The sequence below is a fragment of the Poecilia formosa genome, unplaced genomic scaffold, assembly GCF_000485575.1.
Source record: "Poecilia formosa unplaced genomic scaffold, Poecilia_formosa-5.1.2 Scaffold22, whole genome shotgun sequence".
NCBI lineage: Eukaryota > Metazoa > Chordata > Actinopteri > Cyprinodontiformes > Poeciliidae > Poecilia > Poecilia formosa.
The window spans coordinates 194,982-328,387 of NW_006799961.1; the positions used below are offsets into that span (position 1 = coordinate 194,982).

The following is a 133,406-nucleotide window of genomic DNA, read 5'->3' on the forward strand; positions in this document are numbered from 1 at the left end:
AAGTTCTACTAATTTTTTTTGTTCTTAATGATGTTTGGTTTTAAATGAGGTCCTGACGTCTTTTTCCATTTTCCCATGGCTGCTGCTTGACTTCACGCAGACAAACCTACAACAGAGATGACATAAGGCTCAGTGAACTTGTTGTGTTTGCCACATTAAGTTATCCCCGTTATTTTGAGAGCAGGGAGGAAACCTCGTGACAATTCTGCTGTCTCATCGGTTTTTGGAAGTGTTGCTACAGCAGTTTACACATCTATGGAGGCCCATGTAGGCCATAATTCATTCTGGCATACTCCCATACATATTTTCTCCTCGTGCACACATTTATTTTCACTTTCATATGCTTATGCTCTCACTCTATAATGCATATACTCTCACTGGTCAGCATGAAAAGGAAAATCTCAAAATCTGCAAGTTCTTCTATCCACATGGTCCCTCTTTCCTTCTTATGCTTCCCTTTGGACACGTTCACATTAAGTAAGGTCATAATTAGACTATCACAATAATATCCCTCTTGACACATGAGGATTCAGCAGATATTTGAGATCCTTTGGGTATTGATTGCATTTATCTCATTTTTTTTTTTGTTTTGGAAGGGGTCCTTCATTCACATTCTCTAAGTCCAGAGGTGCACCATTTAAATTTGAGATGGTTTTATTTCTCTAAAAAAAAAAGAAGTTACCATGATTATTTTTTCAATAAATATAATGAAAATGATAAGAAAAGTCTTCTTTTTGGTTTACAGTAATTGCATTTTAAAAATGCAAAGGTTAAAAATTAATCTTCAGATAAAAGTTTGATGTTATTTGATTTTGATGATCAGTGAAATGAATTGAGTTGGTCATTTAAATTGACAGACTTTGGTGCACACTAACTAGCGTCATGGTGTTGCTGGTATTAAAACTATGATTTGTTTGTTTGGAGTATTTATTTGCTTATGAGCTACTTAAATTGTAGTACCACCGCTTTGTTTAAGGTTAAGTCGTTTTTTATCAACCATTTACTTCTGGACTTTCTTACTTCATTTAGAGCCTAGATGTAGCTAAATTCATCTTTTCCATCCTGGCCTGGTCAACCAGGACCAAGGAAAGTATTTGTCTCCTTTATTTTGTTTTGTTTTGTCCACTTTCCCTGTTTGTCTGCCTGTGACCTTCCAGCGACTTCTCTTTGCAAGCACTCATAAGAACAGATTTTTTTTTTTTCTGTGAAAATCCAGAGAGTCCATCCCATTATTATTCACTAGGGAGCCTCAAACACATCAAGTAAACTGCTACTTAATTCATATGTTATTGTAAATTAAACCCAAAACCTCACCCATCCAAACATCAAAGTATTAGATATTCAGACACATCGTTTCATTCTTAAGCTTTGTGTTCCTATTGTCTATCCTTATATTTGTTGCTGGTTGGCAGGCTAATCGGTATCTACATTGAAGTATATGTTATTTATAATAATAAACATGCACTTATTTGTAGCTCACGATGATTTTCTGATAGCATTTAGATTCTGTGTACATCATCTTTGATTCAAGCATAAATCACAGCACTGAGGGGAAAAAATAAACTGGTAAGCAATAATAATAACAACCTTTCACTGGAAGGTAAATGAATAACGTCAGACTGATTGATTGTTTAATTAATTGTTCAATAGTCTAACTTTTCCCCCCATTCACCTCTACAGTCCAGTAGCATTAACAAGGACATAAGGACATTTATTTTATCCCCAATCAATTTGTATAGCAATAGCATTTCATTCATGCTGGTATTTTGTTAAAATGCTGGAAAGGTAGGCAGGAATGGCAAATAAATGACAACTCCAAGGCTGGCTGCTGGGTCTGACATAAGCAGTCTGCATTAGTGTTAAAAATATCCAGATGGATGTGAAGTACTGTTGTAAAAGTGTCAAGGAAAGTGATAAGTAAACAGCATCAGCAGACAGTCTACGTTTCCTCATAATGGATTTTATTTCCTGACATCCTGGTTCCCTGCCATCCTATAAACCTTTCAGTAGCCAAAAATCTTATTGGTTTTGTACAGAGCTGAAAACACAACTGCACCTCAATAGTCTGTACCTTTAATAATCAGGGTAAACCGAACAACAAAATCTAAACAAAGGAGCATCATTAATCTTATTGACAAAGTCATTTACAAAACTAAATGATCTGCAAAAATAAAACACTTAATATAGTACAACTCAAAAGCTTTAAAGACAACAAACAAAAGAAAACCCCTCCAATTGGTTGTACCTGGTGATGCAATCAGTGACATCATAAACCAATATGGCGAATAGGAAGTGCCTGGCCGGCCCCTGAATACAACTGTTCTGGATGTAGGATTTGAACAAAGGGACAAACAATGGTGAGTATAAACAAAGAAACAGCCAGAAGTAATTTATCTTGTAACAGAAGAAAAATCCTAAATTATTTAATAGTTCAGTAGCGTTAGCTCTACATAGAACTTATGCATGGATGTATACTCCAACACAATGCTAACACAAACAAACTCGGGATAGTACGTGAAGCAAAGTTACAACAGAAATGTTTAAACTAAAGCATTATTACCAACTATAAAAAGATTAAATAAATTAGAAATACGTTTAAGGGACAAGTGGTATATAAATAGAATCTTCACTGAGTCACAACGGCATATCAGTGAACTATTAACATTCAGTGTGATATTCAGTTTTCTCTTACATGACAATCGCTATAAATTAATCCCTCTGCTCAAAAACTTGCCTGCTGATCTATGCAGCCTCACAGGGAAAATCAGCAGAACGCTAATTCAGATACACAAGATATTTTTTTATCGTTTCTGATCAAATGAAAATGGAAAATTTTGAAGGACATTAAAATGGGAAAGCTCGACACCATGACACATCTAACAAGTTTTCACTCTCTTTGCCTTTTTACCAATTCTGTCCACATTGTTTCAAAGTTTTTCATGTGTCTTTCTATTTTTACCAGCACTCAAGCTTTTTGCCTAATCCATGATGATCAGTTTGTTCAGCTTAGACGGTTGTTACATTCATGGGAGCTTTAATAGAAAAAAGACGTTATACTTTAAAAGAAGCCAGATAGCGTCGCTTAATTTAGTCCAAAATAATTCAGCATGGCTGCTGCTGCCAATTTAGCCATTACAATCCTTTGAAAGTCTCTTGTTCTCCTTCAAACTCCTGCTTTTAGACATTTGAACACTCTCCATTTTGACTTGACCCTGACTGAAGAGCTTAGACATTTACTTTCATCTTTTCCAAAGGCATGTCTCAAAGATAGGAAAGGCTGAAAATGACTCCTGGAGTGAGGGAACTTTCAAAGAAGAAGTCATAAAGGTATTGCTTTTTTTTTTTTTCCAGAATGGTCTAAAATTCTGGGAAAACAAGCCGATTCCTCCAATAACTAATGCTTTTTGGATTGTTCTTGCTTCATAGCCTTTTATTTTTGTAGGCAGAGCAGCACTGCATGAGAGGGAAAAAAATAAAAGTCACAGTTCTCTCTCTCTCTCTCTCTCTCTCTCTCTCTCTCTCTCTCTCTCACTGTCTCTCTCTCAGGTGTATGGCTATGTCTTCTTTGATAAATGGAATAATAAAACTGAGACAACCTTCTTGACAAAATTCTTCCCAGCTCTGACTTCTAGCCTTCAACACGAGAAGCCGGTAATTGAAATTAATTAACTTGTCCAATGTGGGACGAAAACAATCACAGAGGCGTCTCCCCCACCCCCCCCTCCCCCCGACCCCCCACCTGTCAACAAGGTTCGTTTCTCATGAGAAGCATGGAAAGCGCGTTGCAGTCCTTCGCAGCTGGCCACTACGGGAGAGGGGCAGACATGATGGATATCTATATTTCTAATAGAGCGCGCTCTCTAATAAGTAGCTTTTCTGCATCTAGGCTCGTTATTACAGCAGGCTGTAGATTACTGAGAATAATGAGATATTATAATATCCCAGTAATGAGTTTGATTAGCATCATTTTATACATGTTTTCCTTGCTTTTGTAAGAGTTGGCAGCTATCTCTTGGGTGCCGTTTATGGAAATCAGTCTTCAAAAAGCTATTTTACTTTATAGTGCTTTGCAAAATATATAATTTTTTTTTTTCAACGTGCTATCTTGCAGCTAAAAGCTTCTGTGTTTTAAAACGGAATTGTGCATAATTGTGATGTGGAAGATAAACAACTTTGTGGTTGAATCAAAATCTGAATTAGACTGCCTTGTGTCTATAGTCAGTATCCCTGATTTAATTCTTTGTAGAATGACCTACTGCTCTTTCCCTGTGGAGACGTTGCTATGGTCTTTGGTGTTCAGGATGATGTGCGGTGTAGGTTTTCTGCCACACATGCGGTTTTGCTTTGCTTCTGCAAAGCAATAAATATGAATATGATTTCTTATTGCTTTTTTTGTGGAGTGCATCAGAAAAAGGTTTGCTGTTGACAGGTTCCTCCTTGCAGCTGCTCCACAGGCCTGTTGGCTCTTCGGGTGGTCTTTTAGCACAGGTGAGTTGCCATGTGTTGGTAGGCTTGAAGTTGTGCTACAGCCTTTTCATTTTCAGGTTAAAGGATTGCATAGGATTCAATGACATATTCAAAGCTTGAGATACTGTTGCATAACCTGCGTTACTAATATGGTGACTGATGTGCACACAAATGTGCACACCACATTTTTTAATTAGAAAATTCCAGCTTTTTTTTGTTTGTGGAAAAAAATTGAAAACCTTATATCACTTCTCTTCTACTTCCCAGTCCTTTGCTACTTTGTGTTGCTGTGCAAGACAAAATCTCTGGTTCTTCTGGAATTTGATCTGCGTCCAAGGAACGGAAGCGCAAGTCAAATCAGGTAGAGCGGAGACGAAGATCTCGTGTGTGTTTTTTGTGTGAAATATTACCGTGATCCTTGTGCCCCTCTGTTTGGGAGCACAGAGGTGTGTGGATGTGTGCACTCGAGAGGACAGTGAGCGCCATGTGGTGAGAGGTCGGTGCAGTCACCCGCAACCGCAGGATGGTGCTGAAGCAAACAAATGGCTTTTCCGGAGCTGAAAACTGGAGGATTTATTTTTGTTCCCTGTGAAAAGTGATGGTGAACGATTTACTCCAGTTCCCCGTGGACTAAATGGAGCAGGATGCAGCTTATTCACCTGCCTAATCTAAGGCTGCTCATAAAGCGGTGTGCTGTCTGTGCCCAAAAAGTTGAGGACGCGACTGGAGTTGAATGCGAATTTGCTTGAGGGTTAGGTCGAATTTTGAAATATCAGGAACGAGATAAAGTCGAAGCCACACTGACTGCAGAGGTTTGGGATGTATTTACACAGAAACCCAAACTGATTGTATAGTTCAAGCTTTAGAAAAAAACATCTGTACATTCTAACTGAATGTTATCCGCCTTTTAAACCACCACTTAACCCTCAGTGTGTTGTATTTTACAGGAGACAGAGATGGTTCTGCTTACTTTTCATTGTATGGTTATGCAACTTGAGTACAGTCATAAGCGTCTGTATTTTTCTGTCTGCTTAGCCATGGGCAGATTTTGCCCAAACCATTTCCACTTAAATAACTTCTCAATGCTCGAAATTACTAACTCCAAATTTGAAATATCCTCCTCGCACACAGGGGGAAATATCAGCAGGCATCACCTCTTCTTCTCCTTTTTTTTTTTTCATTTTTTTTTTCACACTGAATAGTGAACATCATGCCCAGCAGTCCCATATCTAATTGTGCTCTACGGCCTGAACCTGCTCCATTTTTTGACATTAATTAATCTGAGGCAATCTCCCAAGCCGCCCATGGGGCCAAGGCCTCACGCCTCCAAACCTTCAATTCCCATGATTGAATTTCACAGAGTTCATCTCTCCAACCCTTAACTTTGCCACTTTGCTAATGGTGATCTTCGGGGGGAAAAAAAAAAAGAAGAAAAAGAAGACCCTAAAAGAAGAGGAAATATTTCACCATCAGCCATATTCTTTTTGCTATCCATCATGGACCACAGAGGGGAGGACAAAGACAAATACGTCCAGCCAGAATATCAGCAGAAAATGAGAGAGATGACCCCCTGGACTCTGGCCCTGCATTTTATTACCTCACTCCTGTCCATTTGCTCACTACCTTTTGGATGGATTCTGCCCTAAAACTACTATATAACACATCCAGAGACCATTATAACAGACTGATGAGGGCCAGACACACCAAGGGTAGGATAAAGATGAAGTAAACTTCCTTATTGATGTTGGGAGCAGTGGCAATTGGGTCCATCTCTTCAAGCATTATTTTCCCTCGCTATAGACATGTTTCATCTGTTTAAGCAAGAATACGGGTTTAAATATAAAGAAAATATTAACTCTGAACAATACGGAATCTCATTCATCTGCATAAACACAGCGAAGGTACACCCGAAGGAATGCTTCTGTATCTTAGTTGGTCATTTTATGAGAACGGTACCTTTGGGTATCGAACTAAATCCTAATTTGCTCTGTCTTTGCTGGTAAAGTGTTTTCCCCGAAAGCTCGTAACATACCCTAATTACAGGCTTTTGGTTTCTCGAAACAAAAAGTTGTGAGTAAGGGAGAGAAAAAATAGAAAATAGAAATGTGTTGTCGTTTCTTCCATTTTCTGAAACGAAAAAATTTGTGAAGAAACAAGCCAGGAAGTCGCTCACTTTCCGCAAACTGACAGCCTAATTTTGTTATCAGCGACAGGCTTAATGTTTGGACCAATTTTGGATGAATTTCTCTTTTGCTGTGAATGCTGAGATGTTTGAGAAGCAGTGGTATCTTGAGATATATATATTTTTTTTTTTTTTACACACGCAGGTAAGAGATATTTTGGAGTCGGCGCAGTTTCTTTTTATTGTTTCGTGCACTCCAAGCTTGGACAGCTCAGGTTTACATCAGTGAGGGCCTACGCACCGCTGGGTGCTGTTAAAGTAACCGGATTCTCAACAGCTCAGTCGGAACCACATATACATGTCCCGTATCCTACACACCGATACTTTCAGCTCCATACAGCATCCACAGACAAACTTACTTTATTGGCAGAGAAAGTTAACTTTCTCTGCCAATAAAGTAGGTTTCCCATTCGTTCGGTTCTATTGCATGTTCTTACTGCCTTCTCAACATCATGTTGGCATTATTTTAATTCTGTATTTACATTAAATGCAATGTTTTTCTGTTTTTTGTTGTGTTTTTTTTTTTTTTTGTTACGTGGTTCCAGCATATTTTTGTGTTGATTCTGTTACGACTCTAATTCTGTGTCTCTCACTGTCTGAGGCGTCTCATTGCAGAAGCTGCCTGAAGGGATATCACCAGGCTCTGAGCCCGAGCTGGAAGAGGCTTTGGAAAATATACAGGTTGCAGTTTGCACATTCAGTACCGAAGCTGCTTTTATTAACTTCCCCAACCCTGCAATTAATCTTACAATATTCCAAATCAAAATCTGAAGTGAGACTATCCATTACCAGGAGAGTAGCTTCTCTATTATATAAGGTCTGAGACGTGTAATCATTCAGTAGGAGTAAAAAGACAATTGTGCATTCAGGGCTTAACACTACTCATAAATTAATTACATTTCGAAAGCTTACTGAGTTTACGACTGGCAGAATGAGATTGCTTAACTTGACATTAAAGGATGCTGCGATGCAATGCAGCGACATTCATCGAGACAGGTTCTTGATCACAACACTTCCGAATCATAAATATTGCATGTTTTGGCAATCTCAGGAACGTTATCTGCTGGAGTGCATGTCATCATACCTCAACTCAAGGCCTTTTCAAAAGCTCTGGAGTGTATGCGAAAATTCTGATTCAATTTCCAACGATTATTGTGTTGTTTACGTAGACTAGGATTGTTTTCGCTTCTTGATGGTTGATTGCTTTTTCTCATTTGGATTTAATGCTACGAGATGGAAGTCTTCCATAGAGATTAACCAGTAAACCTCTTTGCTTTTACATAAAACACAACAAAAAGCCTCGGAGTGGAGTGTGTTTAAAAAAAAAAAAAATGTGATAACTATGCTTCAGAAGAGTTTTAGAGCTCATCCATGGCATATAATGATTCAACTTCTTCACACATGTCAAAAGTGTTTTGAGAGATTTTGGAGGGTTATTTCTTTTACTGAACGATGCTAAGAAATAAAAATGCTCTTCATAGAAGAGGGGCTCGTTGAGGAGCAGAGTCACTGTTACAGTTTCTGACACATTTATTGGCACTTATGGTGAAGATGAAGAAGCCGAGTTGGGACCTTTGACATCAGAATGATTGAAAATATATATCCAGATCCACAAACGGATCACCAAGCTGAAAATTAGCCAAGAGCATCAATTAATGGGCCGCTTGAGATTTTGATTAAACAAATACTTGGATGCTTTTTACACCTGTTTTCCAAGTGGTGTCAAAAAAAAAAAAGTGATATTCACTGTAATTTGTTTTTCAGCTTTTGGCAAAGTTCTTCTCCATGTTAAAAAAGGTGATTTTGGACACATCTATCCCCTCACTAAACGCGTCTGGTCGGAACCGAAATCCGCTGGAAAATTTACATCTCTTGATTTGCCGAAGAACCCTTGTGTCTGCCTGAAAATATGACAGGATATAATGAACATCTCCAGACCTCTGCACTCACTCTTGCCTTCATGACCTGGTTCTGAATAGGATGCAGAAAATTTAGGAACACCACAAAACCAGGCCGTATGACTGAATACAAGAATATTTAAGCATTATCTCATTTACTTATTTGATAAATCCAAATCTAAAACATTGTTGCTGTTGGTGACACCGACGAGCTCGCGCTCGCCTGACACATGATCCGACACCCTTAAATGTCACGGTGTCATTGCTCAATCTTTCACTCGGCGAATCGTAGCGGGGGGAAGTAGATTTGCAGAGTCTTGGCACTACAAGGCCCTGGGTGCGTCTGTTTCTGCAAGGCGTGGCAAGGCTGAATGAGCCTGAGAAATCGCACGGCTTTGGCCCTGCTGCAGCACGGGAACGGCTCATTGAGTCTGCAGGTATGGAGCTGAGAGTGAGAAATGACTGCAGTCTTTCACAGCTGGCCAGCTCTTCTCCCTCACCCTCACTATCTTTTCATAGTCATGCACCCCTGCCCTGTCTTTAAACACCGTCTCCTGCTCCCCTTACCTCACCTGCACCTTCACCTTCGTTTGCAACCCGAGTCGGGCAAAACCTCAAGTGTCACTCATTTTTTCTTTTTTTTGTTTTTTTTTTTTTGCAGCCGTCGTATTTTAGCCTCAACGTGTGAAAATATTCTCTCTGTGTGTCAGTGAGAGGGCATATTTTCTACGTCCCCGTTGGTGGTTATGATTGGCCGAATGTGTTTGCAAGGTGTGGGCTGACCTGGGACATGATATGGCAGAAAACAGCATGACAGATGGCCTGTTTGACAGAAGGAATATGGGGTCTTGGCTACGGTCAACTAAGGATTGGCACGAAAGCACTGAACTTGGCCGGCTGTTGGCGTCTCCTCCTTCAATCGCTCTTTACAGTCACTAATAACATGCACATAATTCATTGCCAGTGCAAGAGCTTACAGTCGGTACACAAAACGACAAATAAACAGAAATGAGAGAGAATGCGTCGGAATAATTAATGTCTTTGAACCTACAGCGCAATGTTAGAATATTGAGACCCTGCGAACGTCTCCGTGTTTTGCAATTTGAGAACCACAAACGTCGACTAACCATTTTATTTATATTTTATTGAACTTTTATGTAGGAGATCAACAGAAAATGGTGAATAAGTTGAAGGAAAATGATAGTTTAATTTTCAGAATCTGCAACTACTGCAACAAGTCTTTAGCTACAAGTCTCTACTTACTTTTTGCATGTTGAGGTGTGACCTACTGCCTGTTTGGGTTTACTAAGTAATTTAAGCTTAGATTGGACAGTGCAAGTCAGTGAACATCAGTTTTTGAGCCTTGCAAAAAGAAAATCTCAATTAGATTTACCGTAGGTCGAGGTCAGGGGGTCTAAAATCTGCAGCTCCAGAGCCTATTATGGCTCTCTGACCTCTACACTGTGACTCTGACAAAAATCAAATCTGAATTGTTTTTAATTCAAAGGCTATAAGAAAGGATGGCTTTTGTTCTGTCTGTTTTTATGCTTTATCTGTATAGAGCATCTACAAGAGAATGGGTTCAATAGTGCAAGGCTTTTAAAAGTAAATTAATGTTTTTCATTTACAAAGTAGATGCTTTGTATTTCAAGTGGGCTGCTTACATTCCTGTGTTTTTTTTCTTTCTTTTGCAAAAGTTTACTGATTCTTTTTTGTTATATTTATTTTTGCAATAGAGGAGCAAAATTTTTATTGAAAAGTTTGCTGACCCCTAGTCCAGACTTTTCCAATACACAAATACGCTCTAATTGAAGTCATCCTGTTGAGAATATGGCTGTATGTGAAGGTTGTTGTTGACAAAATTAACAAAAATATTTACATCGTTTTACTTATTTTTTTTTTGGGTTGAAATAAATTCAGCGAGAGTCATCGACTCGGTGCAGAAACCGGCAAGATGAAACCCAGCATAGGGACATGATTTATGGCGATAAGGTGAACTGTGGGGAGGCTTCTGCCCAGCAATACAACAACATACACAACTCCAAAGACCTGAGAGCAGCCGTATCTTTGTCTCCATCCGTCTCATGGCTCCAATCATGGGCTAATGTACCGTCATCCATCTGTGTGTCTGATGGCGCGTTCAAAGCCACTCCATTGTTTTTACTGATGAATTCTGCTCACTGTGTGGAGCCAGGCTACTAAAGCCTCATTCTGAAGTTGAGCTGGAGCTCTGTGAGTTTGGCCATGAGGGAGTAAAACATCTATTGTGAAAGAGAGCAAGCCATGCAGCGTAAAAGGGAGAGAAATTCAATTGATGCGAGGAGAGAGAAAAAAAAAAAGTTCTGGAGGTCACGGCGCTTAGAATGAATGAAAGTATACACACAATTGAGTTGATTTTTCTAGTGCAAAGTCAATTCTGGTAGTGCTCACACAAACCGTCTTTCTTTCGGCAAGATATCTTTATTCCTAAATCATGGATGCCTTTAGCTTGACATATCTTCAGCCAGTCTGCTTTAATATCCAGCATATCTGCTCTCTCTCCCTGCATCCACCACAGATAAGGAAAGGTTCCCCTACGCGTTTCCCAGAGTTGCAGAGAGGCCACTTGAAATGTAAATCTCAGCTTTACTTCCCCCATGTGGGCAGCAGCATTTTTATGAAAATGACCTGATTTGAATTTAGATGTGGGTACACGGGAGCAGAGGCATCCACAAAGGCACGTTCCTGTTTAACACAGAGTCGCATTAACAAGCTGCTGGTGACGCCGCTGTGTGTCCATCAAAGAGACAGAAACAAGCTGTCTGTCAAAGCCTCGATGCTGCGGGTCTTTCCAGCTTGATGGCGAGGTGTTCATTTCAGAGCATTCAATCATTAGAGGATGAACGGCATCCGGAGATCTCGCCGTTGGAACACGCAGCGTCGCATCCGGCCGACGCCGCCGTTCTTCTATTGCCGTAGGCCCTATTAGAAACGGCACGGCGACGTCTACGGAATTTCAACGTGTTCATTTGCACGGTTTTTGACGGCGTGCGATTGTGAAGCGGGAGGGAAATGCTGCACGGCTTTCGAGCTTGTTCGTCAAGTGAAAATCTGAAAAGATTGGTGTGGATTTGCGTCAGTCTTTTACAGCACCAACCTTGATGGCAATACAGCAGAGCTGCAAGGATTTTGTGGCGTCTCTCTGCCAGCTTTATAGATGCAGACTGTTACATTTTTTTGCTCGTTCTTCTTGAGCAAAACAGCTCAGGGTCAGTCAGACAGGATGAAGAGCTAAGCCTCATTGTTAGCTTTCTCTGTTTTCTTGAACCCTTCGTTGTTTATTCCAGGTGACACCGGTCCAGAGTGGCGCTTGTTCACCACAGATTTTGTGAATTGACTACAGGTCTGGACGTTGCAGGGTCATTCCAACGCGTCGCTATAACTTGATTTAAAACTATTTGATTGGAAGTGAACGTGTAGTCACATGGAGTGGCAGTATGTTTAGGGTGTTTTTCCTCTAACAGTTTTTCCTTACTTTGTTTTCATGTCCACCCTGCCCACATCAACTAGTGACCAGCCCTCCTGCTCTTGCTAAAGAACAGCATCTCCGCAGATGCAGCCACTATTTCACAGTGGTGGTGGTGTGGGGGGGGGTGATGTGTTCAGGGTTGTGTGTGGTGCTAGCTTTCCAGTATTGTACATGTAGACCAGAAAGTTCAACCTCGGTCTTGTCTGACAAGAACACATTCGTCCAAACTGCAAACAACATTTTTTTTTTTAGAAATTTTAAAAAAATATATTTTTGTATTATTCTTGCCTCTCTTCCTTGAAGTCAGATTTGTGAAATGCCACAATAAAAGTTGTTTTTGTTGACTTCTAAAAGCAACTGTGGGCTCTAAGGGGTTTAAATATTCACATTTGTGACTTTGAGTGGCCCTTTTGTAACGAATGCGTGATCTAAATCATCCAGTTTTAGCCCTGGTTGTATCTTTAGCAAAATCTTCCTCCTGTTTTCGTCGTCTGCGCCCTGTATTGAAGGACGTACCCACAGCATGATGCTCCCATCACCATGTTCCACAGTGGTTGTGGTGTTTTCTGGTTTTCGTTTTCAGCCTCACTTAAAATTTAACATATAGAACATGCCTCTGTTTTCATCTGACCAGAGGGCGGCTGTTGTAGATATGCGCGAAAGACTAACTTCTCTAATAATATTTAATTTTTTTTTATTTAAAAAAAGAACATTTATTCATCTGAACATGCGCGCAGTGCATGTTCAGATGAATATGAAGCTTTTCTCCGCTCTACAGCACCAACGCACACCATTCTTTAACACTCCCGGGGTTCCATGAAGCGTTCCCATGGTGCTGACCTTTAACCAGATTAAATGTGACTTTGCTCTCAATATATCACAATAAAAATCTGGCTTAACAAATATCCGTCAATCCACTTGTTGCTCCATCGTTGTAAGGTCTTCACTTATTTTCCTCTCCACCTGCAGGACAGCTGTGCGTCGCTGCCACGTCTCTCCTCCCCGCCGGAGTGGACGCGCGAAGTGGGGGCGCAGTGCTCAGCTAACAAAAACCTTGCTCCTGAGCTGCGCAGCTTTAACTGAAAGCAGCATTGTGGACACAGCGCCCACCTCCGCTCCTCTGGCTGTGGGTTTTTTTTTTCTTCTTCTTCTTTTCTTTGCACAAGCAGCCATTATAGCTGAGATATAAAAGTTTTTTTTTTCTTTTCGTCTTCTTTTTTGTTGCGTTTTCAAGGTGCAAGTGCTCCTTTTGATTAAAAGCCGAACGCGACACGGAGTGAAGGCATTCGGTGCGTGGCGCAGCGCGACAGTGCGGTGTCCGATTACGAACCACCGTGCGCCGGGCGGCTTGGTCCCGGTGAGCGCTTCCCCGTGGGGGCAGAAATAGCACACTTGGCTCCGGAGGGACGAGACAGAGCACAGAGGAATCCCAGTAGAGACACAAGGAGTTTTCTTTTTTTGTTGTTTTTTTATTATTATTATTATTTTTTTAATTACAATTATTTTTGAACGTGGTCGTCAGTCGCAGAGACAAATAAGCTGTAAGGATATTTCATCTCCAGCTCCTCTTCATTTCCAGTTACCGTCCACCTCTCTTCTCACCGGGACAAGACACGCAGTTTGGCTCAGTGCTAGATGAACGGGAGTTGGGCACTTTACTTGGTAAGAGACGAAAACATCATCATCATGTTGCGCTGATTTATACGTGTCTGCTTCATTGCTAGCATTTAAAACAATTTTGAGCATTCTCACGTGGATTGTCCATCCGTTTCCTGCTAAATACGCTCCCGGTTTGGTTTGATCACTAAAGGGCGATTTCAAGTCAACTTCAGATTTACTGAGGACATCCTGTTGCTTATATAGGGATGCGCCGGCTTAGAGCACCGAACGTAACACCCGTAACAAAGATAATCAGTTTTAGAAGTTTTTTTTTTTTCGTCATGCCCTTCAATTACTGACCACATGGTGGTGCTGGCAGAGTGCAGCCATCACCACTATAGAAGCTGAAGTCGACTCAATAACACACTCACAGCTCTGTCTGGCTCCCCCCCCTCTTCAACTCACATCTTAATTCTTAAGTTGTTGGTTTAAACAGCATTGGTAGGTTGGAGTCAACTCGTATTTCCTCCCATGTAGAACCAACTTATAATGAACGTGACTGCAAGAGAAACGTGTTCAGTTGCCTAAACTCCAAATTTAGCTAAAAAGTCAATTGGGATATATTCAGTCCAAATGCCCTTGTAGATATAGCACAACATGGTCAAGGTGATCATATAATGGAAAAAGTTACCCACCAACTGATTGCATCAATCAGTTGGTGGGTAACTTTGCATTCATCCCTCCTCCCTAGAAGGGATCTTCCTACCTTGTATTTAGTAGTTTTTTGTTTTTGTTTTTTTTTTTTCTGTTATGCTCTTTGGTTATGATCTCACCCACCATTACTCAATAAAATAAAGGCAACGTCAAATTGAGGAGAACCAGTATAAAATATATGTCACAGAGGATAAATGAAAAAAAGGAATTAAATATCAAATAGCTGTTTACTCTTTGATTTTTTTTTTCAGCATCTGAACATGCATTTTAGTTAAATAAATATTAAATAGTTCTGTTTTCATTTGAGCAGGTTTAATTTTTTTGAAACCATTGTTGGATAAAACTTAAACAAATATCTTAAATACGTTTCAGCAGTAAAAAGCGCATAGTAAATTGAGAAAAGCTAAAAATGATAGCTGCTATGCTTTGCTACACATTCTGGTCCGTTTCTGCTATCTAAAAGCTACACTTATTTTGTTTTTGTTTAGGTTTTCAGTTTTATTTTGCTTTGAAACATACTTAAGTATGTGCTTTAATATGACATTAAATAAAAAAAAAAAAACCGAACTTCCTTTTAAATATAAATTTAATCTGTTTTTGCAAAATTTGTCAATCGATAAAGTAAATCAAGTTTTATGGGTTAGAAGTCGAACAGGATTGAGTGCCCCCACTGAAAGACAGATTCGGTGCAAATAAGTGCACGTATTTTGTGCTTATTTGCAACTACTGCATTCCTTCTGAGCACCTCAAAGTTGTCAAATTATTATGTTCTAGCAAAAAAGCTGCCCTTGAATTTGTTAACTTGTGGTTTTGCTAAACTATTCAGGGCAGAATGAAAGTTTCATTCCGGCATTTCTCAGCCTGCGAATTTGAGTTTAAGAGTGCGATTCACGTGTCTAAAAAGCCCCATTGATGCAGCCTTCAGAAACTCTTTGGGGAGATCAGCGAGAAAATGTTAAATTAAAGGAGATAATGCATATAAATGAAATGCTGTGCATCCATTTGTGCACAGCTGCCCTGCGGCTTTGTCCCCACAGCAGTGCTCATTGCTCAGCGGCGTATAATTGAATGGATATAACTGTTTACTATATCATTTATGACCGATTGTTTTGCAGACCTGAGGCAAGCACCTTGTAACTTGAACATGATTACTGAGTATGAGTGCAGAGCCCTCAGCAGCCTTCTTTTGGGGATTCGGTTTTCATTTTTTTTCTCCTTTTGTTTTGATCACGGTATTAGGCTTGATACCATGAACTGTTTAATCTAATCTTAAAGGCTCAGATCCATCACAGTGTTTATCCCTGATCCCTTCTGTCAGCACACTGTGCTCACCGATAGAAACACGTAACCCATGTCTGGACGGGATCCGGCTGCCTCTCAAAGCACAAAAATATTACTCTTAGGTAAATTGTTTGCTCTGAATTGCCCCCCCCTCCCAGGTATGAGTGTGTGTGTATAGTTGTTTGTCCTGTGTTGCCCTCTGATGCACTTGCGACCTGTCCCAAGGTAAAGCTCGTCTCTTGGTTTGGGGATGGGCCTAACCCCCCCTTGACCCTTTACTGATAAACGGGTTTAGACAATGGAGAGATGGATGGAGGTCTAGAAGGCAAAATTATTTTCACTCAGTGTCTGGACTGTGAATGCTGAAATTCTTTGGGAATATTGAAAACAAGAACAAAGACTGAATAGAGTTAGAGTGTGATTACATCCATTTTCAGAAGACAGTTTCAGTTTATATCGGCGGTGAGCTTGTTTAAAAATAAGCCAAACCGCAGAGTTGAAAATAATTAGAAAAACCTGATGCTCTCAGATTTGATTACATTTCGGTTTTTTCCAAAAAAAAATAAATGGAGTGAATAGTTTTGGCAAGTCTGATGTGAATTTTGAGACATTTTGGAGGCGGAAAATTGCGCGTGCGCTCATAACTACATAAACACCACCACGATTTATCCACTCAAATTGAAACTGGCACACTTAACAACTGCAAAACATTGTCTTCCCCGAGTACGCGGTCGCATCTTCCTGAGTTCGTAGTGAAGAACGCTGTTTGACCAGCAGCGCTGATATTTGCTTTGCGATGGCAGACTGCCCTAGCACTGACACCAGCACCAACACAGCAATTAGCCCTAGCCAGGACGAACTCTGTGATGAAAATGATCCCGGCGGCCCCGGCAGCCCACACGGTAACTATGGAAACCCACGGAATGACAAGCCAATTGTTGTTGACCTTTGTGATCCGGTGTCTCAATGGGGGTCCGGCCCTGCTGAGAGTGAGAGTAAAAGGCATAATCATGCACATGTAAACTAAACAGTCATTACCCTATGGCCCCAGAGTGTTCTTCTTTTGAGAGCCTTTTGGTTAATTATTTATCTGGCACCAACAAAGTAGATGTTTTTTAGGATGGCTGCTGTCTGTTCACTCTGCCTTCACAAAGAATTTGACTTTATTGGCTGAGAATTGCATGACAGAACGGATTTTTACTAAATTTCTCCCAGTAGGCGAATTATTCCTCCTATGCAAGTAAACTCAGAGCCTCAAACAATAGTTGAAGTGGTTTCTGTTGCTTCCTGCTGGGTTTTGTCCTCACATTACCCAGAGGTATTTATACATCACAGCCACTTTGTCATCATTTAATTCCTCCCTTCTTTCTTTCTCCTGACACTTGCAGTTTCAGGCTTGGTGGGGACCCATACAGTGCCTTGCAAACTTTTTATTTTTTTTATTTTTTTATTTTGGTTTGTTAAAACAACACAATTCTATGTATTTTATAAAATCTACAAACCTTTGGGATTCATTTGTCTTCAGCCCCCTGAGTTGGTATTATGCAGAACCACATTTCTTGTCTTTTTTTTCTTTTTTTTTTAAGTTTAACAAGATCAGATGGCGAGGAACATTGATTTTTCAAATCTTTCCACAGATTCCCGGTTGGATTTAAGTCTAGACTTTGACTGGGCCAATCAATCACATAAAAATACTTATCAACCATTACATGTATTAATCATATTATATCATATAAAAAGTTCAACAGGTATGGTTTTTGTTTTGATCTTAATCCCATTTTTTTTTTTCTGTTTAAGTCTATAGCACTGAGTTTTGCTTCCTTCCTGATTTATTTCCACATAAATGAGAAAGTTGCAACGGTGTGTGCAAACATTTTACCCCCTTCCTTTTATTTCTGCTATTGTCTGTCATTTTGAGAGATGGTATGGTGTTTCTATGGCAACTCGAAGGTTTCCCACAGTGAATTTGAGAGCCTGTCCGTCACAAAGGAAATGAAAGTTAGTCATTCACTGCATTTCTGTCTTTCATCGCCGAAGAGGAAATTATCACACGGCAACAACACAACATCTGCTGTTTATCCACACGAACCCGACATGACACTACACTTGAAACCAGATGTTTACATACACTGTTGGAAGGACGCATAAGCCTTTTCCACAATCCTGCGAAATCCTAAGGAAAGGTATGTGCTTCTGACTTTGCAGAAAGTGATGAAAAAAGGCAGTTTTGTAGAATTTAGTTAGAAACCAAGACCTAAAACAGAAAAAAAACTTTAATCTGATTTAATTTCAGACATTGAGGGGAGGGGGGGGGAAAGGGATGCGTACCTGTGCACAGTGTATGCAAACGTCTGATTTCAGCATCATCAATAGTGTTCCATCACCTTCTCTCGGGGCTGGTCCTTAATGATTTGGCATTTTTACAGAATAATGAAATTTAGTGAAGCTATCAAAGAGGAGAAACTTTCAGAATTGCATCAGACATGAGCAAGAGGTGGGACTGACATGATGAAAAGTGCTCACGTATCAGACAAAACACGCACGCAGCAGTTCTCTGATGGGACGCATCCTTGTTGAACAGGCGGGGGGGGAAGCGCTGTAATTTCACACTGCATGTTAAACAGCACAAGAGCAGGTGTTGGAAATTTGACTTCGGAGACAGAGGAAGAGAAAACGCAGGCAGGTGACACACACACAGTCCTAGACCTGCTATTATTATTATTATTATTATTATTATTATTATTGCCGTTGGGCTTGAGCGCGAATATCTGCGATTTTGAGTGAAACATCCAGTTTTCATGTCGGCACGTCAGAGGGAATTATCTCCGCTGAGCCCGCCAGTCACTCGCCCTGCACTGCTACACTACATTAGCTCTGTCCTCTTTCTCCACTACACCCTCAAACTGAGCTCAAATAGCAAAAGGAGTCTGTCTTTTAACCATGACATGAGCACAGAACCAAAAAGAGGGACTGTATTTGGGTCACGATTAAGTAATCCCCAAAGCCTCTTTTTTTTTTTTTTTTTTTTTTTTTTTGCACTCGGGGATCAAGCTGCGAGGATGTTAGAAAGGTTAAAAGAAGAGAGATGGTGGCAAACTTTAGCGACAACAGAAGTGATTACTGTAAACTTTTTCTGTTGTTTTGACTTCATTTTCTTCTATATTTGTATCAGTATGAGGTAGGGAAGAGGGACAGGTGAAGAGGAACACAGGGGCAGTAAGAAGAGGGGGGATGAGGCGTGATGAGCGGGGGGGAGGGGGTGGTGCAGGGGAGAAGAGGTGAAAAGAGGATTTAAAATGAGAGAATCCAGGATGAAAAAGGGAAGATGCTTTGCCAGCCTTTGTTTATTGACTGATCGGGTGCTCTGGGGCCATTTGGATAGGGAAGTGAGTCATGAGTTTTCACCAAGCGCACAGGCAGACAGAGGGGGTTAGTACATGCTTTTTTTGTCTTTTTTTTTTTCTCTCCTCTGTGGGATGTCACCCTGTAGTAATTCTGTGAAAGATGAACGACTTTCAAGTAGGAATGAGAGGATCATTTGATAGCAGGGCTCAGCTCGTATAATTCTTTTGTAGGAGCCTCTTCATTTCACGCTGCGGCTCGCACCTCGGAGGTGAGAGTAAAACTGGACTGCCTCCTGTGAGACTTTAACACTCTCTGCTATGTATAGGCACAACTAAATTAACAGCCAGCTATTACTGAAGCAGGGGCTCAGCTTGTGTTTGCTTTTGGATTTTGTATATGAGCAGAGGAAGTGACTTGCCTGGAAACCTTTTAATGATTTTTGGTTGAGATGCTCTGATCTTTAATTTTAATGCCTTCCCCCCCCAAGGAAGAGCGGTTTGTCTTAAATATATAGACTTGTGCTTATCCTGGTGTCACAAACAAATATATAAAATGTCTCAGCTATGCTGCTACCATTTGCCTTCGGCTGCATTATTATTAAAAAGATTGATAATTACATTTTCTTTCTTGCTAGTGTCAATATTGTGTTACAGAGCTGATAAATCATCATGCAGACCGCTAAGAGTAAGGAGGAGGGAGATGCAACAGATATTAATATCAGGGGTTTAAAAAAAAAATATGGCTGTCACTTTGTCATCGGTCGAGTCTTTTCCATGTGCAACAGCAAACTTCTCATGTAGTAAATCCCTACACTGGAAATATGCTTTAAATTCAGGCTGCCAACGTTCCCCCAAATCATTATGCTCTATTACAGATGGACATGAAATCAAAACAATTGGATGAAACAGATTTCCATGTTCAGGCCTTCCTGTTCTATAAACCTCTAGATTTGTTGCCTTTGCAATTGTTACTCTTGCAGCCTGAGATGTCCTCCGCTGCTCTAAATGTTTGCAGAAAATACAAGACAGATCTCTGTTATATTGACTCTCTGTCCACAATAAGGCAGCACCGAAAAGGTGGCGTTGCACAGAAAGACTCACTCTGCCAGCAGCAGTCTGTCTGCTGACAACTTGTCAGCAAGCAAGGCAGCAAATGGCTCCTCAAAGTTGCTAAATTAATTCAGTACCTAATTTGCCTGGTTTACTATTTAGATGTACCTCTCTAAATGTTGCAAATAATGCATGGTTTACAACATTGTGGGAATGACAATGTGAGTTAAAACATCCCCCAAAAAATCTCTATTTCTTTTTATTGAATTTAAAAAATTTTTAAGAGTGCTAGTTAGATTTTTAAAACGGTGCTTTACTTTTCAATGGCAGGTAGCTGCATTGAGTACTAATGGCCAACATAGGGGTGCCACACAACCACTATGCTAAAGCTAAATCATAAATTGTGGGTCAGTGACTGAATGGAATGGCATCAGTTTTGGGTGTTGCACCAATATTGGATCTGATGGATCCAATCTGTACTTTTTAGGGTTTTATTTCTCTGTGGTGTTGCCTCCATTGCTTCTTATCTTAATTGAGTGCATCATTTTGGGATACAAAAAGTGCTTTTGATGTAATATGTTTAGAGCCATCCCGGCTTCGTGTTCTCTGTAGCAACACAAACAGCCAGAAAAGCTCTAATTTGATCAGTGAGAGGATATAAATACAGAAAATCCTTTAATCTTCAGCAAATGAAAACATTTATCTATGCTTTGAAATATTACGCAGGGCTTATCAGAGCAATATATACTGGGGAGAAAAAAAAAGAAGAAGAAAAAAGACGAGTTATAAGACGATACTTTACCCAGAAGATGAATGGAAAAAATAAAATCACAGAGGATGCCGAATTCTTTTTATCCTACCTCATGTGAAAGTTTGTGATAACATCAAAAAGATAAAACAGTCCACTACATGCATTTCAGCAAGGGAAAATAAAAAGAGATACTGGGAGAGATGAGGGGTGATATGAAGGCAAAGAGATAAGAACTTCGGTTTCCAAGACAAAAAGGGAAAGAATCTGATTCCTGAATGGAAAAGTAGAGGGTAGGAGGGAGAAAATCGAGGAGATAGAGATGGGGAGTGATGAGTAAACACCACATGGAGCAGGTCTGAGGGAAATAATTGTACATGGAGCTTCTCTCGATAGGAACCCGCCCAGTAGGTCCCTGAGTGAGCTGGTCAGTTGGATTCAGCTGTCAGTGGGAGAGGGAAAAGGACAGATAGGCAAAGAGTTTGGCCTGACAGGATGGTGGAGGGGAAGGAGAAAGAGAGAGAGGGAGAGAGATCAATTTTCTGAAACCTTTTTACTTGTATATTTTCTGTATGCACACTCAAGACATTCCCAAGTTTCTACACTGTCAATTCTCATAACTGTAGTCTGCTGGATTTTACTCTCTAGGCTTTGCACCTCAGCTCAAGTTGCTTTGCACCTGACCCTCAGGTCATTTTCCACTATTTTCCACTTTGGACTTTAGCCCTTAGGCATTTGAAAGTACTGGAGATTTGGAACTCTCTTGCTAATTCTTGGCCATGGTTCAGTGGCTATTTATTACGTATTTCTTTATTTTTATTCAAAGGAAGCTTGTCCACTTAAATAACTAGATATTAAACAAGTCTTTCCGATATTCGCTTTGGCAATACATTGTTGTCTTCCCATTAAACTTCTGCACATGTAAAAGATTATAGAGGAGTCTTCAAACTGCTAAGGCCGTGGCGTCATAGAACCTCTTTTCTACACTGAAAATAATATTGCAACCCTCAGGCTTCTGCTGCGACCCTTTGGATGATTTGCAATGTTTAAAACCAAGCTGGGTCCTTGTGAAAGACCAATCCAAAATTATGTATTTAACTTTCAATAAATTTATTAACCAAATACATTTAACAGATGAAAACGTTCAACATTCATTCTCCTTTTTAACATGTTGTCCCTTTTGCAACCTCTTCACATGCCATGCTCCCGTGAAACGTGTTGGTGGCACCGTCATGTTTTTCCTCAACATGGACTGATAATCTAGTCACAATAGGTGAGACGACGTGGGACGGAGCCAAATTCAAGGCAATGCTGGAAGAAAACTAGATTGAGACGGAGAAAACCTTGAGACTGGGACAACAACCATAAATATGCAGCCAGTAGGAGGATGATGATGATGATGATGTTGTTCAGATGAAAGTGTTTTCTCTTCTTTCTTCTTCCGTCTTCTTTTACTTTTTCTTCTAAAAAATAGATCAAGGCACTTTCTTGTGTAAAAATGACTAAAAGTCTAGACCTGTGGGAAGACTTGACACTCTCAATCCAGTTTTGATGCAGCCTGGAGCAATTTTGCGAATAAGAATGAAAATCACAGTGGACAAATACACCTTTTAGATATTTATTACTAAAAGCATCTTCGAAGCATGTCATTTTCTTTCCACTTGATAATTACGTGGCGTGTTGTGTTGGTCTGTCACATAAAATCCAAATAAAACTCATTGGAGATGCAGAAAATGTTAGCCTTGAAATTAAGAAGTGAAATACGCGGCCACATCTTTACATTTTTTGTGACGGCTTCTCAAAACAAAACAAGGAAAAACCAAAAAAAAAAAAAAAAAAAAAAAAAAAAAAAAAAAAAAAAAAAAAAAAAAGCATTTTGATTTCCAGAAACTTTCCTGCAATTGCAGCACGCTCTCAAGACATGAGACTCTCAAAGAGTCAAGCTCTTTGCCAGACCAGGGTGATTATGGTCTGGCGACTCCAAGACACAATGCTGCCTCAGTTCTGAAGGTGAAACCACATAGTGGACATGTGGTCTGATCCAAACCAACAGCGAATAATAAAGTATTCATTATTCCCTCTGAATACCTTTTCAGTCCATCTTAAATAAACAGGCAGGGGAAAAGGACGACCAGTTACGAACCGCGTGGCTTCCTGCCAACATCGAGCTTCTTGTTCTATACATTTAAGCCAGACTTGACTGTGATACATTTTTTTATGTGCGCATGACAGCAAGTGGTCATTTGGAGCTGAATGCTTTTGTGCATAAGTGGGAGGTTTGTTTCAAGGGATATTGTCTTATGGGAAATTAAGTCTAGCCAGGTACTGGGTTGGAGCAATAAGGACGTAAGCTGCGGCTGGAAACAATACAATAAATCTTTAGGTATTGCTGGCACTGCTCTTTGTTTCCATACACAGTCCAGGGTTGGTTAATGCAGTGGTTTCATTATGCTGTTTGTTAAAACAAGAGCGTTTACCTTCTTCTGCTAGAGCTCTGTAGAGTTCCTCTGACATTTCCTGGAGCCGTGAACTTTATTATTTCATCAGTGTTTGATCAAATACTATGCAAATTATTGATCTTGTTCTTCTGTGATTATTTAAATAACGACTATGAAAATACAAAAAAAATGCAGATCATATGAAGATACTAAACTCAGAATATTAACAATGTAACAACCAACTGAAAAACTTTACTTAGGATTAAGTAAAGTTGCAACACCATAATTTTTTTTTTTTTTTTCCCCACTCATTTCGATGTTCATCTGCTGCTGGATTTGCAGTTTCACCCATTTTTTTATAACTCTGTCTGGGCCAGCTTTCCTCACACAGGAGCTCTTATTTTATTCAGTATGTCCAAGTTGCTTCGGCTGCAAAATAAGTCCAAATTATCACCCACCCACCACCATGTTTTTACAGTTGCTTTGAGCTGTAGGGATATCTGCAATGGTCAAACATCACCCTGCTGGTCACATCTTTTAAAAATGGCATACGTCCAGAAGTCCTGAACTTTGTTCCCAGAAAAAAAATAAAAGAGGCATGTTTTCATGACAACCTATGCAGTCAAACTCTTCTGGTCGTTGTTTTTTATTATTATTGTACTGCCATAAACTTTTTATCATTTAACAAACTAACCGAGGTTCATAAAGTATGCAGTTTTTCTGGTTAGGTCAAATTGATGGAGTATTTAACTGCCTGTTCAAAATTCCTGATGATATCTTGGATGCTTGCCATTGAGTTAAAGCACACACACCTGAATAACTCAAGCCGGCAAGATGCTGTTTTTTTTTTTGTTTTTTTTTTCCTCTTACGTTGGTGCACACAGTTGATGATGATTTGCTAGTCACGTCCACCAGATAAAGCAATTCATTCACATCAGCATAGCGGCATTCTGTGTTATCAGCTATTTATTACTTTGTAAGACCTATTTTTTGTAAAGGTATGGCATTATCTCACTTCCCCTGTTATTTCACTGAAACACGGAAGAGATGGTCTGTAGTTTAAGGTCTCTGAGGTTACAATTAACATTTGGGGACATCTGGAGTCCTTTCAATGTGTTTTTTTGTTGTTTTTCTTTTTGATGTTTAATACCCTTTTGGCCGTGTTGGAGCGTATTGACGTGTTTATCGCCTGATGCTGAAATGCCATCATTTCTGGCATTCAGACAGATGGAGCTAGGTGTGACTGGCTGTTTATCTCACTCTCAATCCATTTTTATCCAATGACTTTAAAAAAAAAAAACTATTTAAATCTAGGATGTATGTTCCACATATTCAGAAAATAATTCATAGGATATGTTTTTGAATTATTTAAATGGAGTAGACTACTAGGTGTGGTCACGCTACAGCTAAATGGTATAAAACACAATTTTACACTTCACAAATGCTTTCACAAACACTGAAAGCACGTGAATGATTGTTGGACGGAGACCTCTATCATAGGGACCATTAAAGCAGCATTCACACTAACCATTATGGAAAACTACTGAAGATACTCATCCGTTTTCTATACAGGCTTAAGCTTTTCATGTTAGTGACAGGCTTGGCGCCTTTCTTCATCGTCAATAGAGCAAAGGATAAATATGAACACACGTGAATAATTATCTTTTTAAATGGTTTCCAAAGGGTAAAAATCGAAAATTGAAATACAAGCTGTAAAGAAATACCTCTTTATGAATATTAAACTGTTTTTTAACAGGCAACTGCATTAATACTACAGTACCTTGACGACGGGGAAGATCAGTTGTTCAAGTTTTTCAATCTTGAACAACTGCATCAATATTCAGTCCAATGACTGATCTTCAAATAAGATCTTTTGTAAGATTAACTTATTAAAAATGTAAGATCTTTATGGAAAGACGCTCTGTAGCTACAAAGTAAAAATCTATAAATTAATGATAAACAATCCACCAACTTTTCTTTAGTTTTAAACTTCCTGTGGGAGTTTGATGTGCAGATGTGCTGCGGCGCTCATATTAGCACTAGTTTTGTGAACGTGTGTGCAGAAAAAAAAAATAATGTAGACTAATAAAATACTAATTTTAATGACATTTTTATCTTGGTTAAAGATTATTTATTCAGTTGAAGCATGGCACCAAAAGAGAGCAAATGTGGGTCGCATTTATATTGTTTCTCAAATTTACTTTTGTATAATTGTAACGGCTGCATTGGCGTAAAAAAAAAAAAAATCCTCTTAGTCACTCATGTTTTATTTACATTTATAGTAGTTATTTTATGTCATGATCCACGATCATTATTCCTGTTTCTAAATCATAAGGAGAAGGCAGGGGTTGTACCAGTCGTAAGGTGTGCATTGTGTTTTGTTATGTTGTTTGGAGAAGCTTTACAGCCTGCGGCATCTCCCAGCGTTGGCAGAGATCTGAGAAAGTGAGTCTGCTAAGATAGCGACTGTACTGAAATCAGCAAATAAATCCTCGAGCTAACCAGAGTGAGTTCAGGCAAGTTACAAAAATAGCTTTTTTTTGTGTGTGTGTGTACACATATAGGAAGCAACATGTATAGCTCTGTTTATTTCACATGCAGCTTGGATGCATGTGTCAGGACTTCAGGGGGTCAGCGGGTCGCACTTCCACTGAAAGGAACGTCTCCTCTTTCACATTCTCATAATGGTTTTGCTCCAGCTTGTTGACCCCAGCTTGAGCCTATTCACCTAAATACTGACCTCCAGCTTTCGCTCTGCCTTGTTATGGAGATTCAGGTATGCTAGGGAGAGAAGCACATTTTCAGAAAACCTCATGAATGTGTGCTATCTTCTTTTTTTTTTTTTTTTTTTTACTTTATCATGAAAACGGGAAACCAAACGAAGAAGGCTGGTACTTTATCACCCCTTGACGATAACCTGGGATCAGTGAATTCACGTTGTTCTGTATAGGGGATGTTGTTGCGGGAAACTTTGCGCAGTAGTTTTTGACTTAAAACCTCTGCAGAACTTTTCAGACAGTCATAGTGCTGGAAAGAACTCCTACGCAGAACATCCTTCTGCTCTCTGCTTGCACTACACACAGCGTGGCATCACCGTGCTCTGGTTGTCATTAAAAATAGACCTCTGCCCTTATGAAACCATTGCCCTGTAGCATCCTGATCTATTTTGTACTCCACAGTCCTCCCTTAGGGCCTTCTAGGAGGAAAAGCACTCCCCTTACTGTTATGGTTAAGGGGAATGGGGAGGGGTGGGGAGTTTTTCCTGCGTCTTTTTGTTAACTTAAGAAAAACATCAAAAAGGAGAGACAGCACAATATGAGGCAAAAACCGATACAAGGGACCATCAAGCAGCTGACTCTCAGGAGGTAATTGTGCAACTGCTCTTTGTTTGGTTCTTTAAAGCCTTTGCTGGTTAAAAAAAAAAACAGGAGAATTAAAGTTTATTCATTTCTTCTTTTCAGCTCATAACTTTTTTTTCCTTCTTTTAAGTGACTTGTATAAGCATTTCTTAAAGAAATAGGCTCCCATCATTGTAAAAAATGTTTTTTTTAATATGAATGTATCGTTATATATTTTTGATGAACAAGAGTTACTGTGGTTTTGACACCATGGGGTCTCGACTGGCATGAGCCCTTAAAAATGTGCCTATCAAATACTCTCCAATACAAGTTTTATTCGCTTATATTTATGCCCAATTCGTGAGTTTACAGAGTTTTATTGTAAAAAAAATATATATATATATGGCTTCAAACCAAATTGATATTTGACAATAAAATTAGTTAAAAAAATGTTTTCATGTATTCAGGCTTAGTTTGATCATCTTTTGTTGAAAGTCAAAAAATGTTTTGCACTAATAAAAATGGAACTTAATTGATTTTCACTTCTTCCAGAAATGTTAAAATGCAGATTAGATTGGTGTACTGATTTGCCCAATAAAAAAAAAAATACAGTTTGAGAAGATCAGCGGGTACAAACTGGATGTAATAAGTTACGAAATGGTAAAATCCCAGATAGTTGCCTCATTCAGACACAGGAGCAGTTTGTCATTTCGGCTGGGGAACAAATGTGCATAAAGCGAGTATTAGAGCAACATGTCATTGTCATCAGTATAATCCTACAATCACACCAACTCCTCATGTCTTTATCTTTCAGTTCCACGAGCTAAATCAAACAACTCCTTGTTTCGTTTAGTCCTAATAATAATATACTAACCAGTATTTTCTTTTCTTTTTTACCCAAAGTGGAATTTCGCACCTTCTCAAAAACCCAGGGTTTTATAGATTTAGCTCAACTTGTTAAAGTAATTGATAAATCATGAGTGTCTATTACAGTCAATAGACACTGTATGTCACCTCAGTTTTTAATGCTGCTGTGATAACTGAGGGCTTTAAGAGTTTCCACTTAACTTTTTAGAAACTACAAAATTATTTTTCTAAAAGATCCATATTCAGTCAAAGAACATAATTAGAAAAAACAAAGAAAGGTTAGGGTTGCTAACTTTAATGTGCATTTGTGTGTCAACTTGCAAGGCAGCAGTGTCACAGAGCAGCTATAGAAATTGTGTTTCTGCCTCCGTGGCTGGACTATAATTTAGCCGGAAGCTTGATTAGGTGTCAGCCTGTCACTCAAACATTCGCGCGCACTCCTGTGTGCTCTTGTCATGCAAACGAATATGAATTGATGGGATGATTGATGCAGATTATCCGGGCGTATTGTTCGCTTGAAAGCGCAAAAAGGTTTAGCATGAAGTTTGTGTCCATATGGCACGGCAGAATGCTTTCAATGGCAAAGCTTTTACGGAAAATGTGTAGCGCAGACGAGCAAGAGAAGCAGGAACTCAACAAAGCGCGTGTGGAATTTGTGAGTTATGTTAAGAAGTAACAGAGTCGGAGTAAAAGCACACCTGGAGGCCACGTGTGGATTATCCCGCCCACCCCACTGGCGTCCCGGGTAGGAAAACTCCAAAGTCATCGTTATAGCTAAGGGTGAAGGGGATCATTAAGTCATTATTTATGTGCTCGCTGCTGTTTTATCACCTCCAGACGCAGTCTCGCAACACAGACACCCACACTCGCAGCCCCAGAAGAATAACCTAATTGTTCGGTTTGGCCCAAGGGCTGGTGTCTAACAGAAAAAGTGCAGACATTAACAGTCTTGGGCAGCTGCAGAAAACATAACCCACCTTATATTTTTTTGTTCCAACCTCCTCACTTCCCTTCCTCATTGGGCTTGTTTGCACCTTATTTGGGTTTATTTACACTGTGCTCCCAAGAACCCCCCCACACTTGCTGTGGCTTGAGGTATGCAGTAGCAGAGGAAAGAAAGTTTTTACAGGCAATATCCCCTTTCGAATAGTTTGCTGGATGAGCTCAGTTGAAAGCATGCCGCTAACAGAGCACTTTGTGCCTCCGCTCAATCAATTTCCCCGTCTTCCTGTGCAACTTTTTCTTTTCTTTTTTTTCCTGTAACCCGTAAAAAGCATGTTGAGCTTTGTGGGAAACTTGAGCAAGTTGGTTTATTTCACACTGAGCATGTTTTTTCCCGGGGGGTTGGGGTGTGCAGAGTGAACCCGAATCATTTTTCGCCTGTTCTTTCATGATATTACCCAGTTGCGGATGATTACAGTCACGTTTTAAAGAAAACCGAAAGACTGTCTGGAAACAGAGACACTTAAGTCTTAAAAAGAAAAGTTGACGAGGCATCGGATTGGATTTTAAACATTCCCACTTTGTGTCACACCTGGAGCTGTGGCTCTTGTGAAAGGCCACTCAGAGTCGGCCCTCTGGACGCTGCAGTCTCAGATGCTTGCGGCGCCGCTGTTTCCCCCCGGTGTTTCCTTTCATTTTACTTTGAAGGTGTCAAGGGGTGTTGCTTTTCCAGCTGCGCCCAGCTATTTCACCTCAAGTCTGTCCTGCTGTTATTTTCATGTCCTGATTCAATTACATCTCTAGGACCGGTCCACCGACACATGACATGAGCACACCGGGGCTACAGAAATGTGAAGAAATTGTCTTTTTTTTTGGCATGTGGGTTGTTATATATATATATATATATGGGAATGCCATGGGGTTTCCTTCACAGCCAAGCCACACTTCAACTCCATTCCAACTTCTTTAACTCCAAGGGCTTTTTGAAGTTCTATTAGGCTTGTCTTTCTTTTCCTCTAAAATCCACGTTTTGGTAATCCTCTACACTGTCGTCCTTACTCATCGCTCCTTTTGTTCCTACCTGACCTGTTTAACACCCCCTCTCCTCTTGAGTACAACCTGCTCCAGTCTCCCGACCACTGCTCACCTTCACCTCATCCAACCTCCACCCATCTTGATCCCTTTCATATTTTCCTCCTCTATTATTTTCATTCTTTCCAGCCCCTCTCCTTCAATCTGCTTTAAGTGACCCTAAACTTGACTTTCTCGCTCCACCTTTTTGAGTCTGTCTCCTTTGAAGAGCAGCTCCGGGTGAGGACGTTCATTCTCTGAGTTTCAGCCTTGCAGCTCAGTGCCTTCAATAAATTACAGGCAGACTGACGTACACAGAAATTCATTTATCATTATAGACATTTACACATTTGCTTCTACCCCTAAGCTGAAAGGAAAGCTGTGTTTGGTGAGTTTGATGGATGCAGGCATCCAGGAAAACTCACAAAAGCATTCAGCTGAAAACTCATAAGCAGTTATACATCATTGTCATGGATGTGTGCACTTAAATCATTCTCCCTTTTTTTCAATCGACTCCAATAGGTCAATCTAAACTTGTTGAATCTTGGCAGAAAGGACTTTGGTTTTCTTACAAGAGGCTTAAAATCAGGAAAAAAAACTCTTCGGTAGTATTTTACTACACATGTAACATGCATTTCAAAAGTATACATGAGCATGTTGGAGCTTATATGTATCCATGTTTTCAGTTAGCCCAATACATTAAACGTGTAATGTTAAGAGAATAGAGAATCTCCAATAATCTTTCATTTTTAAATAGAAAATGTAACATTCTCAAATGAAATACTAAAAACTCTTCATACAAATTCAAAACTAAAAATGGAGCCATGCTCATGATAGAAGTGGGTCAGGTATACACACTGACAAAAAAAAGGTGAGATCACCAGTAAACGGAGACAAGTGGGTCAGGTAGACGGCCGTGCAGACGTGAATATATTTCAAGCAATAGACTGGAGGTGAAGCAATCACTCACACATACATCCACACAAGCACACGCAACACATTTAGAGACATCTGTTTTGGGCCTACCATAAAACCCAGATGGACCCCAAGGGGTGGTGTGTCAACAACAGTGGAGACCACACATTAATGCTTGGTGTGCTCCTGAGACTGATTCCTTGGGATTTAGTTCAGTGAGGGGGTATTAACCAAGACCACAACCTGTAATTGCTATCATAATTACACAGGAAGGACTTTCTGAATTAATATATGCCGTAATTCGGGGGAAATTTCATTCAGTCTTAAGAGCTCAATGTCTTGTTAGCCTCTTGAGTGTTGTTAGCGCATGTCTGCGTCTCTGTACGGGTCACCCAATGAATATGCATTGTGAGGGGTAAGCTTACTTTTTTTTTTTTTCATCTCGGCTGAACCCAAACACAGAATATGAATTAGTTTATTAGAGTTAAAAGTGGTGAGATCTGGCTTTGATGTTGAGCCATCAAAGGTATCACGAAACCACAGTTCAGAGGAGCAGTGTTGCACTGTAAAATATATTTAGCTGTGAGCCGAAATTAGACCCGTCATCGCTACGGACACATGCCTGGCCTTCTTGTGTCTACCTTAATCTGTGGAGCTGGAAAGTTGATTTTGATATATTGTTGTTTCTGTACTCTGAAATNCTTGACGATAACCTGGGATCAGTGAATTCACGTTGTTCTGTATAGGGGATGTTGTTGCGGGAAACTTTGCGCAGTAGTTTTTGACTTAAAACCTCTGCAGAACTTTTCAGACAGTCATAGAGCTGGAAAGAACTCCTACGCAGAACATCCTTCTGCTCTCTGCTTGCACTACACACAGCGTGGCATCACCGTGCTCTGGTTGTCATTAAAAATAGACCTCTGCCCTTATGAAACCATTGCCCTGTAGCATCCTGATCTATTTTGTACTCCACAGTCCTCCCTTAGGGCCTTCTAGGAGGAAAAGCACTCCCCTTGCTGTTATGGTTAAGGGGAATGGGGAGGGGTGGGGAGTTTTTCCTGCGTCTTTTTGTTAACTTAAGAAAAACATCAAAAAGGAGAGACAGCACAATATGAGGCAAAAACCGATACAAGGGACCATCAAGCAGCTGACTCTCAGGAGGTAATTGTGCAACTGCTCTTTGTTTGGTTCTTTAAAGCCTTTGCTGGTTAAAAAAAAAAACAGGAGAATTAAAGTTTATTCATTTCTTCTTTTCAGCTCATAACTTTTTTTTTCCTTCTTTTAAGTGACTTGTATAAGCATTTCTTAAAGAAATAGGCTCCCATCATTGTAAAAAATGTTTTTTTTAATATGAATGTATCGTTATATATTTTTGATGAACAAGAGTTACTGTGGTTTTGACACCATGGGGTCTCGACTGGCATGAGCCCTTAAAAATGTGCCTATCAAATACTCTCCAATACAAGTTTTATTCGCTTATATTTATGCCCAATTCGTGAGTTTACAGAGTTTTATTGTAAAAAAAAAAATATGGCAAACCAAATTGATATTTGACAATAAAATTAGTTAAAAAAAATGTTTTTCATGCATTCAGGCTTAGTAAAAAGATGATCAAATCTTTTGTTGAAAGTCAAAAAATGTTTTGCACTGATAAAAATGGAACTTAATTGATTTTCACTTCTTCCAGAAATGTTAAAATGCAGATTAGATTGGTGTACTGAGTTGCCCAATAAAAAAAAAATACAGCTTGAGAAGATCAGCGGGTACAAACTGGATGTAATAAGTTACGAAATGGTAAAATCCCAGATAGTTGCCTCATTCAGACACAGGAGCAGTTTGTCATTTCGGCTGGGGAACAAATGTGCATAAAGCGAGTATTAGAGCAACATGTCATTGTCATCAGTATAATCCTACAATCACACCAACTCCTCATGTCTTTATCCATCAGTTCCACGAGCTAAATCAAACAACTCCTTGTTTCGTTTAGTCCTAATAATAATATACTAACCAGTATTTTCTTTTCTTTTTTACCCAAAGTGGAATTTCGCACCTTCTCAAAAACCCAGGGTTTTATAGATTTAGCTCAACTTGTTAAAGTAATTGATAAATCATGAGTGTCTATTACAGTCAATAGACACTGTATGTCACCTCAGTTTTTAATGCTGCTGTGATAACTGAGGGCTTTAAGAGTTTCCACTTAACTTTTTAGAAACTACAAAATTATTTTTCTAAAAGATCCATATTCAGTCAAAGAACATAATTAGAAAAAACAAAGAAAGGTTAGGGTTGCTAACTTTAATGTGCATTTGTGTGTCAACTTGCAAGGCAGCAGTGTCACAGAGCAGCTATAGAAATTGTGTTTCTGCCTCCGTGGCTGGACTATAATTTAGCCGGAAGCTTGATTAGGTGTCAGCCTGTCACTCAAACATTCGCGCGCACTCCTGTGTGCTCTTGTCATGCAAACGAATATGAATTGATGGGATGATTGATGCAGATTATCCGGGCGTATTGTTCGCTTGAAAGCGCAAAAAGGTTTAGCATGAAGTTTGTGTCCATATGGCACGGCAGAATGCTTTCAATGGCAAAGCTTTTACGGAAAATGTGTAGCGCAGACGAGCAAGAGAAGCAGGAACTCAACAAAGCGCGTGTGGAATTTGTGAGTTATGTTAAGAAGTAACAGAGTCGGAGTAAAAGCACACCTGGAGGCCACGTGTGGATTATCCCGCCCACCCCACTGGCGTCCCGGGTAGGAAAACTCCAAAGTCATCGTTATAGCTAAGGGTGAAGGGGATCATTAAGTCATTATTTATGTGCTCGCTGCTGTTTTATCACCTCCAGACGCAGTCTCGCAACACAGACACCCACACTCGCAGCCCCAGAAGAATAACCTAATTGTTCGGTTTGGCCCAAGGGCTGGTGTCTAACAGAAAAAGTGCAGACATTAACAGTCTTGGGCAGCTGCAGAAAACATAACCCACCTTATATTTTTTTGTTCCAACCTCCTCACTTCCCTTCCTCATTGGGCTTGTTTGCACCTTATTTGGGTTTATTTACACTGTGCTCCCAAGAACCCCCCCACACTTGCTGTGGCTTGAGGTATGCAGTAGCAGAGGAAAGAAAGTTTTTACAGGCAATATCCCCTTTCGAATAGTTTGCTGGATGAGCTCAGTTGAAAGCATGCCGCTAACAGAGCACTTTGTGCCTCCGCTCAATCAATTTCCCCGTCTTCCTGTGCAACTTTTTCTTTTCTTTTTTTTCCTGTAACCCGTAAAAAGCATGTTGAGCTTTGTGGGAAACTTGAGCAAGTTGGTTTATTTCACACTGAGCATGTTTTTTCCCGGGGGGTTGGGGTGTGCAGAGTGAACCCGAATCATTTTTCGCCTGTTCTTTCATGATATTACCCAGTTGCGGATGATTACAGTCACGTTTTAAAGAAAACCGAAAGACTGTCTGGAAACAGAGACACTTAAGTCTTAAAAAGAAAAGTTGACGAGGCATCGGATTGGATTTTAAACATTCCCACTTTGTGTCACACCTGGAGCTGTGGCTCTTGTGAAAGGCCACTCAGAGTCGGCCCTCTGGACGCTGCAGTCTCAGATGCTTGCGGCGCCGCTGTTTCCCCCCGGTGTTTCCTTTCATTTTACTTTGAAGGTGTCAAGGGGTGTTGCTTTTCCAGCTGCGCCCAGCTATTTCACCTCAAGTCTGTCCTGCTGTTATTTTCATGTCCTGATTCAATTACATCTCTAGGACCGGTCCACCGACACATGACATGAGCACACCGGGGCTACAGAAATGTGAAGAAATTGTCTTTTTTTTTGGCATGTGGGTTGTTATATATATATATATATATGGGAATGCCATGGGGTTTCCTTCACAGCCAAGCCACACTTCAACTCCATTCCAACTTCTTTAACTCCAAGGGCTTTTTGAAGTTCTATTAGGCTTGTCTTTCTTTTCCTCTAAAATCCACGTTTTGGTAATCCTCTCCACTGTCCTCCTTACTCATCGCTCCTTTTGTTCCTACCTGACCTGTTTAACACCCCCTCTCCTCTTGAGTACAACCTGCTCCAGTCTCCCGACCACTGCTCACCTTCACCTCATCCAACCTCCACCCATCTTGATCCCTTTCATATTTTCCTCCTCTATTATTTTCATTCTTTCCAGCCCCTCTCCTTCAATCTGCTTTAAGTGACCCTAAACTTGACTTTCTCGCTCCACCTTTTTGAGTCTGTCTCCTTTGAAGAGCAGCTCCGGGTGAGGACGTTCATTCTCTGAGTTTCAGCCTTGCAGCTCAGTGCCTTCAATAAATTACAGGCAGACTGACGTACACAGAAATTCATTTATCATTATAGACATTTACACATTTGCTTCTACCCCTAAGCTGAAAGGGAAGCTGTGTTTGGTGAGTTTGATGGATGCAGGCATCCAGGAAAACTCACAAAAGCATTCAGCTGAAAACTCATAAGCAGTTATACATCATTGTCATGGATGTGTGCACTTAAATCATTCTCCCTTTTTTTCAATCGACTCCAATAGGTCAATCTAAACTTGTTGAATCTTGGCAGAAAGGACTTTGGTTTTCTTACAAGAGGCTTAAAATCAGGGGAAAAAAACTCTTCGGTAGTATTTTACTACACATGTAACATGCATTTCAAAAGTATACATGAGCATGTTGGAGCTTATATGTATCCATGTTTTCAGTTAGCCCAATACATTAAACGTGTAATGTTAAGAGAATAGAGAATCTCCAATAATCTTTCATTTTTAAATAGAAAATGTAACATTCTCAAATTAAATACTAAAAACTCTTAATACAAATTCAAAACTAAAAATGGAGCCATGCTCATGATAGAAGTGGGTCAGGTATACACACTGACAAAAAAAAGGTGAGATCACCAGTAAACGGAGACAAGTGGGTCAGGTAGACGGCCGTGCAGACGTGAATATATTTCAAGCAATAGACTGGAGGTGAAACAATCACTCACACATACATCCACACAAGCACACGCAACACATTTAGAGACATCTGTTTTGGGCCTACCATAAAACCCAGATGGACCCCAAGGGGTGGTGTGTCAACAACAGTGGAGACCACACATTAATGCTCGGTGTGCTCCTGAGACTGATTCCTTGGGATTTAGTTCAGTGAGGGGGTATTAACCAAGACCACAACCTGTAATTGCTATCATAATTACACAGGAAGGACTTTCTGAATTAATATATGCCGTAATTCGGGGGAAATTTCATTCAGTCTTAAGAGCTCAATGTCTTGTTAGCCTCTTGAGTGTTGTTAGCGCATGTCTGCGTCTCTGTACGGTCACCCAATGAATATGCATTGTGAGGGGTAAGCTTACTTTTTTTTTTTTTCATCTCGGCTGAACCCAAACACAGAATATGAATTAGTTTATTAGAGTTAAAAGTGGTGAGATCTGGCTTTGATGTTGAGCCATCAAAGGTATCACGAAACCACAGTTCAGAGGAGCAGTGTTGCACTGTAAAATATATTTAGCTGTGAGCCGAAATTAGACCCGTCATCGCTACGGACACATGCCTGGCCTTCTTGTGTCTACCTTAATCTGTGGAGCTGGAAAGTTGATTTTGATATATTGTTGTTTCTGTACTCTGAAATTAACTGTGCACGTAAAAAAAAAACCCCCAAAAAAAACAAAAACAAAAAGAAAGTACACTTAAACAGTCCAAAGTTTTGCTTAGTAATTTGTAATAGGGGGGAAAAAAATAAAAAAAATTACTGAGAGAAGAAATAGGAATGATTGCTCGGGTATGATTTTATACCCATTCAACCACACAAACAATTAAACTTTTAAAATAAATTTATTTAGAAAAAAATGTTGACAGGTTCTATGCTCATTTTCCCCACTGATATGTTTGAATTGTGTTCTACAGTAAGTTTATGTAAGTTTATACGTGCAAAGCTTCTGGCTCAACTTGCATAAAAGCCTCAAGCTTTGAAGACTCGGAGGATTGATACCCGCCCAAATGTGGGATACTTGCAATCAAGGAATTTTGCATTAAATTTGTAGTTCTAAACCACACACCTACAGTTTTGCTCTAGATTTCCGACACATATGTTCCTGTAACAATCAGAGACCATCTGCTTGTTAAAGTGTTTGATCACTCAGCTGTTGTGGTTTCACTCTCCATCCAAAAAGTGTTAACGATATTTCTGCTAAGCATCATTTTACAGCTTTGTGACTTTGTTTTATGTGTGATTTGTCCTGGAACATGGCATGTTTTATCACCCATATTCTTTTTAGGCTTGCAGACAGACAGGATGTGCGTCTTCACACTTCTGTAGCATATAATCTCCTGTGAGCCATCATTTCTTTCTTTTTTTTTTTTTATTTTGAGTGGGAAGTGATGACACACTATGAAAGTGATTTCTGTCTGCTATACGGCTCATTTGGGTCAATTAAGGGAAACTCATTATGTGTTGTCAGTGTTTTGGGGGGCAAAGTGACAAACACCCGGAAGGCTTGCAATTATCTGTCAGTTTGGCATCCTCAGATATTCACAATTGTTTGCAATGTAGAGCCTTAAATTTGATATTTGTAGCTGCTGAAACAAGTGCGGAGATTAACACACACACACACACACACACACACACACACACACACACAAAAAGACAGTCGTCTTGGTTATACGGCTTAATTTTGCATCCTTTCCAAAACATCTTAGAGTAAAAACACACCATGATAAGATCACTTAGGTGATTTTTCTTGTTTGTTAAATTTAGCTTGTGTTGTTTAACGTGTCGAAAGGGGAAAATGTTCATATGAGAATACCTTTTCAAGGCCGTGTAGATGTAATCAACTGCATCTTCATTTTTTTGTGGTTGCTGACTGATGCTGTTAAATTAAGTTGTGAGGAATTTTCACAAAGCTTAGTCTCCTTTGGCTTTTTATGAGGAAGTGCTCCTTATTTTGTAGAAAGGCAGGGCTTATTGTCCTCCTGGAGAGGTCGGCTCTCTTTCCGCCATTTAAGCTCGGTCTGAATTAAGCACTAAATTAGTTTTGGCTTTCAGAAAGTAACAAAGGGCCACTTCTACATGCCTGGCAGTGACAATTAAAGGCAGCGAATTTCAGACTTTTTTCTTGGCTGGTCACTAAGATGACTTGATGAGCTTTACCCATGTCCAAATTCCAGTTACTGTTACCAGGCCCTCTGATGACCACCAGCAGGGAAGGTGAGTGAAGTCTCTTCTTTAAGGACACAACGACTGACCGGGGATTCAAACTGGCCACCCACCAGTTACAGGATGAACTCCTACCGTACAGGATGAACCTTAAAGTAGAAGCTTCCTTACGATTTGGATCTTCTAATGTTGCTTATTGTCTTGCAACGCTCTCAGATACTGCAGTAAGTTAAGTTATCGTTTCTAAAATATTGCATGCAGTAATGGCAGAAAGCATTACACTGACCAACTGACACTGCTCAACAAGCACCTTCATAAATTGTGCTCTTTATGCATCCCTTAGCCTAATTACGTACTTCTGCAGTGATTTCTCAAACTCACCTTTGTGTGTAGTCATGCGTTCTTTGCTTTTTCCTCAAAAACAGAAAATGGAATGCTAAATTAATTCAGCACAGCTCCCTAGTGTTTTTTTTCTTTATCTGCAAAAAAAAAAAATCCATTGTTAATAAGACATATGGAGTTCCAGCCTTAGTAATATGAGCATAGCACAAAAAGTGTCGTCAGCAGTTTCCATTGCACTGCAAGGAGCCATACGTTCACATTAAAATGCACTCAAAGTCCATTCTGTGGTGCATGATTCACTGTGTTTTAATGTAGATGCATCTGGTTGAATATGGTGAATGTTGAGCTGATAAATCTGACGCGTGCATCCCTACTGTCAAATTTAGCATTTTGTGAATTTCTTCCTGCACATCTGTCTGTCTAATGTCGCATGTTGATGTGAAAGATACTTCACAAAGTTTTCTCTTTAGAATTGGAGCAGTCTTACAGATCCAAAATACTAGTAGTAAAACCTGGTGACTATAATAATAATGCAAAATAAGACGAGGTAACACACTCTATGCATCTGATACTGAAGCATATGTATTGTGATCTCAAGCTAAGTGATCACAATACAAGGCCAGTGATGATATTGCGGTCGTACATGGTCATCTCAAGAGAGTCCAGGTGGACCCTGTTGGTCAGGCACAAATAAAAAAAAACACACACACACACAGGCCTCATTACCAAACACATGCCATATTGCCTTTAAACCATGCTAATGCGATGTTTACTTAGTACGTCAGCGTCTCAAAGCAGAAAAAAAACACCCCAAGCACAAATGACAAAGGTCACAAAGAGTGGGACGCACAGATTATAGAGGAAAGAAGAGAACAGGCATATATCACACCTGATATCGTCACAGCGATATTTACCAATATCACTGCCGTCGCGAGATTTCCTAATATCATGAAGCCCTAATCTGCAATTCTACAGGCTGCATGACTTCACATCGTGACGCACTCTGTGTCGTATCCAAGCTAATCGTATTTTGGCACAAAGCAGAACAAGAGTTTTTGAATTAATAATGATATTTATTCATGTGCGTCAGACTCGCAGTGTTTAGCCCTTAAGTGAGTTTTAATTTAGTGCGTCGTATTAATGCTTAAATATCAAAGTTGACATTAAATGGCTCCTTAAGACTGCTGAACAGGCGTGTATCCAGGAAGTGAAAAAGGGCTAAACAGAGGCCAGTGATGATATTAGGGTGTCGCTAAAACAGAAAAACAATCCAGCCGGGGCTGTAATAAACTTTGTAAAAGTGAGCGACTCACAACATGAAGGTCAAAGAATGACGTAAAGATAAGCACATAAATAATTCTGAATAATGTGTGCCCTTTCTCTTCTTTCCTAAGTTATTGTTAATTAAAAATATTATCTACATAATACTTTCTCATCAAGGGGGATAACTGGGGAAACCTAATCTGAGGTGGTTTATTATATTCATCTGAGCAAAACCTCACACTAGAAAATGTTTTTGCATTTTGTAATAAAATCCCGTTGATGGTTTTTGTTTTGTTTTTTTTAAATATTATTATGTTATAGTGATACTTGCAGTAAAGATACAAGTTTGACCTCAAACCTTTATTATTAGCAATGAACATCAACATCAGTTTACAGCTCACTCTGTCTAGGAAGTTGCTGTAAACCTTTACTCTGGAAGTAAATGTACAGTGTAGCCCTCAAAGTTTATTTTGTAATTGTTAAAATTGCCTCTGTCGCCTCTTGTGTGTGTTAATGACGACTGAGCCCTCGTTAGGCCAGCATTTCTGCTGCAGTGTTTTGTCAGCTTGCGCTCTAATTCACTGCTTTTCATGATGATCGAAGAGGAATTTGTTGGAGAAATTTACCTCCACAAAAGGCTTTGTGACAGTAGTTAATGACCACACAGTGAAGGACAAACCTGGTCGTTAGGCTCTAGATCCTGCAAGCATGTGGTTGACGACATCTATTGGTGTGTGTTAGATAATGATGTGTGAGGTCTTAAGGTTCTTTACCTTGCAGCGACGATTCTGGATGTGACTTCTGTGTGTGTCATCCTCAACACTTCATGAATAGAGAGTGATTTGTATCTATCCATCCTTCACAAAAGAAGCACGGTATTAAGTGTAATAGCTATTTTCAAAAGAAGTAATAAATGCATAAGTGGAGGACAGAGATAAGAGGATAAACCGAGGTTATTGAACATGTCAAGGCGTTTGATGAATGTTTTCACCATTTTACAGAAGCAATGCTTAAACAAGCAGCAGCTTTTTTTTTTTAGAAGAAAATAAGAGCACCGTAACGTGGATGTAGATGCACATCTAGTTCATTTTTAAATGTCTAGCTGTGTCTCGTGGGGGAAGACTGAATTGTACAGAAGTAAATGCAATGTTACCGTGATAAGATCCCAATCATCCAGTCCATACCAATATAGTAAGAAGGATCCCTTTTCATAGAAACAGTGAAGCTGATTTGTTTAGTTCACCGACATCTTTAGAGGCTGCAAATAAGCTTGGCAGCAGGTCAAGATAAGTGGTTGGAAATCTAAATACTTATTTACTAAGCTTGGGACTTTAAAAAAAAAAAATAATAATAATAATAATAATTGCGTTTTTGTATTGCATAATTGTAAGTTTGATTCCAGCTTCGTCCTGCCACATGTCGATGTGCTCCTGGGCGAGGCACTTAACTCCAAACTGCCTACTGATCTGCGTATAAATGTGCGAATAGGTGAATGTGACTCTAGTGTGAAACACTTTGAGTGGTCAAAATGACTGGAAAAGCTGAGTCCATTTACCATTTCATTCTCTTTACAAGGCCTTTTCCATTGAAAGAGGTAAACTTGCTAGGACTGGTTGTTAAAAGTCCCTTTACAAATCACCACCACACTGGTGTCGAGCATTTTCCACCTGGAACCTCCAAATTAACACATCATCAGTTGTGCTCCCCGGCTCATTGCAATAAATTTGTTCATGTTTCTTTAGGAGCCAACATCTATGTTTATTGTTACATAACAGTACAAAAGGCATTCAGAGCAAATGAAGTCCTTAGGTAGTCAAACTTCTACTTTCTGAGTGCATGACTGCTGAATTCATCATTTGTGTGTCACGTAAGAAAAGCTGTTCCTCCATGGCTCTCCTTCGACAGAAGTTAACTGAAAAACAAAATGAAAATACGCGTTCTGTAGTGAGGTTGAAGTTTTCTCTTTCATACAGCTGCCCGGGGCTAGGGTTACTGGTCGGTTCCGAGAGTGGCTAGAAATCTCTGGTGTCTCTATTTTTGAGAAGGCAAACTGTCAAAGTGGACTAGTCCATTCAGCTCTCGATGAAACACAACCCTTCATATAGCTCAGTGGCACAGAGTAAAAGAAAGAAAGAGAGTAAGGTAAGAGGGAGATGGGTTTCTTGCTTCGTCTAGCAGAGACATGATCGCATCGGATGCCTGCAGGCTCCGTCTCCGATTCTGCTCCTCTGTTGTTCCAGCTCACCCTCGGGAGACGAGTTCAGAGAGGCGGAGACCTGGGCAGGCAGGCGCATGCATCGCACAAACACACAACAGCTACCTCTGCTTTATCCTTTCTGTGTGGAAAAAGCTGCTGCCATTTTAGTGCTGCTTGTGCGCATCTGTGATTTTTAACAGGACAGATACAAAGGCCAGGCCTCCCTCACACACACAGAGTTGGGTAATTAATTGGTTCCAGAGGAACCAAGTACTAATTTACTATCACTTGGGCCACGTTTCTTCAGATGCAGCAATATGACTAATCTCAAGGCAGCTTCCTTATGGCTTCCTCTCCGTAGGTCCCTGATGTGAATCAAAGTGCATGTGTATTTTGTGTTTTTCTATTATTTTTTTTTCAGCCGGATAGGTTCATGTTGCTGTCTTCAGCTTTATAATTAGTGTGTTGTAGAAGCTGGCAGTCCATGTAGGATTGGATGTTTTGATTGCAACAAATATGCATTTCAGTTTGAAAAGAAGCTTTAACATATAACATGTTTATTTATCAACATTTTATCAATGTGATGAAAATAGATTGCACGGTATTTGTTTTTTGTTTTTTTTTTTAAAAACCAATCAATTTAAACAATTGAAGATATATATATTTTAAAATTTTACTGAAAAAAATAATGGAAACATTTCCCCTTCTTCCTTTCATCTTTTTTTTTTTTGATGCGTTCACTCTTGATAAAACACATAATGGTTGTTTTCGCAACCGTCTTTGATACTAATTATTTCCCACTGAAGGGACAGATCTAACTGTGCTTGCTTCCTTGGTTTATTTAATGACTGCATTCTGCTGAGGTTACACATGTTAAAAAAAGGCAATAGGAAACAATGCAAATTACAGTTGGCTTTGCTGCTTTCGTTCCTCTGCATACTCTGCTAATGAGAACACATTAGCATGCTTTGTTCCACGGAGAGTGCAAGTTTCAAAACTAGATAATTCATGATGTGATTCGGGTCTGAACGTGATAAATAATGTCAAGCGACTGGTGAAAAACAAAGCTGATTTGAGATGGGCTCAGCAAGTCATGGTAGACCAGACCTTTTGCCTTTAAAGCGTATTGTACGGCAACTACATCAGGAGATGTGGCGGCACTACAAAGAATATGTTAGAGTAGATGGGCGTGTATGCATTTTATTTGTGCAAAAACTCAAAGATTAACTCCTTTAAAAACTGAAAATTATTTGAAAAAGCAAGCAGGAGCTTTTTGCCAATAGCTTAGCTGCTTTCTAATTCTTACAGTAATCATAGGAAACTTTAGATCCTTCTGTGAGCGCCCGAGAGCTGATCGTTTAGTGTTTGTCAATCAGGCTTGGCTTGTACACCAGCGTGCTTTAAATTCTGCTTAAACGCAGTACAGGAATAAGCTATTTATTCGGTAGGGATAAGTTTAGTATTTCATTTGCACATTTGTCCAAGAAACTCTGACTGTTAAAAACTGTTAAAAAAACAAATACCTGCTGATTATTCACAGTTAGCGCGACCGAAGGGACGCAGCCGTGCCTGCGTAATCTGGAAAAGATTTCATCCATCATTCCTCAAGTCATACTGTGGTCATTGCGAAAGCTTATGATTGATTGCGATATTAGTAATCGGATGATTTGAAACTGCAGTCTCCTTCAGTCAAAAAAAAAAAAAAAACACATCTGTGCTCTGTGATTTCATACTTTCAGCTTGAACACGAAGAATTTCCCCTTGGGTGACTGTAATTTTCTTTTCATTTGTAGTCAGGCAAACGTCAAGGTAGCATTTTCGTGACCTTTTGTCAGTGCAGATCAATGAGTTGGGACTGTGGTTAGTTGGTAGCCTTGATGTTGGAGGAGCAGTGAGCACATTTACTCTGCTTCGCTTCACATGTTCATTTGTGGGTTTTTTTTTTTTTTTTCTGAATGCAAAGACTTTGCATGCGTTCACAGCTGTAGACACAGCTAGTATAATTTTGCGCCCAGCGAAACAGCTGACTTCCCATTAACCAACCATGTAATTAAAGCATTAAAAGTGTCACCGTTCCCCCATGAAAAGACTTCATGCTTTTTATCAGAACAATTACGGATTCGTTTGCAGGTTTGTGTTTTGTTTCACGTATGGAGAATTATTTCTCTGAGTCTTGAAGAGAGAATTAGTTGAAAGAGCTCCTCTTTATGTGGATCAGCCTCAGTAATCAAGTAACAGACAGAACAAAGGCTCTGAGGTGTGAGAAATACTCGATGCCAGTGCAATACTGCAGTGGATAGAAATTGGGAAAATGACATGAAATTGTCAAAATTCCTCAGGGCAATTGCATTTATTGTTCACATTCGTGTATCGGCCTACAGATTATATATCTGTGTCGGCTTAAAACCCATCCAGCCCTCAGTGAGATGTAGTCTTCAGACCTTAGTGACAAACTCCGGGTTGTGTCACTTAGGTTTAAAAGACTAACGCTGCTCTGTAGTTGTGACAACTTGTTCCCTGCGAACACCATTTTCTTGACACTTTGAGTAGCTCAGACAGTCGCCTCGGGGTCTGGACGATGTGTCAGAGCCACCGTCTCAGCAGCCTATCAGTGCCAGGGTCAGACACAGATTTTTATTCTTTTATTTATTTATTTATTTATTTATATTTTTGATGGATCGTTTTACACAGACATCTCTCAGCAACGGCAGCAGACAGGTCATCGTAAATTAGACAAGTTCAGAGGATTGTGAATGATGATAATTGGTGCAGCAATGGAGAGTGTGTGCCCTGTATATAGATCCTTTTTTTTTCTATTATAGGAAGCTGATCTGTATTTTATCATCTGCTTCTTTAATGCAATGCTTTTATATTAAATACATATGCAGCTCTCCTTTACGCAAATTCTTAAAGGTCTTTGCTATTTTCTTCTTGTCTTCCCTTTGATGCGCCGTAAAGCACTGCATTGCCTCGTGGAAAAATGGGCTGGAAAAATAAACTTCCCCTGCTTCATTATATTACTGAGCTTTGTCTTTCTTGTTTTCTTCTAATTTCCACAGTTTTTCTTCAATTACACGCAATGAATTGAGCGTCATTCTATATCATTTTAAGTCCCTTTCAGTTGAGCACAGTGGTGGTGAAATAAAATAAAACGGTGATTAAGATGAGAGCTGTGATAACGGGAGGGAAGTGAGGGTAAAGGTATGGAGAACTGAATCTCTAATGCAGCATAGAGGAGGAAAAAGCAGTGTGCATTATTCTTTAAAAGGAGAAAAAGTGCTGATCACTTTCAAGAGTGTTTTTATTACGCTTTTAACCTTAAATTAATGTAAATTGTAACTTATAGTACAATGTTGCAGCCTGACATAAACCGATCTGTTGTCATAGGCTTTGCTTCGTTCAGAGGGTCTGGACTCTTCGCCATTGAGAACTGATTGCTTGCCAGAGTCGCTAATGTTTGACTGTGACGTATGTATTGTGCCAGTTTGATGCCGTGGAGATAAATGGAAATTGTGTGTTCTGTAAGCAAACAACCTCCACTGCAATTAGAGAAGTGCCATAAATAAATCTGAGAAATCAAACTCTATGAGAGAAATCCCAGACGGAGCCCTGATGGGAGATGAGAATCGAGCAAATTTGCATAGAAAGGCGTTAGCCAGGCTATGAGAATGTTGCCTTCAGACAAGGAAATGTTCCAAACCATCCACAACTTTTCTTTTGTTTAAGTTTATATAATCTATTTAAGACATAAAAACAATCTAGTTGTTTTTTCTGGTATCATAATGAAACCATAAAGGGTTAAACATAGATGGTGTTTGTGTCTCGCGATGCTTTATTTATCTAAGTATAGTAGAAAGGAAAATCACCATACTGCTTTCTTATTAAAAAGAATATTACTCAACAGCAGGAATCAAACCACAAACATTAAATGCAGCCTGCACTTGGTTGTGATCTGAGTTTGCTCTACCATGACTTCAAGCCGGAATTGAACTGCGTTGGCTGTGAACTCGAGAATTTGCCTTTCTAGATTTTACATTGTGCTTTTGAACCACATGTCCGCTTAAATTGCCTACAGTAATCACAAAGGGAGCAAAATTGACTAGATTTGACCCAGTTAGAGCTAGAACTGCCGTCAAATATTTTTGAGTTTTGCGCTGGAAGAATTTTGCTCTCGCGAAGAATGATGTCACTCACACTTCTAAATTGGATTTTAATGCAGCCTGTCTCGTGCGGAGTTGGAGTTGCATATATAGATTTGCAGACTGTGTGATGAAGCATGTGCTCGAGTGCTAAATGAACTATCTTTGGTAGACAGGGTGGGACTTGGTTGAAATTGCTGGGTGTGCTTTTGAGAAACACAGCTGGGTGAGTCGGTGTATTTTTATGTGTTTATGTGATTCAGTGAGTGTGTGTGACTGTGTGTGATCTATGTCCCAGATTTATCTGGACCCAAGCTATGGTTGTGGTCAGACTTGTCACTGAGGCTGCTTCCAAAAATACAGCACAAAGAATTTTGTATAGTTTGGGAATTATTGTGCTCCTTCAACTGAAAAAAAAAAGCCCAAAGAGGACAAACTGAGATAGGGTAATATTATCCTAAATTGACCTCAAGACAGTGTGTTGAAGTTTTATTACACGTTTTAGGAAACAAACAAACACTTCTGTAATTAAGTAAGAGAGCCAGGGATAAAATTGATCACCGGCAGAAAAGTTTTGCTTCAGATCCTCAGGGTCTGGGGTTTATTAAACTTCTATTTTTCCTCCATTTGCTGAAAAAGAAAGTTAACAGAATCCATCCTCTTTCTCTCTTTAAACGGTAAGTAGTAAGTAAGGTTGATTTATGTCTCTTCACAGTCAAAAACCACACATTGCTTCGGGAATCCAAAAAACTTAGCAAAAACATAAAAATCAAGTCGTGAGGTCATTAAAGATTTAAGATAAAAGGAAAATAAACAGTTGCTTTTTAAAATGTTAGACAGTCACAAGTACGGGGTTTAACAATCTGTCTCCTTTAGTCGTTAAACTGACTCCCTGAAACAACAACTTCTGGCCAGATAATCTCAGACTGCAAGAGAAAATGCAAAATCCTGATAGGTCAAATCCGGTATGAGACACGACCTTGTTGGCAAAAACCTCCTTGTCTGCAAAAGCGTGAGTGAAACTATTGAGCCTTTTTTCTTGTTCTATTAATCAATATAGCAAAGGATGGTAACACTGAGTCAAAGTAGCTGTGACAACGATTACCTGCAAAATCACTTTCTAGGAGAAAGGAAGATTAATGAGGATATGAGCAAGAGTCATAATGAGGATGTGAGCAACAAGAGGGACAGCACAAACACAGCTATACGTAGCACAGCACAAGACGGATGGGGGAGTCTGATTTTATACCTTGTTGAGTCTGAATTTTTTTGGTGAACAAAGAAAATTGTGTGTGAAACACAGTATAAGAAAACAATACAGGCAAGGTTCACTGCTATAGGGGACTATGGAATAAGAAGTATAGGAATAATCTGAACTTTACTTGAACATCAATCAAATTTATCTTTGTTAGATTTTAAAAATCAAACCAAAACTATGATGAATGACATTTATTTCAAAGAGTTGCTTCACAATGGTGCAATGTTACCAAGAGGCAGCATTCAGGAGAAAAATTTTTTTTTTTTTAATTTTTAATTTAAAATGGCATGAGGTGTTCGTCATTGAAACTATCCCACCATTTATATTTGTATTTATAAAATGGAATGTCAACATAAGAAAAGAAACATATTCATCAATATGATGCTGCATTTCTAACTAGCAATGAACCTTAAAAATAAGTAAGGATGATCAACATTTCTTTGAATAATATTGTTTTATCGCTTATTCTCAGCATGTACTTCAGTTGGATGAAGGACAGGAATGAGTAGTCACTAGAGAAAAAGCTCAACTAAGAATCACATTGTAAAATACATTCTGGTACTGAGAAAAAGAAAGAAAGAAAGACATAGAAAGCGAAAGGCCGTACATGTGCACCTTTGATTTGTGCCCCAAAGGCCACTCTGTGCACTGCAGATAAGGTTTTGAAACAAACAAGCCATCAGATCCGGATACACTTTTCAATTCCGCTTTTTTAGAGACGCAAACATTTCTTCCCTCGGAACGAATCTGCCCTCTGATCTGGGGGGTTACCGAGCGGAAATGGTCCTGCTGGGTGGCGATGAGCCTTTGATGACAAAGTCATCACTCCACTCAGCTCCACTGAGCCTTTCTGACACCCGACAGACTAAGGTGCACTAAAGGCATAAACATTGAGGGGAGAAGGTCAATAAAAGGTAGACAGTGAGGGATGAGGGACAGATAACATTAATAGACCGAAAGATTTCACCACATGGCACAGAATTAGTTCTTGCGAACGTGAGAGGAGCACAAAAAAAAAATCAGACTTCTCTGTCAATCTTGTGGTGTTTTATGCTGCAGTCAGGCACCTCAGCCGCCTCTCTGTAAGTGAGACAACTGCTGTGTTCCTCTGCTGGATTTTATTTTTATTTTTTTGGTAGCCAGTGGCCATCTAACTCAGCCGGACAGTTGACTTGACCAATATTTTATAAATGCGTTTAGGTATAAATAATTGGAAAAAAAAAAAGTAACATCTGGAATGTTATATATTCATGTCCTTTATCTGATAAAAATTTATATGAAAATAATTTTATAAATCATAACAGCGAGACAAAATAAGCATTAACTTGCCTGTAAACACCTTATCAGCTGCAGCCCAAACACACCACCTTGTGTGAAGCAGATCGTGTCTTTGTGTGTTCTGGTCTCGAACAAAGTCTGGATGAATTTCGGTCTGATTGTGCATGATCTGTCTGGCCACAGAGAAAATGCAGGAAGAGGGGAAAAAGCATCTATCAGCACTGTGGTGTGACCCCCATCTCACACTCCCCTGACTGTGTTTGGACAGATGGATCATCGCTGCATCACTCACACTTGACAATTGTGGTTGTTGCATGGGAGCCTGGTGCATGTGTGTGTGTGTGTGTGTGTGTGCGTGTGTGTGTGTGTCTGTGCGCGCACGCGTGTCCATTTACGTTTTGTGACGAATACAAAGGCAGGATTTAGTGTATTTGTGAGCCTATTCATTATGTATGGTACAATTCAACCATCACGAAGTCCCTCTAAGACAAAATCAATAGCGGTGTTGATATGATCCTCTCTCCACTCGTTACTGCAGGTAGAATTCGATAGATTAGTTAACTGACACCCCCCCTCTTTGACCTGGGAGTGTGAACTGTGTTGCGCTGTGCATTTAAAACGAAATTTGTCATGACTTGATGCTACTGAAATGTCTTTTGAAAGGAATTAATTTCAAGGCTGTCGAGCTCAAAAAAGACAAATTTACAAAACATAAAGACTTCGATTCGGGTCTTAACATTCACAGAGACGGTGGAAGAATTTGATACACTTATACGCAATGCTACTAGTGACTTCAAGATTAGGGAAACTAGCTTGCGCTTTCAAGTGAGAGTAAATGCTCACTGGGCACTTGGTTCAGTCTGAGCTTAAAATAAAATGCCAAAATGCTCAGAAAAACATTGTTATTGGAAGGATTTGAGATGTGTGAGTCGCTTTGTGCGAGTGATGCTGCACACAGAAGCTTTGAGCTCTTTCGTCCTGGAAAGGAAGCACCTTTCAACCACTTCAAACATCGTGCAGGCTCAGGAAAAGCTGCGGCAGGACAGCACAGGCGAGACAGGATGCATGTACCAGTAACATGGGAGCCTCTTGCAAAACAGTGAGAAGCATCTGGCTGGATGCCTCATGTTGGTAAATGAAATGTTCTTCCAGTGACTCTCCTCCATATTTGTGGCAAAAACTCTGTATTATGCCAGAGTTTGGACTCTATAAGATTCCCCCCCCCCCATATCTGTATGTGAATGTTTTAATATTCTAAAACCAAGTGTTGGTCTGTACAAAAAATATATTGTCATTCTGTGGGTATGCCAAAGTTTAATTAGAATCCAACCTGTCGTGAATATCCAGTTTCCATACCAATACAATATTCTACCTGCTTGGCTGGATTCTCACACCCGTCACAGTTGAAAGCGTCTGCTTGGGATCGCAAAGAGATCTGGAAGCAATGTGAAGCGTGAGAAGCCACTGGATATTGTCATTGCAGAATTCAACAATTGTATCCATAAAAAAAAACAAAACAAAAAAAACATTTATTTCTAATATCATGCAGCCCTAGTTTGTATTATGCAGAATTAGTGCCAACTTTTCACACTGCATTCCGATTTTTTTTTTTTTTTCTGGTGTGCCTACAAGCGGGAAATTTGAACTTGCATATTTCATTAGAGTATGTGAATTTAAATCAATAGCTTAAGTGATACAATTATATTTGAAGGCCAAACATTAAAAGTTAAAAGAAAGGAAAAGACTAGAGTTTTTGGTAAAAGTTTTCAGGAAAATGAATGTAGTGAACCCAGCGGATTAGGTGTGTTAGGATGAACATGTTTGCAATGGTGGGGCTTTGGTTCAATTTACTAATTTACTAGGGTTTTCATTTACTAATAAACAGACATTTGTCAAAAACTCATAAATTTAGCGGTTGGCTATGGATTTGTTTTTCACTGAAGACATGATTTAACTGCATAGGCACTTCTTGTCCCCATGCAGCCCTCACTCCACCTTTGACCCGCAGGCCATTTTGTCCGTCTTCTATCATTACCTCTGGTTGGATACAGTCCTAATAACCTCTATAGCGAAAAGGAAGGGCAGTTGTAGGTATTCTGTAAAGTGTAACCCGAGGGCTGAAACAATGACAGCCTCTCCAGCTGCTGTTTCAGGAACAGTCATCAATCAAAGGAAAACGGGAGCATCAGGATTCTGCTGGTGCAGCAATAAGAAACCAATACCCACATAAAATTCTGTAGAAATCTCATCTCCTGGGTGCAGCGGTGGTGCAGGGGTAAAGCATGCGACCCACGTACAGGGCGTCACAGGTTCAAGTCCCAGCTTGTTGACCTTTCCCCTTGCTCTCAACCTCCCTTCCTGTCAGATCCTTGTCAAATAAGGGCCTCTAAAACCAAGAAAATCTTTAAAAGCATATCTAATTGAGAAATTCTTTCTTCTTTCATAGTTAAACTGAACTGCTGTACATTCATATTAAATAAATTAGAATATGATTCCAAAGCTTTTGTTAGATTTAAAGTACCTGTTGAAAATAACGACCATTTATATGGTACATTTACTACCACCAGGTATTAAATATGCTTTTCATTAGGCCCACATTTCTTTATTAAATATATTTTTTATTGCTCTGGTAATCTTAAATGTCATGTTTTCATTAGCTGCGGAGCGTAAAGTCATAATTCACAACCGTATAGTTGTGCAATGAATCTAATGTGTTTACCTTAGTGAACTGATTTATTGAAATTAATTAGCTTTTCAAAAATACTCCACTGTATTGAAAATGACTGTACATGACAACACCCTTGGCTATGTAATTGTTTTTATGTGTGGCTTGTGGCACTGCCGATCTGTGCCTTGGCTGTATGTGGATGTTATCCATCAAAAAAAAAAAAAAAAGTCCCTGGGTGATATCACAGTGTTTGCCGTGAATGTGTCCATGTGTGTTCACATGTGAGAAAGTGAGCAGAAGTAAGAAAAAACGGAGGCCTGTTCAAATTCCCCGGAGACGATTTAGCGTTAAATCACCAAACGGCACAGAAATCTCTCTGTTCTTTCCCACAGGACTGGATGGAGGCGTGTGGTGAGTTAAAACAAGAGGATGCACCAGATGTCTCTGTATGGCAATGATGCAACAAGTCAGATGATTCATTGTGTAACTGTTGCAGTTTGTGTTGTGTTGCTTACATTACAAAATATGATGCAAACACATATGAGCGCATAAATCATGCCATCCGTGGGTCTCCCAAAGGCTTGTTTTTGAAATGTATGACTTATAAAAGGCCTTTAGATGTCTTAGTTGTTTCCCCCTATGATGTTCTTTTTCCTTTTTCTGTTTCTTATGCCAGTGCTGGGAAGCAAAAAAAAAAAAAAAAAAAGGAGAGACAGATGGGAGGGACGAAGATGTTTCTGTCTAAATTCTGAAAATATTTGTCTTTAATTTCAGTTATTTTTTCTTTACTGACAGTTTGTTACTTTAAATTGTCACATTTGCAATAGTTTAATGAAATCAGATGAGTTTGTGAGTGGGTTGTAATTGGTTTGATGGACCCTGTAAATTGTGATCCTTCAGCTGGTAAAATTCTTAAGTGTGTCACCTTAAGTCTTTCAGTTGTGGACAAAAAAAAAAAAAAATAGCTGAAACCAGTGTGTTATTGTGAATACTAAGATTTTAATTATCATGTGAAGGAATTTTGAGAATTGGGACTGCTGTGTAAATTGCAATACTTTGTATACGTATTTGTGATAAAATAACCAACGAGGAAGGCCTAAATATAAATATGATATCATAAATGTCTATCTATGTGTTTAAATGCTGAAATAAGACTTTCCTTTGGTGTCCAGTATCCCTGGAACTGTTTTGGAAAACCTTATTTCAGTGTGAAGGCAATACTGATGATATATAATGTAGCGTCATGAGGAGGCTATAGATTTGAATTCGGAACTTATCACCAAGGGAAATTAATCAAAAATACGACAGGAAAAAAGCTACTTAATAATAAGGACTTGATATAATATAAACACTATTTAATCCGACTTGCATATTGTCTTCCTTCTTGCTCCTCCTCTTCTCAAAAAACACAACTTGAAAAATCTTAAACCCCGTTTTGGGTCAAAAGTTTGGAGGATACGTTAAAAGGTTTATGCAGTTTGGAGGTCTGCGTGTTTCTCCCCATCCGAGAGCCCTTCACCAGTGGGGAAGACGAGTGCGTCACAAACTTGCTGTCGAATTGAGCTTATAATTGCCTTGCATTTTGGGGGTAAAGATGTCTTTTTAAAATTCTGTTTAGTTGGTGCACATTCTGCCCCAGCAGGCGGCCGTGCCACTGAATGCATCGTAATGAGTTAGTCGGATGAGTTTAAACCCAGCCTAAGGTTAATGTTGTAACCTTGGCTTGAGAATGGCAGGGACCCATGTTGAATCCCCATATTAATGAACAACTCTGATTTTACTAACGATTTATGCAGATTGCACTGTGTCTTTGATGTACGCCAGAAAACATTGCCGAGGTCTTGCAAAGACCATCTATGTTCTGATTGATAGTCTGTGTCATGGTGCGTTCTTAATAATTTTGCAATCTCACGGTGGCTCTTTCTAGTCGAGAATTCACGTGCGGAGGCACGCTTGAAAACATGCATGTTTTTTTTTTTTGAGAGAAAGATTTAACTCGGGTTTTTCTACATGCTGATCTGAGCTTAAGCTTCTTTCTGCTACCTCATTGCATGTGTGAAAGCCACTTGTGCTTGCACATTCGCTTACAGAAATTCCTGTGAATGCAAGAGACTAAATCTCTGTTCCACGTAAACACTCACCATATCTAATTTCCTTAGTTAGAGACACCTCTTTGCTCTGCAGATTGTGAAATATTCTTTTTAAGCGAATGCAGACATAAAACATTAGGGGACCAACAGTTGAAAGAAAGTCCTAGGCATAAGTCTAGAGGGTGAGATTGGATTTTGTTGAGGAAAATGTTGTTATGGATCGCAGAGGCAACTAGCAGGAGAGGGAAATGGACTTTGAAACGACTAAAATGAAAGAAAAGGACTGCAGAAGCTGATGTGAGAAGTACCAAGACAAAAGGGAAATGGGCTTTAGTGAGAAACTGTCAGGGTGTTGCTTTCTATTCTGCAGATGACAGGTGCTTTGCATTAAATCTCCTCTCGCCTGTGCCTCACAGAAATATGCCCCGAGATCCTGCAAACAGAACTCAATTTAACCTTTCAAGAAATTCAAGACAAAAAAACGGGAAGAAACTTTCACCGTTGTGATCTTATTTGAGAATTTGAACAGAAACGCGTCTCATGTTGCACCCCACCGTCAGTTCAAGCTTGAAGGAAGATTCACACTTCAGGGAACAGTGGAGGCAAGGTTTGCCTACAGAGAGAGTTAGGCTTTGTTTTGCTTTTTTTTTTTTTGTCAGCAAGCTGATTTTCTACCTTCATGCATGAAGACAAAATTAATCTTTTTATTTTTACTATTTGCTACCTGCAATGTACACTAAATCGACTCCATCCAGGAGAGAGAGTTGTTCTGTTTTTTTTTTTGTTGTTGTCGGTTTTTCTTTTCGTCAGCATAACAAATGAAACCCACAGCTCACATGAAATAAAGAAAATAGAAGTGTTCTTCAATTTCAACTGGAAATACCTTTTGGGAAAAATGAAACCAATGATTTCCATTATAATCTTCACTATCTTTACTCACTTCACCACCAATGCTGCCAGTGATGAGCCATGCAAAGTCGGTGGAGCTCTCATGCTTCTGCTGCTCGCAGCGTGAATCATTCCTGCAATAGCATCATATTAATGATTAAAAATTAATGATGTAGGTGGTCTAGACAGCTCATCAATTCACCCCCACAAAGAAAGAAATTATGAACAACTGAGCTGAGCTCCCTTGTTTTTCTTGCTGCGACTGAATTTTCCATCCAGCATAAATCTGTTTGATGCGTAACATAATAATCGCGTTCTGTAATCGGAGGGCCTCAGCTGTGAATAAAAATTTTAAAAAAGAACAGATTTACAGCAGCACAAAGCATTCAGTTGACCCTTAGGGAAGCAGGTGAAGTTTTACTCACTGGCACACAAAAAGTTATAAACTATTAATAATGTAAAAAACACATAAATACACAAAATGCAGAGAGCTGCTTCCGCGCTCCTTGAAGAAATATTTCAAGGTTTAACCTCACTGGGAACAAAAACTTCGTCAAAGGAGGCATATTTCTGCCAGTAACGGACATCGATGCCCACCTTAGGTGAGTGAGGTAATGCAGACCATGTCTGATTCATGCACTCGGCGTCACTGGTGAAAAGTCCCTCTGTGCCTGTGAGAAGTTCACACACCTCTGCCAAAATCTGCAGAATATTGTCCTTTTCGTCTTTCACATTCGCTCCCCTTCTCGCCTCTGCTTCTCAGTCGGAACGTATATCTTTTTTCTCATTTCCTCGTCTGAACACTTTAGGGAATACAGCAGATGACGAAGATTTATCGTGGCCAAACTGAAACTGTATGCAGATCACACGTTTTCCCTAAGCATTAATCTGTCATTTTCTCCTCCTGTCCTACCAGGTGTGCCCTCTTGCTCTTGGCCTTTGAGGCCTAAGGAGAAAAGAAGCAAAGCCCAGACCCCCATGGGACGCCCTGTTATCCAGCATGCGCTGCTGCTGCTGCAGTGCATGTTGGTACTGCGCCCTTGTGGTGTTGCCAGCAGGAGAGGGCCGGTGCTGCTGCCTGAATCTCCCTGCCACAAGACGGAGCACCCACTCATCCCACACTCAGGTGAGTTATCGAAGGAATAGACAACCAGTGCTTGCTCTCTCATCCGTTCTACGTGTATGAAAATTAGATGTAAAATATGCAATAAGTATGAAAATATTGGGACAATATGTACGGCCATTTACTTGTGTAGCTACAATCCTAAGGTTAAGTGTTTAAACTGAATTTGCGAAATAAACGCCAACTCTTTTATTAGCTGGCTACAAAGTGTGGTCATATTTCTTCTATTGTATACTATTCCAACAGCAATAGACATCTTAGTAAGCAGTAGAGAAGTTGTTCATGTTGTCCTGCCCCGTTATGAATGATGCTCTGGGAGAAGGGCCACATTTCGCTCATCAAAGACCACAAACACTCAATCCATGACCGTGAGTTGTTCTGTTCTAGTTTCTATACTTTCCAGCATCTCTGCATACTTCTACTTCTAACTTCGGAAAGTTTCACGGTTGCTAACAAGACAAACAGTATTTCTGAAGTTTCTTCTTTGTTATAAGCAAGCTGTTGACCTTAGAAAAAGAAAATGTTTTTCTTTAGGTTCTTTTGCTCTGTTTGCTAGTTGTTTACATTTTGTGTCAAGCACGCATTGGCACCATGTGTGCTTTTCTTTGTGTAGTATTGTGTATCTTCCCTCAGCCGCTTCTTATGAGGATGCAGTGAGGTGCGACTGTAACATGTCAATTTGTCATCCAAGGTTTGGGAAATCTGTATTTTCTCCAGTTAATGAAACAGTTTGACAAAACCAGGTTTATAACATATTCTGTTTGAAGCTGCGGGCTCTAAAGTAATAATAATGAAACTGTGTAGCTTCAATTTGGTATAATTTTTGAACTGGACAGTTAAGTTGCTTATATATCTTTGCTTAAATTGCATGTACACAGCAGTATGTACTTGCTGTGTGTACTAGTACTCAGTAGTGTTTTATCATTCTTTGATTTTATTACTTTTGTGTTCAGCAATCAGCAAAATTGAGCATTGCGACATAATGGTAATACTTTGAAAGGAAATTTTGTATCCCAAAGATTTCCCCTCCTGCCTAAAGATCATTCTTAAATCCCCATTGGCCTATTGAGTATCTGCCTTGCCCTTTATTTGGCATATAAAAATATGTTGATGAAAGTAAATAGCTCTCCTCTATTGCCTTTTCGTCCAATGCTGTGCCATACATAAATTGACCTCAAACTAAGCGAGACTGCCGCAGACTTTGACAGACATAAGCTTTGCTTCTTCCTAGTGACCCAATTTATGTTTTAGACTACATCATTTGTGAAAGTGCTGCTCAAATGTTCAAGCAACGACCCAAAAATAAAACAGTTTAATCTTAAACTACGCAGATATTCAGTTTATCAGCACATGGTTTACTGTCAGTATTGGTGCTCTGTTTCTGAAATGCTCTGTTAGTTTTAGGTCAGATGTGGCATGACGCACACCTCCCAGAAAGTTACTTTGTCATCTTGCAAATTGACAAAATATTTTCCCAGAAGGCTTGGGAAACGTTATGTGCTTTTTGGTCAGCAGTGGTTTTGGCCTTGGAACCCTCCCATGGAGGCCATTTTTACCTAGACTCTCTTTCTTATTGTTGAATCATGAGTACTGACCTTAACTGTGGCAGGCAGGAACTGCAGTACATCTGATGTTTTTAATAAAAAAAATAAAAAATAAAAAAAAAAGATATATATATTTAATAAAAAAAATAAATAAAAACAAAACTATAGCCCAGTTTCCAGCTTTCCAGTCCTCAGCAAAATGATTGAAAAAGCTGTGGTTCAACAGCTAAATAGGTTCTTAACAATAACAAACTGCTTTGATGTCTTTCAGTCCAGTTTCCATTCTCACCACAGTACCAAGACTTTCCTTGTCAAAGTGTTCAATACTTTGAATTGCCTTGTGGCTGAAAATGTGCTATATAAATAAAATTACCTTACCTTACCTTACTATGCACATAAATATGGACCGTGGCAGAACCACAGTGCTGGTTCTGTTGGAACCTCAGCGCAACTTTTAACACTGTTGACCACGACGTATTTTTAAAGCAGTTGGAGAGCTGAGTCAGACATGCAAAACAGTGAGATCCTGTAAATAAAGGCAAAAATGCACCTGCGTAGAGTGTCCCTTAAGCAATAACAACTGGAACATTGATTAATATATTATGATGTTAATTATTCTTGATGACTTTGATGATGGCATTTGACAAAATGTAACGTTTGTTGCTCGTTTCATAATAATTGGTTCTTGTGTCGTTTTATAGTGTAAATCAATTTGAACTCCCTTTCTCCTGAAACGTGCCACACAGATACATTTGACTTGAACCGAAATGTTTCTTTTAGAGACAAAGGGCGGACGCATTCATCTTTCCGAACCGTCTCCGCATTGTGCTGCATTTTGTTTTTTTAGAGACTGCATAAGGCTCCGTTCTCTCTACCCCCTCATTTCGCACTGCAATTGAACCGCTTAACTCTGATGAAATGCAGTAAGACCCAGTCGACAAACAGTTCTGGTGGCAATCAATGCGGTCCTGTCTACTCACGGCAAAGTAGTAAAATGTCATTGAGCTGCTTTCAGTGCAGCAGAACCCAGAACCATAATTGTACAGCCAAGGTCACATGACTCAAACCGATGCAAAATATAGCCGTCGTCATCGTGGACATAAGCACTCTCTGCTGGAACCCCGTTTTATCTCCACTTCTGTTTGTCTTGCCTGTCTCTGTCACTTTATTGTTAGAGCTGAAGTGGCACTCTACTCTCTCTGCCAACCGAGTGGCAATGATTATAACTAACTGCCCGGCTAATGTGATACATTCCAGCATTGTGTTAGGTGCAATCACCGGTTCGAGGGTCAGCATCGGTCAGTGAGTTTGTGATCTCTAATGTACTAGATTGGCACATTAAGCCCTCGTGGTTTAGTGCTTAAGGAACACTTATTAAAAAAAAAAAAAAAGAAAAAGGGCGATATTTCCATTAGTGCTCAGACGTGGTTCACAGGGCCTACTGTGGAAGAGAAATCTTCTACAATGCAATCATTTAGAAACAACTAATTACATTTACAATCAAAACTTGATTTTTGACTCAGAAGGTTTGGACAAGCCAGTGAAGTACTGGAAAATAGTCTGGTCACATAAGTCTAAATCGGAATACTTTCGATGTCATCGCACACATTGTTTGAAGAAATGATGGTTCTGTTGCACCTCAGACCAGAACCACCGTGCCAAAAGGGGGATTTCGCATCCTGGTGTGGACATATTTGATAAAAATCTGCAAACAAAACTAGATTGGATTTCCAAGCAAGACGGTATTCCTGTACCCAAGGGCAAGGAAACTCTTAACTGGCTTTTAGAGTGGAAGCAAAAACTTGAAGAATGGCCCAGTTAAACGCTTGACTTGTATCCACTTGCAAATCTATTGAAAGAACTGAAGATCAGACTGCATAGAAAGAACCCACAGAACCTTTTGGATTTTGAAGAGAGTTTGTGTGAGAACAGGTGAGCAATGCATGTGATTAGTTTCTCCATTGTAGCTTAATATTGCTGTTGCCAAGAGAGGCCTTTCAACAAAGGGTTGAATATAATATGTAAGAGTGTTGAAAACTACTTTTTGTCATTGCAATTGTAAAACAAAACTGTTTTTCTGAATGTGTGGATTGCTTGGATTGCTTCTGAGATTTGATGAGAATTTTATGTTAATTGTCCCATTAGAAATATTTAAGAAAAAGAAAAAAAAAAACATAATGTTTTCTTTTTTTCTTTTTCACTTTTCTGAAGACAGGAAAAATCAATTTTTGACTTATTTTATATTGTTCTGTGTGAAACTTTTCCACATATCTCAATCATATCTATTCTCACATTATGAACAAATAGACTTCTAATTTTAAATTGACTTTCAGCTGCCTCCTCAATTATCTATTAAATCTTAGACTCGTTAACTCTTTTTTCAAAGTCGCTATGCTATAAAGATTGGTCTCAGTAATAAGGTGCAGGCTGTTTTCAAAGACTCCATGATTTTTGTAGTGAAAGCACAATAACTTGAGTCATTACAGAATATCCAGGGATAAACATAGGCGGGAATAATTATACGTATGCAAAGTCTCCGTGTGAGGGAGGGAAAACCACTCGTTAAACCCATTATTCTTCTTTGTGAGTCATTGTGCTCCATATAATGTATTGTAATCCTTTGTTGTTGGAAATGTGCAGTGTGAGGCTGCCATGATTCTCTGCTGGCCAAGCTGGGAGGACTACAGATGCATTAAAGTAACCCTATGGAGCACAGTAACCAAATGCGCCCAGTCTGCCCAGACAAACATTATCTTGTTTGGAGACAAAGGCAAATATATATTGAGACTTGCACAGAGATTTCTCGTAAGAATCTGTACACAGAGTGCTTTTTTGCTAATGTCTAAAGAGTTGTGAAAACTTTACTTTTGAAAAAGTTGTGTGACTGTAAGCTAAAATAAAACATGTTTTTTTTTATTTGTTTGTTTGTTTGTTTGTTTTAGAGCTGTGCACACAATTCCCTTCTTCTTTTACCACACATGCAACTAATAGAAACTTATATGTGACAATTTTCGTTTCTTGAAATTTGTTGCCAAATTGATCATGCCTTCCTGCAACATCCTCATGATCAAAACCAATCTCTGCATAACTCCTGCGGTGGATTAGCTCCCTATCGCCCAGTTACAGGTGGCAAAAGTCACCATTTTTAAACAGTAACATTTTCACACAATTTTCACAACACCCATGTTTGGGGGTCCATCACTGAACTGTGTTTTTTGCACTTGGGTCAGTTTTATTTGTTAACCTTAATATATTTTCAGTTTTGCAGTACAAGTCAACTTATATGTTGACTTGTAAAACCCTTATGGAGGAACATAGTTTTTAAAACCTAAAGAAAACAAGCAGGGCAAATATACCCTGTAACAAATATCCATATATTTAACTCTGATAAACAGTAAAGACAATTTATAAAACAATTTAAATCTGATGCTTGGATTTGAAGTTATGAATAAATTCATGCGAAACATTTGTACAGAATTTGTTCTCTGAAAGAAAATACTATCATAAAGCACGGTAGTAAGTAGTATGAGGGTTTTTTTTTCTTTTGCAGAAAATTTCCATAGACGTCATAATGTTCAAACTCAATAACCATACCCACCCTTATATAATATTTTAATTCCCCGACGAAAGAAAACAGCACATTGATTGTGCCCCTCCTTGAGAATACTATTCTCAATTTTTGTAACGATCAGAAGATAGACATCTTTAACTTCGTATGAATGAGCACCAGGCTCCAAAGAAAATCTTGAGAAAATAATCATTTCTTCTTAATGTGAAAGAAAAAAAACAAAAAACATAAAAATGCACATTGGCAGCTTGCTTTAAAGAGTGGTCGTTCCCATCATCAGAAGCCAAGGTCAAGGCTTGTCCAAGTGGCTTCCAGTGACAACATTTTTCTCATCTGTGTGATTGTGGCCTGACAGTAGAAGGGTGTGCCTCACATGGGCTTGACCCCACTCGGGCCAGTGGTTTTCTGACTTGGCACAACACTTGGCTGAGAGAAATGTAACTGTGGTGTGAGGATGGTGCAGTCTTAAAGACTGCTTTCTGCTTTGTATGGCGGTTTCAGAAATGTAGGGTTTCAGAAAGGAAAGTTCACTGCACGGTTCAACAGCAGTAGTCCAAAAGTTTACCCAAAAGATACAGTTTCTCCACTTTACTAAAAACAGAGCTGAATATTGTCTCAGTTGGGCTGCAATGTAAATATGTGCCATTTATTTGAAGATCTGACTGGGTGTGCTTTGGAAGAAGCCTTTTGACGAGATCCATTTACATTGTTATCCCACCTCCTATTGTAAAATAAAAGTATTATTTTTAACAAGTGTTCCTACCTGTAGACTTGAAGGCTTTTAAAGGGTATAAACAATGCCTTTACAAGCCATGCTTAGGGCCATAACTCTCAGGAGTGTGACGGGCGGACTTGTTTTACAGCCACGCAACAAGCTCAGTTCTTTTGTTGGTTTGTTTTTTTTATCTTCCCTGAACGACAAACACTTCCTTAGAAAGATGAGAGAATAAACAAATGGGCTCACAGCATTCATAAATGCAACAAGCTGCAGCTAGCATCAGGGATGCTTTAATTAGGCATTTGGGGATGATTCATTTAAATTTAAAGGCATCCAAGGTCTTTGAGGTTTATTCCTAAAACCGAAAAAAAAAAAAAGCCTTCCTCTGTTATTCTCCAAGGTCAGCTATGATCCAGCCAAGTTTTATTTGAAACGACGACAAGATGCAAGTGGAACAAATGGATACTTTTCTATGTTTGTGGAATTAAACGTCTTTGAAAACTAAAGGCGCAAATTAAACTTTTGATGCCCAGTGGTTGTGACAGTGGACAACTATTCACATTTCTTTTACCTGTCTAGGTACTGTGTTGGGGTGTTTAAAAATGACAAAAAAAACGGTATTGATATTTGTTGTCTTGTTTTGAAACAGCAGTTGTTTGACAACACTTACCTGGGACCTCAAATCATGCCCAAATAAATTTTAAGAAACAATTTTATACATTGCAATAAATCTTTATCCCTGAAACTTTTTTTTTCTTGTTTTGATGCAAACTAGACTTTGCCTAGAATAATTAAACATATTATATGGTGTGAAATCACTTGACATTGATATATTATAGCTATTTACAAACATTACCCGGCCAACTATTTGTTGTTTTCAAAATTTTCTTCAAACAAAAACTCCAACACCTTATTAAAAAAAAAACAAAAAACTGCTTATCAAAGTGAAGAAAGCATTTGATAACACCACCTGCTCTTTCGTTTGAATGAAAATGCTGGTGTTATTGAAAACACAACATCGATAAACAATTCAGTCTAATATTATTATGTTTTTGTATTGGGTGGAAATTGCAATTATTTTTCTTTTCATGAGAGCAATCAACGCAAATCTCTAGCTCTGACATTTGAATCCGGCTGGTACTGTAGTCTTTCCTGAAAAAATCTGGGGGGAGGGGTTTTCAGTAAAAAAAATATTCTTTGGAGCTTCACCTTCATTGTCACAAAATGGCTTTTTTTTGTTTGTTTTTTTGTTTTTGATTGGTTCAGTTCTTTGTTCCAGTTTATTTATTTTTGTTTTGTAAAGCTGATGTTCAATAAATGACAAAAAAGAAAAAGATCAAATATCAAATGTTGTTGATGATGATGATAGTTAAGTGATTTAGAGTTTATTAGAGTAAAGTCATGATGAGATTTACTAAACGTAGTCATGGCTGACCTGAAGATGATGGGAGAGACCTTGATGATTTGACAACTGACATAGCTTGAAGACAAAACAAGAGCTGTCAGGATACTAAAGCATTTTTTTGTGTACTGATTGTTTTACGTTTGTGCATCAATGGGTTTACTGCTGTGGGGACTATTTTGAACAAAAGTTAGTTGTTAAAAGACAGTTAAACAGGCAGCGAGGTATAATATTGACTTTGCCACTCTGCCATGTTTTCCTCGCATATTATGTTTGGGATTTAAATTATTCAAAAAGTATTTTAAATAACTGAACAATGGAGAAATCCTCAGTCAGCTTATCATTCAATTTGTGCATTAAAGAGTGAAAAGGCTTTTCTTCAAGAGGCCAAAGAGAATTTAGTTGTCGTTTTAAGCCTTTAAACTTAAGATTTAAAGGCTTTGTAATGTGTACTTATTTGTGGCTTCATTGCGGTTAGTTTTGCATGATTCATTCATTTTATGCCTCTAAGCCCAACCACGCTCCACAGATGTGATTTTCTACCTGGGAAAAGTGTTTGTTTTTCTATGCCTGGCATATTATTAACAAGAGTTCAGATGAGTGCAAGACATTTAAAGTGACATTGCATTTTATTTTTGATTTATTCAAACCAAACTGTTTTTTTTTTGTTTTGTTTTTTTTTGTCCACTCCTTCTCTCACATCAATTTGAACAAATGGCTGCCATTCCCGAAGACTCCAAATAACCATGGGGCCACATTAAAAAATAAACAGCCTTGTCCTGCCACGTGGCATTAACACCACACTTAGAAAATCCATTCATGTTTCAGAATTGGTTCCACATGTTGCCACTGATGTCGTTAACTTTGAAGGCTGCCAGACTGAAGACTGGCATGTCTTTTGATGCATGATGTAAATATTTATGTACCCTGTCATTGTGTCTTTGTCTCAGGTTCAGTGTCAGAGTGAAGAATTACAAACGGTATGTGAGTGATGGGCGGTTTTGTTGTGAGGAGGTGGGAGACACAGGGCTTAAGGGATGAGCCGGGACCGAGAAAAGAGGCGGGGAGTGGAGGCGGGGGTCGCTGGTTTCATGTTGGCTCAGAAACCTTGCTGCACTGTTAGTATTCATCCTAATCCGCGTGTGTGTGTACGCGTGTGTGTACGTGTGTGTGCGTACGCGCGCTCATGCGTCTGCACGGGATCACGCCTTCGTCTCCTCAGCAGCCAGTCCCTTGATTCATTGAGCTCCTTCGCTGTCATGGATGTGATGGGATTACATTATCACATGCATTTAACCATGCAGATGATGTGAATCCATGTAACATGCAAAGTAGAAATGAAATTTGGTAAGGGAGATGGGACCTACTGTGAACACGCACTGTCTGGGAGAGTTGCCCTACGGTTTTACTTCCACTGGAATATTATGTTTGATAAATTCTGTCCAAGAGAAATAATTAAAACTACTTAAAAGATGGTTTTGGGAAAAAAAAAAAGAAACATGTTTGTAATTCTGCCACACTTCAGAAGTCCAGCAGTTGAACCATGTACAATCAGATTAACCCCAATGAATGCGACTATAGAAAGCTCTGTATACTCAGCTGTGCAGCCATGGGAGGGCCCCTCCGTTCTGGTTATGAATGTTTATTAATGCTTCCTTGGCCCCGTCACAAAGGCCATAAATCCTTTGAAGGTTGTTGTGGTGAATTTCAACCTTTAGGCTCCACTTTCTTTTTTTTTTTTTTGAAAAATAACAACAGATTTGCTGTCTTTGTGTTTTAGTCACATGCAGAATATCATAAAAATAATCATAATGTGATATTTTTGTATTTTGTCACATTATAAACACAAATGTAGATGCATTTTATTGGAATTTTATGTGGGTTGGGGGTGAAATATTTTTTTTCTAATATAGAATTAAAAGTATGAAAGTGTGGGATTCATCTACTCTCTGCCCACTTTACTAAAGTACCGCCAAATAAAATTCGGTGCAACCAATCGTCTTTAAGAGTCACTTAAGTATTTCTGTCACTCATGGAAAAAAGGTTTATGCTCAATTGAAACTGACAGGCTGGATATTAGCAATGAGTGATTTGCTCAGGTGACATAAACTTTTTGCAGAAAATATATTAGTCTTGCAAGCCACAACTTCTACATGGAAGAGTGTTAAGAAGAAAAACATTTTTGTAAGAAAAAAATTATAAAATGGCCTTTGTAAAGGTTGCCACAAGCCATGTAGTAAACAATAAACACGTGGAACGTGTTTATTTTTTGACAGGACTATGTTGTAAGAAAACCTGTTAGGGCCTTCAAAACACCAAAAGACCTTCTGACAGACAGCAGACAGTTTATATGGTGACTGATAATGAGGTGGATAAGGTCAAAGCATATTCATTTATGCCCCTGTCAAAGTTCAAAATTGACATTTTCTTCCAATAAAAAACCCCCCCTGAACTTTACGGTTGCTGTTTGCACATGTTCTCCATGCAGTCTTACTGAATTTGAACTATTTTTGCAGGAAAATAAAAGGCACAAATTTCAGTCAATAGTTGTACAAACTCGCAAAGTCACTCTTCAACAAACAGGCGTATTTGTGAAATGCTACTGTCAACAGATTTGGGCAGCTGAATAGAAATGCACACCATAGTTTAAAAAATGTTATTGTTTTTCCTACACCTGACAATTACATACTGTTTCATATTGTGTTTTTTTTTTTTTTTTAATCGTAGATTCACTGCAAAATATGTAGAAGTCTAGTGTCACAAAGTGTCAAGGTTTGAAAAAGTTCATTTTTGTATGAATACTTGTGTAAAGCGTTACACAGAGTCAGACAGACAAAAACGCAGACACGCTTCAGCACCTAGCAAGTTTCCCCCTAGTGAGTCTGGGAGATTTATGGGGAGAAGCTGGGGCTCGTCAAGTACCATTTCCCCCTCTGGGGGGGGTTGTCACAGCTATATTTGTATGCTGAGGATCTTCCCTATGGAATAAAAAAAAAAAGCCCAGTAGAGCAAAAGGATTTGCACATCTAAAACTCGGTGTCTCCCCATAAAATCAGAAGAGCAATGTCTCTTAGTAGGAATCTTTAGGGAGAAGGATGATCGTGGCCTCCTATATTTATTTCACCGTGGCTAATTAAAATTTATTAGGTTGATACTTAGCACTTTCTTCTCTGTCATGTTTTTGTACTGTTCACTGGAGACTTGAAAGATGGCGAGGGGAATGTGCCTTTGCATACACGGCGCCGTCTCTCAGCAGATTATATTGTTTTGTTACGAGAGCCAGGGTTCGGTCCCGTTATGTGAGTTGGAGGCGGCAGATGTTCTTTGGAGGATCCTCTTTTCTCTCTCCTTTTTTTTTTTTTTCCCCCCGCTGCTTGTCTTCGTTTTGAACCTCTCAGAAATCCCACGTTTGTCACTGAAACTGGAAGTGCTCCCTTTTAATGCAGTCGAGGGAGAGAGTGTCTGACAGGTGTGCCTGAAGAAGCAGATAATGTGTTTCGGGGAGGATGTTCAAGCTGTCCTCTCCCTCTGTTCTGGCCCTGAATGAGAGCTTCTGGTATATGACAGAAAGATGCCTCTGATCGACATCGTCTGCTCGTAGTTTGAAAATGTAGATATGAGTTTTTCCAAAGTCATTGCAATGACTAATAAAAACATTACCTGATGTTTCTCATACGACGTATTTCTAAATTCTCATCCAGATTAAGTTACCTCTATTAGCTTCCAGGTGTAAGTAATACTGAGAGTGTATATTATGACAGCGACCGACCATGACCGTTTGACTGCCATCGACTAAACCTATCGAGTAACCAGATGGTAGACAGGCCCTCCTTGTCGCTTGATTTGATTGGTCAGGGGTTAATGGGTTGGGCGCCGGGAGAAAAAGTATGTTGTGGATAAGATGTCACCGTCTGTCTGGGAAATCTCTATCTCATTTTATGTTTGTATGTTCTCCGAGGCCTATCTCAGGCTCCAAAAAAAAAAAAAAAAAAAAAAAAAAAAAAAAAAAAAGAGTTTAATCTTATCCACCATGAAGTATACATTTCATTGAAACCTCTCAAACAAACATAGGACATAAACATAAAAAGAATTCAGGTACCTGTTGCTGATATTCTGGTTATAGAATCGAGATTTTAATCACCGTGTACAATCGGGAGACAAGAGTAATTAATGCGGATATATATTTGCATTCCCATTCTCCTTGCAGATTAAAGCACAAAATGAAACGTTATAAATTAAGCTGTAGAAAAATCGAGATATGCTGGCTGTGCACTCACATCAACACTGCTGCTTAAGGAGGTAAAGTTGGATGTATTCATTTAAGGCACATCCTAGACAGATTATATTGAGTTTATACAGCAGTTGTGCTAATCCTGATTTAATATGTAGCCAATACAAGGTATTATTTTGTGAAAGTGACATGATGTTTGTTTTACTAGTTAGCTCAGTCTATTAGAAGCAGCGCTTGGAGTGCTTGGAGTCATATAGAAAGAGCTAACTCTATTTTTGGCTAATTTATATGCATCCATTTACCTAAATCTGTGTTTTAGACATGAAATGGATTGATTTTTGTGAACCAAATTTGGGTTGATTTCTGTGGGGTCGAGGGGCCATACTTTTCACTGTTCCCCGAAAACAGAGTAAAAAGCTAATAGCTGTTAATTATTGTATTAGTAGGTGAAGCAGAGCAAGGTTTTCATTTCGTCAAGTATTCTAATTGGTCGTTAACACATACTATTTGCACAAAGCAGTCCTAAATGTAATCATTAGTTTCTGTGTTTTTCTTGAAAATGTGGACTACTATTACCTCTGAGACTTCTAAAAGGTTGCCAAGATTTCCATACCCAGCACTTTCCTAAACGGAGAGGTTAAAAGCTTAAAAGATTAAAACACAGCAACACAGCTGTAGCACATTCAGCCTTAGTGTTATCTGCTTAAGCCTTGCCAACTTACTTACACTTTGCAAAAAGCATCCTAAGGGCAGGTATCACTTGACATCCCGTGGCACACGGTGCCTTTTCTGTAGCGACTCATAATGGCAAAGGAGAGAAATGACGAGCAGCTACCACGCTGAAACCAGCTTACTTTGAGGCGACTTTCCTTCACCTTCACAGCTTCAGAGAGCGTGGTTGACCAAGTCGCACTTTGACCTGACAAGTTATAGGTCAGAGTCAGTCAAGTCACCAGCTGATTTCTCTGTGCCTCTTGAGAAGGGATGTGAGTTCAGCAGTCATTTTAAATAGTTAAAACTGAATAGCAAAGAAGACTTTATTGTCTGTACATTAAGAAAGTTGTCTCTTTTTCCAGTTTGAATCATCAACGGTAAAAAGACAAAGTCGTAGATTTAAGCTCTTTTGGTCTTAGGGGCCAAACCTTTGAAGGTTGTGAAACACTTTAAACTGAGCTTGTACTTTCATCTGCAGGCAAAGCTGCTCTGATAGGCTCAAAGTTTGTGTGTCCTCTGGTGTTTATTTTCTTCTTTTTTTTTTTTCTTTTTTTTTTGCAGAGATGGAGCCATGGATTTTCAGGTTCAAAGCAGAGGGCACGGTGGATTATTCACAGCTGACCTTCGACCCTGGCCAGAATGAACTGATCGTTGGTGCCAGGTAACTGGCATCTATTATTGTTTTTTTTTTTTCTTAATTCTCTCTTTTGCTTCCACTTGGCTCCATCTTTCTATATTTCTTTTCTTGCCTTTTATTTGATTGTGCCTCGTTTCATTTCTCGGTGTTTGCTGCAGCATTGCATGAGTAATGATCAATTTCTGTATACATCCCTTCAGATGCCAAAGAAAAATTGCTTCGGAGGATGAACTTCATTGTCTTCTTGAAGCTCAGCCAGATGTGTCTCTGTTGGTGTGTGTGGATGCACTTATTGCTTATGTTATGGGGGCTCAACACTTTCCATTATGTGTTTACCTTTGCAGGAAAATAGACTGTAAAACTGAATGAGTAATGCCACATTCATTCAATATGACCTATTAAACTGAGGGCAAAAAGTTGGTTTAGGGTTTTATAGTTAAAGTTTTGGATAAACCAAGTGGGAGTGTGGCTGATCTGCGTTTGCCTTTTGCAATATATCTGCCACTTAATGCAGTATTTTTCTGCATTTACGTTTGTTGCAAAAAGGAAGATTTGACAGTTGCATTTGAATATGGAGCAGTTCAATATGTAAAAGCTGTAACTGAGTGCTTTTAAAAGGTTCTTTGCAAACATGTTAAAGCACACTTGTTTCCTTTGACAAATTTGCCTGTTCCGTTTCTACATTCTCACAGTACTCAAAGGGGGAACGAAAAGGTGAAAGACAATAGACGTGATGAAATTCTCTGTGTCACCTCGACAGCTGCTAAGTGTCTAACTGTAGCGGGTAATGCGCCAAGATTGATGGCAGCAGGCTGGGTTCAAAGTATGGGAGATAATGGGAAAAAAGTGGGATCGATGTAAATATCAATATAGTAAAACGGGGGGCCAAGGCCACATACAGACCTTTTCTGATGGATGCTCCTCGGGAGATTGATGGATCTTTGCAAAACTATTTTGTATGTACGCCATGTGTGCGTGCTTGCAAGTGTATTCTCTGAAAATAGATAATTGATTTACAAAAAGCAATGATTGCTCCCATTATATATGAGCACATTTTCCCAATCACTTTTTAAACACAGAAGAAAAACAAAAAGTTGCGTTCTATTACCATCCTTTCAGCACAACTACGATTTGGCATGCAGTTTTTGTTTCAGCCTTTAAACTGTTGTTCCATTCTCAAAAACATAAAGTGATACTAAACGCTTGCCAGAAGCAGAAGGTGAATAATGTCTCATAAACTCACTCATTGCTCATTTGTTTTTTTTGTTTTTTTGTTTGTTTGTTTTTGTTGTTGTTGTTGTTGTTGTTGTTGTTTTTTTTTTGAATTTTTACAGCCACAAATCCTCACCATGTTTTATTTTCAATGAATTGTGAATTTCAGTCAGCAGTTATTTCAGAATGCCTCAAAATGTACCCACTAAAACATGGCATTACAGTAAAAACGTCTCTGCAGTAAAACCCCTTAACTAAACTAGAAAAGAAGTGAGCTGGGCTTTCATATTGACACTTATAAATTGATATTAATATGTTAGAAACACAAGGTCATCAGACCTCTAGAACATTTTTGTGCTACTAACGAGGAAGAAACAGGTCAACTGCGGATAAATGCTGCTACAAGACGCACCAAAGATACGCCATCAAGAAAATTACCTTTTCTCTCAGTAACAAATAAACATCTACATCTACTTACTTGTTTCTACAGAAATCACCTCTTCAGGCTCAACCTTGAAGACTTGACATTGATCCAGGTGAGTCGTAATTCTCTTCTTCTCTGTGACTCCACCGCCTGACTAGCACAGTTTTTTTTCCAGTGAATTTGTTCTTGCTGCCTCTGCTCATTTCGTTCTCGTGGCAAAAACAAAAACCCCACCTGCTTTTGACAAACATCTGTTGATAGTTGCACTATGCTGCCAGCTTCCACAACTTCAGGCTGTCACGGTGAAATGAGTTAGAGTTTCACACGTCACAACAGCTTCACAGAATGCAAGAGTGCCGTTGCATGTGGCTGTCACAGCCTTGTGTCGAGACACAAAGGAAGGGGAAGTGCTAGAAATCTTTTCTTTGTCTAAATCTATTTTTTAAGATGCTTGCATGAAATTATAGTGCTGTGAAAAAAAGTGTTTGGGCTTTTTAATCACCAATAGTCAAACATAGTGTTGGTACTGTGATGGTCTGGGACTGCTTTGTTGCTTCAGGACTTGGACAACTTGTTGGAATTAATGAAATTGTAAATTTTCAATGTCACCAGATGATCGTAAAGATTGTTTGGTCATCAGTTTGTGACTTTACATTTCAGACAAAGCCACAAAAGTAATTTAATTTTAAATGCAATTTATGTTCGCATATCTTTGGTTCATGCATGTATATTCATCTGTCCTCTCTAAATATTTTCATTTGGTATGTTTTGTCCTCTCTACTTTGTCTTTTAGACTATTTAAATCACACTCGCTACGCTGAGTATTTTGCTGCCCACTCTTACCATCACTGACATGGTGATCACTTAGTTTCCAGGAGGCAACATCAAGACTTTTGTAGATCTCAGACCAGACTTTATATTTGCCGATACGTAAACTGAAGAGAGGGAAGGAAAGTATGATGACTAAAAATGAAGGAGTTTGAAAAATGTAGACAGAGGCCTGTTGACGTAAAGATGATTGGAAGGGGAAAATGAGAAAATCACCTCGACAAAGTAAGAAGGAAGAAAGGATCTGTTGGGCAGAAAGGCGTTTAAGGCGTGATCTGGGGCTGCTTTGTTAGAAAAAGAAGTGAGAGAGCGTGAAAGCAAGGAAGCCCCCCAACAGAGAGACAAGGATTCATGCAGAGTCTGCCTTTTGTGGTCTCTTGCTGGGACACAGATGCTTTTTAAAGATGCTCTATCCCATCCAAACTCATAATCCTTCTCCCTCCTCTGTTTCATCCCGCGCTTGGCTGGTGCTGAAGAATGAGCGAAGGGATTCCACTGAGCCTATCACCCCTTCACCACCAAGATGCATTCCCCGTAAAAGAATGGGATCTGGTAATCCCTGCCAGTGCCTGGGGCAAATTAAGGATGACCTGTGCATAAAGTCCCTGGTTTGCATTTGATTGGAGGTGAACTATAGAGTCAAGGGAAAGTCTAAGTTCCACTGCTGAAATTTGCAGAAAATAAGTGGTTCTTTTTCATTCATCTCTCCTAAAGTCTTTTTTTTTCTTCCCTTCCCTTTATGCTTTTCTGATGTAAAAGACAGATTAATTACACAGAGACTTGGTTGCCTCATTCCAATTGTTGCTTGGCATGAAAGACTTAAATGAATTTCCCCTTTGTTGCTTTGCCCACGTCACGTGAATCATCAATTGATCAAATAGATTTACGAGGGACTGTGGTTCAGAGACTGAAAGAGGCAGCACAGAAAGTTTAACACAAGTAGTTGCCAGAGGTTAATTTCAATTGCACCAGAATTCAAATGAGTCGCAAGACATTCAGTTTTCTCTTTCCTGATGAGTGTAGAATACAAACATCAGCGGTAGCCTACCTCGCAACATCTGGACCACCTCTGGAGGAATCTGGACGCTGGAATTGGAAGGCAACTTCACTTCCACGTTCTGTCTGAGCGTCCACACAAAAAATAATAGTCAGGAGGTACAGCATCGTAAGTCGCCATCTTTGTTGCGGCTGAGATGCTAACCGACCAATAAGCAGAAGTTGAGGCCTTCAGACACCGTTCTTCATCTTTTGCATATTGAGGCAGAAATGCATATGGTAAAGAGGAGACAGAAAAATGTAAAAAGTACAAATGGAAAAATAAAATAAGGGGTGATAAATAAATTAATAAACAAATTAATTAAAGAGACACAAATGCACCAATAAGTGAGAGGAAAATCAAAATAATATAGTTTTAAAAACAGTAAAATTTAAATTATGTGCTTGAAAAATTATTTGTCGGATTTAAGCTGAAAAAATAAAAATGTATGTCAATTAAATCATAAAGCATGAAGTAAAATTCTTCTGTTTAAAATCAATTGTTGTATTTTAATCACATTGATTTATTAGGCCATTTATATTTCTGCTCGTGCTTCGACCCTTGTGTACATCAGTGCGATCAGTGGGATATTTGGCACCACTGTGAGACATAGATTGGCCGGTTTTTTTCTTTTTCTAGTAGCTGGGTCCTGCACCATATACCTTGTGAAGTGTACTAGCAACAGTGGCAGCAAAACATCCCCACAGCCAAATGCTACAACTTAACATTTAATAGGGTTTTCTTAGGTTTGAAAATATCATCTTGACTCCTACAAACATCCTGCTGGCTATAAAACCTTTATGCAGACAGCTTGGGCTTGTTCATAGGGCTATCTGTACACAGATCTTCTTGACTTGTCACTCTGGGACTATGTAAAATTCAGTTAAATTTGACAGGTTCCAGTCTTGCCATATAGCATATGATTAATGCTATATCAGAGCATCTTGTAAGCTAGTACTGTTGCTTTACCAATGCTCTTACCCAACTGGTATGAATCTGTAATGCTCCTTAGATCTTCAATGAGTTCCTTGGACTTTCCCCAGTGTTTTAAGAGTCGGTCAATTAATTGAGTGCAGATATGTCCTTTTGATCAGAATTGTACCTTCATGAAAAAAAATTGTACCTGTATGAAAATACAACAACTACAAATTATTTCACTTGCACGGAGGTATGCTACATATGTCTGCAACTTTTGTGAGCATTCGTGAACACACAACTATGGAAATAGATCAGGTTTGAGGTCCAGCAATGATAATTTCTTCTATAAATATCCTCATTGCTTGCTAATGGACAGAAAGAAAGTATAACATGCTAATGATATTAGAGCTGGAGAGACAGAGTTGATGTTACGTTGATGTCTGTGGACATTTTCATTGTCAGAATGCCTTGGAAATTTACCCCAGAGCATATGGCATCAATAAGTCCTTGGAGTACAAAGAGTTCAGTCCAGCTGGAAAGAGAAAAAGACTGTCTGATGGACTAGTTTCAAGGCGGAGGGACACAGAGAATTTTAAGCAGAGGGTAGTATTTAACATGATAAAAAAAAAAAAGCAAGATTATTTAGGATGTACTCACAGTGAATGGCAGACAAGGTTGAAGTTGGACGAGCCAGGCCTTGAAACTTGACTCAGCCTCTGCTCTATATGGCCTTGATTGGAGTCAATATCTGGTGCTTATGTTTCTGCAATGTCTGAACAGTTGAAAAGGCCTTCCTCTCCTTGTCAACTTCTCCCCTCCATCCTCCACTGATGTGGATATTTTTCTGCTTGCTTATATTTCAAGCTTGTGCTGTTTAAGGGAAAAAATAAAGACTTAACTCTGCAGCATGCCCAACTGATAAAACATTTAGACATATCATTGCCAAGGAAAATGGAAAATCCTTTCAAAAGTACAGTTTTCTTTGTTTTCCTCTCAACTGAATACCATATTATTTTCTGAATCTGTTCAGTATTATCCTTTAAGACCCCCTTTTCAACTCCTTCAGCTCTGCTCAGCTTCAGATAATCAGCTGTTACTAACCTTGAGCTTGTGAATCAATGTTGTTTTTTCCCCCATTGTTGTGCCATGAGTGAATCACAGTCAAGTCAATGTGATGCACCACTGAGCCTTATGTCAACATCTGACTGCCAACTTCTCACATAGGCTGTATCAGAAGTTGCTGCATTAAAAATAAATAAATAAATAAATAAAACGTTAACCTTCAAGGACTATAGGGATGCGATGTTCTCCAATATCTGGTTTTTGTAAAGTTTTGTCCTACTCATTCTGAGTCTCATCAAATTCTGATTTCTCTTTAGGAAGTACCCTATAAATTGCTTTTTGTATCCTCTACTTTAATAAAGTGGGTCTGAACAAAGATATTTCGTACAACTTGTTCACATTTTTTGTCAAATAACCCACTTGATCTGTGGCAGATTTCTAATCCTTTTCAGAAGGCTTTGTCCTTGTAGCAGCCATTGTAGTGCTTGGTTCTTAGGTACATTTAGCACAAAGGGGGAACCACTTACCTCACCGCATTGTATTACAGTGTGCATGCATATACTGTTGCCGTGGTTTTCTCCAACAGTCCAAAAATGTGTATTTTACTTTCTGACTTGTGAGCCAGTCGACCACTGCAAGCTAAATAATTTAATTACCTGCTGCCAGTTCAAAATGCCATACAATGAATTGACCAAGATCCACCAAAGTGTAGTTGTCTTTGTCGGACTCTGAACAAATTTCTTCACAGTCTTCATTTTTAAAGACCTCATTGAAATTGAATACAGCCTTGAGTTCTTCTTCTTACATCAACAACTTCAACGCAAAGGAGTGTTGAGGTTATTATATTCATTTGCTGGAAAAAGATCCCAGATCCTGAGTTCCCAGCTAGCCGGTTCCACTTAACAAGCGAAAATCTCGGTCCGCTTCTATTAAGAAGCTCGTGTTTCTGTTGATTAGCAGTGGAGAGGCCCTTTCAACATTAACAAGTTTGTTCCATGCAAAACTAAAACAAGATGCAAATGATAAGCTTGAGTTTCAATTGAAACGCCGTGGCACCACTTAAGTAAATAAGCTCAGGAATAGTGCGGCTCTGTACTAATGTTCAGGGGGGGGAAAATGAAAATCGATTCCAGGCATCACAGCCAGCACTCTACACATAAAAACACTACCCACAGCATATTCTTCTTAGCAACAGCTACTCTGATAGAGTAGAGATGTAAACTGTGCCTCCCTTTCTTTCTCAACCTCCTCGTGCATTGTCTTACTGGAATAAGCGAAAAGAACAAAGGTTCTTCCTCTTCTAACATGATGGATTTTATGCACGAGTGTTTGGTCTCTTGCGATTACGGCTTGTCAACCAGAAAATTAGCCCTGATAATAATTAGCTAGCTGAAGTTGTCCTCCGTTGCTCTGGAAACATTGCTAATTCAATTATATGAGCACTAACTTAGTCGCATAAAGGGAATAACAACTGGAGCCACAGATGCCAGCGCATTAAGTAATACGATGATGCCATCTTTAAGCAAGAGGGATGTCATTCGGTGCGGTGATGAGAAAAACTACACTGACTTGCGCTGTTCTGATGACAGTGCAGTGACTCAGACCGCCGTGCTTGCAGAGAAAGTAACATCAAGACCAACTCCATGTGTAAATCTTTCAGCAGCTTACATCAGCAGACATCAGTATGAATAGTAAATATGATGCGACCAGATCAAAAGCTAATATCAGGTAGTCATGAGCCTTATTAGATTCTCCCCACAGGATTTGTCCAGCTCTTCCTCTCGGCGTCCTGTCCGGCTCGCGCCCAGCAGCACAGCCAGTCATTTCACAGAGCTAGACAGCTGTCAGCAGAGAGTCTGTTCTCTGGACTCTCTTTATGCAAAGTGTATTCAGTATCATGCCTGGAAACTGCTGGTTTGGAATTCAGCTCCTCACTTGCTGCTCTGTCTCACTACTCTCTGACCACACAGTCTCCCTTCTTCTTCTTCTTCTTCTGGCTGGACTCTATTTTCCAATCTTTCTTGTTTTGTCTGTCCATTTTTTTTTTTTTCTTCATTTTTCTGTCCTTTCCTCTGTTCAACTTCAAGCCTGCCTACTCTGGCTCTTTCTCTCATGCGCCCACCTTGTGGGTGACAATAGGCCCCTCAGTTTGTGAGTATATGCGAGGAATGAGCACAATAGTCCATCTCTGATGACTAAATCCATTGCAGGGGGACAGTAAAGCGCAGCAGACCATGGAGCATCCAAACATATCAAGAATTTTTATTCATCTTCTCTGAAACAAGAAAAGACTGCACCAACTTCTCTCTCGCTCACACACGCACACACACACACACAGTTTGTGTCAGAAAGACGATTGTTCAAGTGTACCATAAAACAATGAGTTTGGACTGTTGTTTTTCAATGAATGAATCTTCTTCTGTAGAAATTCATGGAGGCAACCAACAGGATCAGTAACATAATCACCCAGGCTTTAAACCAACCCCTCTGTTAGCCAAGCGGATAAAACGTATGCAGCGGCAGAATTGTCAGCAATCTGTTGAAAAAGATTTTAAAGCACTTTGGCGTTCCTGGTTATTAGAAAAAAAATGACATAAAACTTTTTTGATGCACTTGTATTGAGTGAGATGTATTCTGTAATTCTGACCATAAAAGTTTAAAGTATCCTCTGGGAAACTTCTTCATTTTCACCTTGAATCAGGAACATGGCCTGACTATTTTTCTACTAGATTTTTTTTATCAATTTTTGTAAAAAAAATTGATAAAAATTTTTATCAATTTTTTGATAAAAAAAATTGATAAAATTTTTTTTTATCAATTTTTATAAAAAAATTGATAAAAATTTTTATCAATTTTTATCAATTGATAAAAATTTTTATCAATTGATAAAATTGATAAAAATTTTATCAATTGATAAAATTGATAAAATTTTATCAATTGATAAAATTGATAAAATTTTATCAATTGATAAAATTGATAAAATTTTATCAATTGATAAATTGATNATTTAGCAGAAAGATAAAAGCGAATTAGAGTTAGCAAATAAAACACAGAAAGCACGCTTTGTGAATACACCAAAAATAATAATAATGAAAAAAAAAAAAATGCAGGTTTAACCCATTACTGAGTTTTATGCTGTTGAAATAGAAGCTTGCAATTTTTTACCAGTGATGTGGTTAGACAAGCTTGAGTTACATGAATTGTCAATGGTGGGGGTCAAGATCTACCTAAATTATCTCAGTTTTTCATCTAAATAACTATCCAATGGAAATAATAATGAGTACTTATTACTGCAACCCTCCAGGAACAACAAAGCTGAATGTTCGACACTGCTCACAAACTCTCAAAAGAATCATGCTTCAAAACCTGAACCTTGTAAAGTTATAAGCATTTATCAATGCTTTCTAAAAAAAAAAAAAAAAGACACTGCTTAGGTTAGTAGCATTGATTTTATCCATTACACCCGTGAGGCTCCACAAAAGTAGCATAAGAGTAGAAATTGAAACAAGTAGGCTGAAGACAAGAGGATTAAATCACCCAAGTACATCCTTTTTTTTCCCCTTTTGTTTTGGCTGGAGCACCAGTCCATCTATTAAGATGCTCTTCTATGAATCCTCTCAGGTGGCCACTCATTGGAGTGAAATAGTGCCCAAAAAGGCAATTATCCATCAAAATGACAAAAAAAAATTTACCGTAGACCTTTTTGTGATCATCACATATTGGCATTTTATATATTAAAAGCAACATATATATATGTGTTGCTTTTAACAACACATATATATATGTGTGTATATATATATGTGTATATATATACACATATATATATACACACATATATATATGTGTTGTTAAAAGCAACACATATATATATGTTGCTTTTAATATATAAAATGCCAATATGTGATGATCACAAAAAGGTCTACGGTAAATTTTTTTTTGTCATTTTGATGGATAATTGCCTTTTTGGGCACTATTTCACTCCAATGAGTGGCCACCTGAGAGGATTCATAGAAGAGCATCTTAATAGATGGACTGGTGCTCCAGCCAAAACAAAAGGGGAAAAAAAAGGATGTACTTGGGTGATTTAATCCTCTTGTCTTCAGCCTACTTGTTTCAATTTCTACTCTTATGCTACTTTTGTGGAGCCTCACGGGTGTAATGGATAAAATCAATGCTACTAACCTAAGCAGTGTCTTTTTTTTTTTTTTTTAGAAAGCATTGATAAATGCTTATACCTTGACAAGGTTCAGGTTTTGAAGCATGATTCTTTTGAGAGTTTGTGAGCAGTGTCGAACATTCAGCTTTGTTGTTCCTGGAGGGTTGCAGTAATAAGTACTCATTATTATTTCCATTGGATAGTTATTTAGATGAAAAACTGAGATAATTTAGGTAGATCTTGACCCCCACCATTGACAATTCATGTAACTCAAGCTTGTCTAACCACATCACTGGTAAAAATCGCAAGCTTTTATTTCAACAGCATAAAACCCAGTAATGGGTTAAACCTGCATTTTTTTTTTTTTCATTATTATTATTTTTGGTGTATTCACAGAGCTTGCTTTCTGCGTTTTATTTGCTAACTCTAATTCGCTTTTATCTTTCTGCTAAATTCAGTTCCTTGCTTTTGTTTTCTTTCTCTTTATTCTAAGCCAAAAAGGTACAGAAGAATCCTCTTTTCAAAAACCTTTCTCATAATGATTATTAAGATTTAGCCACAGCACATTCCACATACATTTCATTACAAGACAACTTCATTTTAGAAGCACAGCAGCTCAACAAAAGCATGCTAATGAGATTTTAATGTTTCTTAATGACCCGTTGCTAGTCATTGTGCTACTTTGATTATATTCTGTACTTTGGACCATTTGTGCCGGGACTGCCAGATTAGGCGGCTTTTGTGGTCAATGATGCCAGCACACGTCCCCCACTTACAGGTTTATGGTCGTCTCTCTTAGTAACTGTAACGTTGATGTCTTAAAGGCACAGCGAGACAATGGTGGGATCTCTCAACGTACGTTCTGAAGTGTGTATGAATGATGATGAATATGATGAATAACATAATCACTCAACAAACAACGAGAATTAAGTTGGCGCATTAACTTCAGTGATCTGAAGTTGGAGCTTTACTTTGGATTATGATTGATTTCTGTACCAAACACGAGTGAGCTGGGTTTCAGGCCATTAACAGATTTTCTTCCGCCCCCTGCGATTAGCAAAAGCACTTTCCGCGCCCACACTGAATTCAGCTGGGGCTGGCTATGGTGCCGTGTGTGTACGCTCTTGCTGCCTGTGCCGAAGATGTGTGTGTGTGTGTTTGTTTTGTGTCTGCATTGCCCCCAGAATAGCCAGCTTCTCCCAGGAATATGAACTGACACATACACAGAGGAGAAACAGACGAGCCAGAAGCCAGCTACCATTAATGCGCCATATTTTATCTCCATGAATAGTACCACACACACACACACACACACACACACACACACCGTGAGCGCCTTTCTCCCTCCGGACAGGCTCTGGTTGCTGCTTATGTGTGCGTTTATGGGAGACGGCGAACATACGGCAGCTTCCATGCCTCCCAAAGGCCAATGAGGCAGAAAGTAAAGGCCTGTCAGGAAAAAAAAAAAAAAAAGTACCGTCTAAAGCAAACGCTATAAGTAAATGTAAAATTAAATCGCCTTAAAATACTCTAGCAGCTTATCGATATTCAAGCAGCATATGCCATCAACTTTTCTGTTTGGGATGGCAGCCAACAATAGCTGTATTTAAACTAAAAGCATAACAGAAATAACCAAACAAAAAGCATCCAAAAAAACACAAACCGAAGGTAGTGAAGAATGGAGATAGTATGCTCAACTTGTGTCCTTTCCATTTTGTTAAATGGTTGTAACAGAGATGACGTCATCACAACATACGGTCATGCCTTCCTGCTTTTAAAAGATGTAAGTCAAATTACTTGCTCAAAGTCAGAAAAGCCCACTTTTAAACAAACAAAAAATACTTATCTGCTTTGTAGAACAGTAATAATCCAGATTTTAATTTGTTTATTTTAAATAGATCTTTGGATGTCCTATCTCTAAAAGATGATGATATTTCGCCTTAATATATTTCCTCAGGTTGGCTTTTGCGCTCCACAGATGCCAGGCTTGTAGAATGAAAGTTACATTTCTCTGGCCAGAAAACAGTTTGAATATATTGCTTTTGGAGACATTTTTGCAAATTAAGCTCCACACCGAGAGCCAGCCAAGTTTTCTGTTAACTAATCTTCTCTCTGCCAGTCATACAGACCTGGTGGCAGTAAAGGCTAATTCCACCTGTCGCAAGGGTGAGCGACTCAGTGGCCCAGTGCTCTCCCAAGGCCAGCCCTTATTACACGAAGAAAGAATTTTTATCAATGACGGAGACCCCCCCCTTCTCAGAGGTCACACTGAAATTAAAAGGTAGAACCTGCATCTTTTCCCTCTGAGGGGAAAAGAAACTCTTATCTTCTTCTTCTTTTTTCCCTGCCTATTTTAAAATTTAAAGTAGGGTCTTCTTGCTATTTCTTACATGCATGTACATCACCATGACACAATGGCTCAGGGGACCCGCCTGTAATGTTTTAGGATTCCTTCGTTTCCCACACACATAAATCAAGCTGACATGTGGCTTTACACACTCTTGCCTCTCATTTCTTGAGGTCTCTGTTTGGTATGCACCTTAATTGGATTCTGTGTTTGCGTACACGCGTCGTGTACTCATGCCACCGTACGTGTTTTGGTCTGAGAGAGTCCACACTGGAGATATGATGTCTGGTGCGTTTGTTGCTGGCTTTAATCTCTCAATCTGACTCGACTCAAGTTAGAGTCAAGTTGGTGCCGAATGGTTTTGTCGGTCATTACTGTGTTTCTTCATTGTGTGTTCAATATCTGATGGCAGCAAACTGCTTTTAAAAAAATGGGGTGGAAACTCTGCATTGTCAAAGGTTTTGCTTGAGTTCTCTGAGTCTTTCTTGTATTGCTTCAGGTAGACAAGTCATTCGGCGTTTGCTTCTTCTTCTTGATGGCTTTCTGGGAGCTTTTTACACTGCTTTACTCTGTCTCTCCAGGAGGCTGAATGGCACTGTGATGAGTTCACCAAGGGAGCCTGCTTCAGCCGTGGAAAATCCGAGGTGAGTTTGCATGAACACTCTCTTCTATTGCTTTTCCAGACACATGACGAGAAAAACAAGTTTTCATTGTTGTTTGCAAAAAAGAAACATACGATTTTGCACCAGAAATTACTTGATGGCCTTGGCTCAATTTGCATCTTCAGAACCAACAAGGTAATTGAGTTAAAGGGATGCTAATCTGCTCCTTTCTACGATCAATTGTAAAATAAACTTTACTTTGCATGACGGGTAGATACTAATTTTATACAGTCTTTAAATAACTTAATTATCTAAAGTGTTCAAGCATGCTATTGAATCTAAACTTAAATATATTTACTCCTTGTTTTCCCTTTTTCACTCTCTACCCTCTTTCCTATTTGCAGAACTACCAAATAAAGGACAATGCTTTAAACAGTAATTTAAAATAAAATCACAACACCTACATACTGTTAGTCAAACAAATCTAGTGTTTAACAGTTAACACTGACAAATAGCATTTGCTCTTTGGCTCTGATCATTCATGTATCATTGGCTTTACAGATGTATGATAATTAAAAAAACACACACTGGGACCACATTTGGCTCTTACATGAAATTACACCCTGGACTAGCAACGTCTTCATCATACCCAGTATATAAAAAGTGTGACAGTGCTTCATGGTAATATGTATATAAAAGAAGTCTTATTATTTAAAAGTTTATTTCCTCCACACGTATAAGGAAAAAGGCCTTTGTGAACTTATCAGCAATCAGCAGAGTTGAGCATATGGGTTGCGGCCATGAAAAACCAAATAGTCTGAAGAAATGCCAGATACCTTTCGGTAGACACAGTGAGAACGTGTAATGGCGTCTTGCTAACTGCTAAAACAAGGACTGATAACGCTGGAGATAATCTCAATACACACAGACGTCAAGATAAGACTCTGAAACCAGTGGCATTTGCAGATCTCCACATCCTGGGACCAAACGCTTCCCTTAAAATCCTTTAAAAATCCCTACGCTCACCCCTACAGAGCAGGGCTCATCAGAGGCTGCCTCCACAATTTGGGAGTGAAGAGGATGAAGCGGCTCGCTTGCAGTCTTGGCCTTACCTCCGCGAAAGACTTGTGCGATCGGCTTAGGTGTCGTGTTCATCCCAGAGTGGCCAGTACAACCACGACGACTGACTTGCAACAAATACCAGTTAAGAAACGTAGCGCTAGCCAACAACATTGTGTGAACAAGCTGGTGACCATCATTAGGATGACCTGCCAGGCTGTCATGGTAGTCTACTGTTCTCCTATCCAGACTGGGTACAGAGCCTGCCTGTTTGTTAAATAAATAAATTGTTAAACTGACAGCATGTCCTTTCTCCTCAGACTCCAATCATTTAATTCGACAGATGACACCAAGCAAGGGTGCATAGGGAGATAAGCTGTTTAGCTTCAGCAGGGAGGACTTGGCAAGTCATTCATGGGCGGAACCCACATCCAGCTCTGCTATTTAACACCCAGATGTGTTTTCCTTGCACATGTGGCCCCATTTAAAAGGAGCTGAACAAATACAATGTCACTTACTTTTTCTAACATGCAATATTGCCCTTATCAAAGTTGTATATAGCTTTCTAAATAAAACTAATCTTTGTTATTATTTTCTTTTGTATTTAGTATTTCCCTTTTCTTTCACATCATGTCGAAATAAAAACCTTATTCTTTCAAACTTCAGCCCAAAAGTCATCCATTGCTAAGGACTTTCTAAAATTGCAGGCTAAAAATAAAACTACAATATAGGAATTAAACATGTTAGGACTTGAAAGCAACTGGATTCACTTTATCCACCCTTAATATATGGACGCCGTTGGAGCTTGAGTGGTTTTAAATCTGCTCACTACAGTGAAACGTTCCCTTACTATACTTAAACATTTATTTATAGGCTTTTGTACAAAGGGAGTTCCTATTGTTTTACTCCTTTCTTTGCAGCCTATATTTTAGTATGTGGCCTGATGGTATAGCCTTCTCTATACAACAGATGTCTGTTTGAGCTGAATTTGACTTGTAGGTGAACTGCTCAGCCCTGATTCTTATGTGCGTCTGCCGCTGTGTATTTATCCTCCAGTGAAAGGTGGTCAGGGACCCATAATAGGCATGCACAGGCTGCCCAGCACATGATCGTCGAAGTGAATTACAGACCAAAGCTACCTCAGTCCTCGGGAGTCGCTACAGTCTGGCAGGGCAGCATTGTTTTACTCTGTGTTCTCTTCTGAGGATCAGTTGCTGTGATGTACACTAAGAATAGCATTTTTCCCCCCTCCAGCAGTTGACAGGGCTTTCTGTGGTTTATTACCTCCCTCAATGCACATCAATATACCATAAATTAAGCTGTTACGCAGATCCCATCCCTGTGTTTTTGGGAGAATTTACCGGTGATTTTAGGTTGTTTTTTTGTTTTTGTTTTTTTTTTTTTTGTCCCTAATACATGCGTCTGCGCCTCGGTTCTGTGTTTGATTTATTTCAGCTAAGATAAGAAAGCAGAGTTAAATCACCTTGTTTGCTGTTTCTGTTGTGTTGTGAGAACCAGCATAAATGCTTTTGTTTTGCTCTACAGATGTGGAAAGTTTGTCAGGAAGCTGTCACAATAAAGCCAAGCAGTGGATGCTGTCAAAATCATAATTATTCCCATTACTAAATTAGGAAGAAACTGCGGAGAAGAATTCAAAAATGTAGGTCCTTATTTTTCAACCCACCCGCAAACACCCACACCTCCTCACACAAGTTTATAGATCACATCCAGCTGCACAAACACCCCGAGTTCAGGGGCATTGCAATAAATTTAAATATCCTCAAAAAGTTAATTTCCATTAGTAATTCCATTTAAATTGTGAAACGCATTAGTTATATAGGGATATATTTTAAGAATTTATTTCTATTTTCCTGCAATGATGACATGCTTAAAAAAAATGAAAATATTTTTTATTTTCAGTACAGAACTCAATACAGAGTTTGTTTTTTTTGTTTTTTGTTTTTTTGTTTTTTAGGTGTAATGTACTATTCAATTATGTGGGGCTGATTTTGCATTATTCCTTGCATCAAGGTGTGAAGGCAGTCAGACTTTGTCGCGACTGAAGTGGCAGGAAAAAAGCTCAATTCTGAGTGGCCGTCTCCAGCACTGCGTTATAAAGGTAGCGCCTTTGCAGAAGACACCATCAAGCGCTCTGACATTTATTAATAGAAGGTTTGGACTTTATAAAGCTCAGCAAACCAGCAGATGACCTAAATCATCAGTGAGTGTGGAAACCTCACATTGAACACACTGGACTCCAAGCAACGGTGCCTGTACAAAGCCCCCAGACTCTCCCTAGACTCTTGATTTCCCACTAAAGGGTAAAATGTACTTTCCTCTGAAAAAACACTTTGGACCGAGATCAGTTTATGGTTCTGAAAATGCCTCTTGACGACAGAGTTATCCCGACGCAAACATCATGCCATTTCCTCGATGCCTCTGTGTGGTGGCTCTTAAAGTTCTGACTCCAACCACAGTCCATGCCTTACCAAACGTTTGAATGGGCTTTGCTACAAGATCTTCTCAGGGCTGTGGTCCACACCTTTTCTTTCCCCTAAACTGTTCATTAATATGTTTGTATACAAAATTGTGTTAACTGATAGATTCTCTAATAGTGATTTTTTTTTCTTCTTTACACAGACACTGGGTGCAGTCTGCTGGGCTTCCTCACAGAACTTTTTTTTTTATCATTTGCTATGATAAACTGAGTTGACTGCACTGCATTATAAGTTGCAACTAATTAGACCTGTAGATAATTTTTAGAAATGATTTGAATTACTGTATGTTTTTCAGTGACGTTGCAGAACGAGACAGCAGCCTTACCTATAATTATTGTGGCCATACCATGGGTTAGTTATGCAATACTCCAATGAAATTCTCTAATCTTCTACGAACTATAACCCATGTTAAACAAATTAATAAAAAATACACAGAGTAACATGTAATGCATATGTAACATGTGAAGTATTACTCAAACATTTATACTTTTTGAGGATAAGGCTTTAATAAGCCCCTGTAGGCTTGTAAATGTGCTGCTCATGAACACATCTTTTGTTTTAACGGCATATACGTGGTCACCTTGAATACTTGGAAGTGTTGAGGGTTGGGAAACAAGTAGTTCCAGGTGTTGGTGTTCATGTTGTTTGGGGAAAATAAATTCCCTTTCCTATGCCAGCCTACACTCCTAAATCAGACCCTTAAGAGTGAAAAGAGGGGTGGGTGAGGGTTGCTGCAGTGGCTGAAACAATAGCAGATTTACAAGGGTTTAAACTTTTACAAGAGCCCTTTACCTGTGACCAGGGCCCCTGTTAGACGGAGAGAACCCTACAGGTTTATTTATTTTTTGGCCTGTGAGAAAAAAAAAATTGCCACTTCATGAAGTAAATGCAGACCACCTTTACATTTACCACAGGTTGACTTTAGTTGATGGAAATCACCTGCAAGCCCTCATGAATGCCTGACCTTTACATTGAAAGTTCATAACATTGAGCGCCGATCTATCATTCAATCAATCTTTCACTCTGTCAGTTCTACTCTGGTTTTTGTGAGCTTCTGACCGAGAGCCGAGTAGTTTTGCTTGAAACCCAGGAAGGAATTCCCACAAGAGTAAGGAGCCAAGAAAAGGCTGATGAGTGTGTACTTCACTCTAATTTGGAGAAAAGTGGTTTGAATTGATTGTGGTGGGGAGCGGGGCTAAAAAGAAAGGATGATTGAATGAAGTGTATGAGAGGCGACATTTTCATTTCACTTTCTGACCAGTCAACAAAGCCAAGGCAATTTTCTAAACTAATTCTGAGTGGCCCTCTCCAACACCTGTTGCATTTATCTGGTCTCCGCCGTGTTGAGATCCCTCTCCAAATCTGATCCCCACTGAATTAGGATGTGACATGGCTAAGTCATGCAGACATTAGCCTTGATTTGACTCTGTGTAAGTTGGCCACGTTTCGGAGCAGCCCTCCTGTTGATGCAGGTGCTTTTCTTATTTATTGGCATAAAGTGTAATTTGGCCCCTTCTGCCTAATGCTGCTGCTTGCCAGTGGATAGATAATGGAACTGTTAGTAACTGCTATATATGTTTTCTTTTTATTTTTTTGCCTGTGCGTTTCTGCAGGAGGAGTGCCAGAACTACATTAGAGTGCTGCTGGTTAATGGGAACAGGCTGTTTACCTGTGGAACCAATGCATTCACACCGATCTGCACCAATCGAACGGTATGAGCATCATAACATCCACAATGCTGTTTACAGAGCCTGCAATTTGCAATCCAAACCCCTTTTTCAATGCATACATAACCATCCACGAGTTTGACAGAAACTGAAAGAGGCTGTGTTTTTACTGTCATATTGTTTTTTGCCTAACATTTGCAACATTATTTTTTACAATGCTGGATGGAGTAAAGTTTCAATATTAACATAAACACTTCACAAAAACAACTTGATGAATAACTGCAGCTTTTAACAGTTTTAGATAAAGTTGAAGCTTAGACTAATAATATTTTTAGTTGCGCCCATCTGCCATCTGTGTAGTTTACACAAAGCAGCATGTGTACTAAGCTTTTTTTTTTTTTTGCACATAAAGAGAAGTGCCTCAACAACACAAAATAAATATGACATTATAGTTCTGCAGACGTTCTGCACTTTCTTGACTGAAATACAGATATATAATGGCATATCATGGTGTATATAATGGTGATAGGGTCCACAGATATGGTAAATGATAATGTCCTTGTTAATTCTTTACTTTTTAGCACTACAATCTCAACCAGTTGGACTGTAAATTGAATTTCTTTATAGCACTGACCTTTTCTAAGCTTAGAAAAATTATCCTTCCTCAATTTGCCTTGCATAGTCAAAGACAACTAGGCTTGCTAATTTGAAATTTTTAATTATGTTTTTTTTTTTTCATTTGAGGAAATGTCTAAAATAGCAAACACAGATTTGACAATTATATAAAAAACTAAGCAGCAGAACAAATGTATGTATCCTCTTTAAAGAAAAACATATCTAAAAACATATGTTTGCAGTCCACTTTTAAAAGACACAACTCTTAACTGCACATTTATTCAATCCATAAATTGTCAGTAAACATAAGAATGAGATTTTTGATAATGTGACACTTTTTACTGCACAATTAAACAGCAGAGAACCTGCCAAGGCATTCTGTGAGACTCTTACATCAGCAAAGTCTCTCCACTAGTGGAAAGAGTAGCCAAAAATTACACTCAAGTCAGGGCAGCACTGATAGTAATTAAAAAAAAAAAAATACCCAAGAGTAAAAAAGTAAAGCCTACTTAAGTAAAAACAAATGAAAGCGGAAGAAACACTCGTTTCCAAATCTGTTTTCCACCAGATCAAACTATTGAATGCTTGTGAAGACACAATATATACTGTTTATTTTGTGTTTTCTAAATCTCCAAATTGGCACCATATTCTCAGAGGACAGAAAATAACATTAAAACAATGATGCTTGTCTTCAACCGTTTTAACGTTGAAGACAACTGGTCAAGAAGCTGTTCTCTGAATTGTAGTCAAACTGGTTAACCATATCTTCTTTGGATAGCATTCCAGCTTTTTAACCGTTATGCATTTTTTCTTCATTGATAATCATAACCTTGCAGGTTGGTCAAGTGCATCAACTCCCTCGCGTCAACGCGAGGGGGCCGCGGCTGCCGCCTCAAAAGAAGCTGGCAGCCGCTACAAAGCACGCACTTTGAGAAATCGTTAGCATAAAATAGCAGCATTATGACGGGCATGTGAACAATGCAAATTTGAAGACTGGGTTGTTATTTTAATGATGTGACATTGTTTGAGGGAAAGGTCAGGTTGATCAACTTATTTAATCAAGGTGAGTCGGGAGAATGACACCTCAGCATTCCCTGTTCAAGCTCCCATTGTGCAGCCGGGCGTGCTGACTAATTATAAAAATGAATCCTATTAAGGGCCCTGATTTCCGGAATTAATGTTACCCCAAACTTGTTTAGCATCTCAATCAAAATGTTAAGCTCATTACTCTTGTTAATGCTGGCACTGGGCTCCGTGTAAACACTTGTTGACCCTTCTGAAAAGTCATTGAAATTTATTTAGCTTCTGTTTTTTTGTTTCATTACTTTTTGTGCACTCCTTCTTTCTCCTATTACATTGAGATGACTCATTCCCCTTTGGCTCCCAGGGAGCTGATCTTAAACATTAGAACTATTTTTGGTGAAACTTCTCACTTTGAATTCAGCAGGCTGCACTGAGGTCAGCCATGTCTTCTGCGTTTGTTCACTCACTACAGTTATAAAAAAAATATACATTTTATAAGGTGACTAAAATATCTAGGAGACTACTTCTGGTGACATATGCCCCTGGAGTCAAGTGTAGCTGAACTTTTAAAATGTCAGACTACTTTTTACCTTATAACAGTGATATGACCACATCGCCAATCTGCATTTCACTCTTAGAAGAAGACTGGGCAGGAGTTTACAACTGAGATGACATTTGTTTTGGTCCTAAAGCACTGAATTCAAAGGTCAGAATCTCATAATGACTGTTTACTGCTGTGAAAACACATATAGTTGAAATGCCATGACATTATTACAGCTGTATTTCTTTAGGAGCTGTCATATTTACGAGCTGAATGTTCGTTAATTTGAAACATGGGTCAGGAACGTCGGCATCAATAGAACGCCGCTCACACAGGTTTTTTATCAGCTGTGACGATGAACAGAGAGTGGCATGAGTATCAATAATTTAACAGAAAACTAGAGAGGCCTAAGACAGACTGTAAGGTATAGAATAAGAAATGGTGCGTTGGCAATAAGGTGCACCTCATGACTGATTTTGATTAAACTATATTTATTTGTCAAATACCTATCGCTACTAGAGAGACACACATCAAATTTTTAGTTTTTTGTTGTTGTTTTTTTTAGCTTTGATCTGCCAATGACTTAATTTGAGATGATTCCGATATCCCACATTTATTTCCACATAAAGTGGCTAAAATTACACAAAGGCTAATTGTACCAAGTGCACATGATAAGACGCCTGCTTCTCACTAGTTCAAGGAGATTCGCCAAGTTTGAACCCCAGACATTTATTTTGGTGAGCTCCTGACTCAAGTAGACATGATCATTACGGCGAGCTTGAAAGAGTTTCTGTGGCCATTAGAAAGAAGTTACAGCAGCCAATGTCTGGATGTGTCAAATGAATTTCAAGTCATCCATTCCACAGTATGAGACATAGTAAACACTTTGAGGACATTCACAACAACCACCAATTCTCAGGTCTCAATGACAACCTGAGAACAGACAACAAGGCGCTAAAAGAGTTCTCCAAAACCTCTGAAAAGTTAGTACAGGGCCTACAGTTCAAAGTTGATATTGTTAATGTCAAAGTGAATGCTTCTACAATCAGAAATTCAGCAAATCTCCTCCTCGCAAACTTCTCATAATAAATTTGCAAATAAGAGACATTTGTCTACATTGTTAGCATGGCCAGTCCATACATCAGATTTCCCTGCACTTTGGGAAGTGCAGGGAAATTTAATTTGTGGAATGCTAACTATTGGGGCCTGATGCACTCTTCTACTATAACCTGCAGAGGACAGTGGGTACTTCCCTCAGGTGCTGGCTCCTACCTCGTTTCAAAACGTTCAGAGTACAGAGGAGGTGCTTTAATAATACTCACACCCGTGAGCGCTCAACTGTGGAGCGTGCCAGGGGCCTCTTAAAACGCCAGTGGCAGCGAGTAAACTTTATTTCACGTCACTGTGGCTACCGGAAAAGATATGTTTCTGCCTCTCCACCTCACTCACTTTCATGGCTTTCTGCCTCTGTGAAATTGTGATTTTTTTTTTTTCCCCTCGTTTCCTCATCATTGCTATTGTTAATAATGAAATAACGTGATAAGCTGGCTCATTTAAATTAACACTGTCATTCACGAGGTGCTTCGCATTGACCATTTGTGGTCGAGGGCATGTAGAGGGCAGAACCTGAGGCGGGACCTTGTGCACAAACTCTTAGGTACAGCTGTGATTTATGGAGGAAAATTGCTTAATGGTTTGCATGCACATGGTTTTATAAATCAGAACGTGTTTTCGTCCGGTTCTGTTCACTATCCAGCTCCTCTCTGCATTTCTAATGTTGATTAAGTTTACTGCAAATTATTGGTCGCCCTGTCAATTACCAGGTCTGAACTATGCAAGCCCAAGCCAGCAGATAGCTTCCTTGCCATATTTAGCAGGTGAAAACTCTTACTCTGACTGTTGGGTTTCTCATTCTTTTAAGAATTATTCAAAGAGTCGATGGTTCTTCTTTACAAGCTGTGATCCATCTCCTTCCACAAAAGTCCCTAGAGCGTCCAAGCCCTGCAGCTGCTTGCTCTATACAGGGACGACTTTCACTTCCCTTCCTTCAAAATGAAACGGCTTCTTTGCCATCTATTTATTCCTCCTTCTCTTCTTTTTCTCAATGACCCAGCTGACCTAATAAAATGACTCCTGCCAACGGAATCAGCCGTGTCAATACCAGGCTTTCACCTCAGACTGGCAAAGCTCACACAGGGTCGCTTCTCTGTTGTGGTTTGGGTTGGCATTAGAGAGCAGATAGGACTTTTTTTTTTTTTTATCCAAATCGACAGGCTCTAGGACATTGGCAAAAGTCGCTGCCTGGTTCCTCTAAACACATTGCTCTGAATTCACCTTAACCCTACCATCTTGATTTACTCATTTGCCATGGGAACTTCGATGAATATTGAAAGTGCACATGTCATGACATAAATCCTGCATGCCGTTTTGCTTTTGCACCATAAAATATAATTACATCTTAGATTGGAAAATTGCAATTCTCCTTTTCCCTTTCCAGAGCGCACTTGCAGAGCCATGTGCTATGGCTCTTCAGCAACCAGTCCAGCGTGTCAGGGATAAGCCAAGGTCAAGCCGTAAAGTATTTTTAAAAAGCGGGACCTTGGATTTGGCTTTATATTCAAAGGCGAAATGCAGTGGAGCAGTTCATCGCTCATCAAGCCTTTTCTGTAACTCGGAGTGGCAACTCAAAGATGTGGTTTAGCAATGTTCCATGTTGACGAACAGCTGGTTGTTCTGTAGAGACACCAGAAACCAAACCATTAAAGCACTTCAGCCAAGATGAATTCTGTTGGTCCTGAACAGGTGGTTTCTTACCATTAGACTAAAAAGCAGCTGTTGTGCTTGTGTGTTTTACGACGCTGATTATTCTGAATGTGCTCTCTAATTATGCTCCTTGCTTCTGAAGGTTCTGGTTGTACGTGTTGTTGTGTGCTTCACAGTAGATGTAAACAAAGCAAAATGTCATGAGATGAGGTATTTTTTGCTGCGTGTGCTATTTGCATATTGGCAGGAGCAAACAACACAGCTGCACACTTCTTTGATTTGCATTTTAATGTTGCCCTTTGATGCTTTGTCCTATATATTGTTGCTGTTGTCCTACATCACTATGCTTACTTTAGTGCCTGCTGCTGCGTGATACAGCACCAACAGCAATTGTTCGTAGCTGCGGTAAAGATATTTGAAAACCGTAAGATATTGGACCTTTTATTGCAGTAGTATTACTAAAAATAAAAGTAAAATCCAGACCTTAATTTTAGTTAATTTATTCAATTGGAGGATGGAATCTCACCTAAGAAGTAACCGTTTCCAGTCTTTGGGTAACAATTTCTATAAAATAAACTTTCTAAAAGTATTTCTTGTGATTCTTACTTTACCTTTCTCTTTGAATTAGAGTGTGTCTGGGTGCAACTGCATTTGAAAATGAAAAGGACAAAAGTGCATGCCGTTAAAGAAGAGCAGATGTGCGTTTATCTCCCAAAGTCGTGGAATGATTACAAGAAAATAGTTATTTGCCCAGTGTTGCCCATGTCTTCAGTAGGAACAATAATTAAAACATTTTAAACAACAATGGTGATTCACACAGCTGCTCGAGGACCCGAGTTTACCCTGCAACCGCGCCCATCATGCAGGATGTCGATTGTAAGAGATAAAAAATAAACAATAAAAAACCACTATTTAAAGAGTAACAACTTTGGCTCACCAAGGCATGTTAACAAAGGTTGTTTTAAATCTGGCCATTAGAGTGCAGTTCTGAGTTATCTTCCAAATTTTGAGGAAAGTAGCAAACATGAGGACATTTGCTAATTGTCTATATTGTACATTTCACAAGGGGACATAAAAAAAAGGCACCGTAGTAGGCAGACATAGCCTGTGCAGACATTAAATAAACTGCAGCATACGGAAAAGTTCTAACGTTTCCGTTGTCTCCTTTGTTCCTTTTCCATGACCAAGACCAGGTTATTTCAAAGAAAACGTGGATGGTATCTGCCGTAAAACATAAATTGAGTCATCACTGGAATCCGAAACATATGCGCAGAGAAAATATGAAGCCTCTTCTAAGGGCAAGACATTCTGCAAGCCTACCAAAAGCCTGTGGGATGAGATGAGCAGACGAAAAGACAGCATAAGGAATATAGCATTTTGAATGGCTACAGCAAATCTTAGGGGAATATCAAGTGTTACAAAGTATTAACAGCTGTGTTGCAAATACATTTATTACATGCAATCTTGTAAAAATAATTTCTTTCTTAACACAACTAAATTAGCTAAATTAGGGTTGGGATATATTGCCTTTATATATCTTTTAGCAAACTGTGCAAATTAGGGAGGAGGTCGTTTTCTTCATGTTGCAAATAAAAGGAAACCCACTCTGTAGTAACACAGAGACAGTTTATTCTCGTCAGTATTTTGTTCTTGAACTCCCACTTTAGCCTGACTTTCCACTATATTACAGCTGACGAACCTGACCGAGATCCACGATCAGATCAGCGGGATGGCTCGGTGTCCCTACAACCCCCTGCACAACTCCACAGCCCTCATCACGTCCAGCGGAGAGCTCTACGCCGCCACCGCCATGGACTTCTCTGGACGAGACCCGGCCATCTACCGCAGCCTTGGCGGACTGCCGCCATTACGCACTGCCCAGTACAACTCCAAGTGGCTAAACGGTAGGCAGTAAACGGCAGCTAATTGCTATATTTCGTGTACATACGTGTAAAAACTAGCCTGTGCCATTGCCTGCCTGTGCAATTCTGCTCAAAAATGATCCTCGCTTCCGGCACATTCTGGGCTTCCCCCACTTGCCTCAGATTTTCGCCGGTTTATTTTTGACCGGGTCAATCAGCGAACAGAAGCAGACGTTGTCAATGACGACGTCGATTTTCTGCATGTAGTTTAGCAATGGCAGTGGAGGGAAGTAAACAAAGCTGTTCGGTCGATGTCGGCCACGCTTCCAAATATTAAAGAAACATTAACAGCCGCCTCGTTTGGATCGGAACCTTCGCTCTCCACAAATGGAGTACGGTTGCTTACAGCGAAGGCAACTTCCGGTAAGCTTCATCATGGGCAAACGCTAGCAACTGGGTAAAATTTAAAACCTCAGACCCTCTGTATGAAACAAATAGCGTAGGACAAGGGGCTGGCTATGTAAGAGCGACATTATTCAAAGATATTTGAAGGGTTACACTGAATACATATGTCACTACGATGCTTGAAATGTCACTACGATGCTTGAAATATTTGCACTGCAAGAGGAGAGTCGGTGTGTTTTCATCAGACTCACAGCCACAAGCATCTGTAAGATTTTATTCTCCAAGAAACCTTTTAGTAATCAGCCCCGTGCAAAGCAAATACTGCTCTGAACGATAATATTCACTTGCCGTTTAACGGTTAAACAAAATGTTTCTAGAGTTTCATGTCGGCAAGAAAATCTGTGTGTGGTTTAAAACATAAACACCTTACCTTTTCTTTAAGGAGAACTCAAGTTTGAAGTCCAGAAAAATCAATGGTGTTTTCCCCCCCTTAAAGCTAAAAGACATCGTAGAGCAGATTGGGGAACTTCAAATAGCTTAAGATGTCCATCCTACACAGGAGCAGGTCAATCAGTATCTTGGCTGCGAGTGACTTTTTCCCTGATTCACATTTAAGCTAAATTGAAAAAACAAATTTAAAACTACCTCATACCTTGCTTGGCAGCCACCTTCTGGGAGAAGGCTTAATAACTAATTTTATGGGGAATTGATTTTCTTCCTACATCTCCCCCTGCGCTGCCCTCTGAAGGTGCAGAGAAGAAAAGGGCAAAAATGAGATGGAGGAAGAGAGGAAAAAGGGGGGGCGCATTTTCCTTTAAAGCCGAATTAAATCACCGTCAGAAAGAATAAAGTGCGCATTTTAGATCCAGTAATGTCATACATAAAGATGAACGCTTTAGCTGTAGCCGTGTCATGGAGGTTGCATGTTTCAGATAGGGTGAGAGCTATTACCCTCCACCTGTTTTGGTCATTTCTCAGCCTAACCTTTAGGTTTGGGGAGTGAAAAATGAGCTTTCTTATTACAACACAAAGCCATTAATAACATAGCCTGTAGTTATTAATCCTGATCACCTGCTGTTGTGTGGGCCGCATGCACGCTCACACACACTATGAGCCAATCAGTCATAATGCGTAGCCTATCGCTCTCCCACTCCATTCACCTCCCACAGCCTTAAATATATTTCTGTCTGTATTTTTCTTCATCTGTCTGCACTTCATCTTTCCTTTTTTTCCCTGGCTGTCATCGAGTTTTCTTTCTGGGTCGGTTTTTTTTTTTTTTTTTCCTGTCCAGTTCATTTTTGCCGCCGCTTTTTCAACAGAGCCAAATTTCGTCTCCTCCTATGACATCGGCAACTTCACTTACTTCTTCTTCCGAGAAAACGCGGTGGAGCATGACTGCGGCAGGACCGTGTTTTCCCGAGCCGGACGTGTTTGCAAGAATGACATCGGTGGCCGCTTCCTGCTGGAGGATACGTGGACCACCTTCATGAAAGCCAGGCTGAACTGCTCCAGGCCAGGAGAAATTCCCTTCAACTACAACGAGCTGCAGGGCACCTTCTACCTGCCTGAGCTGGAGCTGCTCTATGGCATTTTTACAACTAATGTGTAAGTGATGTTGCATGACCAAATTCTTAAGTTGTTCAAATTAATGCTAAACCTAAACATCCTCCATTAATCCACTACACACTGCGCAGCTACCGATGTTGTGAAGAAACCAACCATTTCTGTGGTGCAGAGCACGTTGCTGATTCTTTTCATGTTCAGTTTTTTCAGATGAAACCACAAAAGCCATCCAAACCTAAACTAAAAAAAAAAACAAAAAAAAAACCTCTTTCATAAACAACTTTAAATAAATTGAAAACGGCCCAGATGGTAAGGATATGGATTTCTTAGCTTTGTTTTTAGGGTAATCTAAACCCTTGAGTTATTCTAAGATATGCCTGTTGATTTTTGTAAGGCAACACCCAAAACACAACAAACGGGAAAATCTAAAGAAATTAGACCGAGGGTCAGGGAATGAATTGTGGACCTCCACAAATCTGATTCACTTTTGTGTTGTTCACATTGAAATGAGTCATTTAATGACATGAAATGAAAAGAAAATTAATAAGGAAAATGCCAGATTACAATTTGCACAAACATGTCAGCCATGTCATGCGTCTGATGAAAGACAGATTGGAGTGTTTGACCAAAAAGAACATTTGGTTGGAAAACAGTTTCAGCTTGCAAGCCTTAGAATATCATCCTGTCTGGGATGTAGCAAAAATGAAAGCATCATGGTTACAGCTAATATTTTGTTCATGACAAAAATAGATGGTACTACAAGTAAAAAAAAAAAAAAAAAAATCTTGTAAAGCAGCATCTCAAGACATAACAATAAAAACGCAACTCCACTCACAAAAGCAAATGGCAGCAGTTTGCACTCAGTGTGGTGCTCCAGATTAATTCGGACAGTAGGTTAGGATTTAAAGTTAGCATTTCGAGTGACAATAGCTTAGGGGCAGAAACTATTTAACAACCTGCTTGTTCTTGCTTTTCGGGACCGGTAATGTCTGCCTGAAGGCAGCAGTTCAAAAGAATGAAGTGCTGGGTTAGATGTGTCCTTTAGAGTGAACATTGGGGAGGAAGTTGAGGTTTTCGGCACAAATAGACTTTCAAATGGATCTTTATACCACCAAATGTGTTACAGTGTGGTTTAAGGATTGTAACAAGCATCAACATTAATGAACAATGAACCAAAGTCGTACAGGTTAAAATTAAATTTCAATGTCAGGAAGAAAAACGGTAGTCTTGTATGTAAATATCTGTAGATTCAGAAGAGTATTATAAATTTTGCTCCGTACTAATACACACCTGGCAGTGCAGCATTCTCTCATTCACATTTAGATGTGAACCATATTTTTTTTTTATACGATGATATGCATAGCAAGATAAGAAACAGTGTGCATCTGATGAAGAGTTTGAATGCATTTCATGTTTTATCTGAGAGGCCTTTTACATTCTTATTACTGATTGGATGTGTCAATTTTACAATCTAATCTCATATCAAGTGTTTAATCCTCTGTTTTATTCTCTTTTCCTTCTTATTTCCTGTTATTTAAACTGCTGTACAGCCACTTGCCCTATCATTAAAGCTGAGTAATCAATTCTTTACAGTCAACGCCTTCATGCAACGGAGGGGAAAAAAAAAAAAAAAAAAAAAACATTTGAAGGGTATTGGAAACATTTCCCCCTACAGGCACAGAGCTTAATGAACAGCTGCACTGGATTATAATTCACATCGCCAAAAGTCTTGCAGTTTGTGTCGAGAGTTAATGCTCTCATTCTTTACTTTCTCTTCCAAGCGAGGCGACCGGTACTTGTTGAAACTGACAGCTTAAAAAGTCAAAGCTGTATTTCAGCTCAGAGATCTATACCGTTAATCAGAAAAGCCGAGCAGCTTAATTGTGCCTTGTTGCTGGATTTATAGTCTAATAATGACAGTCACGAGCGACGCAGAGGGTGTCTGTCTCTTTAGGGTTTGATTTTTTTTTTATTGTTGTTGCCAGCATGCCGAGGTAATCCTAACAAAAGCACACAAAATCTGATGTGCTTCCACATTGAGCTGAGTTATTTATTTATTTTTTTTGTAAATTTGATAATGCTAATCTTTGTTTTTGTTTTCTTTCCACTCTCCTTCCTGTTTTGAGGGACTGTCTAATCTTTTTTTTTTTCCCCTTCTATTCTCAACCATCAGAAACAGCATTGCTGCATCTGCAGTGTGTGCCTTCAATCTCAGTGCCATATCCCAGGTTTTTAATGGACCTTTTAAGTACCAGGAAAACTCACGATCGGCTTGGCTGCCCTACCCCAACCCAAACCCAAACTTTCAGGTAATGTATGCGTATTCATCCGTGAGGTATCATGTTATGTCGCGATGGATTCTAATGGTGCGACAACCTCTGGAAAAAAATACCAAAGTATTTACAAATTTCTAAAAGATTTCAAAATGCTATTAAAATAACAGGAGCATTTTCTCTACATTTGTAGTTGTTTATGCAGGATATCTTGGAAGTTCTTAAGAAAGTCCATCCAAAACAAAAATGTTACAATAAATCAGGTTCATGATAACATTAGGTGGTTAATGCTTCTTTCTGCATTTCAGACCTTTTGAGGTTTGTGTGTAAACTCCACATTAGGGGGATGTTTCAGTGTTGATAAGAATATTAAACCAAAAACAAAGGACAACCCAATGATCACCTTTGATATGATTAGGAAATCAGGACCAATCTGTAAAAAGAGGGACATTTTTGCACACTTAATGAAGAATAAGCGTTCCTCACCCATTCACCTCAGAGGAAGCTCTTCACGTGTTATATAATTTCTTATAAGTATCTATTAAGTGCGTCTTCTCTCACAATCGCGCACATTATGGCTGCTCATTATAAACTCTGTTGTATAGGTCATTCATTCCTTGAAGATATCTCATGGAGTCGCCCTTAATAAACCTAACTTATTTTTGCACTGGTAATTCTTTATGTTTATGCCCTACCCTAAAACCTGAAGGTGTATGGAAAGCATCTTATTTTGATTTAAGGCACCATTCCACAGCGATGATGCGGAGGGAATGCGTTATTTGCAGAACAAGTGGCTCTCGGTTTTTGCAGCCATAGCAGATAGTGAGAGAGCTAATCCACCCGGCTTTTCGTGAGGAATTGAATTCCCTATGAGGTGTGGCCACTGGTGGGTGACACTTGCCTCGCTTTCTCAGACGTTTCTCATCACCGGCCTCCATCATGTCGCCGCCTGAGCCAGCACGTGCAAGAGCCCTCGATCGAGAACTAACACATGCATTATCTATAATGGCGTTGCTCATGCAGAAAAGGCGAAAGGAATGCTCGGAGGGGGGAGGAAAAAAAAAAGGTGCAAGCTTTGATGGTATGCTGCATGCACACGTGAGCACACGGCAATAAATCTGTGACATGGAATGTAACTCTCTGTCGTCATGCATTCTCATATCTTGCTTGTCAGCAGCTAGTTTAGCAAAAACAAACTTCATGAAAATCAATTTTCCTTATCTGGTCAGAGCTGACTGCAAATTTATGCCCTTCAGTGTGCTATAGGAACATCACATCGGGGGAGTCTGTGCTCCATATTTTTTGTTACGCTTCTCGAGGATAAACGTGGATCCGTCTCACCTCTCTTCCCCCCACCATCTTCCTGACTTAAGCTTGGGTACAATGTTTGCTCCTTACCAATGGACCAATGCTCACTTTATCTAGGTTTCAGTGACATCTTCATCAGGCATTTGTCAATGTTGGGATTTACAAGCGCAAGATTTATAGCTCTTTCTCAAGCCAGCACACAGACTTTCACAGAAGCGCAGGCACCAACAGGCATCTGTAAAATCAAGGAGCCACAGAAACCACACACCTCGCATATCACATATAAAATACATTCGTTGTACAGCTACGCTGCCCGAAAAAAGAAGGAATAGACCTGCCAGGTGAGGATAATTATGATTATGAAGAGATGCCTCAACACACACATGCATGCATATTGGTCATTGATTGAGAGCCTAATTCCCAGTCTGCAGAGAAAATCCCTCCATTCATTTGAAGCACACCGATTGATCCTGCAGGGTTTGTTCAGGCAATGAGTCATGTTCATTGTGCATTACTGCCTAATACTGCCTATGTGTTATGTTGGGTTTATGTCATTTTATAATAGATTATTATTATAAAAAAAAAACATTCTTTATTCAGCCACAAAGTAGAAGCATTTGTTAAGTTTGACTAAGAGGCAAAAGCAAATATGTTTTTTTCTTTTAGTTTTCAGTAAGACATACAACAAAGATGGCAGGCAAAAATAAGTTTATAATTCTGCCTGCCTCCAGTTCAGGTAAATAGTTATGAAAACAATTCTGTTATCGTATTTGAATTGTGAAAATAAATTAGAATTAAACTAAAACTAGATATTTTTTTAGAAAAAAGGTTCCTGGTTAGCCTTTTGGGATGATGTAACATTATACAGTGCCTGACAAAAGTGTCCAGAACGCTTTTTTTTTTTTTCATATTTTGTCACATTACAGTGAAAAACCTTGACACGTTGTAATGGCGTTTCATGTGAAAGAACACAAAGCGGAGTGAAACTGAAAGGAAAATGATACATAGTTTGTAACATTTTTTACAAATAAAAAAAAAAAAAAAATTAGCACACCTTTGTTTTTATCCCCTTTCACTCTGAGAACCTAAGTAGATTTCCCACAGTTCCTTCCCCTGCCTGATATAAAGGAAGGAATAAAGGACTAATATAAGTCTAGATGGAGAAGAAGGAGCCAGATATTTACAACAATTAACCCTTGTGTTTACAAATGTGGTCCAACTGACCCCACACCCGTAAAATTTGTATTATTTGCCACAGTCCTTCCACGCACAAGGGTTAATGTTGACATATATGTATTTTTTCCACTATATATTTAGTATTTTCATTAAAAACATATAGACCCTATGCATGGCTAACATGACAAGGAAAATATCTCTAACCAATAGAGAAAAAAATGCAAGTCTTTTCAAGTCACCTTCACCAAAACGTTTTGTTCACAAAGCCTCATGCATAGTGGTCACTACAGTGGACAGCTGTCTAAAAGCCTTTTTCTTGTGCTTCTTGTGGATTTTTATGTTATAAATGCACACAAACCACTGAAGTGGACACTAATGCATCATAAAATACACCATCACCTACTGGCCATCAGCTGCAAATGCAAGAAATTATTTTTGTTCAATCCAATATGGCCGACAGACAAAAAAGCACGCCAACCGACCCGGTCCCTCCTTCTACTATAGACGACACTGGCAGGTAAAAAAAATATTGTGACATCAGATAACCGCTAAAGAACAATACTACTGGTGTATTTTTCAAATAACAACTTTGTATTTGGAGAAAATTACAATTGATCGCCTAAAAAAATAAAATAAAATTAAAAAAAATTGTTTTACACTTTTTTCCTGTCTTTTTTTATGCCTTAAGAAAATTTAAAAAAAAATTTTTGAAAATAATCCTGATTCAAAAGGTCATAATTCATGCATGAAAGGGTTAAAATTCAACAAACATAGCCAAAAGCCCAAGAAGGGCAAAATGTGAAAAATGTCAAGAGGTGTGAACACTGTCCTTTGCAAGGTTCAGCAAATCCAACAAAGATTGGGATCAGGTGTTGCCAAGTGCTAAACGTTTAGTTACTCAGGAAACGCAGAGTCTAAAATGAAATACCGTGATACTAGGAAGACATTTTAAACACACTGCCATTTTGCAAAAACATGGTGTAAAACAACCACGGTTCTGAGTGCCACTTATGTCATCCTGGCAGAGCACTTTGCCCTGATGATGAGAGGGGGAGACAGCTGAGTGTTGGATGGGCCCTCAGCCAAATGATGGTTGTGTCCCTCACCTTGACTCTCTGCTCATAACATCAATTTTACAGTGCATTCGCTGTAATGGAGCCTCAGTGGCCAGAGACAAACACGTAAAATTCTGTCATCCACATGCTTCAGCATCCTTGCACACAGTGCAAAAGCAGACCACAAAGGGAAACTTTAGACGTGTGTTACTGAACATCCACACTGCAAACATTCAATATATATATATTTTTTTGCCAGGGGCAGGATGATTATTTGAGACACTGGCAAGCACAGTTTTGGATGTCTTGTAGTCTTTCAGGGCTGCAATTTCTCACATTCTGAACTTGCAGGAGCACTGATCCGTTCATCAGACAAGAAGCCCTTCATGATTGTCGCTTGTCAGCCCAGTAAAGGCCGAGGATTGATCTGTATAACGTGTCCATAATGCTGCCGTTGAAGCTTGTCTCCCAGGAACAAATCGCCAGCCAGAGTTCAGCCTCAGCTTAGCAGTAAAAAAGGTGCACTGCTAGCCCGGAGATGAGAAAACGCAATTCGATACTATAATTAAAACAGCAGCGGTCTGTTTTGGGTGGTGTAATTGCCATGCAAGACGTATTTTTGTTTTCTCTGCCCTGTGTTCTGGTGGAAGCCTGTTCTTTGTGAAAGATGCCTCAATTCAAAAATCCCCAGCTCATCATGGGACATCATTTACTGCGAGGGGCACGCTTGGTTAGCTTTAGTTTCCCAGTTCTCCCTTTGCTATGTCGGCTTTTGTCCTGCACCATGTCCTCTCCACTTCAAAGAGGAAAAAATTCACACCAGATTCATCATATCATGGAAATGGCTTTTCTTAGGCAAAGATTAGCTACGTACAGTGCCGTCCAAAAGTATACAGCCCATTTGGAATTTTTTTTTTTACATTTTACCATGTTACATCCAAAGATATAAATTTAACCTTTTTTTTTCTCGTATTTCATGATTTGAAGTAGTAATCTGTTGATGTGTATTTGTAATTACCACCCTTGGATAAACTTAGTCTTAAATATTAAACATTTTTGATTATAACTATGAATCTTACTACCTTTAAGAAATCAAGACTTGTCTCCAGAATGAAACAATAAAGCTAGAAAAATGCATTTATTTATTGTCACTTTGTGACAACAGATTTCCTCACCACTAAATCATTGCTTGTCCATCTTCGACTGACACAGATTCCCCCAAGTCTCTCTAAAAATATTAATAATGAAAACAAGGAGGTCTCAGACACTTTTTGAAGTTATCATTTCTGAGCTGAAAGAATGACACAATCCGGAAATATTATTTTCCACGTAGCAATAAAGCTTACCAGCAATATGTATGCATATGAGTGGGAAATCTCATAAAAGAGATAACTACCCACTCAGTGAAACACTCATTCAGTCTCTTTCCATCAAACTCTGTGACTACAAAGCCTTGAAAGTTGGGAGGATAGCAAAACCAACTAAAAGAGGCAATGATCCTGCTTGTTCATTTAATCACTCCTTCCCTTAAATTTCCATCTCTTGGTTTATTTCTGGAAAAAAAAAGAAAAAAAAAACCCCAAGCATATTATCCTGTAATCCTTAAAACCATAGACCTTTATGAATGTAATGAAGTCTAATGTCATATTCTTGCAAACTTTTTTGCCATCTGTACAGTGCGGCACCATCAACTCCGGCTCCTATGTGAACCTGACTCAAAGGAACCTGCAGGATGCACAGAAGTTTCTGCTGATGCATGAGGTGGTCCAGCCAGTGGTCCCCGTTCCTTATTTCATGGAAGACAACGTGCGCTTCACTCATATAGCAGTGGATGTGGTGCAAGGGAAAGACACGCTGTTCCACATCATTTATTTGGCCACTGGTAAAGTACCTTGAGCAACTTCTTTTTTTGTTTTTCTAATAAAAAAAGCTGTGTCAGCGGTACAGGAGAAAGTTGTTCTTTTAGGTTTAGAATTAAACTCATGCAGTTTTCCCCTTGTTTTTGAAAGGTTACTATTTTTTTTTTTTAAATGTTTCAAATAAAGGAACAAGTTGTTGTTCATGGTTTCATCCAATAGGAACACTTACTCCTTTTTCCTGTTGATGTTTGACGTTCATACTAAATCAAAAAATAGAAATGCAAGCAAAATTCTTTGCACTACATATTCATAAAACGAAATAACCAAATGTTTTTTGAGGGGCAATGCACATTTTGTGGCTCTACACAAATTTATGTAGTTGAAGGAAAGGCAAAAATGACTGGACTGTAATCACTTCTACCTATACATGCAATATGAGCTATGAATATTGGTTTTAGATTGAAAGAAGAAACTGGGGCAAGACTTCATAATTAATATTCATACACATCTAGCTTGACTAATTTGGAGATATTTAAAAAAAACGCACACAATGAAATACATTCAAGTTTGTGGCAACTAAAATTGTGGAAAAACTCTAACTGTATAATTACTTACTTGTGGTAGTCCTCAGGACTGAGACCAGATAAATTACCTTAATACACACATTGCCTCAATGTTTTATTCATCCTTACTTTTATTGCTGTGAATATTGATGGTTATAAAAATACAAAAAAAGGCCTAGGAGCTCGAAGGCCTTGAAATGCACTCTGCACATGAAAGAAGTGTCTCATAAGAAGCAGCACAATGCCAGTCAATCTGTATCAACATCATCAAAGAGTCTGCTTTTACATGAGCTTCATGACCTTTTACATACACATGTTCCACATATGCTACGAAGCCTCATGCAGTCACACATATAGATGACAGAAGAAGCATTTTTTTCATGAAAATGTAATCGCTCTTCTGTATTGCACCATAAAACAGCCAATAGTCATGTCTAGAGAGAGACAAATGACACATGTGCGGTCATTACACATTTACTCTGTCCAGTGTGTACGTTTGGCACCATCTGCTTATCAGTACATTGTTTGATCCAAACTGGTGTGATCCTGCGATGATGTCAGACTTGGCAACAAAAGGTCTCCAGTTACCTGTTATTATTTGATGAGTTGCTGTAATGTAGCACGGGCGACAAACAGGTGTGCTGAACAGAATTTTGAGTGCAGTGACCCACTTTGCTCTACTAATGTACCAAAAAAAAAAGCCCGCTAGGAAATGGCAGCATGATCCTCCTGTTAAAGAGTCTGTGTTATTTTAAGATATTTCACATGTCGTATATGATACACGCATATGTACAGTCACTCTCTCTCTCATACACACACACACAAACACACTCTTGCAATCTGTTCCAGTTCACTTCCTCCTTGCTTGGCATCTCCCTCAAAAACTCCCCTCTCATTGTTTGCATGCTGCTGTGATCAATGCAGCACTGAACCAGAGCTGCCCACACTGCAAGTTCCCCAGACACTAACCAGACACTAATGAAAACATCTGAACCACTGCCAGGGCCATTGGCTTGCACTCATACTGTACCTAATCACACGCTGTTATTAACGCCTAAACGCACCCCACTGATTGGGGCCATTGTGGGGAAATCTAATAGCTCCAGCCGGGAGTTCAAAGATGTCGAAGTGTGAGGCTCTTTCAAACAACCGTGCAGCTTGCTGAGCTGAGCAGAAGTGAAGCTGTTATTCAGCCTCCTTAGTGTTTCCTGCTGGTCATTTTTCTTTCTCAGTGGTAGATTTGATGGAATAAAGAATCTGAAACATTGACGTGCACGCCTCCAAACGCACACAGCAGCACTTTAATACATGCCAAATTAGATAACAGGACATTATGAGATATTTTAGGCTTCACAAAGGGCCGTTTTATTCTGCCTTGCAAAGAAAAGTTATTAAAAAAAAGAAAATAAGAACCAGGATAGTGTAGTAATTAATTTAGAAACAAAATTAAATTAAATCAGTTTAATAGAAGGGTCATAAATAAAGTTCTGCACACAACCTTGTAATCATAGTTACAAGCTGCTAAAGTTAAAAAAATAATACAACTTAGCAAATGTACTTTTACAAATCAAGTTCTAACAGTTAAAGTTGAATTTCACTTACATTGTCTTGTAAAAATATTTATGCTCGTTTAACAATTTTTTTTCATAATCCAATCACAAACTTCAACATGTCTCATTGGGAATTTAAGGTGGTTGAACAAAATAAAAGCAAATAAATCACTGTGAAGCAGAAGAAAGATTTTTGCACAACTAAATGTGTAAATAGTGAATGCCTTTGTGTTGAGCCTTCTGGATCAACACTTTGCAAAATCCCTTCATGCTGCAATTGCAGTTGCAAGTTTTTTGGCATATCAGCTGTGAGAATCAAATTTATATTGGTTTTTCTTTGCAAAATATTGAAACTGGATGACATGTTTACGGATTTGTCTGGACTGAGGCTCATTCATGCACAGCACGTCGATATGCTGCGATCTAATCTTTTTTTAAGTGTAGCTCTGGTTGCATGTCATCTTTTCAACACTGGTTTTCTTTTTGTTACTCTATGAAGGCCAGAACTGCCACTGCTTTGTGTTGTTCTATCACATAAAATCCCATTGGAATGCATAGAAGTTTAACAACAACAACAAAAAACAGTAAATCTGGTTTTTATTCTGAAAGGTTCAAGTCTCTTATTGTACGTATCACCTCAAGTTGCTGCAGCATTACTGACCACACTGCCTGGGGCAAAACTTAACTTCTACATTTCATGCCTTTAAGTTACCTATTAGCATTTTGCCCTTCTCCCTATGCCTCCACTGTACACCTAATTACCTTTGGCTCGCCCAGGGGACTGCAAGTATAATGGATTATGTTTGTTTTTGCTCTCCCAAAAGAAAATTTGCCTCAAAGTGTGTCTCACTGGGCCTACCTTACAAAATTAAAGGTCAGAATACACTCACGATGACACAGATTTCTACACGTTTCGCTCTCTTTTATAGCTACAAAGCAGCTTCATCCCTTAGAATATTCCCTTAAGAAAAAGTAGGCCAGAAATCATGCATTCAGGTGCCTCATCAACTCTTCCGTTATGTCTGCAGTGCTGCATATTGATGCTTTAACCAGGCTTTGTACATCCAACCCCATTTCTCTTTTATTCCTCTCTCCACAGCCTCCTTCAGGAAGCAATTGTTCAGTAGTTCACAGTGCTGAGTGTAGTTCTCCCCATTCAGCATAGATTATTTGTTGGTTTTCCTCTTCAAAACCCTCTGTTATTCTTATCCTGCTCTTTCCCCCATTACTTTACCTTTTCTCTTGTGGATTATCGGCCCCTCTTTCCTCTTTGTGACATAATCCTCTCTTCTCCCCACTTTCTCGTCCAGATTATGGCACTATCAGAAAAGTGCTGTCTCCTCTCAACCAGTCCACGGGGAGCTGCCTATTGGAGGAGATTGAGTTGTTCCCGCCCAGGAAGAGGCAGCCGATACGGAGCCTGCTGATCCTGCACAGCCGCAGCGAGCTTTACGTGGGCTTCAGGGACCAGGTCATCAAGATACCGCTCAAGAGATGCAGCTACCACAAGAGCAGAGAGTGAGTCCGTGAACAAAGAAAACACTATTAATCTCAGTGGGAGCTGTCAAAGGCAAATGTGCAAACAAAGTTTCCGAGCCGTATTTTGTTTTCTTTTTCATAAGATGGTTTTTATCTGAGAGCACCAGGCCTGAGCTAAAACTTTAAATCCTGCAAATCAGCTTTGTCTGATCCACTGGAGGTGCTCGTGGCTGTCCTCTGACTGCCTCCCCAGCTGATTGACCCATTGCGCAAAAAACCATGTGCTCTCTGCCTCGTGCAGCGTTCTGAAGTTTAATCAGATATTTTCGGTTTCTGTCTGTGTTGTAGGCTGCCACGTCTCTGAATAAATACAGCCAAACTCGGGTGTAAAAGCTAATCATAGGATTCACATCAAGATTTGAATCCTGTCTGCCGTCGCGCTGACAAATTGCACCTTTATTATTCCGTTGCACCATTGCTGTTGCACACCGCCGCCTTAATGTGTCATATTACAGCCGTTGCTCTGCAGTACATAATGCAGTCACTTCATCGCATTCACTGTTTCTCTTTTTATACGAAGGCTGAAAAAGTTAGAACAGACAAAACGGATGAAAGAAACTTCACCAAGGACACACGTCAGTTGCTAATAGCTACGTTTTGTCTTTGACAATACTTTTAGAGACAGGCTTGAAATGTTGGAATGATGCCTTTTTTGTGCTTTTGTTGTGTGGATACATAATTTGGAAGACCTCAATCCCCTCCGGAAGATAGGCCCTGATGTGTTTATTTTTTCTTTTAGATCTTTCATCTGGCGTCATTCGGTAATACCATCACCTTGTATTTATAGAGTGGCACATCTTGTGTCTTTTTTTATTTCTTGTGGAGCAATACCACACAATGTGAACCTCATGTTCCTTATTTACAGACGCAACTAGACGCAAATTATATATAATTTAGGCATCTATTTCAGATCATATCGACAGTCATGGCCCGCAGCTAAAAAATACCCAAGTTGTTGCTCAGATAATTTAAAGATTACCTGTGAAAAATGACTTTGAGAAATGCCAATCACCTGAAAAGTATGTCCTTGTACTGTCCTTGCACTGTGCAGTATACACTTTACACCTTTTTTACTTATACTGTGTATGAGTTTGATTTTCCGAGAAGCAGAATTGTGTCTGTCATCTCTCATATTGGCCCAAGCACTTCCCCAGCCCCGTGGTAATACAGCACCATCATTTTTACACAGAAGCACCAGCCCTTTCTCCTTTTTACAGCTGTCACTGGGATGGATACTAAAGCATGTGAATCACTTGTTTCTTACTCATTCATTCTAGATTGTGACTATATTCTGTCTCTTTGTTATGAAACCTCTCAGGGAAAAAAAAATAAAAAAAATCACTGTTTCCACCGGGGCATGTCATGCAACGTTGACGCCTGCGGCCGAAAGATATGTCACCGCACTGTCACCACGGCCTTGTCTTTATATGAAAAGAGTAGCTTTATTACTCTCAACAAACCATGTGCTGCTGCAGTTTCTGAAAAAGACATATGCCACAATATATACATATACTGACAATATCCTCACATTGAATATGATCTGAATATGATGTTGGGCCCAATGCATGATCATGTTCTACATTCCGGGGCAATTCTACATATTTTTTTTTCTCCCTAGCTTTAGTAGTGCTTTCATTTGTTCTGTTACTTTCTTTTTTCTGTCCGTTTTTTCTCCTCTGACATATTCAATTATACTTTCTGCTACCAGCCAATCTCTGCTGCCTCTTATATTTTAATAAGACACTGAAACCACCACTTATTACCTTCCTCAATTGTCTCCTTCTGTCTAGCTGAATCCATGCCATTCTAAGGCACAGGCATCTGTGTGACACAACAGACTCACAAAACCCCTCTAATAGGGCCATTGTATTCCTACCCTTTAGAGCCTGCGTAGGAGCCAGGGACCCGTATTGTGGCTGGGATTTGTTGCTGAAAAAATGCACCACCCTGGAGGAAAGTGTCAGAATGAGCCAGTGGGAGCAGAGCATCACAAAATGTCCAGTGAGTATGAGTCTGCCCTATGATCTTTGCATATAATACGGCATAACGCACTTTGTAATTCCCGTATTTCTGCATAAATCCTAACTGAAATGTCAACGGATTTGCACATTAGTCCTTTAGAGCAAAGCAAAGACAAGCTGGCTTTGCATTTGTACAATAACTAGAAGTTCCCATTATCTGCTGATCAAATTCATCCTTTAATAAAAACGTGTCTCGCAGTGATAGGTGATGAAGCACGCAGAGGGATGTGGAATGCTTAGTTTAAATATTCTTTAGCAAAGATATCTTGTCCTGTCGCATCTACGTGGTTATATTGTGTTGCAGCACTTAAATTTACATGCAATTGAAACTTGATATTTACGTATGCTGTTTAAAAAGACACATAGCCTTTCATCTTACTCTGAGAGCAGCAACACAGCAGAGAGCAAGGACAGGGACTTGTATGGGTAGGTCCTGAGTTTTCTTGCAACTCCCTACTGCAGCTGTAGGGAGTTTGTAAAACTTGAGATCATGCCACGATAAACTGTGTAGGATATGTTTTCATGCAAAACGTGAGAGCCAACCCAATAACGCTTGTAAGAGAGCATCGCTTTTCACACCGCAACGAGTCCAGTATTGTCATGGGCTGAAAGGCCACTCCGAGATGAAGATGCCGTTATGAGAAAACAAAGCTTAAAAAAAAAATCAGACTGGGACAGTGACCTTCCTTTATGTCCAGTGATCTTGTGAAACTAAAACTGGAGTGTTTGACCATAATGATTATCACAAGACCAATAAGTAAACACTAAAGCACTGAACAAATAGTAGTTCACATGAAAAAAATATATATATATTACAACAATAGCTTTATCAATAGCTTCAGTTGTTAGCACTCCTGCCAACTGGGGTCTTTCTTGTCATCCATGTTTGGGTTGTCTCCATGTCTTCTGGGTTTTCCCCCCCACACTCCAGAAGAATGAATGCATGTCAATTCAAAGCCAACCTCAGGTGGGACTGGGTGTGTGTGTGCGTGCGTGGGCGTGTGCGTGTGCGTGTGTGTGTGTGTGTGTGCGTGTGTGTGTTACATGAATGTGTGTCCTGCATGCATCTATGTTGACCTGTGAAAAACTGGCAATGTACCCCGTCTCACGCCCAGCGATCACTGGAGAGCAGAACTAGCTCACCCATGACCTTGCAAAGAGTAGCGGGTACAAAAAAATTGGATGACTAGATGGACACATTATAGGCTTGTTTTCTGTTCTAGTTGAAGTGAATTATCTATGCAGAAGCTTGCAGCAACATTTCACTCTCTTCCTTTAGGGCCATATTACAGTCTATCCTACTTTTTTTCTGTTTGAGAGATATTAACTTCCTTTATCTTTCACGTGGACCTTATTGACAAGCAAAGCACATCGGAGCTCCAGATGAATATTTGACACTCAAGCCTCTGAGGGAAAATCCTTTATTCTTGGAGATAAATAATCTTTGCACAAACCACTATGTTTAAAAGGCTGTAAAAAAAATAGAAAATATAAACTCTGCTGTATGTTTTTCATTATTTAAAACACTTTATCTTTCTGATTTATTGGATGGAATACGGACAGGGGAACTGATATCGCTCATGTTGGCTTATTAAATATGTAGCTTGACTTTAGGCGCTATATGCTTATCTTAGCATAAATCGTAAGCACAAACAATCCTCGGTCTCCTCTCTCCAAGAATTATTCTTAATAAAATTCTAGTCATCAATAGAAAAGCATCAGAAAAGAAAATCATAACCCACTTTTTTTAAGCTGTTCTTTACTTGCAACGTCGGCAAACAAAATGCAGCCAACCATATCCTATTATTGTATTGACTTTTTTTTTTCCCCCTATCATTAGGATCACACAAAATTAAAAAGCAGTGGTAACTTTGTACTTTAAAGACGCAGAGTCCGATTAAAACTAATAACAAACAAATTAAATGTGCTGTTTTGCACATGTCCAAAACAAGACGTTTTACACTTTGCCGGGATGGAGCACACATGATTGTTAGCATCCCACCAAAGCCATCAACAGACCCAAGGAAAGTAATTTTCACTGCTTGTCAATCTGGGAAGATTTAAAAGCACTACTTGAAGTCTGTCACTCACCAGAGAGAAAGATTATTCTCAAGTGGAAAACATGTGATACAGTTACCAGTCTTCCCAGAAATTGATGTCTTAGTCAGTTCATCCGAGGTCATGCTGAGCTGCAATGAGATGGCAAAAAAAAAGAACTACAACCCAGACTTCACACACCTCCTCAGACACTGTGTTTAAATCTAATTGCAGAACCAGCGGCTGTTTTTTTTTTTTTTTTTTACCAGGCTAAGAGCTTTTAGGTCCAGGACTAAAATTTGCACCTCTCTCTCATCAGCTACGTAATTCTGGTAAGCCAAAAGAATCCCTAAGCAGGAGGGATAAAAAGTCCCTTTAGTGCATTCTCGGGAGGAAAAAAACTGCCTGTAAATGTCAATCATCTGAGTTGACACTTTAACACTAACAGATGAATACAGTATTGCTCTATTATTTCTAAAATGTGACACCGAGAACAAGAAATAGACGTATTATGCAGAGACTGAAGTCCAGACAAGAAAAAGAAATATAGCTGTTTAAAATAACTCAACAAGATGTGAAAGGGAAAAAAAAAAACTAAAATAGACCATTTCTTTAATCACCATTGCACTTGCACGCCCTATGAGTCCATTAACGGTGTGCAAAGGTTTATATAACTGGCTTGGTGTCTATTCGGCTGCACACTTCTGCAAAGTGGTGGTCTAAAGTTAAAAGCCAGCCAAGGTTTTGCATACTGAGAAGTGTTGTGTAGGCAGAGATAGGAGATGTGCTTCACCAACGAATTCACAAGCGCCATCTGGCATTGCAGTCTTATATCTGTGGTGAAAGATGTTTTACTTTTAAAAGAAGGCAGTTTTGCTGTTGGCCTGTCGAGGAGGTTTTAGTCCCAGATTAATATTTCGATTCAAGTAAAATGGACATCCCTCACAGCTTTTTGAACTCTTGCCATATCTCCTATTCTGCATGTGTGATGTTAAACTTTGTAAAAAAAATAAAATAGGCCTCTCTTTTGCCACTGGAATCTGCTATGGATTTACATTTGAGATAATATCTAGACTCTGTTATTTCTCTTCTGACGTATAAGCATTAAAGCAAATTATGATTACTTTCCTTATAAAAGCCACACAGTGTTGGATCGGTTATTGAATATTGCATCTTGTACAACCTTAAGTAAATAATTCAGTAGACATTACACAGCTACCAAATCACTCGCACTCTCAGCCTGAATAATGCTACAATATTGGCTTTATTGGCTGCATCTGTGTAGCCGTTTGCTTCCTTGGCTGCCCATTGTTGCAGATGTTGTGTGCCCGGTCCAAGCGTTTCTCATTTAGGCACACGGCAAAATTCAATTACCAATAAGAGCAGAGGCCAGTCGTTGTTTTGCTTCTGCCAAACAGATGATGATCGCGCTCTCTTCCGCTGGTGTGATGATGCTTTTTGCATTTTGAAATTATCCCAAAATGTTGCACCAACCCTGGGCTCATAGCATCCTCAGTGCTGAATCTGTCGATTGGCCCTTACAACCAGGCCATCACACTTGTAATTTTTGCTCTTCTAATATCTGATCTTTCCAGTTTGATTCTGTTTTTGCTTCATGTATTTGATGACGAGGCCCCATTTTGTTTCCATGTATTGGTGTTTCATGAATGTGCATATTCCGAGTTTCTCTCTTTCTGTTTTGGAATTCCATTATACCATGCAGCAGATTCTGTCTTACCTCATGGTTATAGCAGACAACTGCTCAATTTTTTTGACATGCAGCAGACGATGTAATGGATTTTTTTTTTCTTTTTTTTTTTGCATCTATTTGAGGAAAATTGATTTTGTACCGATGATCTCCCAGAGCAGCATATTCCTGAAAGCCACACTGATGCAATGACCCATTTCTGAGAAAAAAAAAAACAAAAACATGACATTCAACGTGTTTTATTTTTGGTCCTGTTTGTCACCAACAGGTCCGTAACGTTACAGTCGATGGGGGCTTTGGGGCCTGGTCTGGCTGGTCCACCTGCACCCACAATGACGGAGGCAGCTCAGGGGCTTGTCTGTGTTGGACGAGAGCCTGCGATAATCCCGCCCCTCAGTGTGGCGGCCAGAAGTGCTATGGGATCAGCGTTGAAGTCGCCAACTGTTCCCGGTATATTATTCTGATGCTGTTCTTCTTTATCATTTTTGAATATTATAAAGTAAAAAATAAAAAATAAAATTAACAGATATATTCCCTGCATCCTCACACCCAGCCATTAGAGATCAACACCCTGCAAATGATTTTTCTTTTTTTTTTTTTTTTGTGACGTTTTCATTCTGTTACTTTGAGCTTACAAGTGTTGATTGAACATTGGAGCTTTTTCACACTTCCTCATTAAAGGTTTAACACTCTCAAGTTAAATACTGAGTTTAGAGAAACTCATGCTTTACCAACTTGTCTCGTGCACGGAGAAAAATAACATTTGCAACTGCTTCCAGTGAAACGGCTCCACATTTCCAGTCACGTGATAATTTCACCTGCTTCTGAAGAATTAATACTCATTTGAACCTCTCTAATGAACTTCTTTACCTACATTATAAAGCCGAAATTTCAGGTGTTGCACCAGACGGTGGCCTAAAAGCAACCACTCGGTTCTTTAAGATTATCATAGAAATAGTCTCTTTTTCTGTCATATCTAAAGGAGCTTTGTACCTGAAACTTGTACCTCAAACATAATTAGAGAGGGTTTTTTTATTCTTTTAAGGAATGTTTGTTTTAAATGAGAAAGGGCATCTTTGAAACTCTGCTGGGACTATTAGAGTTCTCTTAAATAAAAGAACAAAAGAATTTGTAACTTTTGATTTCAGTGGCTACCAGGCAGTTTTAGAATCCATATAAAAAAAAACAAAAAAAAACTTGATCTTACCTTTAGAGCAGGGGTCCCCAAACTACGGCCCGTGGGCCGGATCCGGCCCGCCTCCACATTTGGTCCGGCCCCCTGAACAATACCAGAGAGCATTCAGATTTTTTTTTTCATTTATTGTATTTTCCGATTTATATGTGGATTTTTCTTCAACCACCAGGGGGCTCTTTAGCAGGAAGTGTGTCCTGTAAACTGTGGGTGTTTTGTTTTGCATGGCGCATTGCTGCCATGCATGCATGGGAACTGCTTGACTTTTATGTTATTTAATCAGTACGGTTGTTTGCTAGCGGTAGAGCAGATGAACACACGTGTCTGTTATGAACGCCGCATTCCAGGTTGAATTCTTCGAAGCGATGCCTGTAAGTAGCAGCTTATACTTCATCAAAACGAGCCTTTATGTTAACATATGAGAAATTAATATGTTATAGTTACTTTCCCTCAATGGAATATATACTAGACAGTCCCAGTGACCGTTTCACTCATGGTTTTTGCCCATATGCTTTCTGGGTAAAAATCAATCGAGAAACGCACCCCCCAGTCCCCCTCAACAATTTCCGGCCCCCCACCAGAGAAGGGAAAAGTTAAGTGGCCCTCACAGGAAAAAGTTTGGGGACCACTGCTTTAGAGCTTTAGATGGAAGCTTGCTTGACTGACCTGAGGTCATCTAATCAGAATCTTTTACAGCCCATCACACCATCTTTAGCACTCAAGAGGACTGAATTATCTAATTGCTGGCACCTCGATTACACATATAGGGCGATATTTCTAGAAAAGAACTGAAGACATTTTTTTCCCCCCCAAGGACCTTCATTACTGCTTTGAGTTTTGTGTTTCTGTTTTATGTATGAAACATCATTGTGTATTTTATCTTTTCTTCTGTAAGACATTGACATTTGTATGTGAGAGTGGTTGTATAGCTATAGTTTTACTCACTACTGTATTTGAGTCAGAAAGTTTAAGTCATGTTCATTATTCCTCAAGTTAGTAATACTGTACCAAGGCCAAATAAACGTAAGAAACTGATATTTGATTCGTCTCTCTCGCGAATGTCCGAGTCTGATGTTACTTTTCGTATCGTCACAGAAATGGAGCTTGGACTCCCTGGACTTCCTGGTCCCCTTGCAGCACCAGTTGTGGCATCGGCTTCCAGGTGCGTCAACGCTCCTGCAGCAACCCAACGCCTCGCCACGGTGGGAGAGTGTGTGTTGGCCAGAATCGTGAGGAAAGGTAAGGAGCGGAATCCTCCTCTCCTACAGTAACACGCAAAAGTTTTAAACAACTGCAGATACAGTTTGCCTCAATGAGGCTTGCGGTCTCCAGACTTTAGTTTCTTCATTTTCTGTCTAGAACGAGACATCATATGTTGCAAGGATTTAATGTAAGGTATTAACCCTTTTATCTGTCACCCTCAAAATCCTTTCATAAGTCAGTGGGTCGATCCATCAGCACGCCTGTGTCATGATCATGACAGCTAAGGGGTTAACATTGAAATCTTGATATAAAAAAAAAACTTTTTTTTTTTTTTTTTTGCTCATTCCCACATAAGTAAGCCAAATAAATTGTATCATAACTATTCCATCCAAACCGCATGAAACTGACCACTACACAAGGTCTGGCGTCATGGAAGCAAAACAGAGTGAGATTATAAGATTGTAGACTCATGCACAGCATTGTATTTTCATCATTGTGTACTGATTAAAGTGCATACGTGTTGAACAAAGGTGAGGTTTGTGGAAAAAGATCGAACAAACAGCAGCAGTCCCCAACTCTGTAACCAGTAGTAAGGGAGCCTGTATTCGGTTGCAACTTTTCCCTTTTCTTCGTCCTTTGTGCCCTTTCTTTTGTTCAACTCTTTGACAGCCAATTAGAGAAGGTGCAGGGTAGGACTTTGCTTGGGTAATTATCTGGTTTTCAGACACAAACCATTCCATATCTTAAAGTTTTGGTGGAAAATAGTCACCCTTTTCTTAAAAGATGCTTGCATGGTTTCCAAGCACCTTTTCAAGTTACAAAAAAAATGAAGCTGAAAGCAGGTGAAGAAGCACGAGGAGACGCACACAAAGCAACACGGCTAGAAAAGGTCAATGCCCTTTTTTTTTTTTTTTACGTCTGGTTGTTCTGGCTGTCAAGAAGTTTTCATCAGTTGGCTAAACTTGAGAAAGAACTCAGAAAAAGCCTTGAAAGTTTCTGCTGTATTTGAACACGGAATATTCACAATACTTCACATAAATCTTAAAATAGATATATTTGCTTTCCTTTATGTTCATGGATTTTACACAAAAACATCAGTGTGGATTTTCTTAATCACATTGGTGTGAAACAAAACTGTAGACAGAAAAAGTGCAAATAACTACAGATCTGCTGGTACAGGAAAAGGAAGAGTATATATATAAACCATTACCATGGTAACAGAAAGTGGATTTCTCAAGATGGGTAATCAGAGATGGACTTTAAGATCTTTTGATTACCTTTTTTTTTTTTTTTTTACTTTCTTTTCCTCTTCTTTCTTGTGCAACCTCACACCTTCTTTTTCTGGCCAACTGCAACTCCAGAAGGAGCAGTCTTTGAGTAATACACTTCGCCTTCTGGAGCCGTGAAAAAAAATATTACACAGAGTGACCGCCTCGGCCCAGTTACTGAAAAAAATACAACAGGAAAAAAGAAAAACAGCTGACTGGCTCTAAAAACCGCCGCAGAGGAGAAGCCGATTTTACCATCCCATTTTTTTCCTCAGTTTTAATTCTGTTTGTGCCATCTCCAATACTCAAGCTCAGTAATCACTCTGTTCAGTTATTTGAAACAAGGCAGAGAGGTTTTACGCTAGTTACTGGAAGAGGATGTTTACAGGATTCTTTAAATTTTAAAATTTAAATCAGTTTGAAAATTGACAGACCAGCTGTTGTTGTCTGTTCTTACTCTTATTGATATTTTTTTAATCTATTTATTTACCTCAAATTAATTGAAATCAGTGGTTAAATGATTTCTATGTTAAAACAGACAACCCTTAAAGAGGCCAGTAGGTATTCAGGTCTTTCAAAAGACATTAGGAGCATATTTTTTTTCCAGATTTGTTAGGAAAGCTCATAAATGATACCAAACATGATAAATCAAATAAGCTACTATAATGGATGGCAGAAAAGAGTAAAAACATAAGCCCCGTTAACACTGTGTCTTGCTATGTATGTTGACATGTCTAAAAATTGGTTTTGTGCGGGTCTAAGCTGAAAGAATTTAATTAAATTTTTAAAAAAAAATTATTCCAGCTATTTTTATTGTTATGTTTATTGCTATGTGTGTGCCCTCCATTCTCTTGTATACTGTATACAGGTTTCCTGGAATGAAAGGTGGAAAATTCACAACGTTTTACTGTGTTGAGACGCCATCCGTTGCATTTGCACTAACGTTTCCATCAAAGTTCACTTCCCTGAACACTATTAGTAGCATGAAATGCTCAATTAGTATTATTAACTATAAAATAGTTTGGGCGTCTGTCAGTTGGAGCCGATTTGAGCGTTCAGCATGCAGAGTGAGTGAATGTTCGTAAATGCAAACAGAGCTACCATAGCATAGTATGCAACGATTGCTCTTTCACTGCTTCAGTAGCAGTGGGACATGTCTCCTCTACATATGACCTCTTAGAGTTGTGATATTCAGGCCTGCCCTGATAGAATATCATAGTAGAAGGCGACACTGGAGCAATATTTACCCAATCCAGTGTATTTCTAAGCCAATAAAACACAGAGCAAATATGCAATATCATGCCATTGGTATTGGCTTATTTATTAAACTATTAGTATTAGTTTCTTTGTTAGTGCATCCACCTAACCTTTTGTTTAAAGCGTGACCTTTAAAAATTTTAATTGTACTGCAAGGTAGCCCCGCTGCTTCTTTCTGCTTCTATCACAGGCAGAGATGTGACATCTTAATGAATAAGGCAGCATTCAGGTGATTTAAAAGTAACAACATCCATCTTTACTAGGTGCAGGCATATGGGTGTAAAAGGGCAACACGGGGATATGTAAATTAACTTGTGCTCACATTTATGCATCCACTTGGAAAAAACGGAAAAAAAAACATTTGTTTTGCTTTTGTTACCACGTCTGAAATCTTCCATCACTATCTGTTGTTTGAAGTAAGCCATGTATAAAATAGGTGAAGTTAAAAAAGCACCGGTTTGAATGCCATGAGAGACTGGTTCCGAGTCGGTATTTTTTTATTATTTTTTTTATTTTTTTTAATTTTTTTTCGCTAAAAACAGTTGTGAAAATCCTTTTTCTGCACCGGGTTTCCATCAGAGACATCCGACGGCTCACTTCGCACTTTGTTCTCACATTGTTGCCTCAAGTGCCTCATTCAGATAAATGCCCATGCCATATGTCCATACACGGACAAATATACAAACGACGAACGCAAAAGGAAAATGCGGAGGGGGACAAATAAACCTCCTTTTTACAGCTCCGTTTTATTGTCATTGACCCAACAAGCATCCAGTAAGTTCAGTCTTGATTGTTTGCAGCAGCCAAATCCTTTAAAGTTAAAGCAATTGCTATGAAACTGAGCCCACACGGCAGCGCTGCGGGCTTAAATCTGGATGGTTAATGCCTGCGTTTATGAACCTACTGTTGGCTTTTCCCTCAGCACACTGACAGCGTCCACGCTGCTTACTCAGCCCGTACCGGGTAATTAGCCTCGTTTTACTCTGATCAGCCCTGTGTGTTTTAGAGGAGAAGAAAACGGATAAGACAAGATGGAGCAAAGCCACTCACTTGTGTGATTAGTGAGTGTGTGAGGATCATTTTGAAGCTTGAGATAATCTCCGCTGCATTGATTGCTGATGTTTTTGTATTTTATTATTGTGTTGCGTTCCTGTAGGGGTATTTTGTCCACATGAAAGCCTTTCAGCATGCACGTGGATATGACTGCATACTGGACAGCCTTTCATTACCTTGTCCTCAGTTTGCCACACTCTTACTCCCAAACATATCGACTCATTGGCACAGCAAAGATTGGTAAAAGTGAAAAGCAGCAAGGATTTTTTATTTTTTTTTATATCCAGAGAGTGAAGAACGAGGTCTTTGAGCTGCTGTGAATAATGGTGACGTTTTGGGAATGCTGCGGCTGAAATGTACAGCTTAATTGAGTCTGAGGAGGAAATGGTATGAATTTAAAGCTTGTTTCTAGCACAAGAAGGCTCTGTTTTTGTAAAAAAAAAAAAAAGAGGCAGTCATCTGCCAAAACATGAAGGAAAAAAATATATAAAAGCAGATTTGTAGCCAATGTAAAAGCTGCAAAATGGTTCCAACAAGCCTTGCAATTTTCCGTAGTTAATTTATAATGAGAATTAAGCAATTCAAGTATTTTAGACATTGCTGTAATACTGCCTTGTAAAACATTGTAATTAGAGATGATGCATGTGTCTCCTGGGCTTTTATTAGCCTATGTCAATGAATTATGCAAATATTCATTAAGATTTGAGATATAATTTTCCTTTGCTGTACTTCTTAGACAACATTGTCACAGGCGAATGCAAAAGACCGTGTTCTTGGTGGTTTGATTCACTCACACTCTCAGGCGTAGACAATGAAGTGTTTCCTACAGTCTACATCAGAGATGCAAACTTCACTCATCTGAAGATTGTATTTTTAGAGTCCTTTTTTTTCTAGCTTCTCTACTCGATTGACAAGGATTGAAGTGTGGCAATAACCTCATTGTATTACACTTTTAAATCTAGCAGTTTATTTCAAATGAAGACCATTTCCATGTAGAAGCAGTAAAATTCATCCATTCTGTTCATCTTATCTGATATTGGGCAGGGCAGGTAGCAAGCTCAGCAAGAACACTCCGACATCCCTCTCCTCAGCAATGTCTCTCCGTTTAGGAGATGCTTGTAAAGCAAAAAGCAAGAGTTGCGTCTGTATTGTCAACATTAAAGAGAAGCAGGTTGAACTCTTGTTGTTCTTGCACCAGATCTCAAGATGTTGTAATAAAGAAAAGGTTCTCTGACTTGGACATCTCACAGTCTAATCCTTGCAGATGTTGTAAATCTGTTTCAGTCTTCAAGCAATAACTTTAAACTTTCACTGGAACAGTTCACAACCCAGTGTAAGGCAGACAGTAAACGCCGTCTGCATTACCTTGCAACGGTGAAAAAAACAACAAAAAACCAATTTCGTCTTACAACTGAACTACTTGAAAACATAATTGAACGTTGAAAGGGTTCGATTAACCTTCATATCCTGATTCACCTTCCCCAAACTCATTTATATCTGATAATTTAGGTTCACTCCACTTGTGCCCCAAGACCTCCTTAATGTCATCAAATGACATATTTGATGTTTAAACGTATTTAAAACAAATTTTGAGTTGCTCAAATTAGCTCACCAAGCCTGACTTGACTTGAACATCTCTGGACAGGACTAGTTAATCAATCAATCAATCAATCAATCAATCAATCAAATTTTATTTGTATAGCACATTTCAGTAGCAAGGCATTTCAAAGTGCTTTACATAATTAAAATAAAAACAGCATGTGACATTGCATAAAAGGCCATTTGAATTCATACTCTCTCTGTGTTGCATGTTAATCGAAAGTTTGTCATTTTAGCAAATATTTGACTTCTAGATTTTCTTTCAGCAGGAACAGAATTCTTTGACTTTTGTTGGTACTTTTACGTTGTACCTTTTTTTTTTAAAACTAACATATCTGATTGACAACTACTGTACAGAAGATTTAATGCTATTTGCTTCACCAAAAGCAGTAGGCAGTAATTTTCAGCAACAACCCCCTGATATATCATTGTTCATGACGACACACAAATGTGCTCGCCTTTAAACACGAAAGATTATTAGAAGCTTTTATAAAACTCATTAGAGGACATCAAATGAGTCCTAACCCTGACCCTCAAGAAGAAGAAAAAAACACATTTTCCACAGTTTATTTTATTCATTTTCAGTTTGATAAATACAGTTCCTTGCATTTGCATTTTAATTAGTTTTGTTCATGTTGTTTAAGTAGATTTCCAAAGCACGCAAAGGAAACACTTGTATTTTTCTAAGTCCATTGGCTTCTTCTTTATTAAAGTACATCATTTTGTATTTTTGTTAATTGTGTGCATACTGTCCAGCAACAGTGTCATGTCAGATCACCCAGACAGAAAGTGTTTCTGGATCACTGCTTCTGTTTCTCTTTGTTGTGCATTTTTCTCCGTCTTCTCAAAACCCCCAGTTGGTCGTGTCAGATGGACGTTCAAGCTGAGATGGGTCCTGCTGGAAGTTTCTTCCTGCTAGAGCTTGTTCAACTGTTCAAGAGCTTGAAATGGAGATTGCCAGATAGTACAGATATTAGATATTGTGACTGATGAGAATTTATCTTATAAAACTCATGTTGGAAAATTGGTCCCTAAGCTGAAACTTTGATTGGAGTTCTTCTTTAGAAACAGAAAGTGCTTCTCAAACCAAGACTGAAGGCCACCTGTTTACTTCAACCATTCTCTCTCTGATGGATTATGATTACCAGATGAATTCCTCATTACGTTATTTGAAAAACGTGGATATTATATCACTGTGCTTTCCATTTAATAGCTAATTTTCTTGTTAACTAAGAGATGCATAGATTTGTTTCTTCACTTTTTATTTCACCTGAAATCTGTTGTCTTTGTGAGCCTTAATTTTCCATCACGAGAGAAAAGCACCGACAAATACTGAATTATGTGGAGTGGGGAGCAGAAGGCATTTGTGCTTACAGGACCCAAATGGCTCGCAACAGTTATTAAAGGCATTATTTACTGCTACTTACCAGTGCAGTAGTCTGAGAGAGAAGAATGCAGCAGAAGTTTCCTTACTCATCTCTGCTGTGATTTCTTCTCTCTAAGCAAAATATGAATGCAAAAAAACCACCCCTCATTTTATTGTTTGAATTGAAGACTAGCGCATAATCTCTTAATTCCAGTTATTGCATTTAAAACAAAGGTATAAGCATCACACTGATGTTTAAAGTGAGGGAAATAAAGCGGGAACTAGTTCGTTTGACTTGTCGTCTGGTTGCACTGTATTGACTTTGGCTAATAGAGACTGCAGATTGAACTGACTGAATGCGGTCAATTGTAGAGATATTGATAAAGCCGTTTGGCAACCCACTTGGAAATAAAAGTGACAAGGTGACAGATAAGATGGAACAATTTCTAAACACTACAAGAATGTCACAAGTGGCTAATTGTCCATGCTTGGCATCAGCTTCAGACCATCCTGTCAGCTCAAAATGGCCGTTTCACTTAAATTTCCATTAGCATGACATTCGAAATGAGATCAACAAAAAAATATAAGGAGCAGTCAAAGCTGGACTGAATTGTCTCACAGCTACTATAGATTCCTCAAAGTACAGTTTTGTAATCCACAAAAGCATTTTATTCTCAGTTTTCCTAAAATTGCTTTTCGTGTTTGTTGACCCATTCTTGTGCATCGTCTCATCTTGTGATCTCGTTGTTTTGAGAGTAGATCAAAAGCAGAGGCTGTTTTTGACCAAATTTACCAGTGGAGTCAGTTTTTTTTTTATGTGTGCACAAAAGAAAATGAAACAACAAAAGAAAAGTATGATTTAATTTTTTCAAAGAGCCAAATAACCACACATTGACACAAGTCTTGATGCTCAAATATATTTCTCTAGATGTCCCACTATCTAAATCTTTAAACCTAAAAAGAAAAAGAGGTAATCTATTGTTGCACCAGGCTACAAACAGGCATAGACATTTCCAGGTTTTTCAAACTACTTCAGTGGGGGTTTTGTATTTCATATTTCTGATTGCTCTTGATTTTGTGCTTCCAAAGGCTGTTGATTGTGGATTTAAGTTATGGCCATACCCTTTTTTTCTTTTTTTTTTTTGTATTTTTTCTGTAGGTTCATGGCTGACTTCATCGTGTAAAAACTTGATCTTGTGCTCAGTGTGACAGCCAGAAGGAGCTAACGTCATCCCTTTGTGTTATTTACCGTCTTCCCCTCAAGGTACTGTAACGAACACCTGCCCTGCCCTCCCCATGTCTACTGGTCGGCCTGGTCGGCTTGGGAACGTTGCAACGTGCCCTGTGGCGGAGGCATCCAATCCCGACGCAGAACCTGTGAGAATGGCAACGACTGTCCAGGGTGTGGTCAGGTATGTCGCGCAAAATAATATCACCCATGCAGTGCTCTGCTATTTGCTTTCATCTCTGGCTACTCACTGTTAAGAAACTTGGTTCTAACCCATTTGATCCGACGAACACCCAGAAGTAATGAAACTGGAACATTGAACATGACCAAATCCCCCGGCTCTATTTATACAGTGGTGGCAAGCCATCAGCTTTATTACCCAGACCTATTTAATGTTTCACACACACACACAAACACGCACGCACACACAGTAATCACTATGCATATGAATAGGCTTATTTTCTGTCACAAAGCTTCCTCCAAAGCTCAGATGATGCAAGGCAGGGTTGAAATACAAGCCTTGATGAAAGAATGATGTGACACTTGTGTTATGTCTGGTTTCTGTTTTCCATACACACATTCTCTGTTCCACAGTAGTGGTAAAAAATGAGAGAGAATGAACATGATAGCTTCTCACATCCCACTTGAAAGTGGATTAAAGAATATGGGTCACGGCCTTGTGAATGTACGGGATGTGTATTTTTGTCTGTAGGTTTTCTTTGAAAAGTGGTAGAGAGTTTGAATTGCTTACTGGTTAAGACACAAAACAGATCATTTGAGCTGTAAAATGTAGGTTGTAATATTGTGCACTTAATATGTGGATTGAATGCAGGTTTTCATGGTCTTCAACTGAACTTACAGTTACATAAAATCCATCCTCTTTATAGATTTATTCTGTCTTAATATTTACGATATTCAAACTAATTTGATTATCAGATATTTAAAGCAAATACAAAAAAAAAAGAACATTTTCAAATGATGAATAAATTCATCTAAGAGTTAAAAATCCAAACCACCCTACTCTAGAAAGGTTATTGGTCATGCCATGTTGTCTTAATCAAAGGAAATTCTGGACTTTGACTAGAATGCTCCTAAACTGTTTTTTTAGCCATTCAGAGAGAGCCGTGCTGGTTTTCTTCTGATCATCACCAAAGTGGGCTTGAGGTGGCAAACTGATTCTACCTCATGGTTTTTTTAGTAGAGAACGGATTTCTTGGTCCCATCCATTTTGGGATTTCAACCAGATCATGAAGCACCAAAGGAGCCCTGTCCAATCCCCCTCCATGCACCATATTTAACTTTTGGTGTAATGTTCTTTTTCTCAAAGCCAAGTTATTGTTACACCATATATAAAGGACTTGTACCTTTCATAACGTTCCACTAGTCTCTTAGTCCACGGAACATTCTGCCAGTAGTCTTGGAGATCATTAAGATGGGTTTCAATTTGAACAGGTGAGACAGATCTTTGTGTTATTTTGTGAGCTTCACCTTCAAATTCTTCCATTAAGGCCATTTTTGTCCAGTTTCTTTCTTGTTCACTCAGACCTAAACCAAGGCAAGTGAGGCGTGCAGTACTTCTTGTGTTTCTCTTGTTTTTTTTGACCTCCTGGATGAGTCGTTGGTTTGCTCTTGGAGTTACTCCAAGACAATCTTTGATAGACGTCTTACTTGTAGAAGGATTCACAACTGTTCCATAATTTATCCCTCCATGGATAAGGCCTGTAAACGCGGGTCACTGGAGTTCCAGAGAGCATTATGCTTCTGTCGATGTCGCCGTCTACTTCCTCCCTCATTTCCATGTTTACACATTTACATGTCGGCAGTCGTACTATAGTCTGTCTACTTGCGACATTCAAGAATCATCCTGCCATACCTCTGCATTCCTGTCGCAAACTCGGCTCATAAACACAAATCCGATGTTGGCAAAGAGGAAATCCCATCACCTACTTGTTTTCCCGAAGGGGAAGCCCATCTCTGCCTGTTGCCATTTCTCATTACGTTTGATGTAAAGTAAGCAGTTTATGTCAGAGACAGTTTAGGTCGGTGTCAAGTAATGCAGAAGTGAAGGTCAAACACTGCACTAACTTTTCTAACCATGTAAAAAAAAAAGTAGTTCTTCATTTGCTTCCTTCTCTCTCTTAGATACTTGCTTTTCTTTTTTGTCCCCTCTACCTTTGCTTTGTTTTCTCATCGGCTCCTTGTCATCTTCCATTGTGATATGTGCTTAATTAGGCTGGTCTGAGCCAGCGGAGTTGTAATTGCACACAGACTTCACAAACACTCTTTTGTCTGTGGGAGCTTAGGACAGCTTTGTAAACTCCTAGTGTAGCTGCATATTCACTTTGATCAAACACACATTTTCTAGCTTTCATTTAAAACTATGATATTAAGCCAAACGGCAGCAGATGCTAATGCAGAGCAATTACCTCTGTCTACTTTAAGACACCCAGCTTACCTACTAAATACTGCCAAATTATCTAAATGGACTATAATATATTTTATTAACACATTTAAACATCCTAGGAATTACGAGAGCAGTAGGGATGTACTGCTCTCATAACAGAGTTATTTTTTACATGCCATCTGTCTGATCATCTTCTGTTGGTCACATTTATAATCCTTGAAGATGTTCACGTACTGCTTGATCTGCTTTATAGAGATTTTGTGTCATGGACCAAGACAATTGGTACACAATCCCGAGGTGGAAAGACGATATGTAGGTCTCAGATTAGATTAGGTCATTTTCACAAATGGATGTGTTTTGGTCTGAGCCAGGCGTGCCCAAGTTCCCCTGCAGCTTTTAGATTCATCCCTTCTGTAACATACCTGGATCATCGATGGCAGGCCTCTGCAGAGATGAGTTACTGCTGGAGAGGGAATTCGGTCTTTTGACTCGGGTGTGTTGGAGCAGGGATGCACCTCAAAGTTGTAAGATGGAGAGAACATCTCTGGCTGTGCAGCATTTTTGTTTTCCCCCTAATGTTTTGCTTGCCTGACAAAAAGGCTCAATTTTGGTTTAATCTGAGCAGAGCATCTTCTTCCTTAGTCTTCTGTCATTGCTTGTGGAAAACTACAAATGAGACTGAATTAACAATAGCTTTTTTCCCTTGGCACTTCTAACATAGACGAGATTTGTGGTGAGTAAGACTAATAACTGCCTGTGGATCTTTGCTGCTCCTTCAGAGGTATCATGACCTGTTTGCTTTATCCCTCGGCCTTAATGAGGCAGTTTGTTTCTGAACAAGCATCTGTGGCCTCACAGAACAGCTGCTTAAACTGAGATTAAATTACACAAAGGTGGACTACCTTTGCTTTTACAGAGCATCTGAGGACAACCGATTTCACTGAATTTTATTCATGGGTATCAGAGTAAATAGCTGTTCATAATTATTTCCCTGCCACAAACTTATTGCGGTTTTCGTCATAATTGGTTGTTTTTAAGTCAGGCATCCTGGTGAGATTTTCAAACCAAACCGGTCTTTGACTTTGACAACGCTGCGGGACGTGCATTTGCGTATTCGTGTTTACTGATATTGATACCATCACATCCGCCTGTGGTTAACTCCAGGTGGCTGCCAGATGCTGATGGACAGAGATGAAGCAACATCTGCTCTTTTGCTTTTCGAGTTGTCAGAGAAGAGAGAATTTACAAGATCCCCAAACTTTTGGAAGTTTTTGCAAAGTGACGCCAGTCTGTTGTAAATTCTTTTTCCCCCCAGTGTTTATTTCTCATACGCTCTCCTCAGGGAGCTCAAATCACAGCAAGACAGACTAGCTGGAGTGAATCTTCGCTTTAAGCAGAGGTGACAGTACTCGCAGTTCAACAACCTCACTGTCTTGAATACATAATGCTTTAGCATGCCTAATTAAAGAGACAACGGATTGTGTTAGATCTCATTTTATTTTTTTCATATCGCATATTATGTAACATTCTGTATTTTGTGCGCAAGTCTCAGCTGCAGTTTTTCAGTAACATAGATTTTGATTCCAGGGCAATTGAGACCACATGAATTTACTTTCATTCGTCTCAACCCAGTTCCCTGCAGCAGTGACATGTTGCTCTGTCTCTGCACAGGTCTAAATCCCCAGTGAGAGTTAAAAAAAAATCTGTGTATTGACTGAAACAATTTTGGCTGTGGTTTCCAAACAATGATGCACTGAAAGTTTGAGGGATGCACACGTACGTCTTCTGTCTGATTACTCAGAAAATATGCAACTATAAAATAAATGCGGTCATAAACCCTTGGATAAAGCAAAGGCTGAACAGTATTTTGTTCTCATTAACAGATTAAAAAGCAAATTTAGCTTGCCTGATTAAAGAGACAAATTCTAAAACATTTCCAAATTTCTGATTCTGATAGCTTTGAAAAGATCTTAAAATATAGAGTAAGGCTCTTTTGAAGTTAGCCGATGATCAAAGGTAACCTTTAAAACTGCATGTGAAAGAAAATCATTGATTGTAAATTAATCACTTTTCGTTGTTTATGTACTACCATGTCAAACAAAATATTTAGTTGTTTTTCTTTAATCCACGAACTTTTTTTCCCAAATATTTTAGCTCATTACAGCCACTGCTCCAGTGTATTTTACTGGGAAATGATGTAATGCAATAAAAAGGATGCATAGGTTTCTACAGTTTTTTTTTTTTTATGTATTTTTTTTTTCTTTTTTACAGAAATTTACACAACATAGTATTTAAATATGTCGTGTACATTTATATTCATACCCGCTGAGTTAATCCTTTGTAGATTCACCTTTCACTGCGTACTACAGCTGCGGGTCTGGGGTGATGACTGATGGTTTGACAGAATATCTTATGCTTAGTCTAGTTGCTTGTGAAGGGTCTGTGAAAATCAATGTTCAGCCTTTGCCATATGTTCTGAATTAGATTTAGGTCTGAACTTTGACTGGGCCACTGTAATGTTTCAACATGCTTTGATCTTAATCATTCGATTGTATCTCTACTGGTATGTTTAGGGTTGTGGTCCTGCCAGAAGGTGAACCTCCACCCCAATCTCTAGACATTAGCAGACTTTAAAGCCCTGAAATGGGTTTTTGTCCATATTGGAGATTATTTTTTCTCAAGATTTTCCATATTAATCTCCCTCTATTTTGCTGTCAACTCTGACCAGCCACTTGTGTCTTTTGAAGAAAGCATCCCCACAACATGACTCTGCCTCTCCCATGCTTCCTAAAGAGTTCTTCAGGGTGAGGTCGAGTTAGGGAAACATTATTTAGACACAACTGATTAAATCATTGCAATTTTGCACAATGTTATTCCATATTCATATCAGCATTCAGTCCTATTCAGATTTATTTCAACTGTTGTTAAAATGGTTTAAATATTGTTAAATTTCCATCTGTTGCTTATGAACTCAAGACTATATAGTCTTGCGATCTAGGTGTGTCATTACAGCCCTTATTTGAAAATAAATGAAACCCAATAATATGTTAAAAACGTCTGCTTGTGAAATAATACTATGGGACTTATGGAAAAATATACAAAAGACAGCAATTTCTACTGCATAAGGAATACGGAGGAATAAAATAAATGTTCCAGAGCAAGATAGTGAAGTTTTTAACTGTAGTTAAAGAGAAATAGCTGTAGTCAAGGAGCTAAAGTGAGAGGAAACCCATAAATACTCCATAATGGGGTTAAATTGCCTGAGTTCAGTGTGTTGGGGCTAAAGATATCTTAGTAATTTGGTGCTCAGTGGGGTCACATTCTTCAGGCAGCCACAGGTATAAAATGTTTGAACATTTCACCTCAAATAGCAAAATTATCACTTCTGTTTTTATTTGTTTTTTATTATTATTATTATTATTATTATTACATTTAAATATGGAAACTTCATCTGTATTTTTGGAGCTTTTGATCAGGGGTTTGCTGAAGTGCACAAATTGTGAAGCGATTCCGAATTTCCTAGTGGCGTCGTGTCTAAAATTATAGTACACAAGAGAACATTTCAACAAGATCTTGTCAAGAGCTACAACTTCATTCTAAGTGCTATGCCGGTATTCTCTTTGATTCTTGGTCTCGTTTGATGAAAGGCTGCTTGCTGCTAGGTTTAGTGATCTTCAAAAATATATCACTCATAGTGGTATTTCCTACTGTGTACAGTAAAATATCCCCCATAATCCACGGATCAAAAAGAACCGTGCCATTATGCTGAGTTTGCCACGTAGAGTTGGATAAGTAAAACTCGGGCCATACAGAACTGATGGAGCACAGAGCTGCTTAATGAAATTGAGAGCTGTTCTATTTACCTGTAAGGGGCTCAGTCATGCAGGCAGGCTGCGAAATGAAAGCTAAGTACCCGATGTTTGTGCACACAGCCGGATGTGTGAGCTTACTTGTGCATTTCTATATTGTTCTGCGTTAGTCATTGTGTGTGCACTGGTGTGTAGCGTGCTCCCGGGTAACAGTGCGCTTCATTATGGAGCCAGACCGGTGGTGGGAAGACGCACAGAGAGAAGAGAGGAGTCGGTGTTTGACAAAGCATGTTTGGGTCGGTGCTGGTAATTGAACCGATGCGTCACTGAAACTTGGAGAACGTTGGGTCTCTTTTCTTGGTGGACGCCACTACAATGGATGAAGATGTTGGGACGGCACAAAGTTGCTTACTCCCACACTCCACGTGCGGCGCAGGCAAATAAACACGGACGTATGAGTCTGTAAGCTGAGGCGTTTTATAATAACCCATGCTGCTCACACACTCTCGGCTCGCCCAGTCCAATAAGACGTGCAATCGCTTTAATAAGGGCAAGAGACAGGAGAGGCACGGCTTCTGATGCCTCCCTCCCACATCAGAGACACCCAGAGGACCGTCTGTGCCTCCAATCTTACACAGAGAGGTAAATATATACAGGGCTTTTCACTGTCCTCTCCACATCCTCCTCTTATATTATGGATGTTGAGAGCTCAGAATGCTTTGCAAAACATTTTTTTGCATTTTGTCACGTTACAGCCCCCAGACTTTGGTGTATTTTATGGGACTTTATGTTCCTTAGAAAAACACCACAGTATCACAGTGCTAACGCAAACATTTAAAACGAAAAAGTGATGAGAGCATTCATGAAATACGAGCATGGAGTGGTTTAAGTAAAGGATTGTCAAGGCTTGAACAAAATTTCAATTGAAAATTCGTGGCAAGAGTTGAAAATTCTCCGTGCAGTCTTTTGTGCTATACTGTAAAAAAAAAAAAAAAAAAGTAGTCTTCAGATATGCAGTCATATCCCCAAAAACTTGAAGGCTGTCACTTTCATCCTTCTTCACAATTGCCAATTGCGTACTACTTCTGTTGGTTTATCACATAAAATACTGATGAAAGACATTAATGTTTATGGTTGTTTGTGAAAATGTTCATGGGGAGTAGATACTGTACCTTGCCAATACAGACTGTGTTACAGTTTCATATTTGTTTTCTTTTTCTTCTCGAATTTCATGGGCTTACGCTACCTAAAAAAAACAAGAAAACAAAAAAAAAAGTAACTGGAAAGTTCTGTGGATGGAAACAGAATGAGATGGGAGATGCCTGGATCCTTAACGCAGCCATGCATAAACAAAACACGCTCGCTCTCCACAAATGAGAGTGGAGTGCTAGCGAGTCAGAAGTTTTACTCGGTTGTCAACTTGACAGTTCCTGCAAACAGCCCCGGCACAGCCGAGCACACGCTGACCACCCAAGCAGCCTGTTTGTGAAGATGCTTTGCGGCGGCGGTGGCGTCCCACCCAGCCCTCCTGAGCTCCATTCAGAAATCCATTATGGAACTGCCCGCCTCTGAGCAGCTGCCTGTTAAAGGTGCCCCACAGCAGAAAATCACCGCTCTCTGTTGGCCCACACTGCTCATCATCGCGTCTCCTGAGGAAACGAGTTTGGGTTTGAGCCGAAAATCGGCTGACTAATTGAATCTAGTTTTGCCTTCCTCGTGCCACCTGTTAACTCGGCTTTGCTGTATTACCGCTCTGAAATTCATACACTGCTGGAAATGTTTCGGGGTTTTTTTTTTTCATTATCCGTTTTTATCACCTATTTTTATTATTCCACGGCTTAAACCTTGAAATATGGCATTAAAGCCCAGAGGGGAACGGCTGAATGTTTACATAGAGCATCAAAGTTTAATTTAAATGTTTTATTTTGTTTAGGAGGAAACATTCGCCTCGGTCAGGGCGTAATGCATGCGCAACATGACCTATTCACTGCCCAAGCACATCAAATGCCGTTTCAGATGGATGTACTTTACTTCCTTGTGTGCGTGCGTGCGTGCGTGCGTGCGTGCGTGCGTGCGTGCGTGCGTGCGTGCGTACGTGCGTGCGTGTGGGTGTGTGTTTTGGGGTTATGTTAACTTTCACTACTACATTTTTAATGCATTATTCAAAACACTTTTAAAGCAGTAAGGGTTGTTTTTGTTCTTTGTTGTCAGGCTTTTCTGTTCACAGCCACTATAAACAAAGCTCATTTAATGTGGTAGAAGACAATACACTTCCTGTTATCATTCACAGTTTTTATCTGGATTTAATATTGTCAACAGCAGGAGTCTAACTCGTTTTTTTTGTTTGTTTTTTTTTTTTATGGATCAGAAGGCAAAGGTGGCACCGGGTTTTTTTTTTGTTTTTGCAAGAACACCAGTGAAAGTGTGTCGGTATCGCAGCACATTGCCGTAAATTAATGTTATCCACCCAGATGTCTCGCAGTAAAAACATTTATTCAAATTTCATTTCCAGACACTGCAAATAGGACTTAGCTGACCGTTCCCATTTATAAGATTCATCACACAACAAACTGTTCTAGATGAGCAGTCCCCTCTTCTTTTGCTCATTTTGGGGTTTTTTGTTGCTGATAAATTACTTTTACCCCATAATAATAATAATAATAGAGCTACCTCACCTCACACTAGCTGTCCATTTAAACCAAATTGACACTAAGAAGACAGATTCCTTGAGAGACTGACATTGAAAGCAGTTTGAGCAAATGAGTCTGCATCTATCTCCATGGTAACGAACTGCTATACTGGCCAATAGGGGGCAGAAGTTTTCAGCAATTCAATAACTGCTTTTGGCATTAGCTCAGATGCACCATAGTTCCAGGACACACAGAGCCCGATCCGCTGCTACGTCACGTGAAAAAAAAGGACGTCAGCTTCCAGGCTTCTGGTAGCTGCCATCTAAATATTTACCGTTCTTCATCGTTCCAAAGCTTTTCATATCAACGACAATACCAAAGAGACGAGGGAAGATAAAATCTCCTTGGCAAATTAGGTCAAACTCACTATTAAGAAAAGATTTTTTTTTCTATCTTTTGGAGTTTATTATAAGTGCTAAGTACGAGTTTGGTGCACTCAATAAAATGTGACAATGTGATTGTCCTGTTAGGTTTTCGTCACCCTTCGAATTGACAAAACTTAAAAAAGAAAACCTAATAACTCTCATTTCCTTCATAATTCTATTATTTTTTCTTGCATTTCAGTCGCTCTATTTTTCAATTTGACTTGCTTTTAAGGACTTCCCATTTTAACATATTGTGTGCTCAACAAATTTATCACAGTAGTCTGAAATGTATTGCTTTTATGGGACCATTTTGTTTGAATAGTCGATGTCTGTATTAAAGATAATGTAAAGCTTGGGTCTTAACATGCAAATAAGGGCATCGTTTGAAGTCATTTCAGTCAATAGGATGAATTTATTACACCGTATTACAAGGTATATACTTATTACCCTGTAAGCTGTATATAGTGGAGCAGAGACCTTGAATGAGGTTTAGCTTTAAACCCGGTAATTATCTCCTCAGCCCTCTGCATCAATGCTAATCCACAGAGAATAAAGGCAGAAATGCTTACCAGACAAGCCTCATTAAATATTTACTGTGTTTGGCCACCATCTACAACTTGCACAACAAACACCCACGGATCGTTTGGCTTGCTTTCCCCTGGTTCATGCCATGTGTTGCTGTCCCGTCGCCGCAGGTGACGGCGACACATTGGGTTGAACTTATTTTTATTTTATTTTTTTTCTACGTATTTCAGCTCACATTATTGGTTAATAATCTCAGATTGTGAGCTAGTCCCTGATGCGTGACCATGTTAAATATTAATGTCTAGGGATGATTACTGCGCGAGACGGAGAGAGGCAGGAAGTGTGATGGAGGTGACACCCCCCATTCATCACAGGGGCCTTAACAGAATCTAAATCCTCCCTGTGTTTTTAACCTTCGTACTCCGGGGAGAAGAGGGGGAGAAAAGAAAGTGGCATGAAAGGGAGGAACGAGAGCCAGAGAGATGAAACGTAGATATCGCTGGGAAAAGGGAACGGCTATAGATCCGACACAATCCGAGTTATGAGCAATACGTGAAAAATGGGCGAACAAAATGTAAAGATGGATGGATGGATTTGAAGCAAGATCATGATGTGTGATTGGGAGGAGAGAAAAAAAAAGAGGCAAGTGAGATGATGAAAAATAGGACTGCATAATATTTAAAGTATAGAGCTCTTTTTCCTCAGCTGACCTGTCAGGCTATCCCGTGTGACGGGCTGACGGATGTGCAGAAAGGAACTCTTATCTTATTTTGTCAAGGTCTGGCAGTCACTCAAGTTCTACTCAGCATAAATAAACAAGTGGGGAGGAAAATGGCAGCCGTCTCACCTTCTCTTCAAGGGTGTCATTTACTTCACATTTGTCACTTCCTCAAACTCCGTATTTTCCGGCTGAGCATATGGAGGGGCTGGACTCCCATTTACCCGCTTAATGTCTCCTTGAATCATATAATCAAGCAGAATATTGGCTGAGGGAGATGGAGGAAATATATATAACTATGGCACTCCTGAATAACTCTCATGCATCATACCATTAGAGCTCCAGAGGTGTTATTCATTTTTACTGCCCGGCTCCCCAAAAAACCAATCCTACGTGGGAGGAGGATTTGTTATTACTGTTGTGTGTGTGTGTTTTTTTGTTGTTGTTTTGTTTGTTTTTCTGTTCTACTTTTTTGTAAAATTCATTGGCCACTGATTTGTCACTTTAAATTCATCACTCCATCCATCCCCCATGGTTTCAAATTAATCTTGATCAATGACCTTTTTCTTGGTTTGTTTGTTTTCTAATGAGAATTTCCCCCTGCGTCTTGTTTGGATTGTAAGAAATATTCAGCTAATGCTTTGATCTGGTAGATTCGGGAGAGACACCGAGTTAAACAATCCCAATTCTCATTTTGTTTTACGTGGCTTAATAAAACCATGTTGTTTCTACTCAAGCTGCCTGATTGCTAGTGCTAAATGAGTTAATTTTTAGCCAAATGTGTACAGCCTTGAGAGCGGTCCAGTTTTCTCGCTTGTTCTTGGCATTTTCCTCAAGCGTGTCGACATAAAAGACGAGAGACAACTTCTTTCAAGCCTTCAAAGTAAAAGCCTTGGACGTATGCTTTGAACATTAAATAAGATTTTAAAACTCATTAAAATCTTACTGGATCTGCTCCACTTGTAGAAGTCTCAGGATGTCTGGGTGGAGGTGCCTCAGGTTGTAGGTTATTCTCCTTAGCAAGACTGCTGGTTAGACAGTAAAAATATGTTATTGTCTTCTTTATTCAAGCTCCAGTCATCTAATTCAATGAAACAAAAACAGACTGAACAGGAGTCAATATTTGAATGCAATGAGCTACATTTGCAGGCAGGATTTGGCAAATATATCAATGGCAGAGTCCATATACCAATACTCAATATGCTGCTTAAACCACAAATGCATCCTCCTTCCACCAGTTAAGGGACAATGAACAAAATAATTATGGGATAATAAACATTGGAACATACAAACTATGAACCAGAGAGATTTTCTTACGTTTTGTACTAAATTTAGTTGTGTGAAATAAATGGAGCATTGCAGCAAGAGATTTTTCTTTAAGGATTTGTTCACTTGAATCACATTTAATTATTACATGTGGAGATTGTCTCAAATCACATGGCTCAACTCATTTATATATATATATATATATATATATATATATA

The 133,406-nt window shown here is 39.2% G+C and overlaps 2 protein-coding genes across 4 annotated transcripts in view; both read left to right on the forward strand.

Annotated features, from left to right (window-relative positions):
• Positions 1-2,274: 2,274 nt before the first annotated feature.
• Positions 2,275-121,649, forward strand: LOC103135213 (semaphorin-5A). 3 transcript variants are annotated; one of them, XM_016669342.1, is made up of 15 exons: positions 2,275-2,357; positions 54,555-54,764; positions 67,500-67,599; positions 69,278-69,323; positions 80,140-80,202; positions 85,331-85,429; positions 92,017-92,230; positions 93,913-94,198; positions 96,330-96,465; positions 101,646-101,850; positions 105,251-105,458; positions 107,363-107,480; positions 111,514-111,695; positions 113,533-113,676; positions 121,448-121,649. In XM_016669342.1, the coding sequence occupies exons 2-15, from the start codon at positions 54,617-54,619 to the stop codon at positions 121,611-121,613; spliced, it is 2,115 nt and encodes a 704-aa protein (XP_016524828.1). In that variant the 5' UTR covers positions 2,275-2,357; positions 54,555-54,616; the 3' UTR covers positions 121,614-121,649. The 3 variants fall into 3 exon arrangements, with proteins under 3 accessions (XP_016524828.1, XP_016524827.1, XP_016524830.1); XM_016669341.1 differs by lacking the exon at positions 2,275-2,357 and adding an exon at positions 13,052-13,717; XM_016669344.1 differs by lacking the exon at positions 2,275-2,357 and adding an exon at positions 31,468-31,523.
• An 11,229-nt stretch (positions 121,650-132,878) lies between these two features.
• Positions 132,879-133,406, forward strand: part of LOC103135274 (semaphorin-5A-like) — a 30,038-nt gene continuing 29,510 nt past the window's right edge. Inside the window, exon 1 of the mRNA XM_016669345.1 lies at positions 132,879-132,884. The gene's annotated coding sequence lies outside the window, so the exon portion shown is untranslated. The remainder of the gene's footprint in view (positions 132,885-133,406) is intronic.

Coding starts and splice junctions, on each gene's coding strand:
- LOC103135213 (XM_016669342.1), top strand. CDS start 54,617: ATGGGACGCCCTGTTATCCAGCATGCGCTGCTGCTGCTGCAGTGCATG. Junction 111,696..113,532: donor GAAGTCGCCAACTGTTCCCG/GTATATTATTCT, acceptor GTATCGTCACAG/AAATGGAGCTTGGACTCCCT. Junction 113,677..121,447: donor GGCCAGAATCGTGAGGAAAG/GTAAGGAGCGGA, acceptor CTTCCCCTCAAG/GTACTGTAACGAACACCTGC.